Genomic DNA, 144,179 nt, shown 5'->3' with positions numbered 1-144,179 from the left:
TGCACCTGTAGATGCCACTGGTTCTTCACGTTCTGCAGCTGTAGATGCCACTGGTTCTTCACGTTCTGCAGATGTAGATGCCACTGGTTCTTCATGTTCTGTAGATGTAGATGCCACTGGTTCTTCACGTTCTGCAGATGTAGATGCCACTGATTCTTCACATTCTGCAGATGTAGATGCCACTGGTTCTTCACGTTCTACAGATGTAGATTCCACTGGTTCTTCACGTTCTACAGATGTAGATGCCACTGGTTTTCACGTTCTGCAGATGTAGATGCCACTGGTTCTTCACGTTCTGCAGATGTAGAAGCCACTGGTTCTTCACGTTCTACAGATGTAGATTACACTGGTTCTTCACGTTCTACAGATGTAGATGCCACTGGTTTTGACGTTCTGCAGATGTAGATGCCACTTGTTCTTCGCGTTCTGCCGCTGTAGATGCCACTGGTTCTTCACGTTCTGCAGATGCCACGGGTTCTTCACGTTCTGCAGATGTAGATGCCACTGGTTCTTCACGTTCTGCAGATGTAGATGCCACTGGTTTTCACGTTCTGCAGATGTAGATGCCACTGGTTTTCACGTTCTGCAGATGTAGATGCCATTGGTTCTTCACGTTCTGTAGATGCCACTGGTTCTTCACGTTCTACAGATGTAGATGCCACGGGTTCTTCACGTTCTGCAGATGTAGAAGCCACTGGTTCTTCACGTTCTGCAGATGTAGAAGCTACTGGTTCTTCACGTTCTGCAGATGTAGATGCCACTGGTTCTTCACGTTCTGCAGATGTAGATGCCACTGGTTTTCACGTTCTGCAGATGTTGATGCCACTGCTTTTCACGTTCTGCAGATGTAGAAACCACTGGTTCTTCACGTTCTGCAGATGTAGATGCCGCCACCGCCTTCTATTACCCGGTGGTTGAACTTACGACTCTTGGTTCCGAACAGGAAGCTGGACATATGGACGAGGTTTTTCGCATGCCTGAAAGTTCGCAAGTCGAGTGTTCCTAAACAGGAGTCCCTGTACACCGACACGACAACGCCGATCTCACCCCCCCCCCCTCCAATGAAACAAATCGCGAATCACATCGGTCGTGAAAGCCCGTATTAAAAACCAAAGTTCACAAGGTGTCGCGTACCACGGGCGAACTCAACGATTGCTGGAACGCTTCCACCCAATTAAACCGAACCTCCGAGCCGCCTGGATTCAAGAAAAAAGACGAATGCGACATTCTGCCGTAACAGTCCAATAACAGCCACGCAGAACGCGCGCACTTTGGCAACACAGTACTCGATTCAACGATCTCAACAACACTCAATTATATTCTTGGTTCTTTCGGTAAAGTCACGTAAAAGGGAAACAATAAAATAATAAAAATATAAAACAATAAAACTCTCACGACGTTGCGACTGCAACACAAGCAATAATCATCAGGTGTGAAAACCACAGCAAGAAATTTTTGAAAAAAGTGGCGTTTTTTTCTCTTGCTGTGTTTTTCACACCTGATGATGATTGCTTGTGTTGCAGTCGAAACGTCGTAAGAATTTTATTGTTTTATATATTTTTATTATTTAATTGTTTCCCTTCTACGTGACTTTACTGAAAGAACCAAGAATATGAATCCCTGCAGTCACGAAAGCTTTAAATCAAAAACACTCAATTACTCTAGAGTGCAGGTGTAAACGTCTTGCGGTGTAGAGCGCGAGGCTTGGGCTTAGAGTTTTGTGACGACACGGCCTGAACAACAACAAAAACACCTGCACTTTATTGGTGCATCACGCCAACGTTGTCAAAGTCCCTTCGCCTTGAGTGTCGAGGGGCCATAACCTCGAGGCGGTACGTCAAACGTGGACTCGATTCCATCTGTATGGGGATCGAGCGTCGCCCCTCTCACGTTTTCTCCATAGTGCTCCGGTTTCCTCCCGTATGTATAAACACTCATAATTGGCTGAAAAACATATTTTTAAACCTATATATATAAATCTGAATGTAGCAAAACTCCACTTAAAAATAAAGAGACTCGATTTGGCTTTCCTGGATAAGTAACTGTAATCATTCACTCATTTATAAGCTAAACATCGGGGAGATCAGCAAGAAGAATCCTTCGTACGGAAAGAGAACCGTTTACTCCGCTATAAACCAAATGCAGCGCACCAGAAAGCCTCACCGCATCATCAGCGCCGTGTGACCACACCGGTTAATGTGGGGGGGGGGGAGGGGGGGGGCACCGTGAGTACTCCACACGAACACTCTTCACTTTGAAACAACATGAATGTGCAGTGGACGGCGGAGTTTGCCGTTTGCACACGACGACCTTGCATTAAAGCTCCCTCGACCCGTGCACCGACGACAATTCGAGTGCAGGCGACTGGAGGTGGCCAGCCCGATTGCTTCAATGAATCGATTCCCCTGGAGCAGCCGGGCGGTGGCGGTGGCTACGGTGCAAGTTGGCTTCCTGAGCTCCAGCAACAGTGGTGGCGAGATGATTACTACCTCGCCTGGTACACAGGAGGTCGTGGGTTCAATCCCGATCCTGACGCCTGCTGCTGTATATTTGGAGTCTGTGTGTCTCTCTTCCCGTGGTCGTGTGGATTTTTCTCCGGGTCCTCCGATTTTCCCCTCCACATCACTTAAAATCAACATCGCGCGTTTTAGAGCATTTGGCTGCTATCGATTTCCACGTAAGCCACTCCGCTGAGCTACCATTTTTGATAGACTGTTCGCTTCTGAAAAATAGCTACGAAGCTCAGTGGGCATTAGCTGGGAAAATAAAATACAAAGTTACTTTGGTGGAGGCTGACCGCACACAGAAAGCGTTTCTAAACTCTCCTTCCCGCGGGAGCAGAGCTGCTATACTCTCGCTCGCCAGGAGAAGGCGCTACGACAAAAATGCGTGGTTATTCACTCGAGTTTTCACTGATGAAGCGCTCATTAGTTTTCTGATAACGCCTTAAATATGTAGAGGACCGCAGAGCTTGGGGAGAGACTTTGATGCCGGCTCAACTGCCTGCCTGCCGACCTCCGAGCTGCTGAATTTTCCGACTTGGTTGCGATTCCTCCACGCGCCGCTCTCCGTCGCTCGCTCCCTTCGAGAGCGAGTGACTGCGTGATAGCGGCACATCACCATAAGAGGTCGGGGGGGAGGGAAGGCGGGGCGCTTGGCGACATCAGAAGCCTCCCCATTGGTCGGAGTTGCGCGGGGCGTGGCTTAAAGGGGGGGGGGGTTCCCTGCCTTCACAAGGCACAACGTAGTAGGTGTGGCCGCCACGTGTAAAACGGACCCGAGTTTAATCGATCACAGACAAAGTGTTCTCTTGTCATTTCTTGTTTTACTCAATTGAGTTGAACACGTCGTAGGCTTTCGCGACCAAATGTCATCCAAAAATCGAGGTTTTGTGGGTTAAACTCGCCGCCGCCGCCACCCGACACAGCCAATAAGTAAGGTTTGTCACATAAACAGGACGTGCCAATTCATGACTAGTACAGCAACACCGGTGTGCTGGAGAGCAAAGCTACAACATTTACAAACGTTGTGTATTATGGATTACTCAAGTGAATCGAGATACATCGACTAATCATCGCAGCTCTAAGGTCAGACTTCTCGTGCGTGCATTGCGCAGCGTTCTACGTTGACTCTTCTCGTGCCAGGGAGCCTCAGCGAAGCGGCCACTCTGCGAAATCAGAAAGGAAAAAAATCTTGACGTGAAGCTTTCGTGGCGGCAGGAATTCATATTCTTTGGGTCGTTTGGTAAAGTCACGTAGATAGGTTCACCTACGTAAGTTGAACCTACCTACGTGACTTTACCGAAAGACCCAAAGAATAGAAGGGAAAAAAACATCAAGATGGGCACGGTCAAAAGGTCTCACGTTGCGCGTGGCAATGATGAACGTTCCAACGCTTGGCCAAGGCTTCGTGGGCGATGGCCCCCCTCGGTAAATAAATAAAGCTCTTGATCAATCCACCGCTGGATGGAGGACTCCCTACACCACAGTTGGTCATGGGGGCTCTTTGACCGTACTTCGCCACGCTGGTCAGTGCGTGTTTGTGAAGGTGGTGTGATGGGGTGGTGGGGGTGATGGAGGATTGGTTCCAATATCGCTTCACAACAGATATTAGCCGTGGCCGAGGATTGAACTCAGGTCGCGAGGTTCAAGGCAAAGTGTGCTAACGGCTGCGCCACCACCCCACCCCTTATGGTAAAACTATCAGTGCACTGGAGTTGCGATCCAGAGGATGAGTGTCTCAAGTACTCCTCCCACCACCCTCCATCTCTGTCCACCGATCGGTATTAATAAGCACACCAGTTAAGTCCATCTACTGCGGCGGGGTGGAGTGTGTATTCTCTTACAAGCAGTACCGGATTATCCTAGGAGCAAAAGTATCAAATGCTACGGGCCCCGCACTTTCAAGGACACCGCGCTAAATGCTTTCAAGCTATCAATTCCGGTTCGGTAATTCTGCACTTGCTCTATTACTATAGTACTATACCGTCTTCAACTTTTATGAATGACTGGGTGTTTAATGTTAGCGATTTGTCGTAATATCTGGCTGTATAGAAAATGAAAAAATACAATTACTTTACTATGCAAGTAAAAAAATGTGTTTTAATATTTACGTTTTTTTGTTATTTAGGGCCCCTTTATAACATATGCTACAGGCCCTGCACTAGCTTCATCCGGCACTGCTTCCAAGGATGTCTGGGCAGCGTAGAGGAGTAGGCCGAATATCCTCTAAATGGCGGGGGGGGGGGGGGCGGCTCCCTTGAGGTCCCTCTAGTGGAGATCCCTCTAGTCTCTGGAGGGTGCTCGCGAGCGACCAATTGCAGGGCCGCCACTCCGGTGGCAACCCTGGGGCCAACGAATCTTACCGCGGCGGTGCGATTCGAACTCCTCCAGCCTCGTCCGGGTCATCAGGTCCGACACTTGCCTCTCCAGGTCATCGACGTGCCCGCTCAACCCATCGAGTTGGCACCGGGGTTAAGGGATACGACGCGGCAGGCACAAAAGAAGTTCACGAACGCACGAGCGCAATGCTCCCAATTATTCCGTACGCCTCTCGCAGGACATTGGCGCAGTGGTTTAACATCTGCGCCTCACAGCAAGAAGTACCTGGGTTTGATTCCCGACTCGGGTGCCTGCCGCCTGTGTGGGGTTTGTATGTTTTACCCCCGTCCTGCGGGGTGTGAGCGTGTGAGTTTGAGAGTGCCGTCATAGGCGCTGCTCGCTAACACCACTTGCCCCAACAGTCTCTTGAGGCCATACGGGGGATCTTTGTCTTGTCTTTGTGTGCAATTGTGAGTGTGTGGGGAAAAGTGGTGTGCGGTTAGCGCTACGCTGCGCTACAAACCCGGCAACCCGAGTTCGATTCCCGCTCACGGCCAACACCGGTGACGATTATATGAACTGCCCTGGGCATCCCCTAGGTCGACTCAGCCTCATACGAGAACCTGGTGGGCTGTGTCAATATCGCCACCGGGAAGACAAAGGCGGTCGGGCGTGGTGCTGGCCACCCACCCCTCGTGTGCCGTTCAAGCCTTCATAGGTGCTCGCTAACAGCACTTGCCCCAACAGTCTGTTGAGGCTACACGGGGGGGGGGGGATCTTTGTGTTTTCACCGGGTTCCTTCGTTTTTGCTTCCATAGCTTTAAAAAAAACCCCGTATAGTAAAACCTTGGACTGCAAGCATAATTCCCTTCCGGAAACGCAATGGTAATCCAAAGCACTCGTATATCAGTTGTGATCACGTGACGCTCGGCAGACAAAGCGTATACGTACACTACTCGTATTGCAAGACCTCGCTCGTTTATCAAATTAATATTTACTTTAAGATTTTTGCTCGTCTTGCAAAACACTCGCAGACCAAGTTACTCGCAATCCAAGGTTTTACTGTACAACGTAACTTGGCATCGGTCAAATGTCCCAATTGTGAACAATTAACCCGCAAATGACTGAAGTGGAATTAGATGCAGCAGGAACGTTGCCCGCTCCTGCAGCGAACTTGGCAGGACCCTCCTGAAAGTGTCGTGAGACACAGTGAGCCTTTCCTGGGGTGACTAATGAGGACAACGAAATAAACATGTAAATAATAAAGAGCAATACGGGGCATGGAGAGTGTTTCTTGAGCCACGAGGCCCTTTACGAAACCCAGGACAACGTTGCATCTCTTTTATGTTTACCTATCGGTTGCTCCGTTGAACTCGGGTTTTCCCACGAGCACCGCTTGGCTGAATGTAGATCAATCTCGTCATTGCCATCTAACTCACCTTGGTTTGTACCCTTGAGCCACCAAGACACCTAATGGGTTGTCAGATTTTATCAGCCAGCTCCACTTGTGATAGTCGCGACGGATACATCACAGCCACACGCACACACAACCGTATACTAACCCTAACAAGTGTGCGCACACACACACCACACATAAACAACACACACACACCACACACACACAACGCATACACACACACACACCAACCACACACACACAACCGTATACTAACCCTAACGTGTGTGCACACACACACCAGACACACAACACACACACACACGAACCACACACACACAACGCACACACACACCAACCACACACACCGACCACACACATACAACGCACACACACACACCAAACACACACACCGACCATGTACTAGCCCTAACATCTTCACACATACCAACCACACACACACATCAACCACACACACACACCAAACTCACACACCAACCACACACACACCAACCACACACACACACCAACCACACACACACACCAACCATATACATACAACACACACACACACCAAGCACACACATACAACGTACACACACAAACCACACACACCAACCACATACATACAACACACACACACACCAAGCACACACATACAACGTACACACACCAACCACACACACCAACCACATACATACAACACACACACACACCAAGCACACACCGACCATGTTCTAGCCCTAACATCTTCACACACACACACCAACCTCACACACACACCAACCTCACACACCAACCACACACACACGCCAACCACACACACACGCCAACCAACCACGCACACACCCCCATATTAACCGCACACAAATCACACACACACCATTACATTGCTCCTATTAGGGCAGTCTTAATGACGAAGGCGCTGAGTATTGAACGTGCACAGCTGCCAAGGCAAGTATCACTAAACAATGCAATACCAAGAAGAACAGTAACAACAGATACGTACCAACATGTAGACCGCTAATCACGCACAAAGCACGTACTGGCCAGACACACGCACACGCGAACCACACTTATGCAACTTGCTCGGATATTTCTTCCGATAACTTGGCCAGAGAGACCCTGGAGTTTGTCCTGGATCTGTTGGAAGATGTTCTCGACCTGCGCGGGATGAAAATAAGAAAAAAAACCGCATCATTAGCAATCACCATCATCATCGTCGTCAGCAGAAATCAATCATCATCAGCAATCACCATAACCAACACATCAGCAATCACCATAACCAACAATCACCATCATTGGTAATTACCATCATTAACAATCACCATCATTAACAATAACTATCGTCAGCAATCAACATCAACAATCACCATCATTGGCAATCACCATCATTGTAAATTTGCATAAACAAACTCCATCATTAGCAATCACCATCAGCAATCACCATTATCAGCAATCACCATTATCAGCAATCGCGATCAATGGTAACTGCCATCATCAGCAATCCCCATCACCACGTGATGGGTCTTTGTAGGATGAACGTTGAGATTTATAAGGGCGCGGGAGTGACCAATAAATGTCTGAATTGGTCTGTAATAAGGTAGGGCACTGATAAGGGTTTGACAGCTGTGTAGTAGTGCAGGGTATAGTGCAGTGTCGTGTATAGTAGTCTAGTGTAAAGTGTAGAGTATAGTGGTGTATAGTAGTGTAGTGTATAGTAGTGTATAGTAGTGTCGTGTATAGTGTAGTGTATAGTAGTGTACAGTGTAGTGTATAATAGTGTTAAGTAGTGTAGTGTATAGTAGTGTAGTGTATAGTAGTGTTGTGCATAGTAGTGTAGTACATAGTAGTGTATAGTGGAGTGTATAGTGTAGTGTAGTGTATAAAGTAGTGTATGGTGTAGTGTATATTAGTGTAGTGTATAGTGTAGTGTATAGTAGTGTAGTGTATAGTGTAGTGTATAGTAGTGTATAGTGTAGTGTATAGTGTAGTGTATAAAGTAGTGTATAGTGTAGTGTATAGTGCAGTAGTAGTGTATAGTGTACTGTATAGTGTAGTGTATAGTGTAGTAGTATATAGTGTAGTGTATAGTGTAGTAGTAGTGTATAGTGTAGTGTAAAGTAGTGTATAGTGTAGTGTAAAGTAGTGTATAGGAGTGTGTAGTGTATAGTGTAGTGTATAGTGTAGTGTATAGGAGTGTGTAGTGTATAGTGTAGTAGTAGTGTGTAGTGGTGTATAGTGTAAAGTAGTGTATAGTGTAGTGTAAAGTAGTGTATAGTGTAGTGTATAGTAGTGTATGGTGTCGTGTATAATGTAGTGTATAAAGTAGTGTGTAGTGTAGTGTAAAGTAGTGTATAGTGTAGTATAGTGTAGTAGTGTATAGTGTAGTAGTGTATAGTGCAGTGTAAAGTAGTGTATAGTGTAGTAAAGTGTAGTGTATAGTGGAGAATAAAGTAGTGCATAGTGTAGTCTATAGTGTAGTGTATAGTGTAGTGTACAGTAGTGTATACAGTGAGGGAAAAAAGTATTTGATCCTCTGCTGATTTTGTACGTTTACCCACTGACAAAGAAATTATCAGTCTATAATTTTATTGGTAGGTTTATTTGAACAGTGAGAGACAGAATAACAACAAAAAAATCCAGAAAAACGCATGTCAAAAATGTTATTAATTGATTTGCGTTTTAATGAGGATGTGTCGTGTATGTGTCGTGTATAAAGTAGTATAAAGTAGTGAATAGTGTAAAGTATTGTATAGTGTAGTGTATAGTAGTGTATAGTGCCGTGTATAGTGTAGTGTATAAAGTAGTGTGTAGTGTAGTAGTGTATAGTGTAGTGTAAAGTAGTGTATAGTGTAGTGTATAGTGTAGTATAAAGTAGTGTATAGTGTAGTGTATAGTGTAGTAGTAGTAGTGTATAGTGTACTGTATAGTGTAGTGTATAGTGTAAAGTAGTGTATAGTGTAGTCGTAGTGTATAGTGTAGTAGTGTATAGTGTAGTAGTGTATAGTGTAGTGTATAGTGTTGTGTATAGTATAGTGTAGTAGTATATAGTGTAGTGTATAGTGTAGTAGTAGTGTAGTGTATAGTGTAAAGTAGTGTATAGTGTAGTGTAAAGTAGTGTATAGGAGTGTGTAGTGTATAGTGTAGTGTATAGTGTATAGGAGTGTGCAGTGTATAGTGTAGTGTATAGTGCAGTGTATAGTGTAGTGTATATCAGTGTATAAAGTAGTGTATAAAGTAGTGTAAAGTAGTGAATAGTGTAGTGTAAAGTAGTGAATAGTGTAAAGTAGTGTATAGTGTAGTGTAAAGTAGTGTATAGTGTAGTCTATAGTAGTGTATGGTGATGTGTATAATGTAGTGTATAAAGTAGTGTGTAGTGTAGTGTAAAGTAGTGTATAGTGTAGTATAAAGTAGTGTATATTGTAGTAGTGTATAGTGTAGTGTATAGTGTAGTAGTATATAGTGCAGTGTAAAGTAGTGTATAGTGTAGTAGTGTGTAGTGTATAGTGTAGAATAAAGTAGTGCATAGCGTAGTCTATAGTGTAGTGTATAGTGTAATGTACAGTAGTGTATACAGTGAGGGAAAAAAGTATTTGATCCTCTGCTGATTTTGTATGTTTACCCACTGACAAAGAAATTATCAGTCTATTATTTTATTGGTAGGTTTATTTGAACAGTGAGAGACAGAATAACAACAAAAAATCCAGAAAAACGCATGTCAAAAATGTTATAAATTGATTTGTATTTTAATGAGGATGTGTCGTGTATGTGCCGTGTATAAAGTAGTGTATAAGTAGTGTAAAGCAGTGAATAGTGTAAAGTGTTGTATAGTGTAGTGTATAGTAGTGTATAGTGCCATGTATAGTGTAGTGTATAAAGAAGTGTGTAGTGTAGTAGTGTATAGTGGTGTAAAGTAGTGTATAGTGTAGTGTATAGTGTAGTATAAAGTAGTGTATAGTGTAGTGTATAGTGTAAAGTAGTGCATATTATAGTGTAAAGTAGTGTATAGTGTAGTGTATAGTGTAGTGTATAGTGTAAAGTAGTGTATAGTGTAGTAGTGTATAGTGTCGTGTATAGTATAGTGTATAGTGTAGTGTAAAGTAGTGTGCAGTGTAGTGGAAAGTAGGGTATAGTGTAGTGTATAGGAGTGGGTAGTATATAGTGCACTGTATAGTGTAGTGTATAGTGTAGTGTAAAGTAGTGTATAGTGTAGTGTATAGTAGTGTATAGTGTCGTGTATAGTGTAGTGTATAAAGTAGCGTGTAGTGTAGTAGTGTAGTGAAAAGTAGTGTATAGTGTAGTATAAAGTAGTGTATGGTGTAGAAGTGTATAGTGTAGTGCATAGTGTAGTAGTGTGTAGTGTATAGTGGAGAATAAAGTAGTGCATAGTGTAGTCTATAGTGTAGTGTATAGTGTAGTGTACAGTAGTGTATACAGTGAGGGAAAAAAGTATTTGATCCTCTGCTGATTTTGTACGTTTACCCACTGACAAAGAAATTATCAGTCTATAATTTTATTGGTAGGTTTATTTGAACAGTGAGAGACAGAATAACAAAAACATCCAGAAAAACGCATGTCAAAAATGTTATTAATTGATTTGCGTTTTAATGATGTGTCGTGTATGTGTCGTGTATAAAGTAGTGAATAGTGTAAAGTATTGTATAGTGTAGTGTATAGTGCCGTGTATAGTGTAGTGTATAAAGTAGTGTGTAGTGTAGTAGTGTATAGTGTAGTGTAAAGTAGTGTATAGTGTAGTAGTAGTGTATAGTGTACTGTATAGTGTAGTGTAAAGTAGTGTGTAGTGTATAGTGTAGTCGTAGTGTATAGTGTAGTAGTGTATAGTGTAGTGTATAGTGTAGTAGTGTATAGGGTAGTTCATAGTATAGTGTAGTAGTATACAGTGTAGTGTATAGTGTAGTAGTAGTGTGTAGTGTAAAGTAGTGTATAGTGTAGTGTAAAGTAGTGTATAGGAGTGTGTAGTGTATAGTGTAGTGTATAGGAGTGTGCAGTGTATAGTGTAGTGTATAGTGCAGTGTATAGTGTAGTGTATATCAGTGTATAAAGTAGTGAATAGTGTAGTGTGAAGTAGTGAATAGTGTAGTGTAAAGTAGTGTATAGTGTAGTGTAAAGTAGTGTATAGTGTAGTGTATAGTAGTGTATGGTGTCGTGTATAATGTAGTGTATAAAGTAGTGTGTAGTGTAGTAGTGTAGTGTAAAGTAGTGTATAGTGTAGTATAAAGTAGTGTATATTGTAGTAGTGTATAGTGTAGTGTATAGTGTAGTAGTGTATAGTGCAGTGTAAAGTAGTGTATAGTGTAGTAGTGTGTAGTGTATAGTGTATAATAAAGAAGTGCATAGTGTAGTCTATAGTGTAGTGTATAGTGTAATGTACAGTAGTGTATACAGTGAGGGAAAAAAGTATTTGATCCTCTGCTGATTTTGTACGTTTACCCACTGACAAAGAAATTATCAGTCTATAATTTTATTGGCAGGTTTATTTGAACAGTGAGAGACAGAATAACAACAAAAAAAATCCAGAAAAACGCATGTCAAAAATGTTATTAATTGATTTGCATTTTAATGAGGATGTGTCGTGTATGTGTCGTGTATAAAGTAGTGTATAAAGTAGTGTAAAGCAGTGAATAGTGTAGTGTAAAGTATTGTATAGTGTAGTGTATAGTAGTGTATAGTGCCGTGTATAGTATAGTGTATAAAGTAGTGTGTAGTGTAGTAGTGTATGGTGTAGTGTAAAGTAGTGTATAGTTTAGTGTATAGTGTAGTATAAAGTAGTGTATAGTGTAGTGTATAGTGTAAAGTAGTGCATATTATAGTATAAAGTAGTGTATAGTGTAGTGTATAGTGTAAAGTAGTGTATAGTGTAGTAGTGTATAGTGTCGTGTATAGTATAGTGTATAGTGTAGTGTAAAGTAGTGTGCAGTGTAGTGGAAAGTAGGGTATAGTGTAGTGTATAGGAGTGGGTAGTGTATAGTGTACTGTATAGTGTAGTGTATAGTGTAGTGTAAAGTAGTGTATAGTGTAGTGTATAGTAGTGTATAGTGTCGTGTATAGTGTCATGTATAGTGTAGTGTATAAAGTAGCGTGTAGTGTAGTAGTGTAGTGAAAAGTAGTGTATAGTGTATAGTGTAGTATCAAGTAGTGTATGGTGTAGAAGTGTATAGTGTAGTAGTGTGTAGTGTATAGTGGAGAATAAAGTAGTGCATAGTGTAGTCTATAGTGTAGTGTATAGTGTAGTGTACAGTAGTGTATACAGTGAGGGAAAAAAGTATTTGATCCTCTGCTGATTTTGTACGTTTACCCACTGACAAAGAAATTATCAGTCTATAATTTTATTGGTAGGTTTATTTGAACAGTGAGAGACAGAATAACAACAAAAAAATCCAGAAAAACGCATGTCAAAAATGTTATTGATTTGCATTTTAATTAGGATGTGTCGTGTATGTGTCGTGTATAAATTAGTGTATAAAGTAGTGTAGAGTAGTGAATAGTGTAGTGTAAAGTAGTGTATAGTAGTGTATAGTGCCGTGTTTAGTGTAGTGTATAAAGTAGTGTAGTAGTGTATAGTGTAGTATAACGTAGTGTATAGTGTAGTAGTGTATAGTGTAGTGTAAAGTAGTGTGTAGTGTAAAGTAGTGCATATTATAGTGTAAAGTAGTGTATAGCATAGTGTATAGTAGTAGTGTAAAGTAGTGTATAGTGTAGTGTAAAGTAGTGTATAGTGTAGTAGTGTATAGTGTAGTGTAAAGTAGTGTATAGTGTAGTGTAAAGTAGTGTATAGTATAATGTAGTGTAAAGTAGTGTATAGTGTAGTGTAAAGTAGTGTGTAGTGTCGTGTATAGTGTAGTGTAAAGTAGTGTGTAGTGTATAGTGTAGTGTAAAGTAGTGTATAGTGTAGTTTAAAGTAGTGTACAGTGTAGTGTAGTGTATATTGTCAAGTAGTGTATTGTATCATTGCCTGTCAACCAATAAGATTAACTCCGTATTCTTGTACAGGCAAATTGAGTTGTCAGGTTCATACGGCGTACAGCCAATAAGGATGTTGACATGTATGGGGTTACTATTGTTATTATTATTGTTGTCTCTTTCGATTTAAAGCTTTCGTGACTGCAAGGATTCGTCTTCTTGGTTCTTTCGGTAAAGTCACCTAGAATGGGAATCAAATAATAAAATAAGACAATAAAATTCTCACGACGTTTCGGCCACAACACAAGTTGCCTTCTTCAGGTGAAGAGACAGGTCTGTCCAGAAGATAGAGCTTGAATGAACGCTGTCATGCAAGGACCGCGTCTATTAATCTGTGTGGGCAGAGTTAAAATATGAATGTGCATGTTACCTGCATCACCTCCGGAGAGGAGGAGGGAGGGGGCTGGGAACACAGGCAGAGAGGACAAAATAAAAGGGGCAAGTGTAACAGCCAAGGTGCGTTGTTGTGTCCTGACCTACATTGCGGGGGTCACAAAAATATCTCCAAAATCCTGAATAAACACAAGATCCAGGTCCGATTCAACACAGTACATAAAGTCCGTGATCTGGTTCCATCTGTAAAGGATGTGGTTCCAGACATACAGTACCCGGGCGTTTACAAACTAAAGTGCCTCTGTGGTAGTAGCTACATTGGAGAAACCAAACGACATATCTCGGACCCATCCGCGAACATAAAGCAGACCTGAAACACGGTAGGACGAACTCCTCTGCCGTGGCAGATCACTGTTATAATTCAGTGGGCTCACATGACATTGACTTCTCCAAGACGGAGGTTCTTTGCAAGCCAACCGGCTACCATGAGAGATTCGTTCATGAGGCCATTCACATATACAAGCACAGAGACAATTTCAACCGAGAAGATGGATTCTGGCTTAGTAACCATTGGAAAGATGTTTTAAACCATTTCGGTTCTTAATTGATTGTATTTTATGGTGATTTTCAGACCGCAGCCCTTTCGCTGGCACTGCCTCTTAATACTTCTCACACCACGGTCAATGGTATGGTTTATAACATGTAGTATAATAATTAATAGTATAACATTGTAATGTTTAACATAACTCATAAGGCAATATATAGCATCGTAATTGCATAACGAATATACATCAGTGTGGTATATAGTTGGGTTCATAGAATAAGACAGTGTAATATCACAAGTCTAATAGTTTATAATCTAAAGTATATGGTAGTGTAAAGTAACGCATTGTATAATTCAAAGGTGGAATTTGTCTATGATATGATGTTATACCATGTAGTTTAGATTGGAAGGTATAATATTGTATTATATAGTAGTCCAGTTTACAGCATAGTCATAAGGCGACTCAGGACACAACAGCGCACCTTGGCTGTTACACTTGCCCCGTTTATTTTGTCCTCTCTGCCTGTGTTCCCAGCCCCCTCCCTCCTCCTCCTCTCCGGAGGTGATGCAGGTAACATGCACATTCATATTTTAACTCCGCCAACACAGATTAATAGACGCGGTCCTTGCATGTCAGCGTTCATTCAAGCTCTGTCTTCCCGACAGACCTGTCTCTTCACCTGAAGAAGGCCACTTGTGTTGTGGCCGAAACGTCGTGAGAATTTTATTGTCTTTATTTTGTTTTTTTTAAATTCCCATTCTACGTGACTTTACCGAAAGAACCAAGGAGATCGTTGTTGTTGTCGTTGTTGTAGTCGTTAGGACGATAACAAGGCGGGTGGTGGGGGCCTGTGGGGCCTTGGCCTGGCACGGACTCACAAGCGCCTTCAAATCCTGGACCGTCTCCGGCTCGGCGTCGCTCATCGTAGCCGGAGGCGGCGGCGGTGGTGGGGGAGGCAGCGGACAACGCGGACGGACGGACGAGAGAGAGGAGAGAGAGGAGAGCGCGAAGCCCTTCGACCTCGTTTCACTGAATGTGTTTTGAATGAACGGAGAAGAATGAGTTGAAAACACAAGCCCGGGGCGTTGCACGGTGACTGTTGAATGGCGGGCGGGGGGGAGGTGTGGCAAAAGCAACTACGAGATGGCGTTTGGATAAAACCACCCCTGCCCCGCCCCGCCCCACCCCGAAGTGCTGAATTAAGAAACGCGTTTAATGGGGGCGGGGTGGGGGAAGCCCAGCGTGCACAGTGTCATCTGGATTATAAGACGCATCCACCACCACGAGGGGCATTGTGCCAGGCTAGGTACACTTTTGTTCACGTTCAAAAAGACACGCACGCCGGATTATAAGACGCAACCCCCAGCTTTTTGCATCACACGTTTTTTTAAGTGCGTCTTATAATCCGGAAAAAACCCTGGCTTTTATCGATCCACTGCTGGATGATGAGAGCCGGCTCCTTCCCAAGCCGTGCGGGTGGTGGTGGAGTTTGGTAACACGTGACCATACTTCACCACCCTGGTCCGCTGTGGCCGGTTGATGAAGCGCTCGGCGATCCAATCGACGTCAAGGGAGAGCATTGGGGAGAGGCTCAGTGCGGGTTTGTGTGTTTGTGTCTGTGTGAACATCAGCACTGGGAAGACAAAGGCGGCCGGCGTGGTTGCTGCCCTACACACCACCCCATCGCGCGCCATGCCGGCGTCAATAGGTGCTCGCTAACAGCACCTGCGTCAGCGGCCTCCGCGGCTATAGAAGGAGGGTCATTGCCCGAAACGTCGCCTATATTTAATTTACATCTTTTTTGTATAAGGTCGCACACGGTGTCCGACGGTTCGCTCACTGCGCCACGAACCCGGCGACCCTAGTTCGATTCACCGCCCACGACCGATAACAGTGACAGCGAATGTTCGAACCGGTCCTGGACTTCCCCTGGGTGGACTTAGCCTTAAATCCACGGTTTTGTGTGATACGTTGAACTTCTTCGGCACTGTACGTAGCCGACCGCGCTAATCGGAGGTGCCTGGGGTAGGGGGGACAACAAACTATAAACACAAAAAATCAGTTCTAAAGAAATGAGTTTGTCAATCTAGATGATGATGATTTAAAAGTGCATCGCACCAGTGTCTTCCTAATTTCGGAAGCAAGAGCGTTCCAGACGGCCGCAGAAGATGCGGCGACCACCGCCTTTGCTCGCCGCTTGAGCCAAAAGGCGCTGCTGGACAGAAAACGCCTCGAGCAGTGGTCATTCTCAACCTTTTGTTGGCTATTCTGTTGTGTACACCGAGTGGTGAACCCCCATGCCTGGGCCCTACATGGTTCTGAGAAATACATCAACGAATAACGAACGTCAACTTTTTCTTAAACACAGCTGTCCAATTTGAGTTAACTGCAAGCGAACGCAAACATGTTAACCGGCGCTCCGCGTGCTTGACGGAGTTTGTTGGTTGCTCTTGGAAACCACGATTATTACATCAATCTTGATTTGAAGCTTTCGTGACTCAGGAATCCATACCTACGTGACTTTACCGAAAGAACCAAAGAGTATGGATTTTACATCGTTTTAAATTACAATGTGGCTTTACGTTTTATCGTAGTTATGTTACATTGGCAGATTCATACGTGATTATTCACCAATGACTCCCATGAATGCTATAATTTCACGCACATTCATAATTAATCCACACTAGGTTTTTTTTGGTTTAGATCGCGTAAAAATAAATGTGTCGTTAAACCCGCAACCACCCGACGCAGCCAATTAGTAAGGTTTGTCACGTTTATAAATCATTTATAAAAATCACATTTATAAAGTTATAATTATAAAAAATAATCACCTCCCGTACCCCCTGGGGTCCCCGGACCCCCGGTTGAGAACCACTGGTCTAGGTGACAGCTCTTCTTCATTCGTCACTAGTACACAGCACACACCGGTGCGTTGGAGAGCAAAGCCACAACATTTACAATCTGAGTACGACGTTTCGCCAGCAATTACAACCGGCATCAGCAGGCGGACAGCAGCCAGATTTGTGGAGAAATCCTCCTCCTGTTGGTTCCTTAAATACTGTAGAGGCGTCGATGTGATGACCTCACTTGTGAGCCCTTCACGTGCGAAGAGGGGGGGGGGGGGATTAATGAATGCATAAAAATTAAAATGAGTATCCATTGCCGGTTCTATTTATATTTACGCGATCAATATCAGCCACAGTATTGTTGACGATTATTGTTGTTCAATTAAACAAAGTATCTAGGCAGGGTACTATGTTGTTTTTTAAAAATAAAATTGGGTCAAATCCCGATGTGATCCACCAACCCCCTCGCCCCCAAAAGCACGAGTTCACAGGCGTGCGCGACGCTCGGCTCGCCGGGCTGCGTCGGATCCCGGTTGCGGAAGGAAATCCGCGGCGACGGAGGTCGCGCTGGTTGCACGCAGCGCACAAAGTGCTCACCGCACGAACGAACCACTACGCCTCCTCGCTGATCCCTCGCCCAAGGAGCATAAACCACCACCACGACGCCAACTTTGCACTCCGGCTAATCCTCGCAGCGGCAGCGGCGGAGGCGGCTTTCGGCCGCTCGACATCGGACAAAGGCAACGGTCACCGCATCGCCGCGCGCTTTTCGAGAACGCTTCTGCGCGAAGAGCCGACGCGTTAAAGCCACTGGTCTAGCAATCCGAGGGGGTCGCCTGTTTGTTCTCTCGGTTGCGGCAGCCGAACCGATGATCTGGTTTCTGAAATTCCCCCAAAACCCGGCAGGATCAAGTCCGTCGATCGCGTGCGATTGTTGGGTAAAGTGTGGGCATACTCCCACCTCTTACTCAGACGCCTGGCCAGCATGCAAGAGCAGGCCAACAATCCCGTAGAGCTACAGGGAACCTTCAAGAGCAGGCCAACAATCCCGTAGAGCTACAGGGAGCCTTCAAGAGCAGGCCAACAATCCTATAGAGCTACAGGGAACCTTCAAGAGTAGGCCAACAATCCCGTAGAGCTACAGGGAACTTTCAAGAGCAGGCCAACAATCCCGTAGCGCTACAGAGAACCTTCAAGAGCAGGCCAACAATCCCGTAGAGCTACAGGGAACCTTCAAGAGCAGGCCAACAATCTCGTAGAGCTACAGGGAACCTTCAAGAGCAGGCCAACAATCCCGTAGAGCTACAGGGAACCTTCAAGAGCAGGCCAACAATCCCGTAGAGCTACAGAGAACCTTCAAGAGCAGGCCAACAATCCCGTAGAGCTACAGGGAACCTTCAAGAGCAGGCCAACAATCCCGTAGAGCTACAGGGAACCTTCAAGAGCAGGCCAACAATCCCGTAGAGCTACAGGGAACCTTCAAGAGCAGGCCAACAATCCCGTAGAGCTACAGGGAACCTTCAAGAGCAGGCCAACAATCCCATAGCGCTACAGGGAACCTTCAAGAGCAGGCCAACAATCTCGTAGAGCTACAGGGAACCTTCAAGAGCAGGCCAACAATCCCGTAGAGCTACAGGGAACCTTCAAGAGCAGGCCAACAATCCCGTAGAGCTACAGGGAACCTTCAAGAGCAGGCCAACAATCCCGTAGAGCTACAGGGAACCTTCAAGAGCGCCCTCGACAGTGGAGGTTCTTCCTCCGGCAGTGGCATGAGCCAGCAATTGCAGGGCTGCGCCTTTACCTCACCTCTATTCTGTATTGTATGCCGTATATAATTAAACTGCCGTTATAGCCCGGGGGGCATCCTGCCTGTAATAACTCGAGCCGATGTTCAATAAAAAAAATATTGGACTCTGTGCTCACATCTATGAGAGGTCGTGCCCCTTGGAAGCTGCCGCTGATTGTTTCCCAATATTACAGCCACGTGGAGTGTGTAAATAAAGGATAAGGCGATGTTGTGAGCTCTTGGGGGGCAATGTGTCGATGCCAGGAGGCTGGCATGTGTTGGTCTTCGTGGCGAAGGTGGTGGTGGTGGAGGCGCGCACGCCTCTGATCTTGTTCTTTGGGAGGTGAGGGACAGGTGAATCACACGGGGATTTGACACAATTAACAAAAAATAAACATAGTACCCTGCCTTGGCACTTTATATAATCGAACAATGACACATCGTCAACAATACTGTGGCCTTGAGAGAAAAAAAAACATAGAATAGGCGACGTTTTGGGCAATGGCCCTTGTTCGTAGCAGTCAGATGGCCATGTTGTAGCGTCCCCTGGTTACCATGCCGTAGAATCGATACGGCACACGCCCGTTTGGACCAAAGCTTTAATGAGCAGTGAACCAAAGCGTAACGAACGGCATTCTCAACATAGCAATAGGCGCGTGCGATGGAATCCCCCCGTGTGTAATGCTATATACAGGGTGCTTAAAAAAAGAATGTTAACACTTCTGAGAATTTGCAACAATAACCACAAGAAATGTGTCTCCAGGCTCTGGAGATTACCTGGAGAAGATTCCAAGCGTGTGTTGGCGAACAAGTGGGAGACTCTTTTTGAAGCTATTAACATACATTTGTTATCACGTTACAGTGTAGTACCCTTTCTTTTTTCATTAAAAACGATAGTTCCAAAGCGAGTGTTAATACTTTTTTGAAGCAATCCTGTATACATGTGTAGTGACATAGAATCGGTCACGTAGCAGCATAGCGCTGGCTGCTGGCAGGGATGGGGATCTGTGGCCTACAGCAGCCCTGACTGGCAGCAGGCCACGTGATGGACCCGAGAGGGATCTAAGGGAAGGGTCATGGAAGGGGCACATCGAGAACCCGCTGGTAGGTTCCAGAAGGCGGGCGTTGCCGGGGGCGGAGCCAGGCCACGCTGACAGTATAAGAGGGGCCCCGGGAGGGGAGCTCGGGGCTGTCGTGTGGAGTGGGATCCCCGTTGTGCTGCTGCCGGAGTCTTCACCATATCGGTGTCGTCAGTCAGGCAGTCTACCAGCTGTCCTGACTGGGAAGCGTAGTTTCTAAGTGTTCCTGTCAGGCCGTGTTAACAAACAGAGTGCTTCCTACTCTTAGTGTCTCTGAGTCAATCACTACATACACGCAAACAGCATGCAAGCCTGTCTTCCAATAGCGTGCACAATACACTGAGATGATGATGCACGCTATTGCACGCCGCAGTCGCAAAAGTCGGCCTGCCCGCCCGAGCCGTCCACCGACACGGTAGCCGAACGCCCATGGTGAACGATTTTTAAAAACAACAAAAACAACAACAAAAAATTGTGGTGCTACAGCAGTGAAGCCGTCCTGCCGACGCCGTGGCCGCGACGCCGCCACCGCCGAGCGATGGGGCCGACGCTGCTCTTCCCTCACCACCCCCCACATGAACACACACACACCCCCGCAAAGAGCCCCGAGGGGAGGTCACCTGGCTGACAGGTTTTCACCCAGAAGCCCTCTCATGGGACCAAACTTCACGGTTTCCTGCGACCAGGGAATTGGGCGACCTCACCCGAGGCTAATGTGCACCGTGGTGCCGTGACTTGGGTGGTAATTACATGGTCACGACGGGGCTGCTGAGCCACCGCGGATAGAAAACACCCACAAACACACACGGGTCAGCAGGCAGGTGGGGGGGGGGATGGAGTCACGAACGGCGGGAAAAACAGGGCCGGCCCTCTGATTGGTAGGACAGATGCGCTTGTTTAGAGGGTGAAAAGCGGACGTCTGAGAGAACACCGGTCCGGGGAGAGTGGCGGGAAATCGGAGCCACCTGATTGGACGGGAGGCCAGCGGAACAGCGCCGATTTATCTTTGATGTAGAGGACAATAAAAAGAGGAGAGAATGTAGGGAGAAGGAGTTCGTATTGTACTCGTGTGACGAGTCGAAGTGCAGCGAGGATCCGACCCAGCAGCTCCGTACGAGTCGAACCGTGAGTACCCGAGAGTGAGAAATTGAGGGCATTGTGAGATTGTCTTAGGAGAGTGATTTGGAAGAGGCGATACAGATCGGATCTTAGACCAAAGGGAGATAGGTTAGACCTGCCCTGCTGACTCAAACTGACTCGGGTAATTCAGCCTCGGATTCGCTGGGAATAAACTGTTGGGGATCAATAAACCTTGTCGGGTGGTTTCTGCGAGGGTGGAACGGATGCATGTTGGTGTGTGTCATTGTACCCTGTGTTTGTGCGTGAGTGTGTGTTTATCCACGTGTTTGCGCTCGCCCATGCGTGTAGCTCGTGGTTAGCGTGTGCATGTGGTGAGCAGCGACGGATTCGTACAGGGGCACGTCAGATTACTCATACGCCCTTTCGTTTAACGTGTGCGTGAGGCTAATGGGCAGCGTACACGCGAGATTATTCGTGCGGCCTTTTTTTAGCGTGCGCGTGGGGTGAACGGGCGGCATGCCTGTGAGATTGTTCATACAGCCCTTTAAATAAATCTCCGAGACAACCCCCCAATCGGCTGCGCATGTGTGAGTGACGTCCCTGCCCTCTGACCCCCGACCCCGAGTCCCGCGCGCGTGATTGGTGCGTGGCACGGGAGAGGAGCGACGTCGGATTTCAAGTGAGTGGGTGTGAGTGAGTGAGTGTGCGCAGAGATTGTGTGAATTGATCCCAGGTGGCTAAGCGCCAGCCACGAAACTTACCCCGAGGGGCCGCAGCGAAGGGGGGGGGGGAGTCGGTGAGCAGTAACCCTCTCCAGGACACAGAAGAAGCGAGCAGTGGATCCCACGTGAGCGAGGAGCGTCGGGTCAGCCTCCCCGACAGAACTCGGTCCTGCTGCTGCTGCTGTTGAGAGGCACTCCCAGACGGCCGTGTGGCTGGTGGGAATTATAGTTGTGGTTACATTATAGTTGTGGTTCAATTATAGTTATGGTTACAGTTGTTGGTCGTGGTTATTGTTGTGTGGTTGTTATTGTGGTGGTTGTGCAGGTGGTGGCACACGAGTTAACCCATAGCACCAGGGTCTAGCCCTCCTCTTGTACCTAGCCAGGCAGAGCAGTCAACCCATGGCACCTGAGTCTGGCCCGTGACCTCCTCCTCCTGCACTTAGCCTGGCACAGCCGTCAAACCTTGGCACCTGAGTTATTGTGGGGACATCACCGCCACGTAGTGGTGAATGGCGACTGTTGATGTGTGTGGGCTTGTGTGTGTGTATGATGGTGAATGCGTGAGTATGATGGTGAGTATCATGGTGAGTGTATCATGGTTAGTGAGTAATACTGAGTGTGAGTTTGACTAATTCTCCTCCCCCCTAACTACCTCGCCTGGTGTACAGGAGGTTGTGGGTTCGACCCCGACCCTGATGCCTGCTGTATATTTGGAGTTTGCGTGTCTCTGTCTCTCCCCGTGGTCGTGTGGACTTTTTCTCCGGGTCCTCCGGTTTTTCCCTCCACATTTAGAAACATTCGTGACTGCAGGAATTCATATTCTTGGTTCGTTCGGTAAAGTCACGTAAATAGAAAACAAAGAAGATATTTTGAAATAAAATAAAACTAAAATAAAAATAAGATAAATTGAAAATAATAAAAGCAATTTATTATATTTATTTTTATTTTTAAAATGTATTATATTATTATTTTTATTTACATGACTTTACCGAAAAAAACAAGAATATGATTATTCGTTTAAAGTATTTGGCTGCTATCATTTATACGTGATGATGAGCACTTCTTAGAGCTATCGTTGGTGCCAAGTCGCTTCTGAAAAAGAGATGTTTAGCTCAGTGGACCTTAGTCTAGTTTTCTCTCTCCTTCCCGAGCACAACAACAAGCAGGAGCAGGGGTAGGAGCATTCACCACTTAGTGGTGGTGACGACACCACGGCGCTTGTGCCAGGATATGTGCACCACAGATATCCATCACATAGAGACCCATAGAGTCATCACACATAGACCTATACACTCACCACGCACATACCCTCAGACTTGCACAGAGGACCATAGACTCACCACAGAGACCCATAGACTCATCAGACAGAAAACCAGACTCAAACAGATCCACAGACTCGCACAGAGCCCTAAAGACTCACCAAACAGAAACATAGACTCACCACAGAGAGACACATAGACTCACCAGACAGATACCCATAGACTCAATCGTACCCATACTCACACAGAGACCCATAGACTCACCACAGAGACCCATAGACTCACCACAGAGACCCATAGACTCATCAGACAGAGACGCATAGACTCACCCCACAGAGACCCATAGACTCACAGAGAGACCCATAGACTCACCAAAGAGACCCATAGAATCACCAACTCACAGAGAGACCCATAGACTCACCAAAGAGACCCATAGAATCACCACATGGAGATCCATAGAGTCATACAAAAACGCATCGACTCACCCCACAGAGACGCATAGATTCACCCCACAGAGACCCATAGACTCACAGAGAGACCCATAGATTCACCAAACAGACCCATAGAATCACCACATAGAGACCCATAGAGTCATACAAAAACGCATAGACTCATCACACAGAGAACCACCGACTCAAACAGACTCGCACAGAGCCCTATAGACTCGTAAAACAGAGACACATAAACTCACCACACAGAGACCCACGGACTCTCACAGAGACCCATAAACTCACCACACACAGATCCATCGACTCACAGAGAGACCCAAGGGCTCGCGTGTGAATGTGTGGTGATTTAGTTGAAGGTGGAGGGGGATTACCAGCCCCTTGCACCCATCCAGAACTCCCTGTTGCCACTGTGTGGCTGCGAGGCGACGTGAGGTTTACAGCTGGTCAGGGTTGGCGCCCCCCCCCCCCCCCCCCCCAAAATGACATTTCTCACAACCACCGCCGCGTTATCGACTGTCGCCATTCGCCAATAAGTGACAGTGACGTCACCACCGGCCCCTGTGCCAGGCCAGGTGCACTTTGAAGCCACGTGAAGTGTCGAAGGCTCGCTGACCGGAGGTCCTGGAACAGACCCAGGTGCCATGGGTTGGCTGACTGAGATGACTGGCAGATGCACCACCTATTCCCTGTACTGTGCCAAATTGCTGCATATTTATCATCCGGTGTTCCGCTCGTTGTTGTGAGCGTTACTCTTCCGTTGTTGTTGGAGGGCGACCGATTGTCTCCAACTGCCCAGTAGAAGCGTCCTTCACGAGCCTCCCCCGCAGAGGCCGATCCCGACACCGCTGGTACCAGTCGTCGGCAAAGCCCACTCAGCTCCGCATCCTCCCGTACCGCATCAGTCCACCTCCACTCCAGCCCATGGCGTGCCCGCCCATCTACTCTCAACCACTTACACCACATATTCGTTAACGATGCGCACCCTAATCTGCCACTACGGTTGTGTGCAGGGTGTTGTGATGTCACGTAGTACGACGTTTCTCCTGCTCCCCCCCCCCCCCCCTCCGTAATAACGCGCCGTCTATCTATGGCCTCGTCGCGTTGGCCTTAATGGACGAGTGGTGATGGTGAAAGATGATCAGCGGTGGACTCTGAATTACCGGGGCCCCATTTAACGTTCAGGTGACACGGGGCACGGTACGTGAAGAAACTCTTATCTGTCCTGTAAACAGACTCCTCTGCGTGGGATATTTAACACCTCTTAATGCACAGACAACAGCCAACTCAGCCTCGCCTGCCGGAGGAGCTCGCTGATGATCGGACAGTGTCCAGATCTCTCAAGGATCTGTGAGCTACTCGCACACAAAGATCCCCCGTGTAGCCTTTAACAGACTGTTTGGGCAAGTGCTTTATAACATCATCAAAGGGGCGCTGCAATACGATGCAATCAAAATCACCGATCAGAGATTTTCCCATATATGGTCTTTGTTGATCATGAATCGAGACTAATTGTATTGATTCCACTCAGTCGATCCGGCAGAAAGCTCAAAATGTCCGATTTTATCTGAAATATTCTGCGTTTCACAGATCATACAATGCAACGGTATTGATGCCCGATATGTATGAGTGGGTTAGTGGTTGAGTGGGTGGCAGGGTGAGTGGGTTTGTGAGTGGGTGAGTGAGTGTGTGGGTGGCTTTAGTAGTTGAGTGGGTGGGTGAGTCAGATAATGAGGCGTCACAGTGGCGAGATGTTAACTCCCTCGCCCAGAATACAGGATGTAATCAATTCGATCCCGACCTTGAAGCCTGTATATTTGGAGTTTGCATCTTCTTCCGTGGTCACGTCGATTTTTCTGATTCCTTGGGGTTTGTTTTACACTTAGGCTTTCGCGACCAATATCATCCGTAATAGAGGTTTTTTTTTGGGGTTAGATCACGTAAATATATAAATGTGTCGTTAAAACTCACCACCATCCGACAGAGCCAACTAGTAACGGTTGTCACGTAAACAGAACATGCCAATTTATCACTAGTACAGCACACCGGTGTGTTGGAGAGTCAAGCCACAACATTTACAATCTCAGTACAACGTTTCACCAGTAATTACAACTAGCTTCATCAGGCGACAGCCAGATTTGTTGAGAAGTTAATCTGTTTCGTTCCTTATATAGAAGCGTAGATGTGGTGGCCACACTTTGGCGCTCTTGATGCAAAAGGGGGGGGGGGGGGGGAGATTAATGAGTCAACGTACATTATGCATGCGCATTATGCGAACCCTTTGCGCTTGCCCTTCCGGTCCATTGTGTGGATTAAAATAGCCGGGTTTTCCCTCCGCATTTCAAATCAACATGCGTTTAAAGGATTTGACTGCAATAAATGTTTACGTGATAAGCCACTTCGTCGACCTATTATTTGTAACCAGGGCACTTGATATACCTCTGTGGGCCTTTCCTGGTAAAAAAAAAAATTAAGTTTCAGTTTATTGGATGGTTGAGTGGGTAGGTGAGATTTTGAGTGCGTCGGTGGGTCAGTTGGAGATTGAGTGGGTGTCAGGGTGAGTGGGTGGGTGAATTGGTGAGTGTGTTTGAGATCCAGTGGATGGGTTTGTGAGTGGGTGGGTGAGTAGGTGGCTGAATCGGAGAGTGGAGTGCTATGGTGGCGAGATGTTAACTGCCTCGTCTTTTATGAACGAGGTCAAGGGTTCGATCCTGACCCTGACGTCTGTATATTTAGAGTGAGTGGGTATGTAAGTAGGTGCATAGGTAAGTTCTTGAGTGAGTGGCTTGGTGTGTTGATAAGTCAATGGGGTAGTGAGTGAGTGGGTTTGTGAGTGGGTGAGTGTCTGGGTGGCTTTAGTAGTTGAGTTGGTGGGTGAGGCGCCACAGTGGCGAGATGTTAACTCCCTCGCCTGGTATATTGGAGTTAGTAGGTTCCCCCCAACCCTAAAGCCTGTATACATTTGGAGTTTGCATCTTATCCCCATGGTCGGGTGGAATTTTCTCCGGGTTCTCCGGGTTGTCTCTCCGTATTTAGAAACATGCATTTGTAGAACTTGGCTGCTATAACTTTCTACGTGAAAAGCCACTTCATTGAGCTGTTATTTGTGGTTAGATTGCTTCTGATAAAGATTTATATAGCTGTGGGTCTTACCTGGAAAAATAAAAAAAAAATCGTTTTAGTTCAGTGTTTTTTGATGATTGGGTGGATGCGTGCGTGGGTAGGTTGGTGTGTGGGTGGATGAGTGGATGGGTGAGTAGCTGGATGCATGAGTGTGAGTTAGAGATTGAGAGGGTGGCTTGGTGAGTGTGTGAGTGGCTCGGTGGTTGAGTTTGTGGGTGGTTGAGTAAGTAGCTGGTTGAGTAAGTGGCTGGTTGAGTTAGTGGGTGGTTGAGTTCATGGGTTGTTGAGTTAGCGGGTGGGTATTTGAGTGGGTGGGTGAGTGTGTGGGTTCATGGATGGGAGAGTCGGAGAATGGAGCGCCATGGTGGCGAGATGCGAACCACTTCACCTGGAAAACAGGAGGTTGTGGTTTCGATCTCGACCCTTCTGCCTGTATATTTGGAGTTTGCACGTTCTCCCCTTGGTCGCATGGATTTTTCTCCATGTCCTCCGGGTTTTCCCTCCCTTTTACAATCAACATGCATTTATAGGATTTGGCTGCAATAAATGTTTACGTGATAAGCCACTTCGTTGGCCTATCATTTGTAACCAGGTCACTACTGAAAACTATGTACAGTATTTTGCTCTGTGAGCCTTACCTGGTAAAATAAAATTTTGTTTAGTTTATTGGGTGGGTTTGCGAATGGGTGAATGGGTAGGTGGTGGGTTGTTGTGTGCTTGGGTTGGTGGGTTAGAGATTGAGTGGTTGGCAGGGTTGAGTGGGTTTGTTGTGAGTGGGTGGGTGAGTGGGTGGCTACGTCAGATAGTGGAGTGCCATTGTGGCGAGATGTTAACTTCCTCGTATTTTATGCAGGAGGTTGTGAGTTCAACCGCGACCCTGACGCCTGGAAATTTGGAGTGTGCATGTTGTTCCTGTGGTCACGTGACATTTTCTCAGAGTTCTCCGGGTTGTCCTGCTGCATTTAGACACATGCATTTATAGAATTTAGCTTCTACGTGAAAAGCCACTTCATTGAACTGTTATTTGTGGTCACGTGGCTTGTGAATAATATCTATTTTGCTGTGGGCCTGACCTGGTAAAATAAAAATAAAATATTTAAAATTTAGTTTAGTGTGTGGATAATTGGGTGGGTGGGTGAGTGGGCAAGTTCATGGGTGAGTGCCTGGGTGAGTTTATGGGTACTGAGTGGCTGGGTGAGTCAGTGCCTGGATGCATGTGTGGGTTCGAGATTGAGTGGATGGCTTGGTGAGTGGGTGAGTGTGTGAGTGGCTCGGTGGTTGAGTTAGTGTGTGCTTCAATTCGTGGGTGGTTGAGTGGGTGGGTGTTTAAGTGAGTGACTGTGTGGGTTAGTGGGTGGGAGAGTCATATAGTGGGGGCCACAGTGGCGATATGTTAACTACCTCGCCTCGTATACAGAAGGTTGTGGGTTCGATCCTGACCCTGATGCCTGTATATTTCCCTCCACATTTTGAAACATGTATTTAGAGGAGTTGGTTGCTATAAATGTATACATGATAAGCCACTTTTTTGAGCTATAATTTGTGGCGATGGTGCTTCTGAAAACAATATTTATAGCTCAGTGGGCCTTACCTGGTAAAATAAACCTGGTTGAGTTAGTGGGTGGTTGAGTTAATGGGTGGTTTAATTATTGGGTGGGTTTATTATTGTTTGGTTGAGTGATGGGTGGGTGGATGATTAGTTATTTGGGTAGTGGGTGATTTGGTGAGTCGGTGAGTGGCTGAGGGAGTGGGAGGTGGTTGGGTGAGTGTGTGGGTTAGAAATTGAGTGGGTGGCAGGGTGAGTGGATGTGTAAGTGGGTGAGTGAGTAGGTGAGTGGCTGGGTAATTAGGTGAGTGGCTCGGTAAATAATTGAGCATCTGGGCGAGTAGGTGAGTGTATGGGTGAGTGTGGGTGGGTATGTGGTTGGGTGAATGAGTGTGTGGGAAGGAGGTTAGGTGGGTAGTGGGTGGGTTATACATTGAGATACATTGAGTGCGTTAGTGACTGGGTGAGTGAGTGGGCAGGTGGGTGAGTGAGTGGGCAGGTGGGTGAGTGAGTGGGCAGGTGGGTGAGTGAGTGGGCAGGTGGGTGAGTGAGTGGGCAGGTGGGTGAGTGAGTGGGCAGGTGGGTGAGTGGGCAGGTGGGTGGGTGGGTGGGTTAGTGATTGAGTGGCTCGGTGAGTGAGCGCTGGGTCGGTGAGTGGGTGAGTAGGTGAGTGTGTGAGTGTTAGTTAGTGGGTGTGTGAGTGAGGAGATGGGTGGGTGGGTTGGTGAGTGCATGAGGGAGTAAGTGGGTGGTTGGGCGAGTGCATAAGTGGGTGGGTCAGTGAGTGGGTGTGTGGATGTGTGTAGATTAGTTTGGTATGAGATTGAGTGGGTTGCTGGGTGAGTGGTTGAGAAGATAGGTGGGCAAGTTAATGAGTGAGTGGGTTGGTGAGCGGAGGGGTGAGTGATGGGTTGGGTGAGTGAGTGAATGGGTGAGTGACGGTTGGGTGGGTAATTTAACGTGGGAAGTTGAGTGGGTAAGTTAGCGTGTAAGTGAGTGGATGGTTGAGTCAGAGAGTGAGGCGCCAAGGTGGTGAGATGTTCACTATTTTGCCTAGTATACAGGAGGTGGTGGATTCGATCCCGACCCTGTCGCCTGTATATTTGGAGTTTGTAAGTTCTCACCCGTGCTCGCCTGGATTTTGTTCTAGGTCCTCAGGGTTATCCCTCTGCATTTAGAAGCAACATGCGTTTAGAGGATTTGGCTGCAATAAATGTATCTGTGATAAGCCACTCGTTTATCTATCATTTGTAGTCAGGTCTATTCTGAAAAGGATCTATATAGCTCAATGGGCCTTGCCTGGTGAAAGAAAAAGTAAATTTCGATTTAAAGCTTTCGTGAGTGCAAGGATTAATCTTCTTGGTTCTTTCGGTAAAGTCACGTAGAATGGGAATAAAATAATAAAATAAAATAAGACAATAAAATTCTCACGACGTTTCGGCCACAACACAAGTGGCCTTCTTCAGGTGAAGAGACAGGTCTGTCGGGAAGACAGAGCTTGAATGAACGCTGTCATGCATGGAACGCGTCTATTAAGCTGTGTGGGAGGAGTTAAAATATGAATTTGCATGTTACCTGCATCACCTCCGGAGAGGAGGAGGGAGGGGGCTGGGAACACAGGCAGAGAGGACAAAATAAAAGGTGTAAGTGTAACAGCCAAGGTGCGCTGTTGTGTCCTGAGTTGCCTTATGACTATGCTGTAAACTGGACTACTATATAATACAATATTATACCTTCCAATCTAAACTAAATGGTATAACATCATATCATAGACAAATTCCACCTTTGAATTATACAATGCGTTACTTTACACTACCCTATACTTTAGATTATAAACTATTAGACTTGTGATATTACACTGTCTTATTCTATGAACCCAACTATATACCACACTGATGTATATTCATTATGCAATTACGATGCTATATATTGCCTTATGAGTTATGTTAAACATTACAATGTTATACTATTAATTATTATACTACATGTTATAAACCATACCATTGACCGTGGTGTGAGAAGTATTAAGAGGCAGTGCCAGCGAAAGGGCTGCGGTCTGAAAGTCACCGTAAAATACAATCAATTAAGAACCGAAATGGTTTAAAACATCTTTCCAATGGCTACTAAGCCAGAATCCATCTTCTCGGTTGAAATTGTCTCTGTGCTTGTATATGCGGATGGCCTCATGAACGAATCTCTCATGGTAGCTGGTTGGCTTGCAAAGAACCTCCGTCTTGGAGAAGTCAATGTCATGTGAGCCCACTGAATTATAACAGTGATCTGCCACGGCAGAGGAGTTCGTCCTACCGTGTTTCAAGTCTGCTTTATATTTGCGGATGCGGTCCGAGATATGTCGTATGGTTTCTCCAATGTAGCTGCTACCACAGAGGCACTTTAGTTTGTAAACGCCCAGGTACTCTATGTCTGGAACCGCATCCTTTACAGATGGAACCAGATCACGGATTTTATGTACTGTGTTGAATCGGACCTGGATCTTGTGTTTATTTACGATTTTGGAGATATTTTTTGTGACCCCCGCAATGTACAGTGAGGGAAAAAAGTATTTGATCCTCTGCTGATTTTGTACGTTTGCCCACTGACAAAGAAATGATCAGTCTATAATTTTAATGGTAGGTTTATTTGTGGTGAAGGTTGTTTTGAAAACGAGCTATGTAACTCAGTGGGCCTCACCTGGTAAAATAAACCTAATTTAGTGTGTAGGTGAGTGGGCGGTGTGTGAGTGAGTGCATAAGTGTGTAGGTGAGTGGGCGGTGGGTAAGTGAGATAGTGGGTGGCTTGCTGAGTGGGTGAGTGGCTCGGTGGTTAAGTTACTGGATGGTTGAGTTAGTGGGTGGTTGAGGTAGTGGGTGGTTTAATTAATAGGTGATTTAGTTTGTGAGTGGTTGAATTATTGGGTGGTTGACTGATGGGTGGGTGAATAATTCCGTGGTAATGGGTGAGTAGATGAGTGGGCGGGTGGTTGGGTGAGTGGGGGATTAGAAATTGAGTGGATTGCAGGGTAAGTGGATGTGTAAGTGGGGTGGGTAAGTAGGTGAGTGGCTGAGGGAGTGGGCAGCTGGTTGGGTGAGTGGGTGGGTTAGAAATTTAGTGGGTGGCAGGGTCAGTTGATGTGTAAGTACTGGGTGAGAAGGTGAGTGGCTCATTGAGTAAGTGAGTGGATGGGCGAGTAGGTGAGTGGATGGATGAGGGAGTGAGTGGGTGGGTGAATGAGTGGGTGGATGAGTGGATGTTTGGGTGGGTAGATGAGTGAGTGAGTGTGTGGGTGAGTGTGTGGGTAGGTGGTTAGGTGGTTAGTGTGTGGGTTAGAAGTTGAGTGGGTTAGTGCCTGAGTGAGTCGGCGGGTGGGTTGGTGAGTTCGTTGTTGGATGAGTGGGTGAGTATTAGTGGGTAGGTATGTAGGTGAGTGATTGACTGTGTGGGTGGGTGAGTGAGTGAAGAGATGGGTAGGTGGGTTGGTTGGTGGGTGCGTGAGTGAGTGAGTAAGTGGGTGCGTGAGTGCATAAATGGGTAGGTGAGTAAGTTAGTGGGTATGAGATTGCGTGGGTGGCTGGGTGAGTGGTTGAGAATTAATTTGGATGAGTTAGTGGGTGGATGAGTGAGTCGGTGAGTGAGTGGTTGGGTTAGCATATGGGTAGGTAAGTGGATGGGTGAGTTTGTGGGGTGGTGGGTGATTGAATAAGTGAGTGAGTGAGGGCTGGGTGGTTGGCTTGGGTAGTGAGATTGTGGGTGGGTAAGTGAGTGGGTGAATGGGTGTATTCGTCGGTGAGTGTGTGAGTGAGTTAGTCGGCACGTGATTGAGCGGGTGGCTGGTTGGGTGCGGGAGAAGATGGGTGGGTGAGTTAGTGGGTAGGTGAGTTGGTGGGTGGTTGGGTGAGTGAGGGGGTGGTTGGGTGAATGGGGGAGTGACTGGTGGGTGGGTAAGTTAATGTGGGAGGTTGAGTGGGTGAGTTAGTGTGTAATTGGCTGAGTGGGTAAGAGAGAGGGGTGCCACTATGGTGAAATATTAACTACCTCACATAGTATACAGGAAATCGTGTATTCGATTCTGACCCTGCTGCCTGTATATTATGAGTTTTAATGTTTTGCCTGTGGCCTCGTGGATTTTTCTCTGGGTCTTCCAGATGTATCCCTCCGCATTTAGAGTCAAGATTTGTTTAGAAGATTTGGCTGCAATAAATGTCAGCGTGATAAGCCACTTCGTTCACGTATCACTTGTAACCAGATCACTTCTAAAATGTTTTATATAGCTCTGTGGGGCTTACCTGGTAAAATACAAAATAGTTTAGTTGTAGTTTATTGGATGGGTGATTGGGTAGGTGGGTAGTTCGGTGCGTGGGTGGGTTAGAGGTTGAGTAGGTGGCAGGATGATTGGGTGGGTGAGTGGATAAGTGGCTGGTGAGCAGGTGGGTGGGTGAGTGCGTGAGTTATAGATTAAGTGGGTGGATGGGTCAGTGTGTGATTTGGGGCGTGAATAGGTGAGTGGGTTGGTTAGAGGAGTGTTGAGTGAGTGGGTCGTTGAGTTAGTGAGTGGGGGTATGCAGGTGAGTTCGTAGGTAAGTGGTTAAGTGAGTGGCTGGGTGTGTTGATGAGTGAGTGGGTTTCGCGATTGAGTGGGTGCCAGGGTGATTGGGTTCATGAGTGCTTGGCTTGGTGTTTGAGTGGGTGGGTGGGAGGCTGAGTCAGAGTGGAACGCCAGGGTAGCGGAATGTTAACTCCCTCGCCATTTGTATAGGACATCGTGGGTTCGATCCCGATCGTGACGCCTGTATATTTAGAGTTTGCATGTTCTCCCTGTGGTTGCATGGATTTTTCTCTGGGACCTCCGAGATTTTCATGCATATTTAGAAATATACATTTAGAGGCTTTGGCTGCTATAAATGTCCACGTGATAAGCCACTTCTTTGAGCTATCATTTGTTTGCCACGTCGTTTCCGACAAAGATCTATATAGCTCAGTGGGCCTTACCTGGTGAATTTAAAATAATTCAATTGTAGTTTAACTATTTTAAGTGAATAGGTGGATGAGTGGGTCGGTGGGTTGGTGAGTGGCTGGTTTAGTAAGTGAGAGGTTGGATGAGTGGGTGGGTGGTTGAGTTGTTGGTTTAGAGATTCAGTACGTGGCAGGATGAGTGAGTGGGTGGGTGGCTTTACGAGTGGGTGGGTGGGTGGATAAGTCAGAGAATGGGGCGCCATGGTGGCTAGGAGATGTTAACTACCTCGCCTGGTATATTGAACTTCGTAGGTTCGATCCCGACCTTGACGCCTGCTGTATATTTGCAGTTTACATGTTCTCCCCGTGGTCGTGCAGATTTTTCTCCGGTTTTTCCCTGCACATTTAGAAACGTGAGTATTTTGAGCATTTGGCTGCTATACATTTTCATGTGATAAGCCACGTCGTTAGGCTATCATTTGTGGCCAGGTCGGTTCTGAAAAATAGCTCTGGTAAAATAAAAAAATGGTTTCATTTATAGTCTACATAGGATTGACTTCCCAGGAAGTAACACTCATTGTATAAACCCCAGAAGAATAATGTTTTGAGTCACCAAAACCAGAATGTGAACTGATATATTCGTATTTTCAAGCGAGGTTCTCGGCCACAGACCACCTGGACAAATATGACGTAGTTTACTTTGCATATGAATTATTACTTGGGGTTTGTTGACGTGATAAAGTTAATGTTTTCTTTGACAGGTCTATTGTGTTGTACACTCTGACAGGAGCTCAGGCTTGTTGGGGCAGCAGCTGGCTGAAATGCACCTTCACAACAGGAAGATTGGAGAGAGGCTTCACAAGGAAGAGAAAACTATCGGTATTGAATCATGAAAATGTAAAACATGTGGAAAACTAGGCCCACCGATCCAACCCTAGCATCATGTCAACTATGTATTATGTTGACATTCCTTCGCACTGAGAGTAGGCATGCTAATCGAATCTAATGAATATGTGTAAACAGGCGATTTGTGTGTAAACAAACACACATTTCATACAGCTGTTTATTAATCGTAAAAATCAAGCGATTGAGCTAGTGAATGAGATAGACACATGCTGTCATTATTTCATACATGAATACAACCAGCCAGCCAGCGGTTATGATTTTCCACACCTAATCACATTCATCTCTTTGTTTTAGCCATCTTTGTGATGAAGGGAACTGTATTGTTCATGTGTGTGCAATGTACTTTTCAGAATATGACTTATGTTGGGTAATATATGAATTATGGCTATTAAAAGTATCTGTATTTAAGTCCATCAGGGCAAACTCTTCTGCAAAGGAGACTAGAGCATTCAACATTGCGTCCCTTTATATTTTTGGTAATCGCAATATTTTTCGATTTAAAGCTTTCGTGACTGTAGGGATTCATATTCTTGGTTCTTTCGGTAAAGTCACGTGGAAGGGAAATAATAAAATAATACAAATAAAACATTATATAATAAAATTCTCACGAAGTTTCGGCCACAACGCAAGCAGCCGTCCTCAGATGAAGAAACAGAGCTGTCGGAAAGACAGCGTCTTAATGAACACTGGGCAGTGAACACTGGGCAGTGTTCATTAAGACGCTGTCTTTCCGACAGCTCTGTTTCTTCATCTGAGGACGGCTGCTTGCGTTGTGGCCGAAACGTTGTGAGAATTTTATTATATTGTTTTATTTGTATTATTTCCCTTCTACGTGACTTTACCGAAAGAACCAAGAATATAATCGCAACATATTCAGGAGATAAATGTCAAGGTCTGCTAGCCACAAGAAGGCTTTAGGAGAGAGTTAATGCGGTTTTGCTATTCATTCATTAAAGGGCAATAGAGGAAATGCTAGAATAAATGTTTTCAGCTAATTTTTTGTATTCGCTAGATTTACAAGTCTATAATGTACAGAAAATACCATGGTTGGCCAGACCATCGCTCGGCAGCTGCATGTGGCTCCTGGGCAGTTCAAGTGTGGCTCTGTAGAGGTGCTGCTAATTTTTAACTCTTCAATTTAACTTTATATGAAGTGAGAACAATCTGGTATCGGAGGCATGCCATGAGTACTCCCAGGGCACTGAGATTTCTAAACTCAAAATTCCACAGCCAGTCGACACGAGTCAACTTCTGTATGGCCAATCTTTATCTCTTGTGGCTCCCACGGCCATCTGAAGATTATGGTATGCTGCTGGTAGGGTCAGGAAAGTTGGTCACCCTTGGTATATATCTGTATATGCGTTGATGATTTTGTGCAATGTTCAGCTGCTCCGTCACGACAGGGGTCCCAGTCAGTTTGAGACTGCTAAATTAAGGTTCTCATGTGCTTTACAGATTTTGATAAAAAAATTCAGTCTTGAATTTCTCACAACAGGTATAGGCCCTGGGCAGGAGGATGTGGAGTATGTGGGTTTCATACGGCTATATGCTGTGGTTACATCCCACATGTGATCTCCGCTTTAAAGTCATGCAACTGATTGTAGCCCATATACATTTTAATATACCCGTTTTAACACGTAGGCTTTCGCGACCAATATCATCCATAATATCGTTTTTTTTGGGTTAGATCGTTGAAATATAAATGTGTCGTTAAACCCGCCACCACCGACACAGCCAATTCGTAAGGTTTGTCACATAAACAGAACATTCCAATTCGTGAAGTGCTCACAAGTGACGTCATCACAGCTATCCCTCCAAGGAATGAAACAGGAGGATTTCTCTACGAATTTGGCTGTCCACCTAATGATGATAGTTGTAATTACTGGCGAAACGTCGTACTCAGATTGTAAATGTTGTGGATTTTCTCTCCAACGCTTCGGTTTGCTGTACAAGTAGCGGATTGGCATGTTCCGTTTACGTGACAACCTTACTAATTGGCTGTTAGGTAGTGGTAGGTTTAACGGCTCATTTATTTTTATGCGATCTAACCCAGAAAAAACTATATTATAGATTGAATATACCCTTTTGTTGAAGGACAGCCTGGGTGACCAAAGTTCTATAGGAACGGCAATAATGTTTTCTTGATTAAATTAGTTTTATCATGGAGCGGTGAAATCAGCTGTTGTTCAGATGTCAGTCTAATTAGTATTACATCGTAGAAATATGAGAGTCCTTTTTGTAATAGTCTATTAACCACTGATGATGGTAACATTGGTTTAAGGTTACATTTTAAGAAGAACTAGATTGGCGTACATTTTATCTTGTGTAAGTACACAAATTTATAAAACAATATATTTGATTAAAAAATGCATATATTTTCTTCCATTGCACACAGTTGTACCATTGATAACAGGGCACACAGCTACAATTGACATCACCAGATGTCACTCAATTTCCCTCAGAGATCGATCTTGCATAACCAGTGTTCACATAATCAGTTATGTTTTCGCTAATTACCAATTACACTCAGCCGGGTTTGACAGACTTGTATGAATGTATGTTGAACTTCCTTTCCACCGTACATAGCCAACCGTGCTAAACGGAGGTGTGGGAATTAAGCGCAGAAACTATCGTTAGGATCAATGCTGTTGTAATTTTTTATGAGGATATCAATTGGTGGCTGAAATTAGATGTTCAAAGACTACAGCATGATAATCGGTACATAACATGAGTGTCGAATTATGTCTTAAGAATTACCCAACCATTTGTACGTAAAATTCAACGTTGCTGTGTGACATCTTAAGTCCGTGTTCTTCATTGCAAGGCCCGTGGGCCGGTGGCAGTCCCTGGTGTCCTTTTTACTGCGACCCCTGACGTGCAGTCCCCGACAATACACACAAGTGAAAACACCCCATCATGCTGTCAAACCCCCCAATGGTTTCAAATGTGAGATGGCTCTTTCACTGATAATGTCTTATTCGCGAAAGTGGCCCCCCTCCGAAAATGAGTGAATATCACTGTTTTAGGTCAAGGATTGGCCAAATAAAGTAGGTATTATTTGCTTATGTTTTTCAATGTCCGTAATAAAACTATATTTATGCCACCAGCTGAATGAGTGGCAGGAGGACTGGGTGACGTTCTTCTCACGGCAGCGACTGCAGCTTCAGCTGGACATGATAGAGAAGGACTACGGTGAACGGGAAACCCGCGAGCTCTGGTCTCGGCTTCAGGTTCGTAAGCCGTTTCACTCTCGCCCTTAACCCTTTCCCGTTCCGAGACGACTGCTCATTTCAGGATGGGTCTCGTTCACCACCGAATCTCGGAATGCGCAAGCGGTTCAGCGGTAATTTTTTTTGGAGAGGCACAGCGCCGTTGTTTTTAAAGACATTGTACTCCCCGCAGAGCACCGTAGCGACAGGACAGCACTCTATTATAGCTGGTACCAAACTGTGCTACACACCTTCCCGCACGGCCTTGTGGGATCCTCGGTACTAATAAAGTTAATTAATATTTACTTCCTATTACGTTCCGATGACGTACACGAGATTCAGCGGTGAACGGGATGCACCCCGTAACTTGCAGTCATCTCTGAGCAGGAAAGAGTTAATACATGCAGCAGTGTAGCTCATCATGTACACAGCCATATGGGAAACCCATTTGATCGCAGTGGGTTTTCGAGGCGACTTTAAAGGGTAAGTGGTGTTTCACACGCAGGCTTTCGTGACCAATATTATTCATAATAAAGTTGTTTTTGGCTTAGATCGCGTAAGTGTAAATGCATCGTACACCCACATCCACCCAACACAGCCCATTAGTAATGTTTCTGACATGAGCAGAACGTGCCATTTATGTTATTGCTTCGACACTCTGGTGTGTTAGAGAGCAAACGCAGAACATTTTCAAACGAGTACGACCTTTAGCTGGTGATTACAACCAGCATCATCAAGCAATTGCCAGAAGCGTTCTGGCTTCTGGCAATTGCCTGATGGCAATTGGAGGTGGGTGTACGATGCATGTCAATTTATGCGATCTAACTCTAAAACAACGTTATCATGAATAAAGTGGTGTTGTTTTTTGCGTGGTGTGCAGCTTCGGTTGGGGGATTTTTTTCCGGGACGTAGAGGTGGCTCCGGCACTGCTCCACGGTGACCTATGGACTGGGAACGCTGCAGAGATAAATGAAGGGCCCGTCATCTTTGACCCAGCCTCCTTCTATGGGCACTCGGAGTACGAGCTTGCCATCGCTGGGTAAAAAAAGAAACTACAAACAACCAAAACAATAGCAGCAACTGCCGTACACTGCCCTGTCTGTGGCATGCAAGGTTCATTCGTATAACCTCAGTGTGGCAAGGGCTGGCTCATTAAATAAATAACAGAGACCAGGTAGAGTTGTGGTTGAGATGTCTACATGCAGAGGTCTCCACCCTCTCTATTTGCTAACTTACAAAGACTCATCCTTCCTTGCTAAGGCTTTTTGGGCAAATCATGTTAAAGCTGATACGGTGCACAAAACAATAGTGGAACGATAAAACTCTTATTTATCCACGGCACTTGAGGATGCTTGAATGTTCCAGAAACTCAGTTTGTCGAACAAGGAACCCCTGGTTTAGAGACAAGTTGCCACTGATGTGCTTTACCAGGAATCCAAGCTGAAGATAATTCATTACACGTCAAATGGAATTCAAACCCTCAGAGCTGGGATATGCTTCAGTGAACAAAAACACATTTGACATGATGTTTACTGAGCAGCCATTGGTGACCAAGTTGAGACCACAGCATTCCTGCCCTCAATTCGCAGGAACGTTTGTTGATAGATGGCTCACTGAATTTTGAACGGAGGACCTCAATGGCATTGGCTCGGTGCTCTGACATTGAAATTAACCTCGAGCCACTCAATTACCTGCATTACGTTGAATTTGTGAAAATGTTGTTCATTGTTATGTTGTTCGTGCTGGAACAGCAGCATTGTAAGATTTTGAATGTTTGGTGTTATTTGGGTACAGCATGTTCCAGGAGCTTTAGCTCCACGCTTCACTCATCCTACCACGCTTCACTCATCCTACCACGCTCTCATCCCAAAGTCACAAGGCTTCGGCAAGAGCCAGAAGCTCTAGCAACTCTTCCACTACCTGAACCACTGGAATCACTTTGGGACAGGATACCGAGGGTCATCCATCTCCACCATACGCAGTCTCCTCAAGTGAATGAACGGTGCAGGAAATCGTGGGCTATGGTGTATGACTATAAAAATTCTTTTCGGCCATGATATACATTGTTGAATAAAGGCCTTCCCTAATCCACCACTAAATCTCACAAAACTAGTCCATTTAAATGCTGTGCAATGCCCTAGGCATTCCACGTGAGTGTGACCGGGGGTCCCTTTGTTCCACATCCTGGCCGTGATCTCCACGTGAAAACTGGGTCAGTTAATGTCAGAATCAAAATCTTTAATTAGGCTGGACGAATCTGATGAGCTATGAAGCTCTTTTTTCACAGATGTCCAGTCGGGGCGAGTCAGAAAGTTACAACAACAAACAACAGTACAAACAGATAGGAGAGCAAAGTAAAGGAACGCGAAGCAAATTTTGACTTAACTTTCGTGACTGCAGGAATTTATATTCTTGGTTCTTTCGGTAAAGTCACGTAAATATAAAACAAACAAAAACAATAAAATAAAGACGGCTTGTTTTGCGATTGAAACGTCCTGGGTTTTTTTATTTTATTATTTTCAATTTTTTTTATTTGTTATTTTCTTAATTTAAATGTTTTATTTAATTTGAATTTTATTTCTTATTTTCTATTTACGTGACTTTACCGAAAGAACCAAGAATATGAACGCTAAGCAAGTCATGAAATAAAAATATATAAGAGTTCAAATTGCATTAGTGCATCAATTCCTGCCAAATTTTTTTGTATCACCAAATGCCATTTTGGGCAATGCAGTATAACAAAAACAATCCCAGATGTTTGGCTAGTACCAGTTACATTGTATGTTTTTGTTGTTGTTGTTTTGCTATGGGAGTAAACCCATGCAGAGAAAGGGACCAGAATTAGGAAAGCGAAACCAGGCACTCCTTCAGAAGATGCCATGCACGGGCGTGACCACTGCACCACCCTGACGCCCAAACAAATGTAATTCAAATAATCTACAATACTGGCAAATAAACCCTATTAGTATCAGCCGAATGTCTGGACAATCTGGCCTGTGTATAGCTGCATCGGTGTTTCTATAAGTCGTATTCAAATTGCCTGCTATGAACAATATTTTAAAGTACAGGTTGCCCACCTCTGGTTTCATTTAACTTATCAGTTGTACTCATTCTGTTTGTCACAGGTAATATGGCAAGGAAAATATTTCGCAGCACGAGTTGCAGGATTAGGACAATTATGGTGACACATGTGACCCCCTCTACACAAGCAACAGCTGAGAGTCAACGCTGTGATGTGCGATTGGTGCAAGCGACCCATCTCTTGTGTTTTAATGTTGAGCGGTTAAACTTGCACTGTTGTGGGGTGAGGTCAAGGCCGATGGCTGCTTCCAGCGGTGTCAAGGTGAGCGTTTTGAAGAGGCTCGCGAAGGATGATGCTTGTGCAGTTGGGTGCAGTCTCCCTCCATTAACAACAGAGGGCAGAGGAGCGACGCTCACAACAATTGGGCTGGGCGTGTACAACGCATGAAATCGGCAGCAAGTTTATCTCGGGGAGTTGACCCGCACACGACAACTGGGTCTGTCCCGCGTGTTCACGCTATAACGCGGCTGCCTTCATTTAGGGAACGCGCACCGCCATAAGGCGACTTGTGAGCGGTCGACGCCGAACTACTTTCTTGAGCTGCGCGGTTGAGCGAGACGAGACGGTAACGCGGCGGCGTCCCCTCAAGTTGTTTGTAACCCAATTCTGACTGCGCGTGGACATTCATTACGGGGGAAATAGTTTTCGCTTAGCGCGGCACTTTTCAGGAACGCATCTACTGCGTTAAACGAGGACCCGCCGTACAGGTGCTGTGCACACTGTACTCGGAATCAAAATCCGAAGCGCTATCAAGCTCTCACTCACAGGTGTCCAGTAAGAGGCGGTGGGGGGGGGCGTCACCAAGTGACACGCAGCTTGACCGTGGAGTAGACCGCGAAGACGTCAACGTCGCCTAGGCAACGCCGCCCCCCTCCCCCCTCTGGCTCTGCCTGCCTCGCTCTGTGCACGTGAGGTGTCAACCACGTGACGCGGTCCACTGCGCGCGTTGCGTCACCGCTCACCGTGGGGGGCCTCTCCGCTCGGTCCACATCGTACAGTCGCACATTCATTAATAGTCACACTCTTAATCATGTTTATGGTCATCGTCATTAAAGGTGAGTTTAATAATAATACCACTACTACACAATGTGTGCATTAATATATACGGCATGAATAAAACGCACCTGTAAATATCCTAAGTAAGTTTGACCTGACATTATTGCACAACAATTGCCCAGCCACCGTGGGATGTTTATCCTCCAATGTGTATCTGGCTCTGACCTGACTTATATAAAAGTGCAGCTCTGCAATTGCTTGGTCACACCACCGCTGGTGAAAAGACCTTCATGAGAGCGAACTCTTTACGAGTATTTGGTCTACTTTTCCATATAACAATAGGTTTTACCCTTTCTGGCAATACAACAGGTGTCAAGATGTTAAAACACCAAACAGAATCCTCATTCAAGGAATCCTGTCTGCATTAACCACACGTACTTGTGGTTAACATGCAAACATGCTCTGATAATATATGCATTGTCTTTGAAACTGATTAGTCCACACCAGGAAGGTCCCATATTCTACTTTTCCACGTTGACCAGATGTGTTGGAAGAGCCGGCTGAAAGCCACACTTTGCTGCATCACACACGACTTGCCGATCAGCTATTTGTGGTGTACCCATTTAGCGACCTCTGGTCTGTGAGTTCAGTTTACTAACCATTAACAGCATGGCAGCTTTCTAAGTGGCTTGTGTGACAATTCACCTGTGTCATTATCTCTTGCACAGCCTGAAATAAGTTTTGGCATCAGGGATGGAAATTATGACTCACCCACCTGCACCTGCCTTGTGCTCCCAGACACCTAAGGACCTTACTACCGCCGTGAGAAATTGACGGGCGTAGACTGCTGCATGGCGATGATGTATTCACGTCGTTCCTGCTGTTTTCCTCTTTTGCTAGGTGATGCAATTGGTGTGCCAACACCTCCAGATGCAGTTCCTGAAGGACGTGGGCATTCGGGACATGTTCGTTTTGCCTGCGATGAATGAATTTGTCCGAACACACAGGGAAGCCAGCCTGTTCATCGAGGTGCGTTTCCCATGTTTATTTAACTCGTTTGGTCGTCTGTTTGCAAGGTCATGCTCTGCCCAGAGGTCACCCACTGAGTTTTTTTTACCGTAACATTACCGTCACTTGGGTTTGGTGATCGATTCAACAGGGCAAAAATATTTGTAAGAAGCGTAAACATGGCAACGTGATCATTGTCAGACCACGGAGGACCTTCAGAATGCCGAGTATGATCTTTAAATTGATCCTGGACTGGTTCGGGGGATATTTGAACAATTCGAATATTGGGGCGATGTCGTCTTGCTACGGGTCTGAGTGAGAAGTCTCCCAGCGGTTTTTTGAGTCCATAATCGAGATTTTTGGGTTAGAGCACGTAAACATGCACTCAATAATACACTACATATGCACTATTTATTTATATATATACAGTGATGTAAAAAAGTATTTGATCCCCTGCTGATTTGTACGTTTGCCCACTGACAAAGAAATTATCAGTCTATAATTTTAATGGTAGGTTTATTTGAACAGTGAGAGACAGAATAAGAACAAAAAAATCCAGAAAAACGCATTTCAAAAATGTTATAAATTGATTTGCATTTTAATGAGGGAAAAAAGTATTTGACCCCTCTGCAAAACATGACTTAGTACTTGGTGGCAGAACCTTTGTTGGCAATCACAGAGGTCAGACGTTTCTTGTAGTTGGCCACCAGGTTTGCACACATCTCAGGAGGGATTTTGTCCTACTCCTCTTTGCAGATCTTCTCCAAGTCATTAAGGTTTCGAGGCTGACGTTTGGCAACTCGAACCTTCAGCTCCCTCCACAGATTTTCTATGGGATTAAGGCCTGGAGACTGGCTAGGCCACTCAGGACCTTAATGGGCTTCTGCTTGAGCGACCCCTTTGTTGCCTTGGCCGTGTGTTTTGGGTCATTGTCATGCTGGCATACCCATCCACGACCCATTTTCAATGCCCTGGCTGAGAGAAGGAGGTTCTCACCCAAGATTTGACGGTACATGGCCCTGTCCATCGTCCCTTTGATGCGGTGAAGTTGTTCTGTCCCCTTAGCAGAAAAACACCCCCAAAGCATAATGTTTCCCCCTCCATGTTTGACGGTGGGGATGGTGTTCTTGGGGTCATTGGCAGCATTCCTCCTCCTCCAAACACGGCGAGTTGAGTTGATGCCAAAGAGCTTCATTTTGGTCTCATCTGACAACAACACTTTCACCCAGTTGTCCTCTGAATCATTCAGATGTTCATTGGCAAACTTTAGACGGGCATATATACGTGCTTTCTTGAGCAGGGGGACCTTGCGGGCGCTGCAGGATTTCAGTCCTTCACGGCGTAGTGTGTTACCAATTGTTTTCTTGGTGACTATGGTCCCAACTGCCTTGAGATCATTGACAAGATCCTCCCGTGTAGTTCTGGGCTGATTCCTCACCGTTCTCATGATCATTGCAACTCCACGAGGTGAGATCTTGCATGGAGCCCCAGGCCAAGGGAGATTTACACTTCTTTTGTGTTTCTTCCATTTGCGAATAATCGCACCAACTGTTGTCACCTTCTCACCAAGCTGCTTGGCAATGGTCTTGTAGCCCATTCCAGCCTTGCGTAGGTCTACAATCTTGTCCCTGACTTCCTTGGAGAGCTCTTTGGTCTTGGCCATGGCGAAGAGTTTGGAATCTGATTGATTTATTGCTTCTGTGGACAGGTGTCTTTTATACAGGTAACAAGCTGAGATTAGGAGCACTCCCTTTAAGAGTGTGCTCCTAATCTCAGCTCGTTATCTGTATAGAAGACACCTGGGAGCCAGAAATCTTTCTGATTGAGAGGGGGTCAAATACTTATTTCCCTCATTAAAATGCAAATCAATTTATAACATTTTTGACATGTGTTTTTCTGGATTTTTGTGTTGTTATTCTGTCTCTCACTGTTCAAATAAACCTACCATTAAATTTCTAGACTGATAATTTCTTTGTCAGTGGGCAAACATACAAAATCAGCAGGGGATCAAATACTTTTTTCCCTCACTGTACGCTAAATTCTTCTGTTGATATGTAAACTCTGACTTTAACATAGCCGCTTCCGTGACCAGTTACATGCTAATTCCTCACATTAACATTATGCTAATCTCCCAGTTACATGCTAATTTCTGACTTTAACATCCTGCTAATCTCTCACATTAACATAGCTACTTCAATGCTAAATTCTTCTGTTGATATGTAAACTCCTTTGTCAAGGCGCTCTGCTCCTCCCACCCAGCTTAAAATACGCTGCCAAGCTTAGCAGTGTTCATTGGAGCGCTGTCTTTCCGACAGCTCTGTTTCTTCACCTGAGGACGGCTGCTTGTGTTGTGGCCGAAACGTCGTGATAGTTTTATTTAATTGGTTTTTTAATTTTTTTTATTATTTCCCTTCTACGTGACTTTACCAAAAAAACCAAGAAGATGAATCCCTGCAGTCACGAAAGCTTTAAATCGAAATCAACACACGTGGTAGCAAACAAGTATCGTATGTTATAAGAATAATATAAACATGTAATATTCACGGCAATGGCAGTGTTGTTCAGCGTGCCCTGCTGTGGAAGCCAGCCACATGAGTTTGATAACCAGTCATGGCTAGTATCAGTGGAAAGCAAAATCTGAACTGGTTCAATGCTTCGCTGATCCAGACTGAGCAGTATGGAGTGCTAATACGTTAACCCGATGATACATTATTATTTGGCAATGCTGCTGCTGCGTTGGCAGTGGTGCCCAAGAACAATTAACTAAAAAACTCAACACATTAGTCAGTAATGTTGTGGCCTCAATAGACACAACATTATATGCAACGTTTCGGGCCATGGTCCGTCTCCCATTTGTACAATGAAAAAGGGCCATTGCCCAAAAGTCCACATTTTTCCATTTTTATTTAATTTTAAGGTCATTGTTATTGACGAACGTGTTGAGTTCCCATGATAATTAAGAACAGATTTTGGTAGAAAGGTCCTGTTACTATGATGAATGTATCCTATAGACAAACATACAAATTCATCACAGGGTTGCCTAAAGTTTGCCAATAGAAAATAATGCCGATTAAGTTGTGGGCACCCGACATTCACTTGCCCTGCGGCCACTCCCTCAATGACACGAGTCGCATCGACTCAGGGTCCCGCGGGTAGTTCCACGACTCGGTGGTCCAGGAGAGTGGCACGAGCGATGCGGGCATCAGCTGGGCGCCACAGGGGCAGCCATGGTTCGAGTCACTCGCACAGCTCCCTGTTCAGCACGACGTGAACGCATTGCCAGCCTTCTGATCTATGTGGCTTTTCCGAATGAAGCAAATTGTCACTGATAATTTAGCACATTTGCTAAGCTATTTAAAAAATATATATGGCGATTCATTTTATATAGCGTCGTTCATGATAATTGCATCTCAGAATTGCTGAGGAGCCAAAGACCAAGCTGGAATATTGCAAGGGAGGTGAGCCTGCGCCAACAATTGCCCTGCATTTCTATATATGTTCAGATGTTGCCAGCCAATTAGTGAGTGTGTATATATGTGGAAGGAAACTGGAGCACACAGATAAGTCACTGCTGAGTGCATTAATCACCCTTTGTGAAATTTGTTTTTTTTTAAGTAAGAGGAGAGCGGAGTTTTAATGCCATGTCCTGAATGGGCCTTCCACAACAAAGTCCTCATTCAGAATCCCAGTCCCACAACATTTCAAGCCTGCCTCTCAGTTCTACTGCTCTTTGCACGGAACATTTAAACCTACTTATTGGGCCTTCTGATATGCCTTCTTTGGTATCATGACATGCCATTTTCTATACTGGGTCATTGTAATCATCGCTTCATCATGCCTCCTTGTCAGTCAGTAAACTTTTAACATTGGTGTCGTGTGTGTCTGTTGCAGGGATACTCTGGGGGGCCCTTTGTTTGCCAGGACTCAAACGGCCGCTGGTTCCTTTCTGGAATCGCCAGCTGGGGCGTTGGCTGTGCACGGGCTTACCAGCCAGGTGTCTAGCGCACAGTCGCCAAGTTCATGGACTGGATTCACCAGAACATGCAGTAGTCTCTTACACATTTCTGCACAAGCAGAATACTATAGATCAGGGATATAAATATTATGGGAACTATACATCAAAATAATTAATTAAGGCAATAAATATATTTTTCAAAAACTGATTTAAAGTTAATGTTAAAAGGTTAATTTAATGAGCTGAATACTATATTTTAACTGCACCATAATGCAAAAAAAGATTTCCAAGTGAACACGGATTTTGGGTAAAATCAGAAAAGTATTTTTTTTACATGCGTTGTCAATAGCGTTTTTATCTTTTGGGTTTGCCACACATGTCAACGGGCCTGGCAAAGCAAACATGAGCATGATGTTGGCATTGGCAGGAGATGAAGACAGAGCTTGCTATTTTTCAATGTTGCTTAATTCTTTCAATACTGACACAATGGACAATGAATGCACTGTCTAAATATTTGGCCCAACCTGATTATACATGATAGCAAAGTGAGTGTTGTCCAAACTATGTATGATACATTTATATTCTTGTTATATTTTGACCTGGGTCATCAACTCGCATCTCCCATACATTAATTGCCATGGATGTTGAGCAGTAGGGGTACTCGGAGGGGGTCTATTGGCCTTCTAGGGGACCACTGCAATGATCGGGGCATCCAGAAGGGATGATGGGTTCCACAGGGAGAACATCCTTCACAGAGGTTGTCTTAGAGTATGTCCATGGCAAGGTTATTGGTGATTACCTTCACCTCCTCCGGTCAACACAGTAAATGTGAGTTTGTGAGTTTTGCTTTACTAACGACATGAAAACAAGTCTGGTTTGCACAAGGAGCCTGCAAAAAAAATAATTTAGAAAACCTCATGAAATGTGATGCATGGCACTTATCTGAGACGCCCCTTATCTGAGACGCCCCTGTGCAAATGGCGTGATATCAAAACCAGTATTATCATAGTGAACTACATGACGTGTGTAAGAAAACTATATAAACATCTATTGGAAACATTTCATGAAAATATGTACAAAAATGAACACGTTAATAGTGTTTCATGGTATTCCAAAAATCATAGCATATTTGATTGGTTAAGATGGTTTACTCGGGATGATAAATGGCAATGATCCTTCATCATGTAAAAGACTGCAAGCTGCTATCAAAAATATATATTTTTTGAAGATCGTATTCACACTCTGCAACAGTCTATTTTCCACATCAAACCATAATGTCTGTCGACTGCAATTGGAAATTGATGCATGCTCAGTTGCAATCGGTTGAATAAACATTGAAATGTGTCACATGTTCGTGTCTGGGTGGCTTTTTGCTTGAGATTAGGGATCTTGTGAAAAAAGTTATAAGACTTTATATGAAAACCTCCTCCACAGAGGCCGATTTTGACACTGTTGGTACAAGTCATCAAAGTCCAATTAGCTCCATCCACATCCTTCTGTACCACATAATTCCATCTCTGTTCTAGCCTATGACACATCCATTTAGCCCCATACAGCCAAACAAGCTGTATCATGGGACCTATTTCCAGAATCAAAGTATGAAAAATAATAAAAGGTTTTACCCTTTCTGGCAGTAAAACTGGAGTTGTGTTAAGATGTTCAAACACCAAATAGAATCCTGTTTCAAGGAATCAAGTTACTGCATTAACCACACATGTGACTTGTGGTGAACATGCAAACAAACATGCTCTGATAATATTTTAATTGTCTTTGAAACTGATTGGCCTACACCAGAGACAGCCTTCTTTATGACCCAGTCTCACCACCAGTGTCAGACCAGAGATCGCCAAAAGGCGAACAGTACAAAGGCAATGCCACACGTATCGGAGCATTTATAGCTAACCACTGTGCCCACCGCTCCCCACTCACTCGGTGTGCTAATCGCGGTGCCACCACTCCCCCTTCACATACAATGTGCAAACCACTACGCCACCAATCTCCACCGCTGTGCCACCGATCCCCACTCACATCTAGAATATGAATTAAATGTCCACAGTCATCGTTTTCTGATTTCCGAAATAATTGTTCCCGAAATAATACGAGTTGCATTTCATTCAACATTGGGAAGGGGTCTGCCCTTCGTTTAAGGCCCTGGCTGCTTACAGAATTGTCGCAGACTGTTTTGCCTCAGCAGCTTTCCTCTTTTCTCCTCCTGATGACGATCGCTTGTGTTGCGATCGAAACGTCGTAGTTTTTTTTGTTATTTTTTAGAATTATTTTCTTTCAACCTATCTACGTGACTTTACCGAAAGACCCAAAGAATATGATTTCATGGATATTTATGAGGTCTGTTGCTGAGGGTTTCAAAGAAGTGGAGGCCTCTCTCAGTACAGAAGAGTGAGGGGTTGTAGGTTTCGGCTTGGGTCATGGGTACGGGTTATTTTTTGGCATATTTTATTTTAAAAAAATCGAATTCCAATGTCGTGGAAATTGTGTTGTTTGGATTATTGACGGTAGAATTAATATTATAGCGAATATTTCTTATATTCTCGTTTTATGCCACTGATTATTGATGTAAAAAATAGGTTCAAAATTAAACGGCATGCAAAGAAGGTTACAGTTAATTATGAAACAATTCGCAACTGTTGATTTGTGTTGTAGTGTATGATTGTCTGCTTGACTCAATTTCTGAGGATCTCACGTTTATTTCTATATTATTGTACATTTTACAATAGTGCTATGAAAATAAAATGAAGAAAAATTGTGAGATGTTCACCACAAACTAGGCTACAATGGTTATGATATTGTGATAATTAGATTTTCACCACAAACTAGGCTACAATGGTTATGATATTGTGATAATTAGATTTTCACCACAAACTAGGCTATAATGGTTATGATATTGTGATAATTTGATTTTCACCACAAACTAGGCTATAATGGTTATGATAGTGTGATAATTTGATTTTCTGCCACCAAATTACAATTAGATTCGTTGCTTCGCATAGTCCCTGATATTTTGTTTAGACCGCAAGCGTGTATCCATTTAAACTTTTGCTAACTAGCTTGTTAATGTCATCTAGAATATGAATACAATTTTTACCATCATCGTTTTCTTATTTCTGGGACAATTGTGCCCTAAAAAATAGGAGTTGCATTACATTCAGATCCTGGCTGATGACGTAGTTGACTCCAGTATGTGATGTCACAGTCATGTGGGTGGTACCTTTGACATCATGATGTCTATGACGTCATGCACCACGTGCCATTCATATTGGAAGAGCTGCGTTTGTTGGTGGCTGTGTTTCTTGTCTCAGCTAAAATAAGCGTGATATTATTTAGCCTCGTGGTTATTAAAGCCTCCACTACTGTTGATGAAACTGAAATTAATCTCAGCAGTTGTCAGCCTGCACATCATTTAACCGGTGAGCCTGATTTGTTTGCGTGTTAATGGGGTTTATTATTGAAGCTTTCAAGGGTGTGGGGGTCTCACTCACTACATGAGCATGAGGGGTTTGGGGGTTTAGCTTAGCTTAACATAACGTGTTGTACCAAATACTTTTACATATACAATTTTAGCATATGTTATCAGAAAATCAAACTGAAAGGGGTGGTTTAAGGATTGTTTGCGTGTTAATGGGGTTTATTATTGAGGCTTTCAAGGGTGTGGGGGTCTCACTCACTACATGAGCATGAGGGGTTTGGGGGTTTAGCTTAGCTTAAGGTAACGTGTTGTAACAAATACTTTTGAATATACAATTTTAGCATATGTTATCAGAAAATCAAACTGCAATGTCGTGGATATTGTGATTCTTGGATTCTTGACGGTAGAATTAATATTGATGTGGATATTTCTGACATTGTCGTTTTATGTGACTGATTATTGATGTAAAAATTAGTTTCAAATAGAAACGGCATGCAAAAAAGGTGAACATTAATCATTAAACATTTCCCAATTGTTAATTTGTGTTGCAGTGTATGATCGTCTGCTTGACACAATTCATGATTTTCTATTTTATTTCTATAATATTGTAAATGTTACAATAGTTTTTTTCATAAGATGCCATTTTAAAAATATAATTTTACATTGTCACCACAAAGTAGATTAAAATATTCATAATATTGTGGTAATTGGATTGTCTGCCATCAAATTAAGACAATTAGATTCGTTACTTGGAATTTCGCTTCATATATTGCTGTTTCTAACATTGTTTAGATCGTAACCGTGTAACCATTCAAAACGTTGATAACGAGCCTGTTTAAGTCATCTAGATTACGAATAAAATGTACACAATCATCATTTTCTTATTACTGAGACAATTGTGCCCAAAATAATCTGAGTTACATTACATTTAACATTAGGAAGGGGTCTGCTGTTCAGGTCAGATCCTGGCTGATGACGTAGTTGTCTCCAGTCTGTGATGTCACAGTCATGTGGGTCGTACCTTTGACATCATGATGTCTATGACGTCATGCACCACGTGTCATTCATATTGGAAGAGCTGTGTTTATTGGTGGCTGTGTTTCTTGTCTCAGCTAAAATAAGCGTGATATTATTTAGCCTCGTGGTTATTAAAGCCTCCACTACTGTTGATGAAACTGAAATTAATCTCAGCCGTTGTCAGCCTGCACATCATTTAACCGGTGAGCCTGATAGGGGTGGTTTAAGGATTGTTTGCGTGTTAATGGGGTTTATTATTGAAGTTTTCAAGGGTGTGGGGGTCTCACTCACTACATGAGCATGAGGGGTTTGGGGGTTTAGCTCAGCTTATGGTAACGTGTTGTAACAAATACTTTTACATATACAATTTTAGCATATGTTATCAGAAAATCAACCTACAATGTCGTGGATATTGTGATTCTTGGATTCTTGACGGTAGAATTAATATTGATGTAGATATTTCTTACATTGTTGTAAAAATTAGTTTGCAAAAAAGGTGAACATTAATCATTAAACAATTCTCAGTTGTTAATTTATGTGTTGCAGTGTATGATCGTCTGCTTGACACAATTAATTATTTTCTCTTTTATTTCTATAATATTGTAAATGTTACAATAGTTTTTTCATAATAATGCAGATGCTCCTGCATTTTGTCTTGTTATTCAACAATTATTTAATTGATGGAAAACATTGTTTTTAAAGCAAAATGATGTAAATGCATTTACAATTAAATAATGTGCAACTGGACGCGATTATTTCGCATTCTAGTTTTTTAAAGATGCACAACCGGTGATAAAAGTAAAGTTAATCTCGTCAGTTGTGAGCCTGGTCTTCATCACATCTGAAAAGTGAGCCCGACACGGGCGTTTTAAAAATGATCAGGGATTGTTGTAAATTATTAGGGGTGAAAAGTTGTGGTTATGGGCTACAGGCTGAGTTTTAGTGTTTGGGGATAGAGTGAAGGGTTAGAGTTCACAGTTATAATTAGATGTCGGAGTTTGCCGTAGGGGTAAGTGTGATACAGTTACGGTTTAGGAGTTAGAGTTACGGTTGTGTATTAGGGTTTGTGTATTAAGGGTTAGTGTTCGGTATGACGGGTTAGGGTTGCCTATCAGGTGTTCGGGTTATGCTTGAGTAATAGTATTTTGATGTTTGGGCGAGGGATATTGCTCAGGTTATTCGATTGGTTGACCTATGAATAGAGTACCCGTTATGTTCCTGATTTCATCAGGTCTCAGAAGCTAAGCAGGGTCTAGCTTAGGGAGTGATTGGATGTCCTAGCATTGGGTGGCCACCGCGTGCTATAAATGGTGTAATAGCCATTGTGAGCATTGGAGGGCAGTGCAGAAATATATTTTCTTTTGCAGTCTCCCCGACCTTCACCAACCCACACTGAGCAGCGTTTTAAAGTGTGGTTACATAACCCTCATCAACCATGAGGCATTGAGAGGCCTTTATCAACCAGTGGATTAATACAAATGGGTTCTACATCAACATGGTTAAGTCTGACGATTATGTTCAATGGAATAGTGGATTGGACTAAACATGTGTGAGTGGGTGAGTGAATGAGTGAGTGAGCGGGTGCACAAGTGAGTGAGTTGGCAGTAAGCAAGTAAATGAAGGGGCTTGTAAATCAACATGCACAAGAGTGAGTGAACTGGTACTGTGAGTGGGAAATGGTAATAATTGAGAGGATGAGTGATTCGTTGAGTTGATAAATTTGATCCTTGTTCTAACCTCTCCAGGCCACCACCATCAAACAGACACAACACCGACACCATGGACAGACAACTTAAGTGGGCTGATATTTTGGAGCACTATGAGAGTAAGTTACATATACCTACATAAAATAGTTTGTTAGAATCAGAATATTTATATATTCTGGAGGATTCTGATGAGCTATAAACTTACTTTTCACAAATTACTACGAAATGCAGAGGAGAACTCCCTAATAATGACATTCAGTAGAACTGGCTTGGTGGGTAAGGGATTAGACACTGATCCAGCATGGCAGAGAACGTTGATTAAGCTCTGGGTTTCAGCAACCTATAATTAAACTAGGGTCTCAAGTTTATGGAATGAATGATCTCAACATGCTCACAAAAATATGACATGTAAAGTGTTAATGCCATGTGATTAATATTTCTCAATAGCAGGGCCTGTAGTGTGATAAGAGGTAACTAGAGGGATCTCAGAATGAGTTCTGTGAAATCTCCATGTGCTTCGTTCTCTAATCCATTACTCATCCTTTGAATGAAATGTCTGTGCTCCGTAGCCCGGAAGTCGCAGCTTCAAACGACCACGTGGGGGGACATTATGGACAGAGTTGACCCTTTCCCGAACCAAGGTGACAACAATGGCGACCAAAAGGTGTGTATGTGGTCGGTGACGGTCAAAGACACCGTCTCTACACGATAGCACACCATGCCACCACACGATCAAACTACAACATGACTACACATCACATCAAACCATTTCTCCACACCACCTTTCCCATCATACCACCCCACCATCCAGTCAATAACCCATCATAGAACCTCACCATGTGTCTACACCATCACATGACACCATCTCTCCATAACATTCCAACACATCACATCTAAATACCACCACATCATCTCCTGACATCACCCCATCTTGCCACCATGTCATGCCATATTCCACTTGTGCATGCACATAAATTGCCCTTTTTTTCAGGCAGTGACGCGACTTCAGTCTGTGAGCTCATTGGAAGGTGCTATTCCAGTTGCACACTATGAGCGCTGCTTTTAGATTTTTCTAGATTATGGGCAGCTAGATCCTTACAATGGAACATTCTCTGGCACCTATTGCCCGTGATGAATGTTGATAACAATCGCCATTAAATTATCGCAGTTGATCAAGGCCTCAATGGGGTTCATGAGGTCTGTGGGGTCGATAGGTGTCTGTGGGAATATATGAGGGTGTAACATGTATCATTAGTTTGTAGGGTTTAGGTGAATTAGGGGTTAGGGCTACATTAATTCTGTGTTCAAAAGTACTGATTGGTAAAGGTTTGTTTCAACATCGGGTGATTGTGTATATGTATGTGTGTGCTCAGCATATTTGGATGAGTCAATATGCATGTTTGCGTCCATGCAGAGGTGTGTGAGTATGCATTTGTGTATGGGTGGAAATGCATGTTTGCGTGCGTGTGGGTATGATTTTGTGCATGTGTGTGCATGTCTGAATGTTCCTGTGCTTATCGTTGCGCATATGTACGAATAGAAGCAGCTCAAGTGTAGGCGCCCCAAGAACCAGATGAGCATTCGGGAGGTGAATAACCTCGGCGAGGTGAAGCGTCTCGAGGAAGAGAAGCGGCTTGCAGAGGAGAAGCGGCTTGCAGACCAGCGGCTCGAGGAAGTGAAGCGCTCAGTGGAAAAGCGCTTCAGAGATGTGAACCACCTCATGGAGAAGCGCCTCGATCAGTTAAAGCATTTAATGGAAGTGAAGCCTCTCGAGGAGGAGAAGCGCATCACCAAATTTAAGCACCACTGCCTCCGGATCACGGCCACCAGCACCACCGCCAGCACCACCACCAGCACCACCACCAGCACCACCGCCAGCACCACCGCCAGCACCACCGCCACCTCCTCCGCTACCGCTACAACCACCACTACCACTCCTGTGCAGGGCCCAATCACACTGCACATTGGAGAAGATGTCTTTAGAGAAGGAGCCGCTGAGCCAGGGTAAGCAACTCTGCGTGTGTCCTGTGTGTATTTATTATTATTGTTTACGCAGGATAAGCATCACTGAGTCTCAAGACCTTTTTTCAGCAGGGTCCTGCCAAGTTTTGTTAGTAATCGGGAACACAATTGCTGTTGTTTGCGATCTCAATTGAGTGATTTGCATTGCTTATGTGGGTTCAGTTATGGGGAGAAAGCTGCAGAGCCCACCCAGAACAGGGGGAGAGAACAAACTCCACACAGAAAAAGTGGCCCAAGTTGGGAATCGAACCCAGATCCCTCTAGCTATGAGGAAAAGATGTTCCAGCTCTGCCACCCTCACAAACACACAGACAATGAAAACCCCACATGTACATTCGGCGATAGAAATGTTCTCCATAATTGGTTTCTGGGTGAGACCACGTAACAATGCGGTCATACATTCACCATGTAACCCTACATCCACTATGTTGTTGCTAGACTAATGCCCGTTTCCTGGCCAACTGTCAAGTGTATTTTTACTGCACAAGGATAGCTGCCATTGGGAGGAGGGGGGAGCCCCCTTTCAAATGCATTGAGACGAGAAATGCAAGATGTGAGTGGCTCATCACGTGTAAAGCGCTCTGAGATGCCATCAAAGTCAAAGGGGGCAACTTAGTCGACCACGAATCACCATAGATATTTTTCCACAATCGTGCATGGGTGAAGCGGGCCAGCGATAGCGGGTTCATCACTCACTGCTTACAGTTCAGCTCTGGCGTCCTGCCCTGGGTATTACTGCTGCTGCGTAAACCACAAAGACACATACACCCTCTCCTTCGTAGGAGACGTTAAAAATCTCCCCTGATGTCATTGGAAATGAGTATGCCATTGTGTGCCAGGAATCAATTATAATACACATATACAAATGTCACTGCAAGTAATTCGATTGGATTTACACAGCAATGCCAGCCACTACTGTGAAACTACAGCAGTCTGTGTTAGATTCAGCAGCACCTTTCTTCGTGCTAGCCTTGCATTGAGAGAATGACAGCTGCAATGCCAAGCGTACTCACTGATTGTGATGTTTTGTGTGGTTATTAAATTCGAATTAATCCGCCACACAGTCCACCTACAGATTATAAGGAGACGACTGCGATGTCTGCCATAGCAGGAAGGTTGAACGGTGTCATGCGCGTCTCTTCACAGAGCGGAGCCAGCGCAGCAATCCTCGCAGGCCGTTGAAGAGGAGAGAGAGGTTGTGGAGAAGAAGATGAAAGAGGAAGTGAAGGAGGAGGTGAAAGAGGAAATGGAGAAGGTGGAGAGGGAGTTGGAGAAGACAAATGAGGAGATAGCGGTGGAGGACGAAGAGGACGATAAGGAGATAGAGGAGAAGATGGCTGTGGAGGAGGAAAAGGAGAAGATGGTGGTGGTGGTGGTGGAAGAGATGGTGATGCAGGAGGTCGAAAAGACGGAGAAAGAGAAGACGGAGGAGACAGAGGAGGCGACGGGGAAGGAGACAGAGGAGGAGACAGAGGAGACAGAGTGGCAGGAGGCGGTGGTAGTGCAGGAACGGAAGGGCCTGGCTCGTGTGGCGAACGCGATCCGTGCGCTCTTCCGCAGCATGATGCTGTTTGGTTGCGGCCGGTCGACCGCACAGTTGGGGTGATGGAGGTGCCACTGGGACCGCAGCCGGGGAAGGAAACCGAGCAGCAGATGCCAGGACTGCACTGGACACTGACTGCTGCCAACAGACTAACTCTGTTAAGAGTTAGGATCAATCCAATGCCTTATGTAATAATTATCATTGTTGTTTTTATTATAAACTTTATGACATAAACCTATGAGGAAACAATGTAACTTTGCATTGCTTGTGAGCGCTGCCTGGGTTGGTTCAATGTGCCTTGGCTCGTGTGCAGTGTCCCGGCTGTGTGTGCGGCGGTACAATGACAATTATGTCATGAGAGAAGTTTCAGGCAATGGCCCTTCTTCAGAACGTGTACAAGCAGTGGTGGGAAAAGATCATCAGGCGATTCGTCTGTCACATCCATCCCTTCACTGCCCCACTGCCCCTCTGCCAAGCTGCTTCCGCTGTCCTGCTGCCCCTCTGCCCACTGCCCCATTGCCTCACTGCCCCTCTGCTCCGCTGCCCCACTGCTTTGGTGCCACTCTGCCCTAATGCCCCGCTGTTCCATTGCTCCACTTTCCCACTGCCATCACATCCATCACGAAGCAGCGAGACGTCCATACCACCTCATTAAATATTACCCTGATGTGCACGCAGAGAGAGAGACCCTCGTTTAGCATTGCATACTGGAGGGGGCTGCTGTGATGCAATGGCTCGTAAACTTCACTGGCAATAGAGAGATTGCTGGTTCCACCTTCTGGCACAGCAGTTGAAACAAATGGTCAAGTATCTGAAGTTCCCCTGCCTCTGTCCGCCAAACAGTACAACTGGGTACACCAAAATCGAGTGGCAAGTTGCGTGTGGTGGGTAAATGTGTGGATACTCCTTTCTCTTCAAAATCATCTGACGAGTATGGAAGAATAGACCAAAATATCGTTCAAACGCCTTTCTAGAGGTCTCTATTGTGGCATTTCTTCCTGCCAGCAGAGGCATGAGAAAGCAATTGCAGGACTGCTCCACATTACCAATTGCCTTGGCAAAGTATTCCAATAATGCTGCTTACTAAACAGGCTGCATATGTATTTAACATGGGGGGGGTGTTGATTGTCTAGAGATGGTCCAGTGGCTCAGAGGTCAGAGCACTAAAATGGGGTTGAATCCAGGCATTCACCTACGATTAAAGCAGGTTCTCAAGTCTGGTGAATTAATGGTCTCAGCGCGGTTGCCATTGACTGCACATAATACACCATCACATTACTGCTTGGGTGAGTGGGAAATTGAGTAAGTGGGTGGGTAGGTGGTGGATGAATGAGTTGCTTCGGTGTGTGGATGTGTGGGAGAGTGGATGGGTAATTGGATGAGTTGGTGCCTGGGTGAGTGGATGGTTGGTGGTTGAATGGGTGGATGGGTAATTGAATGAGTGGGTCTGTGTAGATTGGTGGATGTGTGAATGTGTTGATGAGTAAGTGGGTGGTTGAGTTGGTGAATGATTAGGTGGATGGATGAATGAGTGGGCGGGTCAGTGAGTTAGTTTGAATGAATGAGTGGTTGAGTGGCTAATTAAATGAATGGGGAGGTGGATACATTATTTGGTGCTTGGGTGGGTCAGTGGGTAATTGAGCGAGTTGGTGAATGAGTATGTGGGTGAGTGGATTTTTGAATGAGTGATTGGGTGAATGGGTGAGATCGTGAGTCTGTGCGTGAGTGGGTAATTGAGTGGTTGGATGGGTGAGTGGGTAAATTAGTGGGTGAATGAGTGGTGGGTGAATGAGTGGTGGGTGAGTGGGGAGGTGATTGGGTGGGTGGATGAGTTAGTTGGTGGGCGAGTGGGTGCGTGGGTGGGTGAGCGGGTGGGTGAGTTAGTAGGTGGGTGGGTGAGTGAGTGAGTGGGTGAGTGAGTGGGTGGCTGGGTGAGTGGCTGGGTGAGTGAGTGGGTGAGTGAGTGGGTGAGAGGGTGGGTGAGTAGTTGAGTGGGTGGGTGAGTGGGTAATTAAGTGAGTGGGTGAATAAGTACGTGGGTAAGTGGTATTTTAATGATTGAGTGATTGGGTGAATGGGTGAGTTGGTGAGTGTGTGTGAGCGAGTGTGAGGGTGAGTGAGAGTGGGTGGGTGAGTAGGTGGGTGAGCGGGTGAGAATAGGTTGGTGGGTGGGTGGGTGAGGGTGAGTGGGAGAATGAGTGAGTGGATGAGTGGGTGGGTGAGTGAGTGTGCCGATATGTGGTGAGTCTGTCCCTGGTGAATGTCTCTGGTGAGTCTGAGGACCAGACACTGTTCTGACCATTCCATCCCCTTCGAGCGCCTTGCTGGCCTTCATCGGGGCTCACTACCAACACGAGCTGCCCCAGATATGTATATAAGAATCAAAATCTGAATATGTAATCATACTGGAGGAATCCGATGAGCTATACAGCTTTTTTCAGAGATGTCCAGTAGGGACGGCTTTGTACGTTACAGCAACAAACAATACAAAAAAAAAACGATCGAAGTGCAAGGTATAGGAAAAGTAAACAAATCACAAAAAAAAGAATAAACTAAGCAATTTTTAAAAATGTTATCAGGTAAAGTCCAATGAGGTATTAGCTTATTTTTCAGAAGCCACTTGACCACCAATGAAAACTCATGTATGGGGGCAGCTATTGAAGGCTGAATTTCTTTCGCACCGTACATAGCCAACCGTGTTAATCGGAGGTGCCGGGGAAGGACAACAAAAGTATTAGGTTAGGATGAGGGCTATAGTTCAGGGCTATAGGGTCAGGGCTACAGGATGTAGGGGCACTGCAGGTTCTCCATAAGGCACGTAATGCCCTCTAGTGGACAAACGCATAACTACAGCTGCTGCTGCAGCTCAAGGAACAAGATAACCGAGCTGTACAGCCTCCACATCGCCACTTCTCCATGCACACAATGCGAGTGGTGCTACTCAGCCGCACAAGCTTCTGAGAGTGCATCTCATCATCAACATTAATTCAACACAAGCAGCACCCTGAAACAGGCTTCGTCTTTCAGTGTCTCATCAGCAGTCAGGCTCGCTTAAACTGGTGAACTGCCAGATGTTATTGAGAGGGAACCATTGTTAGACTCGCCTTTTGCACGTCCAAGGACGGGTGTATTGCAGTAAATCTGAAATTTGCAAGCGAAAAAGCAGACCACGACGTGATATTCATTGGATTAATGTGTGTGTCACTGCGCCCTTACAAATTGCACAAACCGATGTTCTGTACTTTTGAGGCATAAGCAATTGGAAAATGACACTATCCAGGAACCTATTTTTTTTGTTACAGTGATATTAATGAGGGGAGCTGTTTGATGTGGAGTTACTTCACCTGCTCATGATTATTTAGGGCGGAGGGCGCTCCATGTGGAGTGACGTCACATGCTCATGATTCTTCTTGGTTCTTTCGGTAAAGTCACGTAGAATGGAAATAAAATAATAAAAAAAATAATAAAAATTCCCACGAAGTTTTGGCCACAACACAAGTAGCCTTCCTCAGGTGAAGAAACAGAACTGTCGGGAGGAAGACAGCGCTTCAGTCAACACTGCCAGGCTTGGCAGCGTCTTTTAAGCTGGGTGGGAGAAGCAGAGCGCCTTGACAAAGGAGTTTACATATCAACAGTAGCTGTGTTAATGTGTTGGATTAGCAGGATGTTAAGGTCAGAAATTAGCATGTAACTGGGGGATTAGCATGCTAATGTTAAAGTCAGAAATTAGCATGTAACTGGGGGATTAGCATGCTAATCCCCCAGTTACATGCTAATTTCTGACTTTAACATCCTGCTAATCCAACACGTTAACTCCCCCCTCCTCCGTTCCGAATATAGATGGACTCGTCCGTCTGAACAAAGCTCATCGCTCTCCGTGGTGCTAATCCCTCACACTAACATCATTCTAATCCCCCAGTTACATGCCAATTTGTGACTTTAACATCATGCTAATCCAACACATTAACACAGCTACTGTTGATATGTAAACTCCTTTGTCAAGGCGCTCCGCTTCTCCCACCCAGCTTAAAAGACGCTGCCAAGCCTGGCACTAAAGCGCTGTCTTCCCGACAGTTGTTTCTTCACCTGAAGAAGGCTACTTGTGATGTGGCCGAAACGTCGTGAGAATTTATTATTTATTATTTTTGTTATTTTATTTCCATTCTACGTGACTTTACCGAAAGAACCAAGAAGATGAATCTCTGCAGTCACGAAAGCTTTAAATCGAAATGCTCATGATTCTTAATGAGGAAGGGGGGGGGGGGGGTCCATGTGGAGGACATAACCTGTTCATGATTATTGAGGGGGGCTGTTCGATGTGGAGTGACGTCACTTGTTCATGATTACTAGTGAGGGGGGGGGGGAGTACTCCATCTTGAGTGACGTCACCCGCTCATGATTATGAATGAGGGGTGGGGGTGTGTCCATTTGGACGTCACCTTCTCATGAATATTAATGAGGGGGCTGGTCGATGTGGAGTGACGTCACGAACGTTAAGGACATACATTCCTGGGTGATTACAGTAGATATATAACAACCGCCATTCGCCCCTAAGTGGCGGTGACGTCACCACGACGCTTGTGCCAGGCCATGTGCACCTCGAGGCCACGTGCAGTGTCGAACGCCCGCTGGCAGGAGGTCATGGGGCAGACCCAGGTGCCACGGGTCGACTGACTGAGATGACTGGCTGATGCACCACCTGTGCCCCCTACTGTGCCAACCTGCTGTGCCCTAGCCACCCGGCGCTCCGCTCGTTGTTATGAGCGTCGCTCCTCCGCCCTCCGTTGTTGTTGGAGGGCGACTACCTCGAACTGCCCAGTAGCGTCCTTCACGAGCCTCCTCCACAGAGGCCGATTTTGACACCGCTGGTACCAGTCATCGGCAAGTCAACTCAGCTCCACGTCCTCCTGTACCACATCACTCCATCTCTTCTCTAGCCCGTGCGGCGCCCGTTTAACCCCCTCGATCCGGCCGAACAAAAGCTGTTTCGGCATGCGGTGGCTGGGCATGCTGACTACATGACCCAGCCATCGCAGCCTTGCCTGCCGGAGGAGCTCGCCGATGGGACCTTGCCCAGATCTTTCAAGGATTTGTGAGCTCCTCACACAATCCAGTCTGGTTAAACCCAGGATGGATCGTAGGCAGGCCTGTCTAAATGTTTCTAACCGGCGAAGATGTTCCATTAGGGGGGTCCACGTTTCGCAAACGTAGAGAAGGGAGGGAATGACCGTGGCCGAGAAGACCCGAAGCTTCGTGTGGCGTGACAGACCAGGTAGCTTCCACACAGCGTTACGCAACCGATGAGTATATATTGCCACTCGACTGATTCGGAGCGAGACCTCTGCTATTAAACTGGAGCCGGTCATAAGCACACTCCCCACGTATGGGAAACGCTCTACTCTCTCCACAACTGCCCCATCACCGATTGGGAGTTGTGGGGTTGGAGTGTCCCATGGTACAAAATACCCAGGTAGGTGCTTAGTTTTGGTGGGGCTGATGGCAAGGCCCCATCTCTTAGTGGCACGCTCCAGCCTCAGCAGCAGCATCTCCAACTCCTCCTCTGAATGAGCAGCTATTACCAAATAATCGGCATACATAACGTGGTTGAGCAATAGGGAGCCATCCCTTGACCGCACCCGGGCATCGATCAGCCTCCCATTATATCTGTACCATATGGAGATTCCCCCGGTACAGCTATTGAAGGCCTCATGAACTACGTGGTCAAAATAGATGTTAAATAATGTGGGAGCCAGAGGACATCCGTGTCGCACCAAGGTATACAGGGAATGGCTCGGACTCCCGGCCACGTAGTTTTACCCGGGTCCGCTCACCATCATGAAGGCCCTTAATGATCGTGAACAAAGGGTCAAGTACTCCTAAAGCACGAAGAACAAACCATAGCCCAGGCCTACTGATGGTATCATAGGCCTTGACCAGGTCAATAAAGCAGAGATGTAGGTCTTGCTGGAATTCCCTACACCTCTGCTGTACCAGACGGACAGAAAATTTGGCATCTGTGCAGGACCGCCCTTTCCTGAAACCGCATTGGGGCTCCGCAAGCCTCCCCTCAGCGTGCCTGGCAAGGCGATGTTGAATAATCCTTGCCAGGACCTTTCCCGGCACACTGAGGAGTGAGATGCCCCTGTAGTTGTCAGTCTGTGCGGTCTCCCTTCTTAAAGAGGGGGACCACCAGGGCATCCTTCCAAACCTGCGTAACCAGTCAAGTGGTCCTGACTGTTGTTATGATGTCATATAGGGCAGTCTGTGCACCAACGCCACCCTTGGGAGATCACCTTTGCCCGCTGCCTTTCCTGGTCTCAGACTCCGGATTGCCTTCAGTACTTCCTCAACAGATGGCACTTCAGCCTGCCACTCACAGGCGGTGACTTCTTCCAATATTTGAGCACCGCAGCCTCAGCAGGGTCATCCTCACTTTGTGCCACGATGTTTTCCTGGATGAGGGATTTTCCCTCCCCCAGGACCTCACAGAAATGCTCAGCAAATTTGCAAACCTGTTTCACCAGGGGGTCGGAGATTGGATCACCGTTTTTTTCCCGTAATGATGGTAATAGGTGTGGCACTGCAGGTTACTTTTTTGATGGAGTTAAATAGAGATTTGTGATCGTGGGCCACTGAGGCAGACTCCATTTCCTCAGCAACCCGTGACCACCATCCATCCTTCCAGCGCCTAACGGCTCTCCGAACCTCCGAGCGAAGGTTGCGGTAAGCCTCATTCTCTGACGTGAGATTCTGTAGCCGACGACAGTGGGCCTGTCGCTTTTTCTCAAATATCCTGAACACCTCTGTCAGCCAGGGTCTCTGGGGAGGTCTGGACCGCGTACCCAAAGCAGCCATTGCAGCTGCATGAGTCGGTCCTAAACCTCGCCCATTTACCCTCGACATCAGGAGTCGTCGGGGACGATGCCAACCCCAGCCGCAGGCGATGATGAAATTCTCAGTAGATATGGGCCCTGCTTCACCCACCCACCCACTCACCCATCCACTCACTTACTCAATGAGCCGCTCACCTTCTCACCCAGTACTTACACATTAACTGACCCTGCCACCCACTCAATTTCTAACCCACCCACTCAATTTCTAACCCACTCACTCACCCAACCAGCTGCCCACTCCCTCAGCCTCACTTACTTACCCACCCACGTACCATGCAACCCACTCAATTTCTAACCCACCCACTCACCCAACCACACGCCCACTCATCTACTCACCCATTACCACGGAATTATTCATCCACTCACCCAACCACACGCCCACTCATCTACTCACCCATTACCACGGAATTATTCACCCACTCACCCATCTGTCAACCACCCAATAATACAACCACTCACAAACTAAATCACCTATTAATTAAACCACCCACTACCTCAACCACCCACTAACTCGACCACCCACTAACTCGACCACCGAGCCACTCACCCACTCAGCAAGCCACCCACTACTATATCTCTAACCCACTATTTCCCTCACACACCGACTCACTCACCTATCCACTTATGCACTCACTCACCCACCTCCCACTCACCTACACACTAAACTAAATCTAAATTATGTTTATTTTACCAGGTAAGGCACACCGAGCTATATAGCTCGTTTTCAAAACAACCGTCATCACAAATGATAGCTCAACAATGTGGCGTATCACGGATACATTTATAGCAGCCAACTCCTCTAAATGCATTTTTCTAAATGTTTAGGGAAATAGAGACGCAACAAGGTAGGGATTGAACCTAGAAGCTCCTGGATACCAGGCGAGATAGTATCTCGTCACCATGGCGCTACGCTCTTGGACTCTCTCACCCACTCAAACACCTACCCACTAACTTAACCACTCACCAACTCAATCAGCCACTTGCTCAACCACCCACAAACTCAACCACCGAGCCATTCACACACGAACCCACTCACCATGTCACCCATTGTTGTTATTCTGTCTCACTGTTCAAATAAACCTACCATTAAAATTATAGACTCATCATTTTTTTGTCAGTGGGTAAACGTACAAAATCAGCAGAGGATCAAATACTTTTTTTCCCTCACTGTATATGTGATAAACCACTTTGTTTTCCTGTCATTTGTAACAAGGCCGCTTTTGAAAAAAATCTAAATATATATCTCTGTGGACCTTAGCTAGTACGATGAAAAATAGTTCAGTTTTAGTTTATTGAGTGGGTAGGTGTGTGATTGAGTCAGGGGTGGTTGGGTAGGTGGGTAAGTAGGTAAGTAGCTGGGTGAGCGGGTTTGTGAGTGGGGGAGTGAATAGGTGAGTGGGTGGGTGAGTGGAGTCTTGAGTGAGTGGGTGTTGTTATATGTGGGTGTGAAAATTGATGAAAAGTAATGAAAATTAAATGAAATTCGAAATTTGCATAATGAACCCAAAATTATGTTAATTCGTGTAATTATCCGTATAACTATGCTAATTAGAGTGGTAATCGTATGAATTTATACGAGTGGGTGTGGTTGTGTTAATGATAGCTTTTATGATAATCAGGCCCCGCCTCGTTGACGAGGTGGGGTTATCAATCAGGATAACGCAATCAATCGTGTGCAGTTACGCTAGTGTCAATTCGGCCTCGTTGTCCAACTTCGTATTATTGATCAGCATAATACAATGATTCTCGCTTTAACACTCCGAGTGTTCATATTTTAGGTCCCAAGTTCATATCATTCGCTTTAAAGTTTAATGAGTGTGGATTGGTGCGTTTATAGTTTAGGTTCCCGAGTTCATATCTCATCGCAGGATACAGATCTTATGCAAAAATTTCAGGCAAGAATCACACGACCACTTATGTATTAATTAATTAATCCTTTTTTCTAATTAAACCTTAACTATAATATGTATGTGAACTCTCAATCTCGGAACTTCAACACGGTATCCACACGGTATCAATACAGTATCAACGACTGTACGATTTCACTTTGATAACACATGGACCCCGCATAAAGAGATTGCTGTTAGTGAGAGAGAGAGTCAGAAGATGCCAATGCTATGCTACACAAAAGCTTATACATTATAATATGAACGATCATTATGCTTGAAATGGTCAGCACGTTATCACAGGCGATTGATTAACATGTAACGGTATTCATATAAAAAAACAAACAGTTATTATTTCCAAAGGCATAAATGTAACAACAGATCCACCGGACAGAATATAAGACTACCGAAATGGCTTAGTGTGAGGGTATGCGGTGGAACGTGTTATCTCACGGGAGATTAATTAATTCGTGAATAAGATTGTATGATCAGAAAATCGGTTTAGCACGATTCCTCCCCGGGAGCATAGCTCCGTGGCGAAGGTGCCAAGGGTTAATTCGTATTGATGGATCGGTTGGTAACTTATGCGATTAGAAGTACAGTCCAAAACAAAATATTAAAGAGGAAAATTACGAATATACTTATAAACGACGGACTGTTATCACACGATCGATGCTTCCACGGTCAGATGGTTCACGGACTTGAGTGTGTTTGTGTGTCATGAATTGTGTGGAGTAGTCATTGTTTGGAGTTGAGTCTTTAGGTCCAGCGAACGTCAGATTGGTCGTGTAGTGGGGCATAGCGCATCATCGTATCGTGGAGTTCCCTTTATAGGGTAATGTGAGTGTGGTTGGTCTTCTCGCGTTAACATACGTCGACGTGTCCCTTGTATGAAAGGGATACTGGCTCCCTTTAGAGCGGTCAGGGTGAGTGGGGGTTGTGCATCATACGTATCGGCGTTCCCTCCTCCACACAGCAGCCAGCCTCTGTCCACACGGGAGAGTTGCTTGATCGCTCTTAGTGCTGCTCAGTGGCCACCTCTCTCCACTGCTGGATGAGCTGCGCGATCACGCTTGTGCTGGTTCGCTGACAGCAGTTTCTCTCCGCTGCTGGATGAGCTGCATCGGCACGCTCCCTCTCTCTGGGTGGAGAACTCGAACGTGCTCGTTGCTGGTTTGCTGAAAGCAGGTTTTTCTCCACTGCTGGATGACTCAAGTCGCACATGCTCTTGCTCTGGTTTGCAGAAGCTCTTGCTTGGTGCGTCGGTCGCTGTGCAGCTGGACTCAATGTAGAATAAACTTTCAACAACTCTTTTTTCAGCTCTTTTAAAATCACACTCCGTGGCGCCTCACTACCTTGTGAGTCTTGCCAACGTCAGTGGGTAGCGACGGGCCACTTTTGCCTCTGTTCGCCGCCCCTTGCTCTGCAGCTCGCCGGCTGGCGACCTGTTCCTCTCGTTCCCGATTTGAACTGCTCCTGAGCCGACTCGCTGGTCGAACTCTCTCGCGTTCCGACCTCCTCCGAGTCGAACTCCGAGTTCCGACCCCCCTGGTCGAACTGTCTCCCGAGAGTCGACCCCCCCCGGTCGAACTCTGGTGAGCCGATCCCCCTCCGGTCGAACTGAGGTTTCAATGCTCAGGATCCTCTTTTTATGCACAAAAATCCCTTCACTCGGATCCTGCCCACAAGGCGGGGTTTCTTTCGATTTTTGCTGTGTCAGGATTTGTCCGTATGCATCTGCGTCCGTGTGTGCGTCTGTTCGTGTGTCAGTGTGTCATTGTGTGCATCACCCACGGTATATTTCCGTTGTCACACGCCTACCATAAAACACACAAGTAAAACAATCAAATGGTATAAATTGTCTCGAAGGCGCCTCTGTCTGGGTGCACAACCTGGAGGGAGGGGCGATATTCTCTCCGACTTTCACCGACGCACAAAGAAATGGTTAAAAAGTTTTAAGTTAACATTTCAGAGTTCCAAAGTTATGATTCTGTATTAATCCAAGGTCTGGGTCAGCTTCCCGTTGTGGTGTTTGACTCGTGTTTCCTCGAGCGTATACACACTCCTACCCCGCGCTGCGGGGATACAAAGACGGCCGGGATCTCCCTTTCTCTCCGACCTTGGGTTTAACATCGCCCTTTGCTTACGTTGCAGTTTTGCTGTGCGCTTGCATTTCTTTTCCTCTACTCTTGCTTTAACCCTGCTTATTATTTGCGTATGGGTGGATTAGAGCATTCATGTTGACTTAGGAAAACCTGATTGTTATAGGCTTCGGGTCAAGTCGTATAGAAATTATTAAAATGTAAATACATTTCATATTAAATTAATAAACGGGTGATGGTTACATTGACATAGCTTGTGGCAGGGTTCAATTGAAGTGGGTGTGAAGATAAATAACTTTAGCCTACCCTGTCGTTAAATTCCGACTTTAAGTTACTTTAATAGTAATGCAGAACCAATTAGCTTTTTTGACTTAACTAGATCTAGGCTAACGCAACCTCCCAGTGACCCTGGCTTTGTGTTTACGTCAGCCCCTTCCAATACGCTGGGCTCTGCTCTCTATCTGCTCCCTCTGACCCTGGGAGGGCTCTGAACGTCAAAATCGTGTTAGTGGGTCAAGGTAGATATGACCTCCACATGCCATGCCGAGGCCTGGTTTGGTGTTTTTATTCATTATTAAAATAAAAATAGAAATATGTATCTTTATGTACCGAAAAATTACTTGTTAATATTAAGATGGAAAGGGGGGCATATACAACAGTGGCCTGCTTCATGTATCTATTTACGAACGTTCGATTTTACAAAATGTCACGTTCATGCAATTGACAAATTATTGACACCTTTAGATGAACAAAATCGAATTTCCGCGTGAACGAAATTCCATACGGCACGCGCCAGATCAAACGAGAAGCACCGTGGAGGCTGCATCACCCGTCCACTACAGCGTCACGGTGTCCCTGCAGGGCAACAGAAAAGACTCCACATCACCTCCAGTCAATTCAACATGCAAATATTTTGGTGAATTCCCTGCAAAGGTAAAAAAAAATCCTTACGGGTACTTTTGCATTGTGAAAAGTGATATAGGTGTATATTTTTAGGTAAGGAGTGGAGTTGATATGTCCGAAACGCATCCCGATTTTTTTGGCATTAAATTAATGGGAAAACTCATTTGATATTTAGTTTTTCACGCGTTTTTTAAAGAAAGCATCGCTTTCGTAAATGGAGGAACATTAGTGAGTGTCCCTGTTGGTGAGCGTGACGCTAGCAATGATGGTCGAGTCAGAGGCGCGAATGTGGCCCAGGGCAGACACGCGGGCGTGACAGTGGGGAACAACGGGGTCATGATTCCAGTCGTATGAGCACAGGGCTCGTTTCAAGTTTCATTTATTATTGGTATATCCCTGTGAGCCATGCGGCTCTTGAGTCGGGTGCAACCACAGACAATATGAACAGAGAACATCTTAAAGCGACGACACGCAACAAACATCCTGGATAAAACAGCAAATCTTCCAGAAAAGAAAACGGTATTACAACGCTGTGTGCAAAAATCTCAGTGTAATGCAAGTCAAAGAACAACAACCATAAGACAATTTAGATTTAAGTTATCAGGCCAACTCCGCACTTCCACAAGAAACATGGCTTAAACCATGTTTTCGAAATCAAAATAAAGCTATAAAAACAATGTAAGAACAGTAACCATAGGAACTGTGATTCAAATTTAACAAAACACATTGCAGCGGAGGGAGCTGGTAGGAACGTTGGGTTGCTCGGTCAATGGCCAGGGTCAACGGCGGCGTGGTGTATTCCGCAAATATGCCCGACTATGAGGGCAGGCACAAGTCGGCGTGAGTAGGTTAAACGTTGAGTTTTATAAGGGCACCACGGGGTGACCAGCCCCTCCCCACCCAGCCCCTCCCATTTTTGTATGCACGACGGACGGTCACAATGATCCCCTGTGGGCTGGTGTCACCAGGAGGTTCCTACCAGTATTAACGATATACATTATTTATTTGGTATAGCCCTGTGAGCCATTTGGCTCTTGAAATCGGGTGCAACCGCAACAAACAAAAAACAAGAAAAAACGAACAAGAAAACATCTTAAGTGACTGTGCAAACAGAAAATCCAGGAAAAAACAGCAAAATATTCTTGAAAAAGCACCGTACACCAAGGCTGTGTGCAAAAATCCCAGTGGGATGCAAGTCTAACAACAAGAAAACTTAGATTAAGGCCACCAGTCTAACTCCGTACTACAAACATGTCCAAACCAAAAAACGTTTTCGAAATAACCAAAAAATAAAGCCATAATTGCAATGTAACAGTGATCATAGGGACTGACCGAATTTGTAACAATAAACTACATGAATAACATGCAACACCAAACCCTAGAGCCACAGCTGGCTGCATGAGTTACTCCACAACAGAAGCATCAGTCGGAGTATCTATTTTTTTCAATGCACCTTTAAGATCAGCACGCTAAATCAAAATACAGATAATACGTTGCAGTAGTCATCTGGAGCGAAACATTTTATTTTACGCTAATGAATAGCAGTGGCAGCTAGGGGTGTACAACTCCTCTAGAGCAGTGTTGAGAGAAGATCTCATTGGTAGCGATTCAAGTTGAAGTTTATTGGCAATAGCATTCCAGACCCTGGGGGCATCAATAGCAAAGGCCCTTCCTCCAGTTTTTGTACGGCAATAGGGAATGTGAAGCTGGTAAATGAGCGAAGACCCGAGGTCAAATTTGTTCTTTGAAACAGAGACGAGATCCAGTAGGTAGTCTGCGGAATTTTGTGTAAGTACATCGTGAATAAATAAGATCTGTTGCACAAGCCGTCGAACATTAAGAGATGTTAAGTTTGACCCAATGTAGAGATCAGTGGCGAGTCCTATATGGGCAGTGCAATGTAAATCTTAAGGCCGAGTGATAGATGGAATCAAGCTTCAGTACTTGGGGCTGATTTTTACACGATGTCACAGTAATCAAGTAGAGGCAGTATGTTAGCTTTTATCAATGCAAGACGGAACATTGGGGGAGAAGCAGTGCTTGTGTCGATACAGAAAACCAATTTATATTTTCGTCTTTTTACCAATATAATCAATGCGATCTTCAAAATTAAGTTTTGAATCCAGGATGACCAAGATACTTATAGATCTTGGCTTGCTCTATTTGATAATTATTTAAGGACTGTAATTGGGGAAAAATAACTTCCAGCTTTAGTCCTGGTGAGAAGCATAGCACCTTGGTTTTGGAGGTATTCAGGACTAGTTTAAGAGCAACTAGCTGATGTTGTAGTTTGTCGAAATCACCCTGTAGCTTAGCAATCACGTCATCCGGAGAGCGGCCAGCAGTAATTAGTAGCGTGTAATTTTCAAAAAGATTTACCCTGGAATGATCCAGGTCAGTGCCCAAGTCATTGACATGGAGAGAACAAAAGGGGGCCAAGGATGGAACCCTGTGGAACCCCTTTTGTTATATTAAGGCCGATTGACCTCCAACCATCTGTGAATACAGTTTGGGTGCGAGAAGAGGTAATTTTGTAACCATTTTACTGCGTTTTCGGAAAAACAGAGGCAACTTAGTTTACTTAGCAGGGTGTTGTGGTCTACTGTATCAAAAGCTTTGGACAGGTCAAGAAAAAGACAGGCACATTACTGCTTAGTATCAAGGCTACTGTAAATGTGATTCAGAGAGTCTAATGGAGCAGATGTGGTGCTGTATTTTTTTCAGAACCCAGATTGTTTTAGATGTAGTAGATTGTTGGTGGACAGGAAACTGCTAATTTGGTAGTTCAATAATTTTTCAAACATTTTCATGAACGGGGACAAAATTGAGATAGGTCGGTAGTTATTTGGATCATCTTTAGGGCCCTCTTTGTGAAGTGGACGGACATAGGAATGTTTCCATTCTAGAGCAACTGATGCTTATATGATGGACAGGTTGAAAATATGGGCTATAGGTTTGTATATTAGGTGACCAACAGTTAGTAGAGCAAAGATGGGAATACTATCTGCTCCGGTAGAGGAAGACCCTTTGAGGTAGGACAGTTGTTACAGAACAATACTTTCGTGGATTTGCTGGAAACTAAAGTCGTTTAATGTTTGGACAGGGGTGTATGAATTTGCATGAGCAGGGGTTACCAGCTTCAGAAAAATGAAGGTTAAAATTGTCAACTATTTTTTTGGGGATCTGAAAAATATTCCCCATTTCCGTTAAGCTCAACGGGCAGATTATCTGTATTGGATGCCTTTTCGATACATTTGATTGTTTTCCAGGAAATCCTGGCATTTCCATGCGATTCCAGGAGGAAAAGTAGGCATTTTTTGGACGCATCTATTCCTTAAAATCCTGTATTCTAGCCAGTCATTGACCAAAGTAGTTTTCTGAGCACATGTCCAAGCCTTGTCCCTAGTTTTGATGAGCTTTGTAATCAAAGGATCAAACCATGGTGGGTGGTTGCCTTTAGTTATAAATCTAACCAACGGAGCATGTTTGTTAAGAATTTGGAGAAACGTGTACCTGAAGGTCTCCCAAGCCGTAGTTAGGTTGGGGATATCACAGACCTTGTCAATATCCGAGTGAAGCACATCATTAGTAAATGCCCGAGTGCTGAAGTGTCCGAGTGCTTCGGGTCTGGCTGATGATCTCACCCCAAAAATGGAGGAGTGATCACTAAGGTTTTTATCCAGAACACCAGTCAGTGTGAAATTGTGAGGGGCATTTGTCAATAGGACGTCAAGCAGAGATGACTGTACCAGATTTTTTAGGTTGGGTCTTGTGGGGACATTTATTAATTGAAACAGGTTAAATTCATCTGCAAAATTGTGGCCACGGCCAGCGGGTTTAGCAAATTCCAATTTAGATCACCCACTAAAACTATTTCACCTTTAGGGAGGCCTCCAAAAAGCTCTGCAGATGCAGCTTCAACATCCTTCCCACTAGGCGGTCTATATCAGGACACTACCAATATATGTTATTTGGGAGAGTTAATCTGAGAGCCAGACCTTCAAAAGCAACATTTTTTAAACAAGGAGTGAGCTGGTGAACATGCAATAGTATTACGATACTATAACATGTACGACCAAAGTTGCAGCCATAGCTGGCAGCATGACACTCCCAGTGTATGATGTGTGTGAGTCAGTGGTAGTGCGAGTGAGTGTATGATGAGTGAATTGGTCTGTGGTTGTGCGAGTGATTGATGTGCGAGTGAGTCGGTGTAAGATGAGCGAGTTTATCACGGCATCCTTCCCGCCACCACGGCCTTCTCCACGCCATCACGGCCTCCATGACGTGGCGCGTGAGCACTCGAGTCAAGAAGTGCCGAAAATGTCATTATACTCTTGGTAGGTAAGAGGACAATGTTTAGTATAACCCTCCAACCGACAGAGCCAATCACTTCAAGTTGTCACTTGGGAAAACATGCCAATTGATTTGGCACTTCAGCAATAGCCGAAATGTTAAAAAGCGAGCAAAATTTCCAATTTTATATTCGACGTTTCGCTGCAGATACCATTGTCGGCGTTAACAGAAACTTCCTGACCCGGGTCCTTAAGACGATGTGTGTCACGTTATCAGCACACGTATGCACGTGACCAAATTTAGTAATTAAAGTTGATGTCTGGTCGTTGCTTAGTTGTGAATAGAAGGTTAGAATAACAAGGTGAATGTATGTACAAGTTTGAAAAAAATGGGATATTCTTGACCATTTAGGTGCATTGTGTTGGTATGAAGCGTCTATTTTGTGATTCTAGTTAACACTTTAGTTGTATTCGGATAAAATTTCTCAGTATCTCAAATAGCAATACAACTTTGATTTAAAGCTTTCGTGACTGCAGGGATTCATATTCTTGGTTCTTTCGGTAAAGTCACGTAGAAGGGACACAATAAAATAAAAATATAAAACAATAAAATTCACGACGTTTCGACTGCAACACAACAATCATCAGGTGTGAAAACCACGTGAATTTACTGAAAGAACCAAGAATATAGCAATACAACTGTTAAACTTTTTTTGGTACACTATTCAATTGACACCCTTTATTGCCTCCATACGCAATAATATAATCGTGATTGAGCGAACCAGTGAGTGTTGTTGAGACCTGTAGTGTGGTGGTTGAACACAGCTTAACATGTTAATACAGGTTTTAGGATTAGATCCCATAAGTATAGATGTGTCGCAACCCTCCACCACCCGACAGCCAGTAAGGTATGTCACGTAAACAACGTGCCAAATAAATCATTTCAGTTCTTGATTGATTGTTCACGCTTACAGTGGCTTTCAGACAGCATACATAAAAACAAATTTCGTCTCCCCCCTCCTCTTTTCAAAAAATAGATGGACTAGTCCTGGCAAACAGCCAATCGTTGCGCGTGACGCAAACGTTATTTATATATATATATAAATAAATAAGCCGTTTTCAAAATAAATTTATGCAAACCGACACACCTGATGATGACCGTTTGAGTTATGGTCGAAACGTCGTGAGAATTTTTTTATTGTTTTATATATATTTTGTTATTTTGTTGTTTCTCTTCAACGTGACTTTACCGAAAAAACTAAGAATATAATAACGTGCCAAATAGTTAATTAAAATACAATATATTGCCAAAAGCCTACTGTAGCCAGCACCTATGAAGGCTGGTACGATACACAATGGGGTGTGGCCAGCACCATGCTTGGCCGCCTTCGTCTCCCCAGTGGCGTTGTTTACACTGTAATTGATACTCATTAGGAGGTCGAGTTAATCTAGGGGAGGCCCAGGACCGGCTCAGATAATTGTCACTGGTGTTGGACAATCGAACCCTGGTCGCCATGTTCATTACAGTGTGCTAACCGCTGCGCCACCGCTCCCCACACTAGGTCTGATGCCCTATAAACATTTTCCCACAAACTGCTCTATTTGAAGGGGTTAGAAGAACCTCACTCCCAGTGATTTTCTGGTCGAGCCGTTTCCGCAGCTCAAGGGTATGAGCATCTGTGCACCCGGGGGAACCCTAACAGTTTCACACACCATGGCCTGAACCACAGTGTTAGCGATACACCATCCAGTAGGGGACTCCAAAAATCTCAACCGATGCCCCGACAGTAACTCCACACAACCCTCGTCAATTAAAATCCAGAGGGGCATCCTCTTCCAAAAAGCCTTCCACAATAAACAAGGCACCGCTAACGAACTTCAAACCAACACCAGGCCCGTCCTTTCAATATCGCAAATCCGTATCGATGCCTTGATTTAGCCCACAATGCCTAAACTCCCACCATTAGTGGCAACACACAGATTATCTACCAGACCCAGGCAACCCACATCTATGGCAGAGTCCTAAAAATAAACTCTGAAACCATGGTGGCGGATGCCCCCGTATCTATGAGCATTCGCACCTCAACAGCTTGCACAAATCCACATACCGTGGATGATCCCGCTGCCATGACAGTGTGCCAGTGCGGTCCATTGCCAACCATCATGCACCACCTTCATACCCCGTATTCCTATGAGGGGCGATGGCGTGTGCACCTGACACTGACTGCAATGGGATGCATGAGGTGGCTGTGTCGGCCGGGTGTGTGACCTATTGCAACCTGCCTTTGGACCCAGAGGAGCGGAGGCGGCCCCAAATCAGCACGGCAGCTCCTGGAGATGTGTCCCGGTAGGCCACAACCGAAAGAGGTAATGGGGCCCCCCCACCCGCCGCTTGTCCCATCGTCGTCCCACTCCGAATGTCCTCCACAGGCTCCAACCACCTGACGCGCAGACCCAGGGAGACGCTCGGAGCGCCTGGTTGCCCTTTTCTCCCGGAAATCCAGCCCCTGCCCTCACCCCAGCACGTCGTCGCAGGTTACAGTGGGCCTGGATGCAATGGGCTACCTGAATCGAGGACAGGTCATCCTCCTCTGTGGCCGGCAAACAAACGTTAATTTCCTGAGCCAGCGTCAACATTTTCTCAAGCACCAGAGAATCCAGTCCTGCCCGCTCCATCTTTGGGTACGCATCCTTGGCCAGCGACAGCAGTGCGCTGCAGATAGCGCGGGGTGTCTCTGTCTCCCCCCCCCCCCCCCCGACTCTGTATTACGAATGTCTGCCGCGCGTTGGACGGCAGATCAAAAATTGCCGCCAACTGGGAGTACGCTTGACGCAGCTTCGTTCTGTTCACCTCCGGAATGTAAAAAAAAAACCGCCACCAAGGCTGTTATCCAGTGTGGTGGGAAGAATAAGTAGCGCCTCCGCATCGGACCACCCTGCGAGCTCGCAAGTGGTGGAGAACCGCCGCTGGAAGGCCGCCAAATCACCCCCCGCAGCCTAAAATTAATTGAGAAGCGGCAGCCGCTGCGCGAGGGAAGGTGCCCCCGGATGAGCTGTCGGCGGCAGGTTAAAGGGACCCAATTCCTGCCCTCGGTCGGCAGTGATGGCGGAATCGCCCGCTCGCCACCCCCGAGCCACAGCCCCTTCCTTCGGCTGTTCCCTGCCCAGCTGCCCCACCAGGGTCGACACTGTGGAAAGCAGCCCCACGATGCGCTTGCTGATTGCCCGCAGCCCCCCTTCAGCCGGCGGCGGCTCAGAGCCGTCGCCCTTTGCTCGCTGCCCCGCCGGGATCACCACTCCGGGGCCCCCCACAAGGGGTCCCGGTTGCCAGCCCTGCCCGGGAATCCTCCTTGCCCGAGGGTATGCGGGTGAGAGCCTTCCTCTTCACGTGTTTCAGCATAGTCCATTTCCCCCTCAAGGATTCGAAGAAAAAAAATTCATAACAACCCTAAAATATAAATAAAAAATTCGTTAACACGCCTGACATCAAATGTTGTGTTCTAGTTCACAGACACTAATAGGAAGTACTCTATCTCTTTCATTCCGACCTTCAGAGCCTTAGGGGATAACCACACACCGGGTCGGGACAGCCAACATGCTGCCAAACCCACAGCTTGAAGAGGGTGACGATCACAATTACGACAGCACGACGAATTCCATTCCAGATCGCAGCTGCCCCGACTGTGAGTTGGAGCTCGCCTTATATCCTGAAAAGCGTGACCAGGCTCCACCCTCGGCCCTGCACCCCTCTGGATCCTTCAGATGGCTTCATGCTTTGCCCACAGCTGCAACTGGTAGAACGGGCTGATAGTCCTAATGCCATTGTCTACCAATCTCCCAGCGGCACGCGCTCCAGTGACTCATTCCACGTCACCACACAAGTGTGTGAGCATTAGCTGGTAATTAAATCAGTATCCATCGAGCAGTGGATTAAACATGTCCGATGATGATGATGAAGAATTTAAACTGAAAGCATACACTTATATTTTATTAACGAAGAGCGTACAGACATTAAATGGCTCAATCGTGGCATGATGCCTCAATCTTCCACCTATCTAATTATGGCGACATAATTGACGTGAATAATTTCACACATTAAACTCATATTACACACGTGTATATATTCTGCGTGAAGATGACTGAACAAAATATAATGTATAATGCCAACCAACCAAATATATGTTCCGTGTAGTTAACTGGTTCACGGTGGGTGTCCGTCCATTACATGTGTAGTGACATGTAATGGGTCACTACGGCACCTAGTGCCATCTACCGACAGAGAGAAGAATAGTGGGTATAGTAGCCCTCTGCCAGCAGAGTATATGTCATGGTAGACGTCTCTGGGGCTGGCAGAGTAGGGGGCAGTTGAGGATGTAGCAGCCCGATTGGCCGCAGGGGCACGTGATGGCATGTAGGCCAAAGGTGACAGAGGGGACACGTGTTGTAGGACCCAGTACCTTCTAGTGAGTTCCAGAAGGGGGCGTGGCCGAGGGCAGAGCCAGGCAGGGGACACGTGGAAGGCGATCCAGAACCTTCTAGTAAGTTCTGGATGAAATCGTGTCCGAGGGCGGAGCGGGGCCACGCTGAGGGGTATGAAAGGGGGGTCCCGGGGCTGCATCAGGGCTGTTTGCTGCAATAGAACCCGCCTTGCTACGTCTTCTCTTCGGTCTTCATGCTCAGCAACTTGGGTCAGGCAGTGTGCCGACTGACCTGACGCGTTTGTGTCGTTACCCCATTGTGGTCATAGAATAAATGTGTTGCCTCCTGAATCAGTGTGTCTTTCAAGTGAGCCCACTACACGTGCACTGTACTTAAATACATACGAAAAATACTTAGAAATTATAACTAAGCTCGTCTGAATTATACGTGAGGCTAACAAGATAAATACATTGTAAATTGAGAACGCTGCAATTAAAAAAAATTACATAATACTAGCAAACTTAGTCACGTATTATTGATGTAATAGACTTGGAGTGAGTTCAACTGAGTCGCAGACATAGACTTGGAGGCAGCACATTTATTTAACTCCAACACACGGGATAACTACTCCTTAACAGAATAACAACCTATGGTGGTGACCACCAGGCTAACTACACTAATTACAACGTAACGAGCTACTACGGAACGGGACCACAGCTCGGGTCCAGGTCCACGTATTGAAGACTCATTGAACGGAGAATGGAGAACGTAGAACATAGACAAAGGTTTATTCAAGGATGAACAACAACGCCGGTCCCTCTGGGGACCCGGATTATATTCTCTGCGGCGTGGCTGGCTCTGCACTTGGCCATGACCACCTTCCAAAATCCTCGGGAAGGATCTGGATGCTAACCACGTGACCACACCTAGCCACCACTTGGGCCCTTTTGTAGACTTAACTGGTCACATGTCCTCTCGGGTCAACCAGAGTGCCATGCCCTCTAGTAACCTCATTCCTATGGTCAGCACTCCCACACCCTGTCTTGTAGGGTTGGCACTGCACGCCAAGCATGGTGCCATCTAGCGCTATCCATCAGCGCTCACCGGGCCCCTCTAAGGCCAGTACTAGACCCACACTTTTGTGGTATCCGTGATGTGGTTACACCACACACAGTGCCTCTCTAGGGCCGGCACTGCACAGTGACTTTCCGCGATGTCACTACATCACCCCCCCCCCCTTTGTAGCACTCAGCAGTCCCGGCTGTCAACTCCCCCTTCAATAAATGAACAAAACGAACAACCCCTTAGTGTGCCGCAACAAACAAATACCCCAACCCATCTATACAACATATACACTATATACAGAATATACAGTAACTAATGGGGGAAGAGGATGGAAGTACATAACAACAATAGACAAAAAAAGGAAGGGAGAATAGGGAAGAGAGAGAGAGAGAAAACAAAACGCAGTAACACACGAAACCTTTGGACCCCCTTCAGCACCAGCATCTCCCACACTCACCGTGTAACAACACCCGCAAGCATAATGAAGGCCAGGTTCAGCCAATAACCAATACAAGTGCCGAGCGGCTGATGTCAAATTTTTGGAGCAGATGACACTTCTTTGGCTTAAATTTGAGGTTCGCCGCACGCATTTTAAGAATGACAGCACGTAACTGTTCCAGATGTTCTTCAAACGTACAGCTAAAAACGATAACATCATCGAGACATATCAGGCACGATACCCACTGCAGGCCAGCTAGAACCAGTTCTATCAATCGCTGGAACATAGCCAGCGCGGAATGAAGACCCATCGGAAGCCGATTAATTTCAAATAAGACTTGTGGTGTATGAAAGGCTGTCTTGGGCTTAGAGGACTCATCTAGTGGCAACTCCAAAAATCAGGATAGGAAGTCAAGAGTCGAAAAATAATGTGCTCCTGCGAGAGCATCCAGGGAATCGTCCATCCAAGGAAGAGGGTATGTGTCAGCCACAGATATCTTATTAAGCTTCCGGAAGTCAACACAGAAGTGCAAACTACAATCCTGCTTTTTAACAAGTACAATCAGGACTCCCCACGGGCTGGTGGACAGCGAGATAATATTGGCGGCCAACATTTCCTCAACTGCCAGCCGTACGTGTTCTTTTTCCATAGGGCTCAGCCGATAGGGGTTCTGCCGGATGGGAGTGGCGTCGCCCGTATCGATGTGGTGACTCAAAAGCGTAGTGCGGCTGATGTCAAATTTGCCCTTGCTAAATACATCGGAGAATTCACGCAAAAGCGCCCTCAACTCCCACCTCTGGGACTCAGAAAAATCAGAATTTTCGGAACAAAATGTATCCATCAGAAAGCTGTTGCGGCTTCGTATTTGAAACGGCCCCCTTACCGCTATCGATGTTTCCCTCATGAAGCGCGGGTGATGTGTGGGCTAGCACGGTGCCCTCCTGAATGACAGACGTGTCCAACCCTGCATTCAGGACTTGAATGAACGGTTCCTGGTCATTGGATAACCAGAGTCTGGGCGCCTACCAACGTCAACTTCCGAATGGCTTTGTTTGAGGGTCCTAGGAGAATTCCTCCCGCAGTCGCCTCCTGGTCTAGCGGCTTGCGCAATCATAAAGGAACGAACATTTTCACACCGGGGGGAATCTTTACGGTCTTACTCGCAAGCACTTGTACAGTAGTGTGGCCATGCACATTCGAGTGGGAGAAAGCGAAAAGGCCATTTGACGGCCCGATGGCAACTCAAGGCAACCTTGATCGATCAAAATTATTAGGGGCATCTTCCCCAAGATGTCAGTCTCGAGCAAGCAAAGCACGGCCAACGACGTTGATACATGAACTGGTCCCGTCATTTTCTGGGTTGGAATCATTCTCAGGTGGTGCAATATATTTGGGAGGGTCAACATTGTAATCAAGTGCACCCTGTTAGGAAGAGACAAAGGGATATGATTCCACACTGCCAGGGAAGTTTGGATCTATTGGGGTAGATGGGAGAAGTTCACCTTAAAAAGCTCACTCAGCCGACTCGGAATAATGACTCCGAGATATTTAATCCTCTGAAGGCACCATTTGAAGGGGCAGAATTTAATTGGGAGGCCTTGAGAGTCTGGAAGATGGTAATTAGTTATGATTTGTTTACATTTAGCTTATATCCTGCCATTTCTCCATATTCCTTAATCTCCTTCAGGAGGGCCGGGATTGAGGTTACAGGCTCGGTGATGGTTAATATTATATTGTCTGCATAGAGATGTATTTGATTTACTCAATCCCCACAGGACAGCACTTTGATCTCTATGCTTTTTCTAATCTTCTCAGCCGGGGCCTCTATGGATAGCACGCTCAGGAGGGAGAATTCCATGCGTGAGTGTGAACCTTCTTGAAATTATTCCGTTGGTGGAGACCGTTGTGCAGGGGTGGCGAGTACAATATATGGCACCAATTGAGGAATCGGGTCAGTATCCCTATTTCTTCCATGGTACTGAACAGAAACTTCTATTTTGCATTTTGTGGTGTGTTGTATATATAGGCCTTTTTTCCAAATATTGATATTAAGAATAATTCTGCCAATATTTGTTTTTTTAATAATAATAGATCGGGGTGTTGCTTGGGGCAATCAGCATACTTACATCACACTTGCATAACTTCATACAATTCAGTGTATTATCCCGATTGATAATACAACCCTATACAACGAGGCAGGGCCTAATGATCATAATTGCATACATTAGCATACTTACATACACTTGCATAACTTAACACAATTACACCTTCCTAATTAGCATAAAGTTATTTGCATAATTACATACGTTGTTGGATAATTACACGTTTTTTATTTTCATTTTTTCGTTATAATTTTTTATATTTCAAGACCCAAAATATACAACAGGTGACATCAACCGCATTGACGAGGGTCCTTATGTTATCTGTGGAGTCTCTCCCCCTGATGACTATATATGCTGAAGTTACTTTGAAATTTCCATACGATTTTTGTTTACATATATAATCATTGACAGCTCTCGTTTAATCTATTGCTGGATGAATGTCTTTCCATGGCTTGTCGATCGTGGGCTTTGTTTAACCGTACATGATCACCCTCGTCAGTGCGGGTTGATAAATTTGTATGTATGTGTGTTACGTAATAAACTGTGCTAATCGGAGGTGGGGATGACTGATTTAAGGGAACACCACCCTGTTTATATACCAGGTTTTATTTGATCAAAACATTCATCATCTGAAAGGTAATAAAGTATTTGGCTGCCATCAATTTTCGTGATAAGCCACTTCGTTGAGCTACCATTTATGGCCAGGTCGCTTCTGAAAGGGAACAATACGGCTGAGTGGACCTTGCATGGTAAAATAAACATAGTTGTCTAGAAACATTGGCGTTCAACTCACAGCTTTTAAGTTGGTGCTTGCGGTGTTTTAAATTAAATATCAAAAGCAGCCTGGCTGGGCACTGGAATAAGTGTCCCGAATAGTTTGAGGACCATTTGTGATATTTTAAGAATTTTAATTATTATGAATTTAATCAATATTTTAATGTTGCTTGTTGTTTTACTGTGAGTCTTAAATGTTAATGTCAATGTTACGTCACGAAATCTTGGTCTGTGCGGCTTTTCAGTTTCCTGGGTGTTAAGTGGGCTAGGTTTTTTTTCTTTCCAATCCTGGCCAGCTGGCTCAAAACAGTGATGTTGGCCGTAACCAAAATAGTTCTGAGATTATCGGGTTCATAGGGCAGCGCTGTTCTACATCCACCTCTACAAATCTGTACATTATCTTTCAAATTGTATCAATCTTGATTTGAAATTGTATCATTTCGATGTTTTCTGCAATCATGTATTTTTTTACGTCGTGGTCCTAAAAATCTGAAATGTAATATTTTACAGATTGTGCTTTGTTGTTTGTTTTTGGCAATACAGAGATACAAATGTGATTAAAAGTAATGTGCTAATACATTAATACGTAAATATATCGGGCCCTGGTCTACAGAATACCTATTACTGTTTACGGTGATTTGGTCCAGTTATAATGAATGCGTGCTATCTGAAGCAGTTTAATGCCAGATTGATCATAGCCAAGACAACCAAGTAATTGATCTCTATTTTATTTATAGTGTGCTTTAACCTGGTAAGGCAGGTTTGCGTTTAGAATATCACATAGCTCAAAATCATAACGTTTTAATTTCCAGATTGGGAGTAGTTTCATTTTTCTACAGTTGATCAAACGAGAACCACTTAGATGAGATTTCGAGTCACACAAACACTATGTTAAGAGGCCACCTTTATGTGTGTTCCGCAGTACACAGCTTCATGTGAAGCAACAGCAATGGTAGTATGTCCGACATCCTTCCATGTGTAATGAGCGACTTCTGCGACACGTTGTTTAGAGGGTACTCTTCTTTATTTTACACATGGGTACAACACAGGCCAACGTTATCTTCTCTTCTCCCGAGTACACACGTAGATATTAACGCCTCACAGACGACACACACGGGTGATCTCCCGGCGGGTCCCGCCCGTCCACTCCCGGCCTCGCCGCTGACTGATGGCGTGCTGGTGAGGGCGGTGGAGCTCCGCGTGGCCGGACGATGGAGAGAGATGACGGCGAGCAGCGACGCAGTCCGGACCCAAGACTCCACACACCGACCACGAGTCCGCCTCCGCTTATATTACTGCAGGCGCGGCTAACCTCCGCCCCCGGCCACGCTCTCTCGTGTAACTTTCTAGCCGGTTCTCGGAGTTTCTCGGCCAGCCCCACCCTTCACCTTTGGCCCAGATACCTCTCCCTTTTGGGATTGGATAATGTTTATAGTGGTGCCTGTACCCGTGCTTCCCTTTACTAACCAGTAGATGGCAGTATCTGATTACACATGTAATTAAAGAAGATGCAACACGTGTTACCTTCACACATCAGCCGATGACCTTTATACGGTCTTCCCTGGCGAATAAACCGATGGCAGCAAAGCAAATGGACCACCCCTGAAGGACACGGCAGCCTTCCGATTAGTCCATCGCCGTGAATCGTGCAGCTCAACGTTGACGGATTGTGAAGCATCAAATGCGACTATCTTGTGAATGTTTTGAGGACAGAAGACATCATGTCCTGGCGCTGCATGATGGTGCACTTGAGAAGTCAAGGCTCCTGCTGGAAGATTCGTGGATACTGCCTTGTGACAGTGAGCCACAAACCCCGAAACGCTGACTGGCATCCTTTGTTACAGAAGACATCAGAGACACCATTCAAGTGCTGGACATCCCCGCTTTCCTGAACTATCACCGTCAAGATCAGCGAACTGGCGGTGGTGAACTCGTATCAATCACGACCCACAGAATGGTCACAGCCAACGCTACCAACAGTGAATGAACACCTCAATACCACACTCAAAATATATTTGTATTGTTAAATGCTATACAGAGCGTTTACTCATTTTAAGTTAATACATAGTTTACTGCATATCAGAATGCACATTTTGTTGTATTTAAGACAGTTACATTAGATACCAAGGGCAAAGATAAAACTTGCTTGAAATGTTCAGGAACCGAAAGCATTAGCCAATCCCATATCATAGGTTTGGTCCGTACACTCCTTGAGAGCATCTCTAATGCTTTTGAAATGATCATGAAGCCCAGGCGATCATCACTAAGTGCATTGCGCTCATTCTAATCCTGCGGTCGGGGCCGTGCCGGAACTCAGCCGCGATTGAACGTGGAGGTCACGTAAAGAGCGAAATACCATGCTCAGAGAAATTGTTCAAGAAAGGTACGGCCAAGAAGGCGTGACAAGGGGATGTGGGATTTTAAACCATTAAATAAACTTTTCTTCATTTTTACAGATAAAGACCACTCAGCTATATAGTTTTTTTTTCAGAAGCGACCTGGCAGCAAATGATAGCCCCATGAAGTGGCTTATCATTTTGAAATTTATAGCAGCCAAATACTCTAAACGCACATTTAGAAATGTGTAGGGAAACCCCATCTACCTGACCAAGAGGAGAGAGACATGTAAACTCCAAATATACAGGCACCCGAGTCGGATTCGAACCTACGAACTCCTGCATACAAGGCGAGGGAGATAACATTTCGCTTCTGCAAATTGGTGGCAAATGTTAAAGGATGCCACCAATGCATTATTTGGGCTAAAATGCAAAGAATACATTGGCAGGAAGAGAGAGGAGAGGAAGAGAGAGTTTATAAACAGGTGTGAGACAGGCTGGGGGCTCGAGGTGAAGAAAAGGGTGGATGTCATTAATGAGTGTTGATGCCTTGCCCAACGCGCGGTCGTGTTCGTGTTGAAGGGAACAATACAAATTCCGTGATCAAGACGATTTTTGTGGATTTCCTTTCACGATTGAAATTAGATTTGAAGCCAGAAATCCCTCACTCAGTGCTTTATGTAAAGACTATTAATCGTAAACACTTTTTGCTTTATAATGTAACTAGCAGCCCGCGCGTCCTGTCGACGTCACCCTTCTTGCAGTCAGCTAACCAGCAAAACATTTGTCTTCATATTATCGTGTATTGGTGGATGGTTGGTGGATGGTTGGGGGATGGGGGGAGGTGTGATGACGTCACCACGTACAAACCCTGCTCAATGCCGTGGGATGATTTTAAACTACTGACTGCAACTCTCATCCACTTATATGGCCAAAACGTCAGCTATTGTCTGTTTCATTTTAAGGAAGCGTTATTGACCAATCCGATTGGTTTGTTGTTGTTTGTGCTTGCGCACCACTACCAACATAGTAATACTAAAGACACTGATGAAACAATACGAATCGGTTTTACCCTTTCTGGCAAAAAAAACAGGCGGTGTGCATTAACCACAAGTACTTGTGGCAAAACATGCTAAGAAACTTGCTTTGATAATATATGCATTGTCTTTAAAACTGATTTGCCTACAGCAGAGATCCTTCTTTATGGCATTGTTTCACCATTGTTAGACCAGAGAACGCCAAAAGGTCAACGCATTTGGGGGAAATTCTTTCATTTTCCCCTGCCACAGAAAGTAACATTTGTAAAATAATCAAAACCACAGTGGTTTTTTGTATTCCTATACAACAGAATTTTGAAAAATTAAGTCGAGAAGTAAACTTAATGGGTCCGTTTAACACGTAGGCTTTCGTGACCTATATTATTCATAATAAACATAATAAACGTTTTTGGGTGAGATCGCGTTATTTATAAATGTGTCGAAACCCTCCACCACCCGACACGGCCAAACAGTAGAAAATGTGTCACGTTCACAGAAGACAAATAGTTCTCTTCTTTAGCCCACCGGTGTGTTGAAGAGTGATTCAACATCATTTACAATTTTTGAGTACGACGTTTCGCTGGTAATTACATCCAGCATCATCGGGCAATTTGCCAGAATAGTGAAGCCCTCCACTCCCGGTCTTAAATAGAGCAGCACGGCGACGTCATCATATAACCTAATCTGGTGCAGTGATTTGAGGCGGGGAGGGTATTGTAATTATATAATAAATTGGTGATCATTCAATTGTTATTAATTAGTATTTCATTCCCCTATAAGGAATTGGAATTGTAATCTATTTTTTAAAATAATACGCTTCCAGGCCGCACTAAGCCTGTAGCTGTCATAGCGATTAAAGTATTTATCTCAATTTCAATGGATTCTCTAATTAGTTTTGGCCAGTAATAATTCGTTTTACACAACACTTCAACGTTATCAAAATCAATTGAGTGTCCTTGTTGACAATTGAGTGTCCTTGTTGACAAGCATGTTCTGCCACTGCCGACAGTTGTGTTTGAGATAATTTTACATTTCTTTGGTGTTCTTTTATGTGGCAGATGCTATATTGGTCAGACGGGATGTAACATCAGAGTAAGATGGTTACGATACATTTATAAATTACGCGATCTAACCCAAGAACGTTTATTAATGGGTCCGATTGTTTCGTAGAGTCATTAGCGACTAGGCTAAAACTCTCGAGTCCTTACACTTCAGAACTCAGCTTCATCACAAGTGGCTCTTTCGATTCCAACCCAGGATCTGAGCGGTGCAACACCTTGACCTCTGCTCAACCCGACCACCTCGAGTTCAAACATATTCAACATGAAAGCTATATTTGGTCGTGCTATCAATGATGACCATGGCCACACAATCAACTTCCTGATCTCTCGGTCGTTTTTGGATGTGGGGATTCACTGAGCTCACAGCGTCATCGTGACAGGTAACATGCATTACACGGAAGTGTCAAAGTGCCATGAGACTACTTTAGGAAACTGCTGGTGTTTTGATGTTAGTGATGTATATATGTTGTTTACTTCTTGATTTGTTTGCTTATTGATTTGTAACACTTGCTGCGTGTTTGTCTGCTGGCCGAGTCACCGTTGGTAACGAGCTGTAGAGTTCAATGTGTTATTGACTTGGCTAATCAACTTCTTATTCTATTTCTGAACCCCGGCCCCCCACATAGATTCCCGACCACGGCGAACATCAAACGGCAAGAGGATTCAGAACTAATTCCCCCACCCTCCCGCCGCCCCTCCTCCCACCCCTCTAAAGATAGAGGTCCCCCGTGTAGCCTAAATAGACCTGTTGGGGTAATTGCTGTTAGAGAATAGCACCTGAGAAGTCTTGCACGGCACACGAGGAGGTGGGTAGCTATCACAATGCCCGGCCGCATTTGTCTCTCTCGTGGCGATGTTTGCTACACACGACACCAGGTACTCATTTGAGGCCCAGAACCGGTTCTGATGATCGTCACTGGTGCTGGCCGTGAGCAGGAATTGAACTCGGGTGGCCGGGTTCGTAGCACAATGGGCTAACCGCTGTACCGCCGCTCCCCACCCTTTCAAACAGATACCCCGTATAGCCTGAACAAACTGGTGGGGCAGGGGATCTTAGCGAGCACCTATGAAGGCCAGAACAGCACACGAGAGGGTGGGTGAGCAGCACCACCCCCAGCCTCCTTTGTCTCCCTAGTGGCGATGTTTTTACGCACCGCACCAGATACTCATGTGAGGCTAAGTCGACCTAGGGGAGGCCCAGGACCGGTTCAGATAGGCGTCGCCGATGTTGGCCGTGAGCGGGGAATCGAACTCGGGTATTCGGGTTCGTAGCGAAATGCGCCAACCACTGCGCCACCCATCCCCACCCCTCCACCCTACTCGTCGCGAACACTGACCCAGCATGGTGGTCAAGTATGGTCGAAACAGCTCCCACAACCAACGTGGCGTCGGGATTCCATCATCTATTGGTAACGATGCTGGTGGGTGATGTTGATGAATGATGCTAATGTTCATCATGATTATGATGATGGTGGCAATGGTGGTAATGCAATTAATGATGGCGATGGCGCTGTTGTTGATGTTTGATGACTCAATGTTAATGATGACGTGATTGATGTTGTTCATGGCAAACAATGATGACGGAATTACGCTGCTTTGAACATTAACTCACGAAATCGCGACTGTGAACGTTAAGCCGCAGAGAATATCAGCTTCCTCATTGTAAATGTATGCCCCGTGGCTCAGCAAGTCTCTGCCTCCCTCAGCTATGTCATTGACCACTTGCAAATTAGGGTGTCAAACTGAACCCGGGGTCATCGCTCCCTTTCGATATATATAATCAGTGGTGCTACCACGCTATCTGAGACTAGTACCCCGCTCCCTAGAGGGCTCAGTGCTGATGCCTCTGTAGAAGTATGTGGACAGTTGAAATATCTGCATTCAGTGTCAGATGTTTTCTTTCCTCAACACTGGAGTCTAATCTTGCCAATTTTATAATAATCATTATCGCTAGTTCGTGTGACAATTATAATACACGTTGTAAGAGTGTAGAGTATCAACGCAATCGCATCTCAAAGATAAAACTATTGGGCTGATTGTCTCAACGACTCTCAGTTGAGCTCTACAGATGAGTTATGTCCATTAATCACGCCACAGCTCATCGCAGACAGGTAGGGGTTTAATGATTATTGAAGGGAGACCCGAGAGGGAGACTCTACCACCACCGGCATTTGAGCTCCCAAACGCGTAGACGGGCGATGACGAAGCCTCAAGCATCACCGAAGTCCTTAAAGCCACCAGAGAAAGGAGAGGCGGGAGCTGTTGAATGGAAATGCGAGTGCCCGTGTGCGGACGAACGCAGGGACGTGCAGATGAAAGCACAATCAGAAGAAGTGGAGCCCCAAACCCAATGCGAGAAGTAAGTTAACGTTTCACCACCACCACAATCACCACAACCAAAACCAGCACCATAACAACCACCACTACCAACAACACAGTACCAACAACACTACCACCATAACCACCGCAAAAGAAACAGATCCACCTCATAGCTTTAACAGACTGTTGGCCCAAGTGCTGTTATCGAGCACCTATTAAGGTTGGAATGGCACACTCGGGAGTGGGTGGCCAGCTCCACGCTCGGCCGCTTTTATCTCCTTTGTGGCGATTTTTACAAAAATGTACTCATTTGAGGTTGAGTCGACCTAGGGGAGGCCTAGGACTGATACAGATAATCGTCTGTACGAGTGGTAGTTAGCGTGCTAGCGTGCTAACTACCACACTACCACTCCCTACACCACAACCACTCCCACAACCACCACAACCACAACCGTCATCAATTATTGTGAGCATCAGCCATGATCCATCCACTGCTGGATGAACACCGCCTCAAGTCGGTGTCATCTCTCACGGTGCTTTGTGGAATGTTCTCGCCCGTCGGCGAGAACATTTCATTGCTCCGCCTCTCAGACGGATGTACTCCCGGACGCGTTCCTTCCTTTGCTTCGTCAGTTCGCGAGGATTTTTTTGACCGTCGGCCACCATCAACGATTCGCGACGATGTATTCCCAAAAAACGCGCACCACTAACGCACGCTTCGACGTGTCAGAGAGTAACGCAGGGTAACTCGCGCTGTGAAATGTGTGACTTGAACTCGTGCATGCGTTCTCTGATCCGCGTGCTCGATGTTTTTTTTGTTTTGGTCTCTCGATGCAATTCCAATCGCGCATCTCTCCATTCATGCACACGTGACTCAGAACCGTATTCATATCCTGTATATGTAATTAGATTAGACATATATATACATATATGTATACATGTAAATATGTTTTCGCACCTCCAATGAGCACGGTTGGATCTGTACGGTGCGAAAGAAGTTCAACATACATATATACTTATTTATGTGTCTTAGTATTTAGCGCCTTATATATTTATGTCCCGAAATCACGGGCTTGCAATTTAACGTTATTTTCGTCGGCGTTTTTGACAATGACGCGAGAATATTTCTACGACCGATTATTGGCAGACACGTGAACCATACCGCCAGGTACGTTAAGCGAAGAATACTAAATCAGCTGATTAAAACCAAGTAAACAACTATAAACTATTTTATTTTACCAAGTAATGCCCACTGTGCTGTAAAGCTATTTTCACGTGCGACCTGGCCACAAATGATAGCTCAAACAAATGGTTCATCATGTGGGAATTTATAGCAGCCAAATACTCTAAACGCGTAATTTTTATTCCAAATGTGGAGGGGAAACTCGGAGGACCCGCAACAAAATCCATGCGGCCATGGGGAGACAGCGAGAGAGGACATGCAAACTCCAAATATACAATAGGCGCAATAGGCGTCAGGGTCGGGATCGAATACACGACCTCCTACATACTAGGCGAGGGAGATAACATCTCGCCACCGTTGTGTTGCTGGTGGCAGCGCCTCCCTTCACCACGGGGAGTCCTATGGGCCCCCGCTAGGGTTGTATGCGGCCCACTCTTCGAGACGGGCCTAAATGACGTATTAAATGGGGGGGGTACCCACACTTTAACCCACCACATGCGATCAGTCGATCGACTTGAACTGCTGGTTGGACAGAGGCCAGCTGCCGCAACGGGAGAATCGCAAACACTGCAGCATCCATCGATTATGTTCATTGTCTGCGTGCGTCGATTAGCCTCGGATGAGGGGCGAGATTCAAATGAAACGGCAATGGCCAAACACCCAAATAACATTTTGGCGAATTTCGTATCACCCCCAATTGGTGGCATTGGAGACACTGGTAAGTTTTCGTCAAAACATATAATGGAGTTACTGCGTGCGTGAGACAAATCATGGTCAGCCAACTGCCCTGTGAACCTGGTTACCTCAGCAGCACCAGCAAACAGGTGGGTGATTCGATCGTAGGCGACAAACTAAAATGTATATTTAAAAACAATTACGTAATAAAACCGACCCTCTTATGTTTAGCTTTAATAGCCAACCAGTTTCTGGCAAAGCGAAGCAATGCCCCAGAATGCGTCGCTCAAGCTGCTTGAGTCACCGTCGTCTGGGATCAATGTCGCAGAGGTTGCCATCGCTCCAGCCTCGGCGACAGGAGATGTCAATTTCCTCTCAGGCATGGGTGAGCATCGGTCACAAAGTGGCATCTTCCCCAGTCCATGCTGACCAGAATGGTCACGCATGGTCTTCCTCTCCTTGCCTCTTCGTGCAATGCCCAGCGTCCACCGATCCAGTCTCCTTTGCGCAATTATAAGAGGGTTGTTTTTTTGCCCTCCTCTCCATTTGCTTCGTCAACGTCTTCTTCCTATTAGCAACGAATATCGTCGATTAAAGCTCTGAAGTTATTCGACTGAATCTAGCAAAGTGTAGACTGTTGCGACCACTTATCGTGCTTCGCAATCGATTTTCGGGTCAGATCGTATGTGTAAAATGTCGTGTCGCAAAGCTTCCTCCACATAACGCAACCAATTAAAAAAGTTGTTACGTGAACAAAAGATCTAATGCATTACTGCAGCTTCAGCAACAGCAGCAGCTGATTTCGGAGAGCAATTTCGCAACACAACATTCACTGTGACTCGACCAAACGTCTGTTTCCACCGTAGATCCTGGGACAGGTTCAACATTCGCCCAGACATCGATGAGGAGGAGTCCTCAACTCGGGGTCTTCGGGTTCTCAGGTTTATCCTCCTGACACTGCTCTTCCTCGCCGTGTTCGGAACGGCGGTGCTCAGCAAGGTGAGGAGAAAGAAGGAGGAACTCCCTCACCTCTCTCCCCAGCCTCACCTCATTGCTGCACGATCACGCGATTCGTTTCCCACACTTCCGATTAGCACGGTTGGCTACTTACAGTGGGAAAGAAGCTCAACATACATACACACATGCCCTCGATATGAAAAAACTAAAACAAATTTTCATTTTACTAGGTAAATCCCACTGAGTTGCATAGAAAAAAAAATCATGAGCGACCTGGCCACAAATGATAGCTCAACCTAGTGATGTATCATCATCACTTGGAAATGTATAGCAGTCAAATACTCTGAATGCGTGATGTTAATTCTAAATGTGGAGAGAAAAATTGGGGGATCCGGAGAAAAATCCACACGACCACGGGGAGGGAGAGACCACGCAGACTATAAAATAGGCATCGTCAGTGACGGGATCGAACCCACGAGCTCCTTGTGTACCAGACGAGTGAGGTAACATCTCGTCACCTCAACCCTCACATCGTGTGCATGTAGTCGGCATCTCAGTTGCTATTAACCTTAGTCTCATCGACGACAACCTGTGGGACGTCTCGGTCTGTGGGTTTTATTGTATTCTGTAAGCATGTTTATTTTTTTGTCATGCCATGAAATACTTTACACTGACCTCACCATAACCGCTGACACAGCAATACCTTTGAGATGTTGCGGATACACACAGGCACACCCGTGTACATAGACGAGATATATCTCACTTAAGCTATACTTAATTAATGAGGTTGTCACTGAACAAATGTGCAACCAATCAATGTGTATTACTGCTTCAGCAGCAGCAGGAGCATTGATTTATTGATTGACATTGAGCACCATTGGTGTGGTTGTTGTTGTTGTTCGAGAGCGATCCACACACATTCACCAACTGGGTATGGACGCCTCGCTGGGAGTCACAGCCAGCATCATCATGCAGTTGCCAGAAATCTGAGGAGGGTTAACTGCACATTTATATCGAGTAGTGTACCAGACGCTAGATTCACGTTATAGCTAGAAGTCTGTCACATGCTAGCAGGCGCAGTGCGCGTTTAACGAGAAACCTTCCATAAAATACAAATTGCGTGAAAGCAGAAGACGCGGAGAGTGAATGCCACGCGATCAATGAGGATTCCCTATATGGATAGGATGCGCAGAGTATCGTGACGCTTTTTTCTGTCTCGCGTGCGCAATGTGGTGGAATGCAGCTGAGCCTGGTGTACTTGGCCGAGATGAAGAGGGTCGCCAGGCAGGCCGGCGAGCTCGACCAGAACCAGTTCTATTCCTGGGTCCTCGCCTTCGTTCTCGTCATCCCCAACATCTTCAGCTCCATCCGCTGCGTCCTCCGGCTCGCCTTCAAGAACTCCGATGTCTCTAATCGGAAGATGATCGCTCTGGTAAGATTCAGAGAGAGATAGAGACGGACAGAGGTCAAGGTAAAGGTGCAGTCTTGAAGTTGCTCTGTCAACGCCTCCAGCATAGGTAGCGTGACTCTTCTCATGGGTGTGTTGACCTACTTGTCCACGCTGCAAGCCCATGTCTAATCTAAATTATATTTCTATAGAGCGCCTTCTCCCAATGCACTCTATGACGTAGCTTGCATAACAATTACAGAATGGAATTATCTAGTGTACACGGGCGTGTTGCAAGGATTGAGGAATGAGTGAGAGTGATAGAGGCATACTTAGGGGTAAAGGAAGAGCTATAAAAAGAAGAAAGGGACGGAGTTGAGGGGCGAGGGAAGAGGAAGCGAATGGGTCACCACGATGGCGAGATGTTATATTCCTATCCTAGAATACAGGTCGTGATTTCGATCCGGACTCTGACGCCTGTATATTTGGAGTGTACATATTCTCCCTGGGTGGAGTATTTGGCTGCTGTAAATGTCCATGCGATAAGCCACTTCGTTGAGCTATCGTTTATGGCTTCTGAAAAAGAAGATAATAGCTCAGTGGACTTTACCTGCTAAAGTAAACAGTTTTTTTTTGTAAATTCTGTTTATAAGTGATTTGCTTATCTTTCCCATACTTTACATTTACGTGTTTTTGTATTGTTTGTTGTTGTAACGATCTGACCCACCTCGAATGGACATCTAAGAAGAGTTGATTAGCTCATCGCATTCCTCAAGTATAAATGTAAATGATGATTCTGCTAGATCCCCCCGCCTCCCCTTGGTTCTGGGTGGACAGAGCGAGGAGAGGTCACAAACTCGCCCGTTTATTTCAGCTGCCGCATTCGGAGATAGACCTGGCGGCCTGAGGAATTGCACATCGACTGTGCTGACCATTACCTCGCAGCAGCAACATCGCGTCTATGTCGTTAACAAAAATGAAACAATGAATATCATTCATGGAGTCATTTGACAATCCATTGCTGGGCATAAAAAATGTGGAAAGAGTATGTTGGGGATGCTGCAGCTGCGTTGGCTGTGGTGCCCAAGGCCAATTAACAACAACCTCAATAACAAACTCTGCGGGGCCTTGATGTATGCATTCCTTTTAAGGAGGTCTTGTTGTTAATCCACGTTGGGCCATGTCCATCAGTGGGGGTTGATTTTTTCCCAAGCCTCACCAACGTTGGCCAGCGCAGTTGTCACCTGTTTTGTACAAAGACGACAACGAGGCCTTTTAAAACCAAACCACGCTAACCCCTGTGTTTGTTTGGCGTGTGTTTCACGATTCCAACAATCCTCAATCTCTCTATGTCTCAATGTCCTTGCGTTTGTTTGGGCGTCACCCAGAACTGCCTGCTGGAAGGCTTCATCGGACTCGGCGCGGCGCTCATGGCCATCGTCGTCCTCCCGGCGGAGTCGGCGAACCTTCTCAGCAGCATCCTCCTCCTCAACGGTGTCACCCTGGTGCCGAGCGCGCTGCAGTTCGCCGGCAGATGGACGGGACGCAGGAAGCCGCCCCGGACGTCCAAGCTCCTGAGTCTGGCCTCCCTCTGCTGCTGTCTCGTCGCCTTAGCGCTGTCGGTCGCCAAGGCGGTGTTGGTGGCGCCCGACGATGGCTCCACGGAGGAAAGGTTCGCGCACCTGGCGCTGCTGCTGCTGAGCCTGCTGCTCGTGTCCCTGTCGTGGTGGGAGAACTTCCTGCCCGCCGGTTGGCTCCGGGAATTCCGCGACGCCATCGGCGAATCGCGGAACCTCGCCGAGTTCTACGGCTCGCTCGTGCGCACGCTGATCATCGTGGCGGTCGTGCTGCTGGACGCGGGCGTCGAGGGCAAGTGGAGGAGCTTCAGCGCCATCGGCGGCATCGCGGAACACCGCGAGAGCATTGCGCTCGCCCTGGCTCTGCTGGGCGTGCAGGCGGGCGCCTCCATCCTCTGCAAGTGGCTCGCGAACGCCGCCTGCAAGATCCGCCAGCAGGGGAGCTGCTTCGCCGCGCCGCTCTGCCTCGCCACGCCCGCCGCCCTGGCGGTCGTCTTCGCCCTCCAACTCGCGCTCGACGCCTCGGGCGACTCTCGCTACGACTGCGAGTCAGTCCGACGGTGGAACGGCTCCGAGCGGACGACGCCCGCAACCGCCTCACTCTTCTACGACCGCACGGCCGCCGCCGTCTGCTCGTTCGTAGGCGCCGGCGAGGACTCCGCAGTGGACGCCGTGGCCACGTTCGGCGCCGGGGCTCTGTGGTTCGCGGCGCTGCTGCTGGCGGCGGCGCCCGCGTTGCGCCCAGATGACGCGAGGCGCATGGAGCGCACACGCGAGCTCTTCGTGCGCCGCACCCCGCAGCCTGCGTGTCTCGTCGCGGGGCTGCTGCTCAACCGGCGGCAGCAGGAGGAGGAGGAGGTGGTGGTGCTGGAGGAGAGGAGGTCCGTCGGTTGGTGCGGTATATTGTACTTGCGTGTGTGACTATGAGTAATTTGTGACTAGGTGCTAGGTGTGTGTGTGTGACTAGGTGTCTCTGTGAGTAGGTGTGTGTGTGACTAGGTGTCTCTGTGAGTGTGTGTGTGACTAGGTGTCTCTGTGAGTGTGTGTGTGACTAGGTGTCTCTGTGAGTAGGTGTGTGTGTGTGTGTGACTAGGTGTCTCTGGGAGTAGGTGTGTGTGTGTGACTAGGTGTCTCTGTGAGTAGGTGTGTGTGTGTGTGTGACTAGGTGTCTCTGTGAGTAGGTGTGTGTGAATAGGTGTCTCTGTGAGTAGGTGTGTGTGTGTGTGACTAGGTGTCTCTGTGAGTAGGTGTGTGTGACTAGGTGTCTCTGTGAGTAGGTGTGTGTGACTAGGTGTCTCTGTGACTAGGTGTGTGTGTGTGACTAGGTGTCTCTGTGAGTAGGTGTGTGTGTGTGTGTGACTAGGTGTCTCTGTGAGTGTGTGTGTGACTAGGTGTCTCTGTGAGTAGGTGTGTGTGTGTGTGACTAGGTGTCTCTGTGAGTAGGTGTGTGTGTGTGACTAGGTGTCTCTGTGAGTAGGTGTGTGTGTGTGACTAGGTGTCTCTGTGAGTAGGTGTGTGTGAATAGGTGTCTCTGTGAGTAGGTGTGTGTGTCTAGGTGTCTCTGTGAGTAGGTGTGTGTGTGTGACTAGGTGTCTCTGTGAGTAGGTGTGTGTGACTAGGTGTCTCTGTGAGTAGGTGTGTGTGTGACTAGGTGTCTCTGTGAGTAGGTGTGTGGGTGTGTGTGACTAGGTGTCTCTGTGAGTAGGTGTGTGTGACTCGGTGTTTCTGTGAGTAGGTGTGTGTGTGTGTGACTAGGTGTTTCTGTGAGTATGTGTGTGTGACTAGGTCATGGCCTCCCCTTGCTTAAATTAGTAACTGGTGTGGTGTGTAAACATCACCACTGGGGAGACAAAGGCGGCCGGGCGTAGTGTTGGCCACCCACCTGCTTGTGTGCAGTGTCGGCCTTCATAGGTGCTCGCTATCAGCACGTGCCCCAACAGTTTGTTCAGGCTACACAGGGGAACTTTTTTTGTTTGCTGTATTTATGTGACGAGGTGTAAGTGTGATTAGGTGTCTGTGTGACAAGGTGTGTGTCTGTGTGACTAGGTGTGTGTCTGTGTGACTGGCCATAAACTCCCTCAAGTCCTTTTACTGGCTTCATCGGTGCTAGTCGCTAACAGCCCTTGCTCCAACAGTCTCTCAAGGCTCTGTGGGCGATCTTTGTTTTTAGTTTGTGTTAGTCTGGTCGATGCCTTTGTCTATGTTTCGTGTTTTGGGTATCGGAGGTTAAGTATGGTCATATAATCAAAGCAAGATTTTTTTCTTTCTGTTTTATTTCATAATGATTACGATTTGTGACGTTTGCCCTTCTGTTCTACAGACTGAAATATGTCCATCCCACAATATGCCCAATGCATAAAACAGAGAACCCGCGCTCTGCGATTCCCTCTCTCAATCTGAACATGATTTCATCTTCTCGTTGTATCCTCTAGCAACCACAAGCAAGAGAGGGTGAAGATCTACCTGTGCGCAACCATGTGGCACGAGACCAAGGAGGAGATGACGAAGATCATCTCGTCCATCCTGAGGTGGTATATTCCCTATCGCCCAATTCCATCAAGCGGCCGGATCCCAAGGGCCATTGGGGGTCCCTCGCGATTATGCAGATGGGGTGTGGTCACGGCACCGCGCACTTTCAAATGCCCTTCTGCGGCCGTCTGGAACACTCTTCCTTCCGATATTAGGAAGCAACTGGAGCTATGCACTTTTAAATAATATTGACAACTAATTTCTTCAGAATTGATTTTTGTGTTTAGATTGTTGTCCTTCCCCTGCACATTCGATTATCTTGGTTGGGTACGTATGGTGTGAAATAAGTCCACCACACATACGTACATTCATTTCTGCAAGGCACCACACCAGTCAGGCTACCACGCTACCGCGTCCCTCCCTTCAGCTCAACGAGATTTGAGGATATGAATCTAAACTGCACGTTTAAAGTGTCCTGAAAAAAATATATCGTTATATATGCAGCAATGCATATGCCGGTGAAAAAATGTTAAACAAAATAGAACCACATTACTGTGGCTCTTATTTGGACAATCTACAGCAATACCATATTACCATGTCGCATATACGACCGTCATATTTCGACCTTGGACATTTAACCACCCACACGCAGTGTAGTATTTGTGGGCGGTGTATTTTCAATTTTCTTTGGATGCTCATGAATATGACATTTTCACATGGAGCAGCGCCTTCCTATCCTCGAGAACATTTGCCCTCCTTCGAACCTCGCAGCTAATCAGCCGATCGTGTTTAACGCGGACCGTTGTTTGTATGTGACCATTGAGCGATGTTTGTGAATAGTGCAAGCTGTAGACTTCTCTTGAGTTAACACGTCTAGGCTCTCGCATCCAATATTATTATGATGAATACTAATATTAAGAGTGTGGACAGGTAAAAGCCTGGATAGGTGAGAGCCTCAACCAGGTGAGAGCCTAGACAGATTAGAGCCTGGACCGGTGAAAGCCTGGATAGGTGAAAGCCTGAACCAGGTGAGAGCCTGGACAGGTGAGACCCAGGACAGATGAGAGCCTGGATTGGTGAGAGCCTGGATGGGTTAGAGTCTGCTTCTTGGTTGCTGCTGCGTGTGCACCAGTGGGAGATACAGAGAGAGCTCCAGACGGCTGCTGACTGGTACAGCTACAGAGAAACGCACTCATCCAGAAGCCGGTGCCGGCGATGGGTAGAGGTCGTTGTGAGTTGAACTCAGTAGGATGCGGTGGAAGTTTGCTGTGATCAGTGGGATGAGAAAGGTGGAGGGAACGTTTTGGCGGCAGACCTTGGGAGAGCGCTCGATTGCAGAGGAGAGCGATGCTGTACCATGACCTTGACTCGATGGGGAGCGTGTGGCGAAATAACAATAACCACCCTTCCCCCTTGCCACTGCCAGGCTGGACAGGAGTCAGCCGAAGGATCTCAATGTCGGTTCCCACGGCGGAGGGAAGAAGAAGAATGAGAAAAAGGACGAAATGAAGGAGGAAAAGAAGATGGAGAAGAAGGAGAATAAGAAGGAAAAAGAACAGGGGAAGGAGGAGCAGGATGGGAAGAAGGAGGAGGAGAAGGAGAAAATGAAAGAAGAGAAGAAGAAAGAGAACGAGGGAAAGAAGCAGAAGAAGGAGGAAACGGAGGAGGAAAAGAAGGGGGAGAAGGAGAATAATCATAAGAAGGAGGAGAAGAAGGAGAATAATAAAGAGGAGGAGAAGACGTTTAAGCGGGAACCGTACGACTTCTCGGCTCACATCTACTTCGACGACGCCTTCGAAAGGAAGGGAGATCGCATGGTGCTCAACCAGTTCGTGACCAGCCTCACGGACGTCATCGCCGAAGTGTGCCGGTCAGTGCACCAGATGTTATTTTGTGGTAGCGATGAGCTGGGTGTGTGGAGGGAGGGAGGGATGGATGGATAGAGACACGGGCCTTGTAATAACGAAGCAAGGGACGACACGGGGCGGTTAAGCTCAGCCCGTGGTGCGAGAGACCACAAAAAGGATGGCAACAGGTTGCGCCGATGCCTTCGTTCAGAATTGAATAGATCATGGTGAACGATGACGATGATTGATGATGGTCACGGAGATGAACGTCGTGAGTGCGGACAATTGGCTAGCAAACAGAAACACTGTGGTGGGCGGTGTGATAGATGAGCGTTCACGCGTGTGTTGAATTGAGCAGGAAGCCTCATCTGTTGAACTTTTTTTGCACCATACATAGCCAACCTTGCTATAGAGCGCTTTAGGCACTTAACAAAATTTACACAAAACGGTGCAGCACTGGGGAGATAAAAGCAGGCGGGCGTGGTGCTGGTCACCCACCCCCTTGTGTGCCGGGCCGTCCTTCATGGGTGCTACTGGCTAACGGCCGTTGCCCCAACACTCTGTTGAAGGCTATACGGAGGGATCTTTGTCTTTTGTTCGTGCGTTGGTAAGAATTTAGGCAACGAGACGACTCAGTCTGGGCGACTGAGGCCCTCGACGTAGGTGGAGGAATCGAGAGCGAAGTTCGTGTGAACAGTAACAATGGTTGTACAAGTAGTAGCGATAGAAGTGAGATATGGAGGCGACTGACCGGCGGAGAGCGAGCAAACGATTCGGAGATTATCTTGGAGTGCTGAATCATCAGTCACCCACGACTGCTGCTGCTTTACTCAATTCAGAATCAGAATATGTATTTATACTGCAGGAGGAATTCGATGAGCTACAAAGCTTTATTTCACAGATGTCCAGCAGGGGCGGGTCAGACCGTTACCTCAACAAACAATAAAAAACACGATAGGAGTGCAAAGTATAGGACAGATTAGCAGATCACAAAAACACAAATAAAACTAAAATATTTTTTTTACCAGGTAAGACCCACTGAGGTATTAGCTTTTTTTCAGAAGCACACTGGCCACAAATGATAGCACAACGAAGTGGCTTTTCATGTCGAAATTTATAGCAGCAAAATAATCTAAATTATAAAAAAAATCCGGGTGCAGCAGTGAGGTGGTAACTGGGGACTTCATCCCAGATATGACAGCAGTAGCAGCAATGGAACATAGTAATTGGGGCATGTCTTTTCTGTCGCTTGCGCTGCTGCTGCTGATGTGAAGGTATTTTGAGAAAAACTCGCAGAATTCACAAGAGGCGCCCTCAATGGAGAGGACTCAGACGCCGTACGGAGCGCGACTCTCCTACAAACTCCCGCACGGCAACTCGCTGTGCGTGCACCTCAAGGACAAGGAGATGATCCGCCACCGCAAGCGCTGGTCCCAGGTATTTGTTACATCCCTGTGCTTCAGATCTTCTGCCCCAAAGCTCATTGGGCCACAAAGCCTACAACCGCATCCACACACAGAGTATAGTAGCAACAGCAACAGATGATGTGCTTCTACATGACGATGACGATTATGCACAATTGGAATATATCTCCGGTCAGTGTCCGGCGATGATACGTATGTATGTTCAACTTCTTTCGCACTGTACCTCACCAACCGTGCTAATCGGAGGTAGAGAGAAGGATACAAAAAATAAACACAGAAAGCAGTTCTAAATTAATTAGTATCCAATCTAGATTTAAAAGTGGATAGCTCTAGTGCATTCCTAATATCGACAATGTCACCACCTGGAACAGTGACGGAACACAAAACGACTCAACGTCTGATTCCCAACACGAAGGAAGGGAGAGGCATCATCACAGCAGCGATGATTCGCCACTCCGCTACTCCTGACGCAATTATCTGACTCGTCAACCACCTCGATGTAAAGTTACAACTCTCGCTGTACGAGTCGACATCAGCATCAGCCATACGAAGGAGAATGCAATAGCTCACGTCTATTGAAGCCATCTGTATGCTACCTCGAGAGTCATGCCCTCATATTGAAATTAAATCACGTGATTCACAATTAGTTTCATGTGCGAATCAGTGCATACCATAGAGACAAAGATACTCCATATAGTTTCAGCAGGCTTTTTACGGCAAGTACTGTCAACGATTTGAGCACAGCAGTATTGTCCGTGACCGAGTGTTCCCCGACTCGATTGATTTGGTGTTCCGTGGTGTTACCCGTTGAGTGCTATGACGATGATGATGACTGCACCAGGGTTGCTATCGATGTATTACAGCAATCTCACGCTGATACACATTTGCGTGTTGTTCTATTGCCTTCTATCCACGACTTGGGGGGGGGGGGGGGGGAGGAGGTTGGTGGCGCTGTTGAGTTACACTTGGGCAGCACGCGCCGTCATGGCCATTGGGTCGAGAATAATAACGGAGTGGCAGCCAAAGAATGGAACTCATTGCGGAGAGGTGACCACTGGGGAGATGGAGCGATGGAATCAGTCGGTAATAGAGGTTCTGGGTGGATAACGACTCAGGATCTCATGAAACATCGCGACGACTTGGGTAGGTCTTAATCCAGTAGTGGATCGATCACGGCTGCTGCTGCTGCTGCTGATGGTGATTGTTGTTATTAAACCCCTTGACGTGTTCTGTACAGGTGATGTACTTGTACTACCTCCTTGGCTGGAAGATCTACCGCAAGATCCACACAGTTAATAAAGATGAACAAGAGGAATGGGTAGAGGTAAGGATTTTGTAAACTGCAAAGACAACGACGCCTCATATATCCATTAACAAACTGTTTTGGCAAGTGCTGTTAGCGAGCACCTGTTAAGGGTGGGATGGCACACGAGCGGGTCGTGTGTCCAACACCACGCCCATCCGTCTTTGTCTCACCAGTGCTAATGTTTACTCATTTAAGGCTAAGCCGACCTAGGGGAGGCAACTTTCCTCTTCCACTTAGCAGTATAAATGGGTAGGCCCTGCACATTCCGTGGATAGGCAGTGAGTACTCACACTCTACGTGCGGTGGGGTAGAGTGTGACTATTTACACTCTACGTGCGGTGGGGTACACCCTGTTAGGGGGCCGCCGTGGTGACATGTTAACTACCTCGCTTGGTATGCAGGAGGTACTGCGTTCGATCCCGACCCTGACACCTGCTATTTTAAGTTTACGTGTCTCTCTCCACTTGGCCGCATGGAAATGTCTCTGCGTCCTCCGGTTTTTCGCTCCACATTTAGAATCAACATCACATCAACATCACGCATTTCGTGTATTTGGCTGCTATAAATATCCAAGTGATAATCCACTTTGTTGAGCTATCATTTGTGATAGCCAGTTCGCTTCTGAAAAGAGCGAATTGCTCAGTGGATCTTGCCTTGTAAATTAAAATTGTTTAGTTTGTTAGAGGGTCTCTCTCTCTCTCTCGGACTCTCTCCCTCCGGGTTGAGGCCCAGTCATAGCGTGCACTATGCGTGTCTGTGCATGCAGAGTCGGCACATTTACAAGTCTATCTTTGGTTGCCTTTCTGGCACAATCTGTCACTCAACGCGCCATCATCACGTTGATACTCAAAATAGTGCAGTGGGCTCCACGGAGGCACACACTTGGACTTGGAGGCAACAAGTTTATTCTCAAACCCCACCAGGGTAACTACATAAGCATACAGCAGGTGAACTAGACGACAACGGGTAACTAGACCTCAACGTGGTAACTACATAACCGGGTCATATTCTTGGTTCTTTCGGTAAAGTCACGTAGAAGGGCTCACGACGTTTCGGCCACAACGCAAGCAGCCGAAACGTCGTGAGCCCTTCTACATGACTTTACCGAAAGAACCAAGAATATGCCCTGCAGTCACGAAAGCTTGAAATCGAAATATAACCGGGTCCGTCAGTAACACACTGCCTGACCCACGATGCCGAGCGTAAAGACCAACGACCGAGGATTGAAGAAGTGTAGCACCGACGGGTTCCATTCCAACAGACTGCCTGGATCGTCTTTAGGGACCTCCTCTTTATGCCCCTGAGCGTGGCCTGGCTCCGCTCTCGGCCACGCCCCCTTCTGGATATTACCAGAAGGTTCTGGGCCATCTATCACGTGTCCCTCTCGCCACCTTTTGGCCCCCCTCAATATCCTGTCCTGGTCACGTGCCTTCTCAGGTTCACCTTGACTGTCACGTCCTCAACCGCCCTCTCTCTGACAGTCACCAGAAGCATGCCCCGTAGGGCCCCCTTCCATGCCACACATACTCTGGTGCCAGAGAGAGGCTCTAACACGCACAGTTCCCCTCTTCTGTCAGAAACTGGCGCTAAACACCATGTTTAGTTTGTTGTCCTTTCCCGACGAACATGGTTGGCTACATACGGTGCGAAAGAAGTTCAACATACATACATACAATATACATACAGCATACATACGTTGTGTGTTTGGTTGTTAGAGGTTGGAGAAGGAGTGTTGGGTGTTGACGAGCTAAGTGAGCAGTTGCTTTGCTTGCTCTGTACGAGGTCACGGCTGTAATGCCACCGCTGTTGCTGATCTATCTCCGTGCCACTACTCCCCGTTCACCACCACAGAGGAAGAAGCGCAACACCTACGTGCTGGCCTTGGACGGAGACACGGACTTCTACCCCTCTGCGCTCTCCATGCTGGTCGACCGACTCAGGAGGGACCCCACCGTTGGCGCCGCCTGCGGGAGAATTCACCCGACGGGCGTGGGTGTGTAGACAGCTGTGATGCGTGTGGTACAGGATGTGTGTGTGGTGCAGGATGTGTGTGGTGCAGGATGTGTGTGGTGCTAGACGTGTGTAGTGCAGGGTGTGTGTGTGGTGCAGAATGTGTGTGGTACGGTATGTGGTCAACTCAGCCTCATATTATCACCTGATGTGATGTTTAAATATCGCCGCTGAAAAGACAAAGGCAGCCGTATGCCATGCTGGCCTTCATAGGCGCTTCTCATGAAAAGCACTTGCTCCAACAGTCTGTTAATGCTACACAGGGGATCTTTGGTGCGCGTTGTCACCAGATCTCAGCAGCGCCGAGCCTGGACAGCGCTTGAGAATGGGTGCGTGGGGATGGCAGATGTGTACAGCGTGATTTTTATTGTTTACAGGTTATGGAAGTGGGGGGGGGGACATATCCTGAAAAGTGTTGCGTTTATTAATGAAATGTGAAACCCCCGACAGTGATTCTGCATTCTGGGTGGGGAAATCAATGCCCCCCCCACCACTTCCTGGTTGTGCCACACAATTTAACTGTGCAAACCGCATGCTCGCCACGCTCACTGCCCACCCCGCACGTTTTATTGCTCGGCTTTTTATTGCTCAGCGTATGAACTTCAGCACCGTGAACGCCTTCGCCTTATCGTTGAAGTAAATGGTAAACATGCAAATTGCAGTGGCCTAGGGTGTCCCTGATGCAATCCTCACACAAGATTCACCCTCAGTGCACAGGATCCAGATGCCTCGCTGATGTTTCAGCACACTAACAGAACGCCAGTTTAACACATAGGTTTTTGCAAAAATAGTATTCATTGTAAATGTTGTGGATTTACTCTCCAACAAACCGGTGCGCTGAAGTAGTAACTAATTTGCACGTTTTGCTTAGGTGAAAAACCTTACTGGCTGTGTCGGATGGAGGAGGGTTACGATACCTTTACACTTACATGATCTAACCCAAAAACCTTAATTTTGTATAACAGAACGCCGTTGCTATCACAACTACTCGGGATGTTTAAAGAAAGTTAAATGAACAAACACCCACACACGTAAGCACGGTGAAAGGATTGTAATTGAGTCAACACGCATCCACCACAGCAGTGCCAAGTGCACATGGAGCATAATTGTTACATCATGAAGTGGTCTGAGAAAGACCACCACCACCGCTAGTAATGGAAGTTTAACTTTACATAACTCAAATGAAATACCAAGAAATTGCAAAGACTTCGGAGTAAATTGCACAAATCCTAGATACTTATTATTATTCTTGGTTCTTTCGGTAAGTCATGTAGATAGAAAATAAAACATAAGAATAATCAAATAAATGTTACACTTAAAATTTAAAATAAATTGACGTATTCATCAGGAGAGTTTTTTGCTTTTATTATTTTCTATTTTCATTTTTTTTTATTTAACATTGTTTTTTTCTATCTACGTGACTTTACCGAAAGAACCAAGAATATGAATTCCTGCAGTCACGAAACTTTTAAGTAAAAAATGTATATCATTATTATCAGCAGCCGTGGTCAATCCACTGCGGGAAGAAGGCCTCCCCAAGTTGTCGCCATCTCTCACGACTCTGCAATGTAATAATCCAACACATCACCAACCTTGGTAATCGTCCAACCTTCCTGACCAGCTGGCTCACAAACATAATAATTAAATAGATGGCCAAAACATGTACTAATCGCTTAGAGGTTAGGTGCCCAAATTAACAAGAGCTGTCACTGAAATCTGCATGGAGAGGTATCAGTTGGCATGAGCTGGCACGTGCCATGCTGAGCAGGCTAACTAACCAAACAAAATTTTGATTTAAAGCTTTCGTGACTGCAGGGATTCATATTCTTGGTTCTTTCGGTAAAGTCACGTAGAAGGGAAACAATAAAAAAATAAAAATATATATTAAACGATCAAATTCTCACGACGTTTCGACTGCAACACAAGTATTCATCATCAGGAATGAAAACCACAGCAAGAAAATTTGAAAAAAGTGGCGGTTTTTTTTAACGTTAGCACCACGGAGAGCGATTTGGCAGTTATTCAGATGGACGAGTCCATCTATGTTCGGAAAAGAGGAGGGGGGAGACGAAAAATTAATGTATGCTGTCTGAAAGCCACCGTAAGCGTGAACAATCAATTAAGACCCGAAATGGTTTATCAAATCCTTCCAATGATTGCTAAGCCAGAATCCATGTTCTCGGTTGAAATTGTCTCTGTGTTTGTATATGTGGATAGCCTCATGAACGAATCTCTCATGGTATTATTGTTTCCCTTCTACGTGACTACCGAAAGAACCAAGAATATATAACCAAACATAGTTGCGACGAAATCAAACTACGTGGCACGCACTAATATCCAATATCGATGCTTTAACGGCACAATTCAAATGTCCTTCGTTTATTGAGTGGTCGAACCAGGCGGGACCGGCGTTGGGCTAGGACAGAAACCCCACTTTTCACCCAGGAAACCGGAGAGCACAGATTTAGCCACTCATTGACTCATTGTTATAACAAAAATCGCATCTATTTATGAATGCACAATTTAAAATAAATGAATAACAAATGCGCAATTAAAAGAGGATAATAATTCAAAGAGCATTTTTTTTTTTACCCCACCCATCCCTCTACTCCCTGCCCTCCCGCTCTCCCACCGTGACCTCCCGGATCACTCTTCCCTGCTTGCTTCTCTTCCTCACCTCCTGCCCTCTTCATTACCCCCTCCTTCCATCTCCCCAGCATGCCCTTCCCTACCCTCTAGCCGTCCACTCTTCATCCAAACCCTCCCTCCCTCTCTACCCCCCAAATGTATCCGATCCTCCCCTCCATTGCCCCACTGCCTATTCCCTCTCCCTCCTCCTGTACATTCTTACCACTCCTATTGACCCACCGTTGATCCCCCGTAGTCAGCAATTATTTCCTCCCAATATCGGAATTCAAAGTTCTAACATCGCTCTCCATGTTTACAAAGAAAATTTCCTTTGGTAGTGGTTCCAATGCAAAACCCACAGTCCTTTTTTCAACATATATACAAACAACGTAATACAACATGAATACAACACACAATACAACATACAACCCACATACAACATACATATATACAACATACGTTCAATATAGATGTCAAAACTTGATTTGAAGCTTTCGTGACTGCAGGAATTACTCTTCGATTATTTCTACGTGACTTTACCGAAAGAACCAAAGAGTAACATAGACGTAGCCAAGAAAGCCACACCTGAATTGTAGGACTGCTGCATTGTGTTTTCACATTGAGTTGCTTTCAGCCAATTAACAACAATTGTTTATACACCGACAGGGCCGCTCGTTTGGTACCAGAAGTTTGAGTACGCGGTAGGCCATTGGCTGCAGAAGACGGCCGAGCACGTGCTGGGCTGCGTTCTCTGCAGCCCTGGCTGCTTCAGCCTCTTCCGAGCCAAGGCCATCATGGACGACAACGTCCTCAAGACCTACACCACGGTGGCCACCGAGGCCCTGCAGTACATCCAGTATGACCAGGGTAAGCGTCGACGTGTGTCTGGATCTCGCACCTCTGATTAGAACAGTTGGCTACGTGTGGTGCGAAAGAAGTTCAACATGTATACATGTCACGGTGGCGAGATGTTAACTCCCTCGCCTGGTATACAGGAGGTCGTAAGTTCCATCCCGACCCTGAAGCATGTATATTGGAATTTGCGTGTCTCTCCCTCTCTCCCCCTCCCCGTGGTTGCGCAGACTTTCTTCGGGTCCTCTAGTTTTTCCCTCCTCATTTAGATGCAACATCACGTGCTTACAACCTTTGGCTGATATTAAATTCCACATGATAAGGCACTTCGATGACCTTTCATTTGTGGCCAGGTCGCTTCTGAAAAGAGCTGCATGGCACAAGTGGGCCTTACCTGGTAAAATAAACTTAAAAATAGTTTAGTATTATTTTATATATATATTGTGGAAATAATTGCAACTCTTTCTTCAGTCACAATACCATCAGTGGACTCTCCCATCTGATTGTTAATTTCCCACCCAACCCTTCTGGCTGATGTGATCAATGGATATATTTGTCGCATTGGTTAAAAAGACCTACAATTCTTTGGAAATCTCGTCTGCAAACGTGGACATTGTATTATTTAGAATCTCTTTCGCACCATACATCACAGTAATAGTGGGCTGAGACCCCGCAACATCAATTTCATACATAGGCTTTCACGACCAATATTCATGATTCACAATTCGTTCATGCTGGGTTAGATTATCGTGTAGGTATTGTGTTCATTTGTTTTAACTATAAGCATCCGCCATCCGACAGAGCCAATCGGGTAAGGTTGTTAGGTCATGGACAACTACATCGATGATTTTGGTTCAATTAGCAAAACCAGAATATTGAAAGGCAAGCAAAATATAAAAGAATGTTACGTGAATATTAATATAATATATTATTTATTTACATTTAACTTTTTCTAATGAAAAATCTGTTGACATTCGCCCAATTGACAACTTGAATGACTGATATTATACCTGCACCATGATCGGACCCACAATGAACGAATCATTAATCATTACAACGTTGCTCTCTGCCTTCTCAGTCAGATTTGTATGCACCACTCCCCTCCCCACCACGCCCTCTGTATGAATGGGTTCACCACAAAGTTGATCGGGAGGTCGCGTGTGGTGACTCTAAGGTGTGGGTATTCAGATCTCTGTCCAAGACGTCTGGCAAGCTTGCAGAGAGGAGGCCAAAAATACCACGAGAGAGGAAATGTTGCCAAGCTCCTCTGCCAGCAGTGGAGTGAGCAAGCTGGGGAAGAGACGCACTTCCAGCAGCATTCATGATTAATGCAACATGCACACTACGCAAACTGGACATAATATTCCATCAATAACTCAGAGGCGAAAGGTCAAAATCCCTCATACACCACTCTGAACCAGGTGAGAGCCTGGACGGTTGAGACCCTAGATAGGTGAGAGCATTAACAGGTGAGAGTACTTCTTGACGGTGGATGATGCTTGTTGGATGCTGTTGCTACTGCTCGTGCGTGTGCATCAGTGGGAGATACAGAGAGAGAGAGCATTTCAGATGGCTACTGCCGGTGCAGCTACAGAGAAACGCCGCTCGGCCAGGAGCTGGTGCCGGCTGTGGGTACGATGAGCCGGTTACCCTCTAACTCGCGGACGTCCCCTCTCCCATTTGTCGGTGCAGGCGAGGACCGCTGGCTGTGCACGCTGATGCTGCAGCAGGGCTGGCGCGTCGAGTATTGCGCCGGATCGGACGCCTACACCAACGCCCCGCAGGAATTCAAGGAGTTCTTCAACCAGCGGAGGCGTTGGGGTCCCTCCACGATGGCGAACACGTTTAGCATCCTGGAAAATGGCGTCCGCACGGCCACGAAGAACCCGTCTATCTCTCGGCTCTACATTGTGTATCAGATCATCTACATGGCCACCTCCATCATGGGTCCGGCCACCGTCTGTCTCATGATTGCAGGTGACTTTGGGTTGTCACATGTCCTGGGTTTTAATTTTGTTTACCCGGGTTCATCCTTTTGATGCAGGGACTACATGAAAAGAGATGGCGCCATGGTGGAGAGGTGTTAACTCCCTCGCCTGGTATACAGGAGGTCGTGGGTTTGAACCCGACCCTGACGCCTGTATATTTGGAGTTCGCATGTCTTTTCTCATGGTCATGTTGATTTTTAACCGGGTTCTTTGGTTTTTCTCTCCACGTTTAGAATCAAAATCACGCGTTTAGAGTGTTTGGCTGCTATACATTTCCACGTAATAAGCCACTTCGTTCAGCTATTATTTTTGGCCAAGTTGCTTCTGAAAAAAAACTACATAGCTCAGTGGGCTTGATATGGTAAAATAAAAAGTTTGGTTCATTATAAAAGTTAACTTGGAACACTTCTGCTCACAGTCGTGCATGGCTTCATGTCGTCACTCACAGTTGTTCCTTCCACGAGATTTTTGATTGCCATATTTTATGATAACAAATGTCCATCGTTTGGTGTTTATCGCACACAACCTCAAAGTGAGCGGTCGTGTTAATCCTCTCATCATAACGTATACGCACTGCTTGCATGTTAATGATATTGTGAGGAGTATTGCTTGTGTGCCGGGGTATTCAAACTGCTGTATGTTTCTTTCAGCCAAAAAGTGTTTTTATACACAGGCTGCACGACTGTTAATCTGAGTGCACTCTTTGCTTTACAGCTGATTGAACGGTTTTCGTTGTCAATCATGGTCGTGATGATGGTATTAGTGGTGGTGAGATGATGATGGTATTCAGCTCGTGTGGTATTTGTCTCGTGTCTGTGCTCAGGTTGCTTCACTTTCGTTTTCAAAATGGACCAAAACTGGGCACTCCTCATCGCCATCGTTCCGCCCGCTCTGTACATCGCCGTCTGCTTCAAAACGAAGCCCGACACGCAGATCAAGGTGGGCGCCCACGCTTCTGCAGAAGCACGTGGCACTCATTACACACAACGTGCTTGCCACAAATGAACCGCAATGTACGTATATATGTTGAACTTCTTTGGCACCGTACGTAGCCAACCTTGCTCATCAGAGGTGCAGGGGACATACAACAAACTAAACACAAAAAGCAGTCTTAAAGAAATTAGCTTTTATTCTATATGATTTAAAAGTGCAAACTACAGTGGCTTCCTAACATCGGAAGGAATATCGTTCCAGACGGCCGCAGCAGCGCATCTGGAAGCGTGCGATGCGTTAACTGTCTTTGTTCGATGGCTAGCCAAAAGCCGCTGCGAGGATAACTGGAGTTCGTGTGATTGTTTATGCTTCTTGATGTGATTAGGAAGGTACTGTAGTTCATTTGTGGCACGCTCTTTTTGTGTTATGAGTACGACCTTATACAGTAACAATGTATTTGGCCGGCAACTGGAAGCTAAAGCAGCTCGGCGAGCATTGGATGGATCTTGCAATGCCTGTTACAACACGTGCCAACGTCCCATAGAGCGGTGTGTTGCAATAATTGTGCCTTATCGATACTATGCTACACGTCACCGTAGTGGTTACAGAAATTGACTACATTTTGCATGTGGTGATCACCTGACATATACTGGTCGAGTATGACGTCGAGGCTGTTTAGATTAATCAAAAACTGAATCCTTGAGTCTGCAACTGCCACACCTGATCCTCGCACAATTTCGTTTCATGCAAACCACACGTGCACCGCTCGCTTGCAATTTTCGAGGCTGCCGAGGCGCTCCACATTTAACTTGGACTTCATTGCGGTGTACAATTGTGAGTCATCAGCATATATATAGAACTTGATATTACGTGATGAGATGACATCGGCGATTGGAGAGACATATTTTGAAAATTGGAAGAGCCCGAGGATGGACCCCTGTGGTACGCTGACTAGGCACGGCACAGGCGATGACTGTTCATCACTTGACGAACAGTAATCCACTATACAGGTATGACTGAATCCACTCTAGTGCCATACCCAATACACCAAACCTTGACCTTATCTGCTCAATGAGTTTCTCATGGTCAATGGTGTCGAAGGTGGCTGAAAGATCGAGGCCAACGAACGCGGCGACGCACCGGTCATCCATGATCTTGTAGAGGTCAACAGTGACCTCTAATAGAGTCTTCCCAGGGTTGTGGAATTGTCGGTACGCCAACTACAACGGGTTGAATTTGCACATCACAGTGACGTGAGGAAGTGACCGCTTCAGACACAGGCGCTCAATGACCGCTGACATTGTACTCAGTTTTGAGATCGGGTGATAGTCTAGGTCAGGGGTCGGGAACCTATGGCTCGCGAGCCAGATGTGGCTCTTTTGATGATTGCATATGGCTCGCAGATAAAACAAAATATTCTCACTTGTTTTAATCCATCCATCGATTTTTCACTGCGCATGTCCTGTTCAGGGCTGCAGGAGCAATTGTCCATTATTTTAATTGGATGATACTGGCCTACGTTTGCCGTTGCTGTGTAAAACAGGTAAACGCCCCCTTTTGAATCAGTCTGAGACTGCGTCTGCTCGGTCATTAGCTCAAAGCTAACCCTTCGACGAAGAAGATGGCGAAAAGAAAAAAAGACGACGAGTATCGTACATTTCAGGACGAATGGACCGAAGAATTCGCCTTTGTGGAGAGAGCGGGTTCTGCGGTGTGTCTAATTTGCAATGACAAAATTACATCGTTGAAACGGTCGAATGTAAAGCGGCACTTCGGCACGCGCCACGCTACCTTTGCATCAAAATACCCTGCGGGAGACAGCAGAAAGAAAGCGTGCCAAGAGCTTCTGAGCAGGGTGCAAGCTAGCCAGCAGCAACTCCACGTATGGACCCGGCAAGGTGACTATAATTCGGCTAGCTTTGCTGGTTCTTTAGCAATAGTGAGGAACGGAAAACCATTCACAGATGGCGAGTATGCTAAAACGTTCATGCTGGATGTAGCCAATGAACTTTTTGATGATCTTCCGAACAAAGACAATATAATCAAACGGATACAAGACATGCCTCTGTCGGCAAGAACTGTTCATGATCGTACCATCGTGATGGCAAACAAAGTGGAGGAAACGCAAGTGAAGGACATAAATGCAGCGCCGTTCTTTTCTCTGGCTTTGGATGAGTCAACAGACGTGAGCCATTTGTCGCAGTTCAGCGTGATTGCAAGATATGCTGTTGGTGACACACTGCGCGAAGAAAGTCTTGCTGTTCTGCCATTAAAAGGGTCCACAAGAGGTGAGGATTTATTCAAGTCTTTCATGGAGTTTGCTCAAGAAAAAAGTCTACCTATGGATAAACTTCTCTCCGTGTGTACTGATGGTGCTCCGTGTATGGTGGGGAAAAACAAAGGATTTGTGGCGCTTCTCCGTGAACATGAAAATAGACCCATCCTAAGTTTCCATTGCATTATACACCAGGAGGCACTTTGTGCTCAGATGTGTGACAGGCAGTTTGGCGAAGTGATGTCGCTGGTCATTCGTGTGATCAACTTTATTGTTGCCCGAGCCTTAAATGATCGCCAGTTTAAAACACTGCTGGATGAAGTTGTAAATAACTATCCTGGTCTGCTTTTGCACAGCAATGTGCGTTGGTTGTCAAGAGGGAAGGTGCTTAGCCGTTTTGCGGCTTGCCTGAACGAAATCCGGACTTTCCTTGAAATGAAAGGCGTCGGGCATCCTGAGCTAGCCGACACCGAGTGGCTCCTCAAGTTTTACTATCTCGTAGATCTGACTGAACATCTGAACCAGCTCAACGTGAAAATGCAAGGCATTGGAAATACAGTGTTATCCCTTCAACAAGCTGTATTTGCTTTTGAAAACAAGCTGGAGCTTTTCATCACGGATCTTGAAACAGGTCGTTTACTACATTTTGAAAAACTGAGCCAATTTAAAGATGCATGCACAGCAAGTGAGCCCATTCAAAACCTTGATCTCCACCAGCTAGCTGGCTGCACATCCAGTCTCCTACAGTCCTTCAAAGCACGCTTTGGAGAATTTCGTGAGCACACGCGTCTTTTTAAGTTCATCACCCATCCAAACGAGTGTTCACTGAACACAGCCGACCTGAATTACATCCCTGGTGTCTCCGTCAGAGATTTTGAAGCAGAAGTGGCTGACCTGAAGGCCTCAGACATGTGGGTGAATAAGTTCAAGTCACTGAATGAAGATTTGGAAAGAATCACACGACAGAAAGCGGAGTTGGCGAGCAAGCACATGTGGACAGAAATGAAAAAACTCCAACCCGAAGACCAGCTGATTCTCAAAACTTGGAACGCGCTTCCTGTCACATACCACACACTGCAGCGTGTGAGTATTGCTGTATTGACCATGTTTGGATCTACGTATGCATGTGAGCAGTCATTCTCACATCTTAAAAACATCAAGTCCAACCTACGATCACGTTTAACGGATGAAAGCCTCAACGCTTGCATGAAGCTTAACCTCACCAAGTACCAACCCGACTACAAAGTACCAACCCGACTACAAAGACATCAGCAAATCCATGCAGCACCAGAAGTCGCATTAATGGTGAGTGTTATAACAACATTATTTAAAAGAATAAATTCAGAGGCTTATTATACTGACATTTAGTTGAATTCACTTTTAAAATATATTATATGGCTCTCACTGAAGTAAATTTCCAAATTTTTTGCTTTCATGGCTCTCTTAGTCAAAAAGGTTCCCGACCCCTGGTCTAGGTGGTCACTATGGCTCAAGCCATTTTGCAATGGTCTGGCAAACAGCCCTCAGTGAATGAAATATTCACCAGGTGGACAATCAGTGGCGCAAGTACGTCCGAGCATAATTTGAGAATTAAAATCTGGACGGAGTCGAGCGGCGATGTCTTATTTGGCAGCTGTACAATGGACATTGACATCTCTGCTACCGACGATGGTGCCAGGGTCTCGAGTTTTGCATTGGTTATCAGGTTGATCAAACTCACATGACAGACCGGGAGACTGCGTTGCCTGCAAGTTAGAAACTGCCGTCTTAATCGTCACTTTATTGGCGAAGAACGTCACAAGTACTGTACACAGACCGGGCTGACTGATGGGTTTGAAGTGCAACAGGCCCTTCACAACGCGGCACAGAGCACGGGGTCGCGAACCGACTCATTGATGCACAGACCATAGAACGATCTGCGAGACTCAATAATGAGCCAGTTTGCAAATCTGTAGGCGGCTCTGTAAGTGAGTTGGACAGTCTGGAAACCAGTTTTATTTCAAAGACGCCCCAGCCTCCTCTGCATCTGCTTCGCAGTGATCGCCTCCAGTTACAATGTCACTTGATGCTAGCCCGTTCTCTGTGTGCCAGTTTGGATGGACATAAGTTCATCAAGAACAGCAATGATGTGATTTTCTAATTGAGTTGCAAATGAATGGACCGTCGATGCAGTATTCAGACGCACCAATGATGACCAGATCTTCTGACGGAAAGTATCGTGGGTTAGTCGTTTTCAGTTCCTGTATGATGTCGTTGTGATGGGTGGGCGAATAATTGGTAATGCCACTTTGCACATCACAAGACTGTCAATTGAAATGCCCACGTCTTCGATAAGAACATCGTTTAAAGTTACAACGTCGCCGTATGTGAAGATATGATCCAGTATTCTTCCTGAGCGGCATGTTGCGCCGCTGACATGCTGGGTTAAACTGACTGTTGAACGTTTCGGCGAGATCACTGTTGATTTTACCATAAAAACCAGTCGGTCCGGGACAGTTCAGGTCACCACAGATGATGTAGCGAGAGCCAAATGTCTCACAGTCTCGCAGACCAGAAAGCTAGGAAAATAATTCTGACAGCTGTGAAGTCGACGGTCGATAGGCGACAGCGATCGTAAGGCCCCACATGCCGTTCGTTATTTTCACAAGCAGCAGCTTAAATTATGTGATTGTTAATGAGTCGCTCAGGACTTTAAAGCAGATTTCTCCACGGTGAATCAGTGCGACCCCATCACCATGTGAACTGCTGGTACCAGGCTTCCCACGACGGTGCTGATGTGCAATAGCATATCCCTTAGGTGCAGCCTCACACTTACTTATGTCCGATGAGTCTTCATATATCGAGGTTTTGGTAATGGCCAATATGTCGAGTCCACAATCGTTGATAAGATCCTGGATCAGCACTATCTTGTTAACTAAGAAGCGTGTGTTGATCAATCCAGCGCCAGTGTTCAGACCCCGCCTGGATGCACGTTCATTATCTTCCTTTCACTTCTTTCAATGAGCTGCCAAAGCTCTTGGGTCTTCCTCCCCTTGACCAATGAGCTATCATTATTTTGTTGTTGTTTGTAAAGTGCAGGGCCTTGAGGACCTTGTGGAAATGTGCGAATAGAATGCAAAGTAACTCCCAAGAAGTGGTTGTGGTGGTTGGACAAAAATCATGATGGTGTTGCCGATCACTAATGTTTCCTCCATCGTCCTGCAGGGGCGCTGCGATAGCGAGATGTTAACTCCCTCGCCAGGTATACAGGAGGTCGTGGGTTCGATCCCGACCCTGATGCCTGTTATATATTTGGAGTCCGCGTGTTCTCTCTCTATTTCCTCCACAATTAATCTGGCTGCTGCTATACATTTCCACGTGATGAGCCACTTCATTGAGATATCATTTGTGGCCAGGTGTCTTCTGAAAAGAGCTTTATACCTCAGTGGGCCTTACCCGGTATTTTTTTTTAAGGTGGCCATGGTGCTCACCGTGGTCTACATGTTCCTCATGACGGGCACGCTGCTCGCTATGGTCGGCGACATTGTCAAGAACGGTATCCTCACGCCCAGCGGCATCTTCTTCATCACTCTCGCGGGCATCCATCTCATCGCCGCGGCGCTGCACCCGCGCGAGTTCTTCTGCATCGTGCACGGATTCTTGTACCTCATCTGCATTCCCACGGGATACCTACTGCTGCTCATCTACTCATTGGTCAACATGTACAACGTATCATGGGGCACGCGTGAGACCAAGGCGCCTTCTGAGCCCTCCCCCAAGGAGGTGAGTTACTTTGTGTTATCGTTGTTGTCGTTGTTGTTTTTGTGTCGAACGTTATTTGGAGTGTCGCTCCATTCTCCTCTGTTGCTCCGTCCCGCACCTCCGATTAACACGATTGGCTACGTACAGTGCAAAATAAGTGTAACATATGACCCGCCCCACTCCTGCCAACACGAAGTCAGAGATCCCGTGTAGTCTTTAACCGAGTGTTGGGGCAAGTGCTGTTAGCGAGTAGCGCCTGTGAAGTCCGGAATGACACACAAGGGGGTTGGTGGCCAGCACCATGCCCGGCCGCCTTTGTCTCTATTGTTGTGATGTTTACTACACACCACATTGGTTATTTATTTTTTAGGCTGATTCAATCTAGGGAAGGCCAAGGACCAGTTCAGATGTATGTATGTTGAACTTCTTTCACATAATGTGTAGCCAACTGTGCTAATTGGAGGTGCGAAGGAAGGAAAGCCTCTAAACACAAAAAGCAGTTTTGAAAAAACATTTAAAAGTACATCGCTCCAATGGCTTCCTCATATTTCAAGGAAGAGGGTTCCAGATGGATGCAGAAGCGCAACCAAAAGCACGCGATGTGGTCACCGTCTTTGTTCAATGGTTAGCCAAAATCCTCTGGTGAGAGGATGGCCGGAGTTTGGCTGTTCCACTCGTGTCCACTGGCTTTCCAGGAGAATGCAGTATGACAATTGTGGACTATATCTGTTCCATCAGAATAACACGGAATGTTTCCCCCTCGCATTTGTGGGTTTTTTCCATGGTGTTCTGGTTTCTTCTTGGCTAATAAAATCTTCATACATGGAGGACCGCAGAGCTTGGACAGTTATTGGCGCCAGTGCACTGAGCAGCTGAAACTGCCTTCCAGCTTGTGTGCGCTTCCCGCTGGTTTGATATAATTGAAGGACCCTGCCCTAATGCACCAACACAATGCTCATCCTCCTGTCCCTGCAGAAGAAGGAACGCAAGCATATTTGCAATGGCACGAAATGCTGTATACTGCCACTCGAGTGGGACTGCTTCCAGTGGAGGATCAGCGTCTATCCGAAGAAATACTCGGCGCTGAGTCAGGAGAATGACAGTTCAAGGTACCACCACCTCACTCAGAGCCTGTAGCCATGCTTTTATCTTTGATCCTTACCTCTCGTGTATCGATAGTTCAATGTTTATGTGCCATGTTATTAAGGGACTGTGTGTTATCTTGGTGTGGTTTGGGACTGTTGTTTTGCTGCCTTGCCCAAGTTTGAATTTAGTATTGAAAAATAGGCAGTAACTGATGTACTGATGCAAGTTGCACTCATATAGTTTATTTATTTTGTTATCTTTCCTATACTTTGCACTGCTATCGTTTTATGTTGTAACTTTCGAACCCTCTACACCTACTGGATATCTGTGAAAAGAGCTTCATAGCTAATCGGACTCCTCCTGCAGTAGAAATACAGATTCTGATTATTGATTGGCTGTGTCGGGTTGAGGAGGATTTACGACACAACATTTTACTCAGGTCAATACTGAGTCTTGTCCCAAATTATCCACTGTGATTCTAGTTGTGCTTGTATCTTAGGCGCCGTGGTGGCGAGATGTTAACCACCTCGCCTGGTATGCAGGAGGTAGTGGCTTCGATCCCAACCCTGACGATGCCTGTTGCCTATGTGGAGTCTGCGTCTATTCATTTCTCTCCCAGTGTTGGTGTGAAATTTTATCCTGGTCCTCTGCTTTTTCCCTCCTCATTTAGAATAATCATGTGATTAGAGTATTTGGCTGCTGTAATTTTCCACGTGATAAGCCACTCATTGAGTTATAATTTGTGATAGCCAGGTCGATTCTGCAAAAGAGCTGTATAGCTCAGTGGGCCTTACCATGTAAAATAAAAATAATGGTTTAGTTTCCCAGTTTATCATTGTCTCTCCCAGCCAAGTGGAGTCGTGTGCGGTGGACCTCGACGGAGAGATGATGCTGCGTCCACTTGAGGCGAGACAACAGGACACCACGAGCACTCAGACGGAGCATCCAGAAGGAACATATAGTGAGGCGAGGCCAGAGGACATCACGAGCACTCAGACAGATCATCCAGAAGGGGTAGAGAGTGAGGAGAGACGACAGGGCATTGCGAGCACTCGGACGGAGCATCCAGTAGGAGCAGAGATCGAGGCGAGAGGAGAGGACATCACAAACACTCAGATGGAGCATCCAGAAGGAGCAGAGACGATACAAGAGGATATTGCGAGCACTCAGACAGAGCATACAGAAGGAACAGAGAGGGAGGCGAGACGAGAGGACATCAAGAGCACTCAAACGGAGCATCCAGAAGGAGCAGAGATCGAAAGTCGACATCCAGAGGAATCAGACTCAGACCTTGCCCTCCATGCCAAAGGTAATATTTTCATCAAACAAATGCGAAGTCATTGCTTGTCAGTTAAACAAGACTGCGTATCTGAAATCACGCGGTGCGGTGACCGTCTTTTTATGATGAATGGATGGACGAAGTTTGTGTGATGGTTAATGCTCCTAGACGAGATTATCAAGCTATTCTGATTCATTTGTGGCAAGCACTCTAATGAGGGCATGTTGCTGCTGCAGTAGAAGCGTGGGAGATTGTGTATTCTCTCCCCCTGTTCTGCATGGGCATCTTCCGGGTTCTCCAGTTTCCTCCCATGTGTAATTGGTATTGGCCAAAATTGAACACTTCTGAAAAATACCTACAAATCACTCAATTGGGACCACACTCAGCAGTAACATCGCCCCTCTACTACTGTAACTTGCTAAGACCCTCACGAATACAGAGCCTTGCGACTCAGCCAGGCTTTCTTGCAGGCTAAACCAGCCTAACGATGAGAATAATCACTAGCGTCTGCGCAGCTCTCTTCGCTGAGTCACGGTAAACTTTTTTCCCGAGCCTCTGTGGGAGCGCACCACACATCGCTATCCTCCTTTGTCCCTTGCAGGGCGCCATGACCTCGTGTGGCAGCGCCACCAGAAAATGCAGCTCATGTTTGAGAACGTCCTGCCTCAGGGTTACGCCATCACGCAGAGGTGCAGTCTCGATCAGGTGCGTCCTTGTGTCTGCGTCTTTATGTCTGTGTGTCGGTCTTTGTACGTGTGGGGAACGGTGGCGCAGTGGTTAACGCACTGCGATTAGAACCTAGCGAACTGAGTTCGATTCCCGCTCCCAGCCACCAACACCAGTGACGATTATCTGAACTGGTCCTAGGTCTCTCCTAGGTCGACTCAGCCTCAAATGAGTACCTGGTGTGGTGAATAAATATCCCAAATGGAGAGACAAAGGTGGCTGGACGTGGTGCTGGCCACCCACCTCCTCGTATCCCGTGCTGGCCTTCAGAGGTGGTCGCTAACAGCACGTGCCCCAGCAGTCTGTTAAGACTACACGGGGGATCTTTGATCTTTGTCCTAGTTCGTGTGTAAGTGCCTAGAAGATAACAACCAACTTTAATTAAGAAAATATATCGGGAAACAGCCTGACAGAGAGTTGGGCCCTTCCTGCTGAAATACAATAATCTATAAATATAATATCGAGATGTTTACGTTTAAGATCTTACATGAATGTTGGGGTTGTTGTACTAAACAACGCAATTAATTTAGAAGTCATCATTCCCCTACCCTGGCTGCCTGTCTCTCTTAATTGTTCAACGCATTGCTCAGATGTCCAAATATTGCCGTAAGTTGTCTGAGTGTCGTTTTCTGTGACGTTTAAACAAGTGGTGTGTTCCTCTAATGCGTGACTTTGAGACTTTGCAAAAAGGGACCTCAGCACTAGTTCTGTGATATCCGCTTCTGTTGGGCCATTCTTTATCGTGTAGGGCTTCACTGCATTGCTCTGGGAGAGTTCCACTCGCAGTAGTTATCTCGTGCGAGGACACTGCAATTTCGATAACAACTTTGGGCAGTGGAGAGGAAGTGATGTCATTATTCTCGGACTTGGTGGTGGCTACGCTGCTGCTACACGTGGTTGGTGGATCACACCCCGAGATGATTTTGTAAATTTCCCTTCCAGTGGGCGTCAGAAAGGAGCCACACCCTGGCTCGCCAGGAGAGGGTGGTACAGCAAATGTAGACTCCAGCTGTTCCATCTGTATGGGATAGATTGTTCCCCACTCACACGCGTGCATTTTCTCCAGTTGCTCTGGTTTCCTGCCACATGTGAACCATAATTGGCCGAGAACACGTTTATATGCAGAGGACTGCAGAGCTTGGACAATTGTTGGTAGCGCCGTCTCATGGTGTGCATTGTTGCTGCCTTCCCATCTATCTGTGATTCCTCGTGTCTCTGAGTCGCTCCCTATGTCTCTCTACGAAAGCGAGCAGATAACTGTGCAATGATGGGGCATTACAAATTAACATTAATGTTAATATCATTCATCGGAGTAAGTTGTTGTTATTTGGACAATCACACAAAGTGAACCTTCTGTCCCGTGGATGGGAATGGATAGGAGGAAGACGAGTTCTGGAAGAGCATGATCAGTGACTACCTCAAGCCTCTGGAGGAAGACGACGATCACAGGAAGCGCGTGAAGCAGGAACTCTTCGAGATAAGAAACAAGGTACTGGCGATGCGTCATCGCGAGTACTGGAGATGCTTCAATAACAGAAGAATTGCGTTCCAGTGACAATGCGTTGTGTGAACACCAGGCGTTAAGCGAGTACTTACCGTACTTGGCATGTGGCAGAAGAATATTAAAACGACATTGTACTACGTATGCCTTATTATTCCTACTAATGTATTGTTAATTGTTCCAATAATCCGCTAATCCTTTAACATATATTAACAATAAAACAATAACAGACGTGACCATTTGGCGTTAGGAGTGGACAGTGGGGAGGAAATTTAACGCACAAAGAGGGGGTCCCAAAACAGCCCCGGATCACCCCCCCCCCCTCCGTCCAATGCAATGTAAATCAGGCCTGGGCTGTCTGTCACAACGTGTAGGGCACCTTCGTCTACTTCATGATCAATGCACTGTGGCTGGTGGCGACCCTGGCACTGCAGTTCGTGGGAGCCGACCTCTACATCCAGATCCCGAGCACGAAGAACGAGGGGACAGTCATCGACGTGCCGCCCCTCGCCTTCATGTTCCTCATCACCTTCGCCAGCATGCTCATTGTCCAGTTCCTGGCCATGCTGTACCACAGGTGAGGAGTAGGGGAGGGTGTAGACCCACGCGTGGCCATAGGGGGTGTGTGTGCGTGTCGACTCAGTGCCATACCTGCCACTCGCTGACAGCACTTGCCTCAACAGTATCTTAAGGCTTTATGGTAGATCCTTGTCTTTGCCTTTATGTGAGTGTGGGCAGTGTGCTTATGACCAGCCCCGGTTTGGCAGCCGAGGTCTCGCTCCGAAACAGTCGGGCAGCATTATCTTTTCATCGGCTGTGTAACACTGGGTGGAAGCTACTTGGTCTGTCATTCCATGTTAAGCTCCGGGTTTTCTTGGCCGCATTGATGCCCTCCCTTTGTTATTTCGAGAAGGATGTGGAGGCGTCTAAAGGAACATCTGCACCAGATAGAAACATTCAGGCCGACCCTGTCTACAATGCATCCTGGGTTAAACCAGACTGGATTGTGTCAGGAGCTCACAGATTCTTAAAATATCTGGACACATTCCCATTGGTGAGCTCCTCTGGCAAGCGTGGCTGTGTTGGCTGGGTCATGTAGCCCCCATTCTCAGCCACCGCATGGCAAAACAAATATTGTTTGGCAGGACAGAGCAGACTAAAAGGGCACGGAATGGGCTATGGAAGAAAGGAATTATACGGTTCAAGAGGATATTTAGCGATGACTGGACTTGCCAATAACTGCTACCAGCGGTGTTAAGATCGGCCTCTCTAGAGGAGGCTCCTGAAGAGACGCTACTTGGCAGTTGGAGGCAGTGGCCTACCAGCAATAATGGAGGGCAGAGGAGCGATGCTCACAACAATGAGCGGAGCGCCGGGCAGCTAAAAACAAGATGGCACAGTAGGGGGCACAGCTGGTGCATCTGCCAGTTATCTCAGTCAGTCAACCATTGACCCCTTGGGTCTGTCCCGTTACCGTCTGACATTTCGCCACCGTGGCGCCCCGTGCCCCCCCCCCCCCCACCTCCTCTCTGCCCCTGTGCAGGTTGTTCACGCTGCTGCACGTGCTTTCCTACGTGGAGTCGTCGTCGTCGTGCCAGCAGTCAAGGAGCAGTGCTGTTGGCCGAGACAATAAAGCATTCGTCAATGATGGAGACGACAATGACGCTCAGCAGTGCCATCTCAGAGAGATTGTCTAACAGATCCCTGGACCCCCTCCTCACACGTCGCACGTGGGTCCCCTCCCTGCATGCAACACATGGACCCCTTCCACTCACGGCGCACCTGGACCCCCTCCTCGCACGCTGCACGGGGACCCCCTATTCGCACGCCGTACGTGGACCCATGCGCGTTGTGGTTTATCAATGATGGTGCGGTCAGTAAAGGTGCAGCCCTGCAAGATGCTTCCCTTGTTGCCACCACCGGCAGAAGGGCCTCTTGCTACACGCATTTCTAGAGAGCCCGTCTCGAGTGGTGTATTTGGCCTACTCTTCCATGCTGGCCAGATTTCTTGGAAGAGGTGGGAGTTACCCACGCTTTACCCCACCACCGCACGCGACCTGCCAATCGATCAACTGTGCTGTATCCATTTACGCAGCTGGGTGGACAGAGACAGCAAGATTTTAGAAGCATGCAATGTCGCTCCAACTGCCAGGCCTAAAGATCGACCTCTAGATTGCAAGTGTGGTGACGTGTTCATTGCAGCAGGGCAGCCTCATTACAATGAAATGCAGTCAAGAGGGCTGCTGTATAACGGTGGACATCACTTGTGATATCATCGGCTGAAGTAAATGTAGGGGCTTTGAAGCTGCTCCTGGCCACGGACAGAGAAGTCGCTTCTATGTAGCAGTGGTCAGATGAAGGAAACGTTCTGTTATTTGTATGTCGAATTTATTTTGCACTGCACTTAGCCAACCATGCTATCGGGGATGTAAACATCACCCACACCTAGACTGCCCCGTTAACCATAGCAGTGTATCAAATCACTTTGTATGCCTGATTAATTGAGGGCGAGCAACCCACATGGAAAACCTTGTTTTTAGAAAGGTTTCTCTACCAAAACACGGAAAACGATTCCCCGTATAGCTTTGACTCATGGAGCACCAAGTCAAACTGCATTACCGCACCAGGTTCTCATTTGAGGCCGAGTCGACCTAGGGGAGACCCAGAACCGGTTCAGATAATCGCCACTATTGTTGGTGGCCATGAGTGGGAGTCGAACTAGCGTCCTAAGGTTCAAATACTTGTGCAGGGCTCGGAAGATAAGTTTTCTTCCATGTTCATTGATGGACAGATATATATGCCTACATATTTATAGATATTTATAATGGTGTTGTTTATTTACAGATATGAAGCGTTACATTGAGACTATGGATAAATAAAACAAGACGCAGAACGGGACATTTCATCAACAATGCCATCTATTCAGAGCAACACGTTCAGAGAGTTTCCAAAATATTTTATTGGAGATGTGAATGCATCATTTTAATGTTAAGGCAATGATTCGCTGCCAATTACCGCTGAAAAGATGCTCTCCCTCGCCCGGTACACAGGAGGCCATGGGTTCAATGCTGGACTCTGGCGGTGCATTCTTTTATACTTGGTGGTCTGAGCTTGGGGTTTTATCTGGGTTCCTTGGTTCAGATGATTAGGCTGCTGCTATAAATTTCCACGTGTGGTAATATCGGCCACTGCGATCATGAGCTAGCATCACGTGTGACCAGGTCGCCTATGAACAAGCGCTAAGAGCACAGTAGTTTAACTGGTAAATAAAACTGAATTACCTTGCACCTTCTGAGGACGGTAGTGTCTTGGCCAACAGGTCACTTACCAAACGCTTAACGATCCAAACCTTTGAGGTCCACGCTTCGCTGGGCACGTATAGTGGTTATGCACACGCCAAGCTCTGTCTTTCTGGTGGATGCGTTATCGGGCTGGTCCTATGGTGTCCAAAACGTGGAACAGCACGAAGGCGTTGGTGGTGAGCGGCTAAACGTGCACTCCCCCCCCCTCCCCCAGATGAATGTAGGTTACACTCCTGCTTGATAATACATCCTACAGGCTCTTTTTAGTTTACGTCGCGATTTATAGCTTTTGTTAAACTTGACAAGATTACGTTTTAGTTCATGGCAATGAGAAAAGAGTTGGTTTGTTGTAAAACATGTTTGCACAATGCTATTTAAGTACTGATTATACACTTAATTGCCTATTTTTTTACTTTGCACAAAGAAAGTTTACTGAACCTCTGCTGTGCCGTTATCAGTCATGTATTCTCGACTCCTTGCATAGAGATAATTGCGAAGCCCTGCAATGAATCACCCCTCCGGGCGATCGAAACAGCCTGCCACCTACAGATTGCACAATAGCGCCCCACACAACTTACAGCGGCGTTTAAACTCGGCCGTTGGTGTAATTTGCATTGTTATCTGGAGTAAACCAACCTCAATCTACAAATTGCTGAGTTCACATTTTAGCGCGCTAATCAATACCGCACCACTCACTTTAGCATTGCCACATCCAAATAAATGAATGCGTATGCATCAACCTCTTGAAATAATGCCACATCGCGTAGTCATGTCGACATTTAGAGAGGCAGCCAGGTTGCTCAGAGATCAGCGCTGGACTGGTACCATTGAGAAGCTTGGTTCAACCCCGGCTACCGATACTAAACTTTTTATTTTACCAGGTAAGGCCCACTAAGCTACACAGCTTTTTTTTTTAAATAAGCGACCTGGCCACAAATAATAGCGCAACGAAGTGGATACTTTATCACGTGTAAATTTATAGCTGCAGCCAAATACCCTGAACGCACGTCGATTCCAAATATGGAGAACAATCCCAGCGACCACGAAGAGAGGCATACAATCTCAAAATATACAACTGGCATAGCAGGCGAGGTAGTTAACATCTCCTAGTAACCGTGGCGCCCTGCCTGTGACTGGCATGGCTCTCCCGGTGTAGTTAACCGATGGCCTCAGTTCAGTCACCAACGATTCAGACGGATTGCTAAAAAAAACGAATTGGTATTGGTTCCGACGTGACTACTGATTTGATTTGCTCTGACGGATGGTGGAGAGTATATCTGAATATTGCCTTTATACTCAAACCATCTAACCCAATGTAAACAGTCCTCGACTTACAAACGCCCGCTTCCATGAAATATAAAGAAAAATATTGATTACAAACGCGAATTCGCAATTGCAAACCGAACTGCCGGCTTACGAACCGTTCGACTTTCTAACAGGTCTCAGGAACGAACTAGGTTCGTAACCCGAATACTGCCCGTAAATAACTTTTGCTCAATAGGATTGGGGTCATATATAATTACTAATTATTGTTAACATAGGGATAGTAAATTCGTGTGATGTAGGTGCTGGATGTGGTCATATCTGAGATTCTATCTTTATATTTATAGAGCGCCTTTGGTCAAGGCACGCTTTGCAAAATTTTAAAGCTGTGCATATAAAATCACTTTTTTTGTTAAAGGGCAGTGCAAGGGCCCAGGAATGAGTGACCCTAACAGACGGCATGTGGCTTCATTCAAGGGGTATAGGGAAGGCACGGAAGAAATTTGAAGGGTGTGGGGAGGGAAGAGGACGAACGGTGGAGAAGAGGTGAGTCCTTCAGAGAGGAACAGAAGGAGGTTATGGAGGTGGCCTGCTTCATCTATTTACGAACGTTCGATTTTACAAAATGTCACGTTCATGCAATTGACAAATTATGGACACCTTTAGATTAACAAAATCGAATTTCCGCGTGAACGAAATTCCATACGGCACGCGCCAGATCAAACGAGAAGCACCGTGGAGGCTGCATCATCCGTCCACTACAGCGCCACGGTGTCCCTGCAGGGCAACAGCAAAGCCTCCACATCACCTCCAGTCAATTCAACATGCAAATCTTTTGGTGAATTCCCTGCAAAGGTAAAAAAAAATCTTTTAGATTCCTTACGGGTACTTTTGCATTGTGAAAAGTGATATAGGTGTATATTTTTAGATAAGGAGTGGAGTTGGAATGTCCGAAACGCATCCCGATTTTTTTTTGCATTAAATTAATGGGAAAATTCATTTGATATTTAGTTTTTTGCGCGTTTTATAAAGAAAGCATCGCTTTCGTAAATGGGGGAACACCAGTGAGTGTCCCTGTTGGTGAGCGTGACGCTAGCAATGATGGTTGAGTGAGAGGCGCGACTGTGGCCCAGGGCAGACACGCGGACGTGCGGGCGTGACAGTGGGGGAAAACCGGAGTCATGATTCCAGTCGTATGAGTACAGGGCTCGTTTCAAGTTTCATTTATTATAGATATATCCCTGTGAGCCATGCGGCTCTTGCGTCAGGTGCAACCACAGACAATATGAACAGAGAACATCTTTAAGCGACGACACGCAACAGAAACATCCTGGATAAAACAGCAAATCTTCCAGAAAAAAAACCGTATTACAACACTGTGTGCAAAAATCCCAGTGTAATGCAAGTCAAAGAATAACAACCATAAGACATATTCTTAGTTCTTTCGGTAAAGTCACGTTGAAGGGAAACAACAAAATAATAAAATATATAAAACAATAAAAATTCTCACGACGTTTCGACCATAACACAAACGGTCGTCTTCAGGTGTGTTGGTTTGCATAAGCACAGAGACAATTTCAACCGAGAAGATGGATTCTATCTTAGCAATCATTGGAAAGATTTGATAAACCATTTCAGGTCTTAATTGATTGTTCACGCTTACAGTGGCTTTCAGACAGCATACAAAAAAAAATTCGTCTCCCCCCTCCTCTTTTCAGAATATAGATGGACTAGTCCTAAATAAACTGCCAAATCGCTGCGCGTAGCGCTAACGTTTTTTTTAAATAAATAAATGCACCGTTTAAAAATAAATGTATGCAAACCAACACACCTGAAGACGACCGTTTGTGTTATGGTCGAAACGTCGTGAGAATTTTTATTGTTTTATATATATTTTATTATTTTGTTGTTTCCCTTCAACGTAACTTTACCGAAAGAACTAAGAATATGCATTACTGCAGTCACGAAAGCTTTAAATCAAAATTTAACCGCCTCTACGGGGAGGGTTTTCACATAACTTTAAGATCCTTCAACAAACTCCGGGATAAGAAAGCTCAGCTGATCGAGTCTCTCACCTTCCTGAAGAGATGCCGCGACTCTGGGGTAATACCAATCGCATTTACACTGACCTCTGCTGCTGTAACTTCTTCTAATGCGAAACGAATTCTTTTCAAAACTAGCTTAGCTCTTATCTCAGAAAAAATCAGACTTATACGCACCGAACTAGATCAGTTAGACAAGACACTCTACAAATCACACTTATCATTGACGGCAACAATGTCCACATCGGATTGGGAACATGTAGACAATATGACTGCCTCTTCAGCTGCTACTATGTCGACCAAATGTAAGGAAAACCTGATTTCCAAATTTAACCTCTTCAACAAAAGACCGGACCCACACACCAAAAAGTTAGACGTTAACAAAGTCGTAATTAATCGCAGTAACAGTTCTATTTCCGATGGTCTGAAATCCGTTTTAGCTAAAGGTCTAAACTTTGCAGTCACACCTAAACACATACCAGTTAATGATATAATTGCCCAAGTAGACGTTGCTCTCAGGGGCCTGGGTCACATTGCTGCAGACGTAGCAAGATCTGAAATCGCTGCAACCCTAAAAAACGCTAAGATGCCAGCTAGCAACCTCAGCAAAGATGAGCGTTTTGAATTATATAAATTAAAAAAGAGGGATAATATTGTAGTCCTCTCAGCTGACAAAGGCAATGCTACTGTCATCATGGATAAAATAGAATACAACAACAAAATTAAAGAATTACTCGACGATGGTAGTTATACAAAAATAAAAAGAGATCCCACCAACAGCCTCGTCACACAAACCAACAAAATAATTTCTGATTCAACCGCATTAAATGATCAATCTAAACAGTTTTCGTTGAAACCTTCTGCTGCCAGGCCACCAAGATTATACGGCTTACCAAAAATACATAAAGTAGATGCACCCCTTCGTCCCTTCGTCTCTACTATCAACTCCCCCACCTACAAACAAGCTCGTTTTTTGTCTGAAATCCTGCGTCCTTTCACTGGAAAAACCACCTCTGCGGTACAAAACTCTACTCACCTGGTATCGACAATCAAGGGTATTTCCCTGTCCCCAGACGACCTGCTTGTCAGTTTTGATGTAGTTTCCTTATTCACCAAGGTTCCTGTACCCGACACCATTGCAATCATTGAAGACTTGGTTCATCAAGGACAAAACACTGAGGTACCTCCCCTGGTGAGACACTGTTTAACCAATACATACTTCACTTGGAATGGAACTTTCTACAAACAAACTGAGGGCACCCCAATGGGCTCCCCCCTTTCTCCGGTTATAGCTAACATTTTCATGGAGAAATTTGAGACTGACGCCATCCAGACTGCCACTCTGCGCCCAACCTTATGGAGAGGTACGTGGATGACACTTTTGTCATCTGGCCACATGGCCGGCCTGCTCTAGACCAATTCTTCGACCACATCAATTCCATACACCCAGCCATCAGATTTACCATGGAAGTCGAAATAGATGGCAAGCTACCTTTTTTGGATGTCCTAATTAAAAAGAGACGTGATGGTTCAATGAGCCACTCTGTCTACAGGAAAGCTACCCATACGGATGCTTATCTGAAACCGGATTCCCACCACCATCCATCACAGAAGAATTCTCTCATCAAGACTCTGTATCATAGAGCCCAATGCATATCCGACCAGGAATACATAGGCAGTGAACTCAAGCACGTACACCAAGCTCTTAAGGCTAATGGTTACTCCGACTATACAATCCGCAAAGCTATCACTCAAACCATGAAGAAGGACCCTCTTGAGGAGCCTTTCAAAACCATCACTTTACTGTACATTGCGGGGATCACAAAAAAGATCTCCAAAATCTTGAATAAACACAAGATCCAGGTCCGTTTTAACACATTACATAAAATCCGTGATCTGGTTCCGTCTGTAAAAGATGTGATTCCGGACATACAATACCCTGGTGTCTACAAACTAAGTTGCCTCTGTGGTAGTAGTTACATTGGAGAAACCAAACGCCATGTCTCGGACCGCATTCGTGAACACAAAGCAGACCTTAAACACGGTAGGACCAACACCTCGGCCATGGCAGATCATAGTTATAATTCAGTAGGCTCACATGCCATTGACTTTTCCAAGACAGAGGTTCTTTGTAAGCCATCTGGCTACCATGAGAGATTCGTTCATGAGGCTATCCACATATACAAGCACAGAGACAATTTCAACCGAGAAGATAGATTCTATCTTAGCAATCATTGGAAAGATTTGATAAACCATTTCAGGTCTTAATTGATTGTTCACGCTTACAGTGGCTTTCAGACAGCATACAAAAAAAATTCGTCTCCCCCCTCCTCTTTTTAGAATATAGATGGACTAGTCCTAAATAAACTGCCAAATCGCTGTGCGTGGCGCTAACGTTTTTTAAATAAATAAATAAATGCGCCGTTTAAAAAAAAATTATGCAAACCAACACACCTGAAGACGACCGTTTGTGTTATGGTCGAAACGTCGTGAGAATTTTTATTGTTTTATATATATTTTATTATTTTGTTGTTTCCCTTCAACGTGACTTTACCGAAAGAACTAAGCATACAGATGGACTCGTCCGTCTGAACAAAGCTCGTCGCTCTCCGTGGTGTTAATCCCTCATACTAACATCATGCGAATCCCCCAGTTACATGCTAATTTACTGTTGATATGTAAACTTCTCTCCCCCCTCCTCCGTTCTGAACATAGATGGACTCGTCCGTCTTAACAAAGCTCGTCGCTCTCCGTGGTGCTAATCCCTCACACCAACATCATGCTCATCCCCCAGTTACATGCTAATTTATATGTAAACTGCTTTGTCAAGGTGCTCTGTTCCTCCCACACAGCTTAAAAGACGCTGCCATGCTTGGCAGGGTTCACTCAAGTGCTGTCTTCCAGACAGTCTTGTTTCTTCACCTGAGGAAGGCTACTTGTGTTGTGGCCGAAACGTCGTGAGAATTTTATTGTTATTATTTTTTTTATTATTCCATCTCCATTCTACGTGACTTTACCGAAAGAACCCAGAAGAACAATGAGCTATCATTATTTTGTTGTTGTTTGCAAAGTGCAGGGTCTTGAGGACTTTGTGGAAAAGTGCGGAATAAATGCAAAGTAACTCCCAAGAAGTGGTGGTGGTTGGACAAAAAGAACGATGGTGACGCCGATGGCTAAGGTCTCCACCTGCGATGGCGAGATGTTAACTCCCTCGCATAGTATAAAGGAGGTCGTGGGTTCGATCACTATCCCGACCTTAACGCCTGTTATGTATTTGGAGTCCACGTGTTCTATCTTCCCTCGACATTTAATCTGGCTGCTGATATACATTACCACGTGATGAGCCACTTCGTTGATCTATCATTTGTGGCCAGGTGGCTTCTGAAAAGAGCTTTATACCTGGTAATTTTTTTTTAAGGTGGCCATGGTGCTCACCGTGGTCTACATGTTCCTCATGACGGGCACGCTGCTCGCTATGGTCGGCGACATTGTCAAGAACGGTATCCTCACACCCAGCGGCATCTTCTTCATCACTCTCGCGGGCATCCATCTCATCGCCGCGGCGCTGCACCCGCGCGAGTTCTTCTGCATCGTGCACGGATTCTTGTACCTCATCTGCATTCCCACGGGATACCTGCTGCTGCTCATCTACTCATTGGTCAACATGTACAACGTATCATGGGGCACGCGTGAGACCAAGTCGCCTTCTGAGCCCTCCCCCAAGGAGGTGAGTTACTTTGTGTTATCGTTATTGTCGTTGTTGTTTTCGTGTCGAACGTTATTTGGAGTGTCGCTCCATTCTCCTCTGTTGCTCCGTCCCGCACCTCCGATTAGCATGATTGGCTACGTACATTGCAAAAAAAGTGTAACATATGCCCCCAACCCCCGCCAAGACGAAGGCAGCGATCTCCCATGTAGCTTTTAACCGACCGTTGGGGCAAGTGCTGTTAGCGAGTAGCATCTGTGAAGTCCGGAATGGCACATAAGGGGGTAGGTGGCCAGCACCATGCCAGGCCGCCTTTGTCTCCGTTGTTGTCATGTTTACTACACCACATTTGGCTATTTTTGAGGCTGAGCCAATCTAGGGAAGGCCAAGGACTGGTCCAGATGTATGTTGAACTTCTTTCACACCATGTGTAGCCAACTGTGCTAATTGGAGGTGCGAAGGAAGGAAAGTTTCTAAACACAAAGAGCAGTTTTTAAGAAATTAGTTTTCAATGTAATGATTTAAAAGTGCATAGCTCCAATTGCTTTTTCATATTGGAAGGAATAGAGTTCCAGATGGACGCACAAGCGCACCCAAAAGCACGCGATGTGGTCACTGTCTTTGTTCAATGGTTAGCCAAAATCCACTGATGAGAGGATGACCGGAGTTTGCAAAATTATCGTTTATGTTTCTTGACAAGAACGGTGGTGGTGGCTGTGCCACTCGTGTCCATTAATCCAACACGGTGGGTATCGAGGAGGAGTCATTCACTGACTTTCCAGGAGAATGCAGTATGACAATAATGGACTCTATCTGTTCCATCTGAATAGAACGCAATGTTTCCCCCTCGCATTTGTGGGTCTATTCCATGGTGTTCTGGTTTCCTGTTGGCCAATAAAATCTTCATACATGGAGGACCGCAGAGCTTGGACAGTTATTGGCGCCAGTTCACCGAGCAGCTGAAACTGCCTGCCAGCTTTTGTGCGCTTCCCGCTGGTTTGATATCATTGAAAGACCCTGCCTTCAGCACAATGCCCATCCTCCTGTCCCAGCAGAAGAAGGAACGCAAGCATCGTTTGAATGGAACGAAATGCTGTATACTGCCACTCGAGTGGGACTACTTCCAGTGGAGGATCAGCGTCCATCCGAAGAAATACTCGGCGCTGACTCAGGAGGATGACAGTTCAAGGTGCCACCACCTCACTGAGAGCCTGTAGCCATGCTTTTAACTTTGATCCTTACCTCTCGTGTATCGATAGTTCAATGTTTATGTCCCATATTATTGAGGGACTGTGTTATCTTGGTGTGGTTTGGGACTGTTGCTTTGCTGCCTTGCCCCAAGTTATGCATTTAGTATTGAAAAATTGGCAGTAACTGATGTACTCATGCAAGTTGCACTCATATACTTTATTTATTTTCTTATCTTTCCTATACTTAGCACTGCTATCGTTTTATGTTCTAACTTTCTAATCCCCTACACCTACTGGACATCTGTGAAAAGAGGTTCATAGCTCATCAGACTCCTCCTGCAGTAGAAATACAGATTCTGATTATTGATTGGCTGTGTCGGGTGGAGGAGGATTTACAATGTAACATTTTACTCAAGTTAATACTGAGTCTTGTCTCAACTTATCAACTGTGATTCTAGTTGTGCTTGTATCTTAGGCGCCGTGGTGGCTAGATGTTAACTACCTCCCCTGGTATGCAGGAGGTAGTGGCTTCGATCCCAAACCTGACGATGCCTGTTGCCTATATGGAGTCTGCGTCTATTCCTTTCTCTCCCCATGTTGGTGTGGATTTTACTCCGGGTCCCCTGATTTTTTCCCTCCTCATTTAGAATCATCATGTGATTAGAGTATTTGGCTGCTGTAATTTCCACGTGATAAGCTGCTCATTGAGTTATAATTTGTGATATTCAGGTCGATTTTACAAAAAAGCTTTATATCTCAGTGGGCCTTACATGGTAAAAATAAAAATAATGGTTTAGTTTAACAGTTTATCATCATCCCTCCCAGCCGAGTGGAGTCGTGCGCGGTGGAACTCGACAGAGAGATGAAGCTGCGTCCAATTGAGGCCAGACAACAGGACACTACGAGCACTCAGATGGAGCATCCAGAAGGAGCAGAGATCGAGGCGAGAGGAGAGGACATCACGAACACTCATATGGAGCATCCAGAAGGAGCAGAGACGAGACCAGAGGACATCGTGAGCACTCAGACAGATCATCCAGGAGTAGAGAGTGAGGAGAGATGACAGGGCATCGCAAGCACTGGGACAGAGCATCCTGAAGGAGCAGAGATCGAGTCGAGAGGAGAGAACATCGCAAACACTCAGATGGAGCATCCTGAAGGAGCAGAGACGAGACCAGAGGACATCGCGAGCACTCAGACAGATCATCCAGTAGGAGTAGAGAGCGAGGAGAAACGACAGGGCATCGCGAGCACTGGGACAGAGCATCCTGAAGGAGCAGAGATCGAGTCGAGAGAAGAGGACATCGCAAACACTCAGAAGGAGCATTCAGAAGGAGCAGAGACGAGACTAGAAGACATCGCGAGCACTCAGACAGAGCATCCAGAAGAAGTAGAGAGCAAAAGTCGACCTCCAGAGCAATCAGACACAGACCTCGCCCTCCATACCAAAGGTAATATTTTCATCAAACAAAGGCAAAGTCTTCTTGGTTCTTTCGTTAAAGTCACATAGAATGGAAATAAAATAAAAAAATAAAAATCCTCACGACGTTTCGGCCACAACACAAGTAGACTTCTTCAGGTGAAGGAACAGAACTCTCGGGACGACAGCGCTTCAATGAACGCTGCTAAGATTCGCAGCGTCTTTTAAGCTAGGTGGGAGAAGTAAAGCACCTTGACAAAGGAGTTTACATATCAAACAGGATAATTGAGCATTGAAATAGCGGTGTTAATGTGTTGGATCAGCAGGGTGTTAAAGTCAGAAATGAGCATGTAACTGGGAGATTAGCATGATGTTAATGTGAGGGATTAGCATGTGACTGGTCACGGAAATAGCTATGTTAAAGTCGAAGTTTATATATCAACAGAGGCATATAGTATATGGACGCTAAAGGACTGCAACTACCCAACTATCATACAATAAACCGATGTGAAAAAACTAAGTATAAACTACATCAATATAATAAATGTACTCAATATATTCTTCAATAAGTTGAGCTATTAACATAAAGTAACTGGGTATACACTACACTGTATACTGAATACCATATAGTAAACTAATAAAAAACTAAAATATAAACTACATCAGTGTTATCAATAAACTCTATATACTCTCCAAACAGCTGAGCTACTAACAATAAGTCGTTATACATTACAATGCCATATGGCGAAAAAATGGGTGGCGGTTTTTTATTTTCAACGTTAGCACCACGGAAAGCGACGAGCTTTGTTCAGACGGACGAGTCCATCTAAGCTCGGAACGAAGGAGGGGGGAGAAACAGCCACGATGCGCTGCTCTGTTCTGTGTTGCGTTACAACTATGTTATAAACTAGACTACCATACATTGCAATGTTATACCTTCCAATCTAAACTACATTGTATAATATCGTATACAGTCCAATGTAAGCTCTAACATTATGCATTATATTGATACGTCTCCAACTAAACTTTTTTCTACATTACACGACTATACACCGTAATATACACTGCCATAGACAAACCCACCATTAAATTATACAATGCGTTACTATACACTACCCTATACTTTAGACTGTAAAATAGACTTGTAATATTACACTGTATTATTCTACCAACCCTACTGTATACCACACTGCTGTATATTCACTATACAATTACGATACCATATATTGCCTTATGAATTATGTTAAACATTACAATGTTATACTATTTATTATACAACATGCTATACCTTTGACCGTTGTGTGAACGGTATTTAGAGGCAATGCCAGGGAATGGACTGCAGTCTGAAAGTCACCGTAAAATACAATCAATTAAGAACCAAAATGGTTTATAACGTGTTTCCAATGGTTACTAAGCCAGAATCCATCTTCTCGGTTGAAATTGTCTCTGTGTTTGTATATGTGGATGGCCTCATGAACGAATGTCTCATGGTAGCCGGATGGCTTGCAGAGAACCTCCGTGTCATGTGAGCCCACTAAATTATAACAGTGATCTGCCACGGCTGAGGTGTTCGTCCTACCGTGTTTCAAGTCTGCTTCATGTTCACGGATGCGGTCCGAGATATGTCGTTTGGTTTCTCCAATGTAGCTGCTACCACAGAGGCAACTTAGTTTGTAGACGCCCGGGTACTATATGTCTGGAACCACATCTTTTACAGACGGAACCAGATCACGGATTTTATGTACTGTGTTGAATCGGACCTGGATCTTGTGTTTATTCAGGATTTGGAGATCTTTTTTGTGACCCCCGCAATGTAGGGTAAGGTGATGGTTTTGAATGGCTCCTCAAGAGGATCCTTCTTCATGGCTGGAGTGATGGCTTTGCGGATTGTGTAGTCGGAGTAACCATTAGCCTTGAGAGCTTGGTGTACGTGCTAGAGTTCACTGGCAATGTGTTCCTGGTCGGAAATGCATTTGGCTCTATGGTATAGAGCCTTGATGAGGGAGTTCTTCTGGGACGGATGGTGGTGGGAATCTGGTTTTAAGTAAACATCCATATGCGTAGCTTTCCTGTAGACACAGTGTAGCTTGCCATCTTTTTCGACTTCCATGGTAAATCTGATGGCTGGGTGTATGGAATTGATGTGGTCGAGGAATTGGTCTAGAGCAGGCCGGCCATGTGGCCAGATGACAAAAGTGTCATCCACGTACCTCTTCCATAAGGTCGGGTGTAGAGTGGCAGTTTGGATGGCGTCAGTTTCAAATTTCTCCATGAAAACGTTGGCTACAACCTGAGATAGGGGGGTGCCCATTGGGGTGCCCTCAGTTTGTTTGTAGAAAGTTCCATTCCAGGTGAAGTATGTGTTGGTTAAGCAGTGTCTCACCAGGGGGGGTACAGCAGTATGCAGTCCTTGATGAACCAAGTCTTCAATGGTGTCAGGTACAGGAACTTTGGTGAATTCGCTGGCACTGCCTCTAAATACCGTTCACACAACGGTCAAAGGTATGGTATATAGTATGTTGTATAATAATAATAATAAATAGTATAACATCGTAATGTTTAACATAAATCATAAGGCAATATATAGTATCGTAATTGTATAGTGAATATACAGCAGTGTGGTATACAGTAGGGTTGGTAGAATAATACAGTGTAATATTACAAATCTAATATTTTACAGTCTAAAGTATAGGGTAGTGTATAGTAACGCATTGTATAATTCAAGGGTGGGTTTGTCTATGCCAGTGTATATTACGGTGTATAGTCGTGTAATGTAGAAAAAAGTTTAGTTGGAGACATATCAATATAATACATGTTAGAGCTTACATTGGGCTGTGTATACGATATTATACAATGTAGTTTAGATTGGAAGGTATAACATTGCAATGTATAGTAGTCTAGTTTATAAAATAGTTGTAACGCAACACAGGACAGAGCAGCGCATCGTGGATGTTTCTCTCCCCTCCTCCGTTCCAAGCATAGATGGACTCGTCCGTCTGAACAAAGCTTGTCGCTTTCCGTGGTGCTAACGTTGAAAAGAAAAAACCGCCACCCATTTTTTCGCCATATGGCATTGTAATGTATAACGACTTATTGTTAGTAGCTCAGCTGATTGGAGAGTATATAGAGTTTATTGATAACACTGATGTAAATTTTGATTTAAAGCTTTCGTGACTGCAGTAATTCATATTCTTAGTTTTTTCGGTAAAGTCACGTTGAAGAGAAACAACAAAATAATATAATATATATAAAACAATAAAAATTCTCACGACGTTTCGACCATAACTCAAACGGTCATCTTGAAGATGACACCTGAAGATGACCGTTTGAGTTATGGTCGAAACGTCGTGAGAATTTATATTGTTTTATATATTATATTATTTTGTTGTTTCTCTTCAACGTGACTTTACCGAAAAAACTAAGAATATGAACACTGATGTAGTTTATACTTAGTTTTTTCACAATGGTTTATTGTATGATAGTTGGGTAGTTGCAGTCCTTTAGCGTCCATATACTAAATGCCTCTGTTGATATATAAACTTCGACTTTAACATAGCTATTTCCGTGACCAGTCACATGCTAATCCCTCACATTAACATCATGCTAATCTCCCAGTTACAAGCTAATTTCTGACTTTAACACCCTGCTGATCCAACACTTTAACACCGCTATTTCAATGCTAAATTATCCTGTTTGGTATGTAAACACCTTTGTCAAGGCGCTTTACTTCTCCCACCTAGCTTAAAAGACGCTGCGAATCTTAGCAGCGTCCATTGAAGCGCTGTCGTCCCGACAGTTCTGTTCCTTCACCTGAAGAAGGCTACTTGTGTTGTGGCCGAAACGTCGTGAGAATTTTATTTTATTATGTTTTATTTGTATTATTTTATTTCCATTCTACGTGACTTTACCGAAAGAACCAAGAAGATGAATCCCTGCAGTCACGAAAGCTTTAAATCGAAAATTAAAGGCGAAGTCATTGCTTGTCAGTTAAACAAGACTGCGCATCTTAGATCACGCGATGCAGTGACCGTCTTTGTTCGATGAATGGATGAACGAAGTTTGTGTGATGGTTAATGCTCCTAGACGAGATTAGCAAGCTATTGTGATTCATTTGTGGCAAGCACTCTGTAATGAGGGCATGTTGCTGCTGCTGCAGTAGAAGCGTGGGAGATTGAGGAATTCTCTCCCCCTGTTCTGCATGGGCATCTTTTTCTCCAGTCTCCTCCGATGTGTCATTGGTATTGGCCAAAATTTTACACTTCTGAAAAAGATAACTGCAAATCACTTAATTTGGACCGCACTCAGCAGCAACATCACCCCTCTACTATGGTAACTTGGTAAGACCCTCATGAACACAGAGCCTTGCGACTCAGCCAGGCTTTGTTGCAGGCTAAACCAGCCGAACAATGAGAATAATCACTACTGTCTGCGCAGCTCTCTTCGCTGAGTCACGGTAAACTTTTTTCCCAAGCCTCTGTGGGAGTGCACCGCACATCGCTATCCTCCTTTGTCCCTTGCAGGGCGCCATGACCTTGTGTGGCAGCGCCACCAGAAGATGCAGGTCATGTTTGAGAACGTCCTGCCTCAGGGTTACGCCATCACGCAGAGGTGCAGCCTCGATCAGGTGCGTCCTTGTGTCTGTGTGTCTTTATGTCTGTGTGTTTTTATGTCTGTGTCGGTCTTTGTACGTGTGCTACATATACGTTGTGGGGAGTGGTGGCGCAGTGGTTAACACTGCGCTTAGAAACGAGCGACCTGAGTTCGATTCCCACTCAGTCAACAACACCAGTGACGATTATCTGAACCGGTCCTATGTCTCTCCTAGGTCGACTCAGCCTCAAATGAGTACCTGGTGTAGTGTATAAATATCCCAAATTGAAGAGACAAAGGTGGCCGGACGTGGTGCTGGCCACCCACCTCCTCGTGTGCCGTGCTGGCCTTCAGAGGTGGTCGCTAACAGCACGTGCCCCAGCAGTCTGTTAAGACTACACGGAGGATCTTTGATCTTTGTCCAAGTTCGTGTATAAGTGCCCAGAAGATAACAACCAACTTTAATGAAGAAAATATATCGGGAAACTGCCTGGCAGCTAATTGGGCCCTTCCTACTGAAATAAATAAATCTATCAAAATAATATCGAGATGTTTACGTTTAAGATTTTACATTAATGTTGGGGTTCTTGTACTAAGCAACTCAATTAATTCAGAAGTCATCATTCCCCTCCCCCGGCTGCCTGTCTCGCTTAATTGTTCAAAGCATTGGCCAGATGTCCAAATATTGCCGTCAGTTGATTGAGTGTCGTTTTCTGTGACGATCAAACAAGTGGCGCGTTCCTCTAATGTGTGGCTTTGAGACTTTGAAAAAAAGGTACCTTAGCACTGCATTGTTCTGGGAGAGTTCCACTCGCAGTTTTTATCTCGTGCAAGGACAGTCCAATTTGGATAACAATTCTGGACAGTGGACAGGAAGTGATGTCATGATTCTTGGAGGTGGTGGCTACGCTGGTGCTACACGTGGTTGGTGGATCACACACTGAGAAGATGCCGTGAATTTCAGTTCCAGTGGGCGTCAGAAAGGAGCCGCACCCTGGCTTGCCAGGAGCGGGTGGTACAGCAAATGTAGAATCCACCTGTTCCGTCTGTATAGGATATAATGTTGCCCCCTCACACGCGTGCATTTTCTCCGGTTGCTCCGGTTTTCTGCCACATGTGAACAATCATTAATTGGCCGAGAACACATTTATATGCAGAGGACTGCAGAGCTTGGGCAATTGTTGGTAGCACCGTCTCATGGTGTGCATTGCTGCTGCCTTCCCATCTATATGTGATTCCTCCTTGTGTCTCTGAATCCCTCCCTATGTCTCTCGTCGAAAGCGAGCAAATAACTGTGCAGTGATCGGGCATTACAAATTACCATTAATATTAATTTTGATTTAAAGCCTTCGTGACTGCAGGGATTCATATTCTTGGTTCTTTCGGTAAAGTCACGTAGAAGGGAAACAATAAAATAATAAAAATATAAAACAACAAAATTATCTGTGGTAGTAGTTACATTAGAGAAACCAAACGACATTCGTGAACACAAAGCAGACCTAAAACACGGTAGGACCAATACCTCGGCCGTGGAAGATCACTGTTATAATTCAGTAGGCTCACATGACATTGACTTCTCCAAGACAGAGGTTCTTTGCAAGCCATCTGGCTACCATGAGAGCTTCGTTCATGAGGCTATCCACATATACATATACAAACACAGAGACAATTTCAACCGAGAAGATGGATTCTGGCTTAGCAATCATTGGAAGGATTTGATACACCATTTCGGGTCTTAATTGATTGTTCACGCTTACGGTGGCTTTCAGACCGCATCAATTGTTTTCGTCTCCCCCCTCATCTTTTCTGAACATAGATGGACTCGTCCATCTGAACAAACTGTAAAATCGCTCTACGTGGTGCTAACGTCAATAAAACCGCCACTTTTTTCAAATTTTCTTGCTGTGGTTTTCACAGCTGATGATGATTGCTTGTGTTGCAGTCGAAATGTTCTAAGAATTTTATTGTTAAATTTTTATTTATTATTTTATTGTTTCCCTTCTACGTGACTTTACCGAAAGAACCAAGAATATTAATATTTTCATTATGAGACCTCCTTTGCCAGTAACAAGATATAGTAATAGGTTTTACCCTTTTAACTGGCACAAAAACTGAAACCTTTATTCAAGGCATCATGTTTGCAATAACCACAACACAAGCAGTCAAAATGCAAACAAAAGAGACAACTCAGATAATAACATGCACTGTCCTTGAATTTGATCGGTCCACACCCGAGACGGCTTTTCTTAGAGCCTAGTCTCCACTGGTGTTGGACCAGAAGACGCCAAAAGGCGTACAACTCAAAAACAGCGCACTATCAGAGTATTGAGTGCTCGGGTGAGCATTTACATTATGAGACCTCCTTTGCCAGTAACAAGATATAGTAAAAGGTTTTACCCTTTTAACTGGCACAAAAACTGACACCTTTATTCAAGGCATCATGTTTGCAATAACCACAATACAATCAGTCAAAATGCAAACAAAAGAGACAACTCTGATAATAATAATATGCACTGTCCTTGAATTTGATTGGTCCACACCCGAGACGGCTTTTTTTAGAGCCTAGTCTCCACTGGTGTTGGACCAGAAGACGCCAAAAGGCGTACAACTCAAAAACAGCGCACTATCAGAGTATTGAGGGCTCGGGGTGAGCATTTAACACCAGTGGAGACTAGGCTCTAAGAAAAGCCGTCTCGGGTGTGGACCAATCAAATTCAAGGACAGTGCATATTATTATCAGAGTTGTCTCTTTTGTTTGCATTTTGATTGCTTGTGTTGTGGTTATTGCAAACACGATGCCTTGAATAAAGGTGTCAGTTTTTGTGCCAGTTAAAAGGGTAAAACCTATTACTATTACAATATTAATATTATTCATCGGAGTAAGTTGTTGTTATTTGGACAATTGCACAAAGTGAACCTTCTGTCCCATGGATGGGAATGTATAGGAGGAAGACGAGTTTTGGAAGAGCATGATCAGTGACTACCTCAAGCCTCTGGAGGAAGATGACGATCACAGGAAACGCGTGAAGCAGGAACTCTTCGAGATAACAAACAAGGTACTGGCAACGCGTCATCGCGAGTACCGGAGATGCTTCGATAACAGAAAAATTGCGTTCCAGCGACAACGCGTTGTGCAAACAGCAGGCGTTAAGCGAGTACTTACCGTACTTGGCATGTGGTAGAAGAAGATTTAAACGACATTGAATTACCTATGCCTTATTATTCCTACGAATTAATTGTTAATTGTTCCAATAATCCGCTAATCCTGTAAAATACATGAACAATACAACAAAAACAACAGAAGTGACCATTTGGCGTCGAGAGTGGACAGTGGGGGAGAAAAATGAACGCACAAAGAGGGGATCCATAAACAGCCCGGGGTCATCCCCCCCGCCACTCGGCCAATGCAATGTAAATCAGGCCTGGTCTATCTGTCCCAACGTGCAGGGCACTTTCGTCTACTTCATGATCAATGCACTGTGGCTGATGGCGACCCTGGCACTGCAGTTCGTGGGAGCCGACCTCTACATCCAGATCCCGAGCACGAAGAACGAGGGGACGGTCATCAACGTGTTGCCCCTCGCCTTCATGTTCCTCATCACCTTCGCCAGCATGCTCATTGTCCAGTTTCTGGCCATGCTGTACCACAGGTGAGGAGGAGGGGAGGGGGTCGACCCATGCGTGGCCATAGGGGGTGTGTGTGCATGCCGACTCAGTGACCAACAACAGTAACGATTATCTGAAATGGTCCTGGACCTCCCCCCTTGTGCCGTACCGGCCTTCATAGGTGCCACTCGCTGACAGCACTTGCCCCAACAGTATCTTAAGGCTATCCAGGAGATCCTTGTCTTTGCCTTTATGTGAGTGTGGGCAGTGTGCTTATGACCAGCTCCGGTTTCGCAGCCGAGGTCTCACTCCGAAACAGTCGAGCAGCATTATCTTTTCATCGGCTGTGTAACACTGGGTGGAAACTACTTGGTTTGTCATTCCATGTGAAGCTCCGGATTTTCTTTGACCACATTGATATCTTCCCTTCTTTATTCTTTCGAGAAGGATGTTGAGGTGTCTAAAGTAACATCTGCACCGGTTAGAAACATTCAGGTCACCCTGCCTACAATGCATACTGGGTTTAACCAGACTGGATTGTGTCAGGAGCTCACAGATTCTTAAAAGATCTAGACACATTCCCATTGGTGAACTCCTCTCACAAGCGTGGCTGTGTTGGCTGGGTCATGTAGCCCCCATGCCCAGCCACTGCATGGCAAAGCAGCTATTATTTGGCAGGATAGATCAGACTAAAAGGGCATGGCATGGGCTAGCGAAAAAAAGGAATGATATGGTACAAGAGGATATATAGAGATAAGTGGACTTGCCAATAACTGGTACCAGCGGTCTCAAGATTGGCCACTCCTGAGGAGATGCTACTTGGCAGTTGGAGGCAGTCGCCCACCAGCAATAATGGAGGGTAGAGGAGCGATGCTCGTATCCATAAGCAGAGCACCGGGCAGCTAAACACAACAATTTGGCACAGTAGGGGTCACAGCTGGTGCATTGTCAGTCATCTCAGTCAGTCAACCATTGGCTCCTAGGTCTGTCCCGTTACCTCCTGACATTTTGCCACCGTGGCGCCCCGTGCCCCTTCCCCTCCGTGCCTCTGCCCCCGTTCAGGTTGTTCACGCTGCTGCACGTGCTCTCCTACGTGGAGTCGTCGTCGTCGGGCCAGCAGTCAGAGGGGTGCTGTTGGTCGAGACAACAAAGCATTCGTCAACGATGGAGACGACGATGACGCTCAGCAGCGCCGTCTCAGAGAGATTGTCTAACAGATCCCTGGACCCCCTCCTCACACGCCGCACGTGGGTCCCCTCCCCGCACACAGCACATGGACCCCTTCCACTCACGGCGCACCTGGACCCCCTCCTCACAAGCCGCAAGTGGCCCCCCTCCATGCACGCTGCTCGTGGACCCCCTCCTCGCACGCTGCTCGTGGACCCCCTACTCGCACGCTGCACGTGAATCCCTTCCTCGCATCCTCGCACGCTGCACGTGGACCCCCTACTCGCATGTCATACGTGGACCCATGCACGTCGTGGTTTATCAATGACGGTGCGGTCAGTAAAGGTGCAGCCCTGCAAGATGCTTCCCTTGTTGGAAGAGGTGGGAGTTACCCACGCTTTACCCCACCACCGCATGCGACCTGCCGATCGACCAACTGTGCTGTATCCATTTACGCAGCTGGGTGGACAGAGGCAGCGAGATTTAAGAAGCTTGCAGTGTCGCTCCAAATGCCAGGTCTAAGGATCGACCTCTAGATCGCAAGTGTGGTGACGAGTTAATTACAGCAGGGCAGCCTCTCATTACAATGGAATGCAGTCAAAAGGGCTGCTGTACAACAACGGTGGACATCACTTGTGATATCATCGGCTAAAGTAAATGTAGGGGCTTTGAAGCTGCTTCTGGCCACGGACAGAGAAGTCGCTTCTATGTAGCAGTGGTCAGATGAAGGAAACGTCCTGTTGTTGTTTGTATGTTCAATTTATTTTGCACTGCACTTAGCCAACCATGCTATCATGGATGTAAACATCACCCACACATAGACTGTCCCGTTAACCATAGAAGTTGATCAAATCACATTTTTACGCCTGATTAATTTAGAGGTCGAGCGACCCACATGGGAAATCTTGTTTTTAGAAAGGTTTCTCTACCAAACACAGAAAACGATTCCCCATATCCCTTTAATAGACTTATGGAGCTGTTAGTGAGCACCTAATAACGGCAGGCACAGCACACAAGGTGGGTGGCCAGCACCAAGTCAAACTGCATTACCGCACCATTTTATCATTTGAGGCTGAGTCGACCTAGGGGAGGCCCAGAACCGGTTTAGATAATCACCACTATTGTTGGTGGCCATGAGTGGGAGTCGAACTAGCGTCCCAAGGCTCAAATACTTGTGCAGGGCTATGAACACGAGTTTTATTTCATGTTCACTGATGGTCAGATATATATGCCAACATATATTTATAGATATTTATAATACTCTTTGGTTCTTTCGGTAAAGTCACGTAGGTATAAAATAAAATAAATTACGACGTTTCTATTGCAACACAAGCAATCATCATCAGGTGGGAAACCCAACAGCAAGAAGTTTTTTCTACTGGAGTGGGAGAGAGATGCCATGGTAAGAGGTTTCTAGGTAAGAAAGGGGGGCGGGGCAAGGGGGGGGGGAAGAGGGGGTGTGTGGGCTAGGGGGAGGGGATCGTTGCGTGGACGCTAGATTGATATGTATAATGTGGTTTATTTACAGAGATGTAGAGTTACATTGAGACTGTGTGGATAAATAAAACAAGACAGAGAAGAAGCAGTCATCCATCAAGAGCACCACGTTCAGATAGTTTCCCTAAAATATTGTATTGGAGATGTGAATCCATAATTTTAATGCTAAGGCAATGTTTCGCTGCTATTTGCCGCTGAGAAGATGTTATCTCCCTCGATCGGTACACAGGAGGTCATGGGTTCAATGCTGGACCCTGGCGGTGCCTCTGTTATACTTTTGGAGTCGGCGTGTGCTCTCGCTGTGTTGGTCGGAGCTTGGGTTTTTATCTGGGTTCCTTGGTTCAGATGATTAGACTGCTGTTATAAATTCTCACGTGTGATGATATCAGCTACTGCGATCATCAGCTATCATTACGTGTGACCAGCTCGCCTATGAACAAGAGCTAAGAGCACAGTTGAGTTTAACTGGTAAATAAAACTGTGAATTCCCTTGCACCTTCTGAGGACGGTAGTGTCTTGGTCAACAGGTCACTTACCAAACGCTTAATGATCGATCCAAACCTTTCAGGTCCACGCTTCGCTGGGCGCGTATAGTGGTTACGCACACGTTAAGCTCTGCGCCTTTCTGGTGGATGCGTTGTCGGGCTGGTCCCATGGTGTCTGAAACGTGGAACAGCACGAAGGCGTTGGTGGTGAGTGGTAAAACGTGCACTCCTCCCCCATCCCCCCCAGATGAATGTAGGTTACACTCCTCTGCTTGACAATAAATCCCAAAGGTTATTTTTAGTTTATAACGTCGCGATTTATAGCTTTTGTTAAACTTGACAAGATTACGTTTTAGTTCATGGCAATGAGAATAGAGTTCGTTTGTAGGAGAATATATTTGCACGATGCTATTTAAGTAAATTAACATACAATGTGGTAACACGGCACGTACTGATTATATACACTTTATTGCCTATTGTTTTTTACTTTGCACAAATATAGTTTACTGAACTTTTGCAAGCCGTTATCAGTCATGTATTCTCGACTGCTTGCATAGAGATAGTGGCGCAGCCCTGCAATGAATCACCCCTCCGGGCGATTGAGACAGCCTGCCACCTACAGATTGCGCAACAGCGCCCCACACGACTTCCAG

The 144,179-nt window shown here is 45.8% G+C and overlaps 2 protein-coding genes and 3 long non-coding RNA genes across 6 annotated transcripts; 3 read left to right on the top strand and 2 right to left on the bottom strand.

Moving 5' to 3' along the window:
• Positions 1–3,305: 3,305 nt before the first annotated feature.
• LOC116957848 (heat shock factor-binding protein 1-like) lies at positions 3,306–15,201 on the bottom strand. Its single transcript, XM_076053820.1, has 4 exons — positions 14,957–15,201; positions 7,314–7,380; positions 4,865–4,960; positions 3,306–3,667 (listed from the first exon to the last, which is right to left on the bottom strand). Exons 1-4 carry the CDS (start codon positions 14,999–15,001, stop codon positions 3,651–3,653), a joined length of 225 nt encoding a protein of 74 aa, XP_075909935.1. The 5' UTR covers positions 15,002–15,201; the 3' UTR covers positions 3,306–3,650.
• Positions 15,202–33,688: 18,487 nt separating this feature from the next.
• LOC142906293 (uncharacterized) lies at positions 33,689–47,409 on the top strand. 2 transcript variants are annotated; one of them, XR_012930120.1, is made up of 5 exons: positions 33,689–33,797; positions 36,932–37,054; positions 37,914–38,072; positions 42,012–42,140; positions 46,011–47,409. It is a non-coding gene; the product is annotated as an uncharacterized LOC142906293 (long non-coding RNA). The 2 variants fall into 2 exon arrangements; XR_012930121.1 differs by lacking the exons at positions 42,012–42,140; positions 46,011–47,409 and adding an exon at positions 38,828–39,087.
• A 19,506-nt stretch (positions 47,410–66,915) lies between these two features.
• On the bottom strand, positions 66,916–75,905 carry LOC142906292 (uncharacterized). Its single transcript, XR_012930119.1, has 2 exons — positions 74,146–75,905; positions 66,916–67,522 (listed from the first exon to the last, which is right to left on the bottom strand). It is a non-coding gene; the product is annotated as an uncharacterized LOC142906292 (long non-coding RNA).
• Positions 75,906–86,676: 10,771 nt separating this feature from the next.
• Positions 86,677–123,177, top strand: LOC116957970 (uncharacterized). The gene is made up of 19 exons (XM_076053833.1): positions 86,677–87,454; positions 90,139–90,271; positions 91,473–91,661; positions 92,966–94,074; positions 95,626–95,721; positions 97,089–97,532; positions 98,784–98,946; positions 100,171–100,257; positions 102,091–102,232; positions 105,544–105,744; positions 107,422–107,706; positions 108,541–108,656; positions 114,379–114,687; positions 115,642–115,775; positions 116,601–117,061; positions 117,633–117,736; positions 119,136–119,246; positions 119,633–119,835; positions 120,802–123,177. The coding sequence occupies exons 1-19, from the start codon at positions 87,294–87,296 to the stop codon at positions 120,953–120,955; spliced, it is 4,602 nt and encodes a 1,533-aa protein (XP_075909948.1). The 5' UTR covers positions 86,677–87,293; the 3' UTR covers positions 120,956–123,177.
• Positions 123,178–136,252: 13,075 nt separating this feature from the next.
• LOC142906291 (uncharacterized) lies at positions 136,253–140,099 on the top strand. Its single transcript, XR_012930118.1, has 2 exons — positions 136,253–136,805; positions 139,717–140,099. It is a non-coding gene; the product is annotated as an uncharacterized LOC142906291 (long non-coding RNA).
• Positions 140,100–144,179: the final 4,080 nt, after the last annotated feature.

The sequence above is a fragment of the Petromyzon marinus genome, chromosome 63 (genome assembly GCF_048934315.1).
Source record: "Petromyzon marinus isolate PM22_M1 ecotype Great Lakes invasive population chromosome 63, UKy_Petmar_22M1.pri1.0, whole genome shotgun sequence".
Taxonomy (NCBI): domain Eukaryota; kingdom Metazoa; phylum Chordata; class Hyperoartia; order Petromyzontiformes; family Petromyzontidae; genus Petromyzon; species Petromyzon marinus.
This window is presented reverse-complemented; position numbering and strand designations above follow the sequence as displayed.

Excerpts from the sequence above, each read along its gene's own strand:
- LOC116957848 (XM_076053820.1), bottom strand. The coding sequence starts at position 15,001 with ATGAGCGACGCCGAGCCGGAGACGGTCCAGGATTTGAAGGCGCTT. Across the intron at positions 7,381-14,956 it reads TCCAGGATTTGAAGGCGCTT|GTCGAGAACATCTTCCAACA; the intron begins GTGAGTCCGTGC and ends CATCCCGCGCAG. Across the intron at positions 4,961-7,313 it reads TGGCCAAGTTATCGGAAGAA|TCGATGGGTTGAGCGGGCAC; the intron begins ATATCCGAGCAA and ends CCCGGTGCCAAC.
- LOC116957970 (XM_076053833.1), top strand. The coding sequence starts at position 87,294 with ATGACGAAGCCTCAAGCATCACCGAAGTCCTTAAAGCCACCAGAGAAA. Across the intron at positions 94,075-95,625 it reads GTGGTGCTGGAGGAGAGGAG|CAACCACAAGCAAGAGAGGG; the intron begins GTCCGTCGGTTG and ends TGTATCCTCTAG. Across the intron at positions 115,776-116,600 it reads CAGGAGAATGACAGTTCAAG|CCAAGTGGAGTCGTGTGCGG; the intron begins GTACCACCACCT and ends TGTCTCTCCCAG.